Raw genomic sequence first — 143,882 nt, 5'->3', positions numbered from 1 at the left:
AAAATGTGTTTTTGGTGCATTTTAATTGTAAACCCAGTTAAGGGAGAGCTCACAATATTTAACCACTATTCAGACTGACTTATTTCCATTGTGTTCTCAACAACAAATAGGTAGTGCTTGGTATAAGCACACATAACTATCTTGTTAGGGCATATCTACATGTAGTTCACCTATATAATTAAGATCAGTTTATTCTCGAGTAAACTGTTTTTCCAATTCTACTGGTACCTTGTAGTGATTGAAAATATGGCTGGCTTAGCAAAAAAAAAAAAAAGGGATTGAAAATAAGGCTTGGAACATTTTCTGATTGTACAGTGGGAACACTCTTTGGAATTAACAAGACTGGCATAGGAAATTCGGCACATCTTTATCCACGCATTATTGGATACTATATGATGTTTTTAGTGGTGTTCATAAACTATAAGAGCAGCAGCCCTGAATTCTTTTCTCATGTCAAAACATATCAGAATGGACAAATTTACTGACCAATATGAAATTTTGAGTACCGTGTGGAATGCCCAGAATGGTTCTTCCTTTATGAATAATTTATGGTTTCTTTCATAACATCCTCTGATTATGCATGTCATTGTAATTACTTATGGTTACAGAAAACATATCTGACAATGTTGCATCATATAATTTTGTAGATACTTTGGTATTTTGAACGGGATAGACACTACAATGTGGAACCCTGCTACTGACATCTTCTTGCCCGTGAAGTTTAATGGTAACATTAAGTTTTGATAGCTATACTGAATTCGAATTATTAAGCCAAGACACAGTTTTTATTTTTATTTTTGATTGACTTCACATTAGCAAAGGAAAATAATTGTATTTCTAAAAATGGAAGATACCAGCTCTTGTTATTCCTGATGTGAGCAGCTTTACTTCTGACATCCTCATATATATCCTTAAATTCAATTCCCAAGGTGCTCTAGGTTTCTGTTTAAATTCCCTGAATTTCTTCCTTGCAGACCAAAAGCCTGAGGGAAAGAAGTTTTGCAAATACTATGTTCAAAGGGGGCTTGGTTTGGCTTCAGAAGGCACTCAAGATGGTAACCATGTGCCAGATATAACATACAAGGCACCTTTAGTTGTCTGCATTACTCGACTAGTCCCACAGAAGGGTCTTCATTTGATTTCTCATGCAATCAAGCGCATTGAAGAACTTGTGAGTATTACTCTCTCTGAGTCGAACATGGTGGAAATAAGGATACCTGTGATATGGGATACCGTCCTCTTCTTCTTCTTCTATTTTTTTTTTTTTGGAAAAAAAGGGATACCTGTTATATTATATTACCACAAATTTTTGTGTTGCTTCTTTAAGTTTTTGTACAGTTATTTAGGAGCATTCTTGAATATATGCTCACAAGGTATACAGTAAATGCAAAACTGCCTGACTGGTTACAATAGAAAAACTTCATAATGCTAGTAGAAACTAGAATGTCTATTATCTCAGAAGGGGAATATAATTTTTTTTCCTTAAGCCTCATCAATATCTATCCATTCTGCAAATGAAACAATAACAAGATTGCATGGGCCAATGCCCACTACTATTAATGTGCTGATGCACGGCAAACTTGAAAGTGAAAGTTTGCATTTGAGACCTGGAATTCAAGTTAAAAACACCTGCATTTCAACTGCTTTCCCTCTTTTTTCAATGGAGTCACTTTTAGGGTGGACAGATGGTCATACTTGGGAAAGCCTCAGATGCTCAAGTTGCAACAGAATTTGAATGTCTTGCAAAATTGGTAATGAATTTGAGCTTTTATCTTTTTTTTTTTTATGTATGTGTGTGTGTGTGTGTGAGAGAGAGAGAGAGAGAGAGAGAGAGAGAGAGAGAGAGAGAGAGAGATGCTTTAGCTACAAAGAGATTCTACAAAAGTAAATTCACAAACTAACGTAGCTTGATTTGGTATGTCAGATTGTAAAGCTACTTTTATTGTAAAGTAGATTTAACGTATCATATGAAGTCATACCAGTTGTGGGTTTACTTTTGTGGGATCTCTTTGTGGCTGTAACAGTTCTCTCTCTCTCTCTCTATATATATATATATATATATTTATATTCTTGAATTCAGACTGCATGGGCATGAGACACGTCATTGGGACATGTTGGGGAAGCTAGCTTATGTCTTTAGAATAGTGAAGCTGGTACATATATTGAGAATATAATTTATGTACACATTATTTATTGGAAGATATGAGAGGTCAAATACTTTTATCTAATGTAGAGAATAAAAATCGTAGTAAAAGTGTTTGACGCCATTTTTTTAATGAATTTCGATCACCATAAGAATTTCAGTGCTTTTTACCATGGTATATGTTGTCTCATCCTTTATTTATTAGTTTATTTTTCAAAGTCCTCAGGCCTCTATAAATAAATAACCAAATTTCTAAAATTTAAATTGTACCACCCGTGGTTAAGCCGTGTCCTGCCAATGTCCAGAATGCGTCCAGGCTACATCTGTCCTGTCTTCTGCTGTAGACCAAAATTATTTCATTTGGATGTATGTTTGAAACGTGTCTGAAGCATGTATGTTTGGATCTTTGACATTTGGACCCCCATCTCTTAGGAGTGGCTATTTTTCCTGCATTCAATCGTACCTTAACTTCATTAATGATAAGCACCATTTGGTGTACTCACATCAACATGATCTGTCCTAATCTCATTATGTAAGTTTGCATTTAGTTGAAGGAAGTTTAATTATTTATGAAATGTTGAGCTTGGGGAATAACTTATGTTCTCTTCTCAATCTTTCTGACCATCTTTTTCTATTTGAGTGCAATGAGCTGACAGACATTCTTTTGTTGGACTTTTTTTTTTTTGGTAGCATAACCAAGGTCCTTGCATCCGGATCCTATTGATGTTTAGGTAAATCATGTGTCAACAGCATACAACAGCTATAAATACCCTTTCTCTGCCTTAGTCCTCATTGAAGTTCCTTCCGTAGCAATATAAACTACCCTTTCTATACTGAAATAATTTGTACAGTACTATTCTGGTTACTGAATGGACTTCGGGTTTCTTGTTTTTGATATGCTCTCTTCGCAGTGAGGAGCTGTCCCACTTGCTCTATGCTGCAGCAGACATGGTGCTAGTTCCTTCCATATATGAGCCTTGTGGACTCACCCAAATGATTGGAATGCGTTACGGAGCAGTATGTACTTCTTAGATTCTGCTATCTCATTTATTGTGGCCAGTAGCATGTGAAAATAATTGAAGTTAAGTGTTTAATTCTCCCTTGGTGATCTTATGTGAAATTTTGGAAAAAAGGTGTCAGATTGAGATGTTAATCATCATATGGCTAGTTGAATTTTGAAACAAGGTACATCACTGGTTAAACACGATCAATAGTTGAATTTTGAAACAAGGTACATCACTGCTTAAACACGATCAATTTATAACATGCTGCCTATATGCTTGCTACGATATATTTTGTATTTGCTTTTTAAAAAACATCTGTTGAGAGGAAGTTCATATGTTCTATATGCATAACATAGGTTCTTAAGGCAGACTAATATGAGGTGAAAACCTGATTTGGATAAAATGATTGTCACAGGTCCCAGTTGTAAGAAAGACTGGTGGTCTTGCAGACACAGTTTTTGATATGGATGATCAGTCGAACCACAACAGAGCCAACGGGTATTCTATATGTGTGTGTATCTATTTATTTATTTTTGACCGGTAAATACATACACACCCATATGTGTGTGTGTATCATTTTCTCTTGTCATATGGAAGGACTATGCCATTTGACCCAAAGACCTTTGGCTTATTCTACTTGTATCCTTTATATTTATATAGAAATTTTGCTATATGAGTCCTGCACACCACTTTAAAATATGCTTGGGAAATTTCAATGATATATCCTAAGCCACGATGTGAATTTCATCCACTTGCTGCATTGAGTCCTCCATGTTTTTTCAATATCTTGTTGATTGTGGTATGCACGAATTGTGATCTGGTAATTTGTCACTATCCAAGAGCTGGTCTGACTAAATTTCTGGAAAAGGTAGCTTGGATACAGTCTTACCCATTAGCTTTTTTGCATGAAGGGTTATTTTTAAGACTCAAATATGTGCAGTTGCGCTTGGCATCCCAAGACCTTTACTATCAGTCCTTCCTCATCTTATCATCCCTTAGGACTGTAAAATTGTATGCTCTGAAATTGTGGGAACAAAATAGACAGAAAGAAGTCATATGGCTAACTCTTGAGTGGTTGGAATGATTTAAATAAATTAAAGGATTTCTCTTTTAATGTGTGCAACTGTGCATAAATTGACAGTGAGTTGTCTCCACACTATAGCTCCAGTTTACAAAGCGAGATTGTTAGCCTTACGTGCTTGGTTATACAGTCTTGAATTACGTTGTCACAAACTGTTCTACTGATATCGTAAGTTTATTTACGTACCATTGTTCACATTTCAGGTTTGTCTTTGAAGGAATTGATGAAGGATCCTTAATCTGTGCTCTGGACCGTGCATTTACGTACTACAGAGAGAGTAGGTTCAATCTTAAGTTAGGCTGATGATATTTCTGTTACTGCCTATTGCCTAGACTGAAGAACTGCCAGGACTCTCCCTATAATGTGGGGGAATGCTAATGCTGCTAGGCCTTGAGCACCAATAGCCTAATTGTTTGAATAGGTCATGGCCAGACTGACTGTAGTATTTAGTTTAATAAATATTCTCCACGGATTTGTCTTTTTTTTTTTATTATTATTATTATTTCTTGAGGTTTCTAAGTTGTCGCCACAGTCCCTAGAGGCCTTCTATCATCACACTACCACACAAAATTCAACGGCCTCGGTGGTGTATAGGTTATCTTGTTTAAAATCTTTCAAGAATTAAAAGAGGGGTGAAACAGCCTACAGTACTATTTCATTTCAGAGTAATTCCAAAAGGAGTCAAAGACAATTCTCATGCAAAACCTTGGTGCAAACTACAAAGCTTTTAAAACTCGAATCAATTTTTACTTGAGATTACTCCATTTTATCTCAACATTTTCATTTATTTTGATGAATGCAGAACCAGATGAATGGAATGGCATTTTAAAGAAAGTAATGGAAGTTGACAATAGCTGGAACAACACAGCTGGGAAATATGTTGAGCTTTACAACTCAAAAAGCGTTAGATTGTGATGGCACGCAGGAGATGGTGCTTCATTAATGCCTGTTCAGTGTCAGAGTCTTCTGTATGGAGCAATGTGCCTGTTACAAAACCGTGTGCACCTATTCGAATGCGTGAGTCCACCTTCCGCTTGGACTTGGAGAATAGGAAGGACACAATTCTCCATCACCACTGTCAACTACTTGCTTGTATCATTCCACATACACGTATCGTGGAGAATAACTTTCAAGTTCGATTCCTCTTGTATATTGCTGCTTACATAAGTGCTCCACAATCCGATGACTCAGATTTAAGTGCATACTTGTGCAAACCTAGTGCAGTTTACTTCTTTAAACTAGAGAGCTGAATAGAGCTATTATTATGGTTGAGTATGTCCAAGCGAGTTTAAAGCTTGGCCAGCAGGCAGTTGAGTAATTATACATTCAAATGCTCTATTTATTGCATATTCTTCTAGGTCTTGGGTAGAAAAAAAGTTTGAAACGGAACAGATTACACAATGGGACCGTATGCAACTGCAGATAATGGAAGAATACGCCGCAAAAACATCAAGAGAAAAACATTGAGCATTGAAACCTTTCACGGGATGGAACTATATACTTCTTTTACAGCCTTTCACAGCTAATACTAAATGGGAACAAAAAAGAACGAGTTTAGGTGTTCCTTGTTAGATTTATTTGTTTGTTGCAGTTTTTGCTATGATACTCCTTTTTTTCCCCCACGAGCGAGAAAAAACTGCACAAGTTCTAATGTTTTGTGATTGTCATTTGTACATAATTTAGTTGGTTCAATTTCTCTAGCTGTATGTTACCTTGCCTTCTCATAGGATAAGCTCATTCTAATGGATTATGGAATTTATTACATGCGTGAATCTCGACACCGTCCCTTGAAAAGGATACCGCGTCGCTTATTGCAAAAGATCCGCCGATTTTCTTTCTTCAAAATTGTAGACTGCCGCAGAGGGAAATTGTGTGTATTGCAACAGATGCATGCAATTGTTCGCTGTATTTCTATAAAAGTTCATTTGCATTTGCAGAAACACTTTATTAAATTGCTTCCCCCAAAAAGGGTTATCACTATCCTTCCGGCTTCCAGTACCCAGCAGCCCACAGCTAACTACTAAGAGAGTGTAAGTTACAACCGAAAAGGCATCAGCCCTAGTATACAGAGAACATCATACATTAAATTACAACCACAACACCAAAACCATCTACCTTAGGAAACAATTTAGAGAGAGTTCATAAAAAAACAAGTGTCAGGTATCAAACAGCCTTCCTCCTGGCTGAGCACGCTGAATTACCTCCTAACTGCTTTGCACAATTTACCCAAAAGAAAAGAAATTGTCAGTTTGCTGTCTAACTGTTCGAGATGCGGGGAATATGACCTCGACTGTTAGCATGCCAAAAATTCATAAATAACCAGGGTACAGGAGTGTGCGCTAAAGATGCCGGCAATAATTTCAACTAAATGCAACTAGCAGTCAGACCAACTGCTGTCATCTAATTGACAGGCTCAAATCTGGGGTCCACCACCCGTTTCAGATCCCTGTGCTTCATTGCAACTCTCTTCCAACCGCAATACTCGTGACAAGCAATCAGATGTTCATGGCATCATGGGAAAATGAGATTGTAGCATCTGCTCTTGAGCTACCACCTTGTTCGGTAGCCAGTACTTCATTACTACTCACGTCCAGCTTAAGTGCCTGACCCAAAATATCAGATATTTCCTTAACGGACTCATCAGCAACAGAATCTGGAACATCTGCCGTTGAACAAGCTTGTCTGGCTTTTCTTTCTGTAAAGGTTCTCTCTCGCTCATCGTAAAAATCAAAATCATCTAAGATAGATGTCTCTGCATTGTAATCCTTGAAAATTTTCAACATCTCAATACCCTCTTCCAGTTTGACCTGGAAAGATTTCAGCATCAAGAGAGAAAATGTTAGGCATGTGTAACTTTACTATTCAAAAACCGAGCCAAAGGTTTTTTCATGCCAAGACACAAAAAAGTAAAAGCCAACAAACTGAATTACACCAACAATATTATTGAAAAATATAGACTATGGTTTGACACCAATTGGATCACTATAGATGAAAGGTAAGTTTTGGGAAGAAGTGCAACCTGAAAAAAAATCTAATCTCATATCCTCTTGAAAGCATCAAAAGGGCAGGTAAGGGACATAATTAGGGCCAAATGAACACAAATACAGATTCACTCTTTAAAATGACTTGTATGTGTGAGCAATTAACAGACCAGGACAGCAACATTAACCTTTTGATTTGCGGCAGCACATAAGCACACAGCTAGATACAGCATTGATGAAAAAACAGATATGCTTTTACAAACTACCACATTAATATGTTCAACTATCATGTAACCCACTATATGCCATAATGCTCTTCAATCCATAGTTTCTCTGTCTCCACTAGGTAAATTGTGAGAGCCCTTAAGCTCACCATCTGAAGACTTGGAATTTGGCCTTTCCTCAGACCAAAGCCTGAAGCAACAAATCTATCAGCAGATGAAAAGTTGAAATTTTATTTAGAAACATAATTGCACTAGAGCAACCAACATCAGCCAAGGCATGGAGTATCTCTGGGCATACAGCAATTAGCAACCAGCGATAAAATGTTTAGGCATATTTGAACATCTCTATCATAAGCTCGAGAATTGTTTTGAGTTTCTACAACAACTAAGGTAATTCTTTTTTCATATGTACGCCTCTTTGTATGTGTGTCAATATATTAGATCAACTACTACCTCCTGAGAATCTCGGCTGTGAGTAACGGGCTTATTATCATTATTTTCAAGTAGAATGTGTCGGAATCGAACGTTGGGGACATCTTTGATGATGTGCCACAGAACTGGAAACTGCCCGCTCCATCTATCTTGCTGCCAGTAATCTGCATCCTTCTCAAAATCTACAGGTCCACCCATTTCAGCTACCCCACAGAACTGTCCACTACAATTAACCTGCAAAAGTTTTTGCCCGAAAGATATAAGACTGACTAATTAAGTGCAAGAAATTCAAGGTTGGACAAAGCTGCTCAAGTTTTGAAGTAGCTAAAATAAAAGCCAAGTTTCTTATAATACCTATAATTTTTTCCTAAATGGGTTGCCATTGATGCTAAAACCAGTTAGGCCAGGTTTTCTTTTGACAAGTAAAAGCCAGAATTTAAGATTAATCCAGGTCATATACAAGAATAAAATTGCCAATCAGAAAAATTTCCAAATTTAAGAGTTTGAGATCCATTCAACATGGAAAAGATTTTTCAGGAAATGGAAGTATGAGCACAAATAGCTTCGAAGTGATATATCTAATACATCTCATCTTTTTTATTTTTTATTTTTTTATTTTTTTTATAACAAAACACGAGGTCTATGCCTCTTATTATAAAAACCCTCACTGAGGTGGAGGAACAACCATGAATACATCTCATCTGCTGCTATGAAAGCATTTTCCTAAAAGCAGTTTTTTTGTTAACAATTTCTATGTCCAAAGAATGAACAGGAAGGATATTGCATTGCAGACACTTCCAAAATTCCATAGAGTACAGCATTCTCAGCTTGCTAGATCAAAATAATAATGCACATATCAACACAGTTGAAAGAAATCACTTGCTTGCTCAAGTGATTAATGATATGGCACAGCTATAGGACTTGGAGTTCTGGTGGTTTGATGTCTATACACGAAGAGGTTCATAAATGCAAAATGCCTAGGAGAAATAACCAGCATAACTACAAGGATAGTTCAACAAAAGCAAAATAAATGGCCTTTAACCAATAAAAATAACTGAACAATAGTCCCAAACAGGACCGATCAAACCAAGTTATTCCAACAAGGAAAAAAAAAAAAAAAAACAAATTTAAAGCAACATACTGAAAACAATAGGAATACTGGACAGTTGCCTTTCATCTCCTTTGCTTCATGATAAGCAGCATTTAGCTTCTTGTTTCCATGCGGTGTGCTGGCCCAAACATTGTATTTGACACTTTTATGAACATTGTCCTCACTGAAAGATTTGATTATAAAAAATTTTGCATTCTCGTAATCTGTGACGAAATCTAGCTGGTTGTATGAATCAAGATGAATTCTAGAAGTAGGTGAAACATTTTTGCTAATGACAGACGAGGAGCCCTGTTCAGTGGCACTCCTGCTCTTTAGCTTTGAAGCCCTTGGACCACGATTACGGTCATTGAAGATATCCTGTGAATCATTGTAAATGCCAGCTGAGCCTCGGTCCCTGTCTCTTCTTCTTCCCTTGTCAAGAGTTAGAGGATTTCGATCATTAGTGACTGGATAAGAAATTGAAGCACCACCAAAGGTAGAGCTCTGATTAGAACTACCATGTGGGTAAAATCCACTAAAGGAACTGGATACCAAGCCATATCCATGCATTGGTCTCTGTTGTTGGGAAATCTGAAATTGAATAATAAGAAAAGTCAGGCACGAAATGAACATGTCCACATTCATCTCAAGAGTCAAAGTGGCAACTAAGCAGACAAGGACATTCATTTTTTTCCTTTTGGTGTGCCTGAACTCAAAGTCTTAAGTAGCAATATGTACTTCCATTGACCCCAGGGATATTATGCTTCGCTACCCTAAACAAAGAAAGGTTACAAACAGCCAATAATGTTCTGCACTTAGTTGCGACTTTTGACTATCCATGAAGAAGCATGTAAAGAGGCTCAGTCCAATTCTTCATCAAATGGAAGTAAAATAGTTTAGGGTGGATTCCAGCTCCTCATAATCCAATGACTACTAAAAATATGGTACCCCCAGGAAACTCTTTTTGCTCGAAATAAATAATAGCCATCTAAACATTTTTTTTATCGGTAAATATTGAATGAAGATATTCATTTTAGGATTTTTTTTTATTTTTTTTAATAATTACAGGTGAGAAAATACTTTTGAAAAGAATGAACTTGGTCACAAGTGACCTCTAAAAGAGGAGTGCTAGGTTCACAAAGAGATCTCACAAAGGTAGAGTCACAAACTAATGTGGCTTGCTGTGGTATATTATTGTAAGCTCTTTTTACCATAAAGAAGATCTAACGTGTCACAACCAAGCAGGGGTGGAGATCAAGGTCACAGGTTCAAGCCTGCGCTGGTGTTATGTTCCTCATTTTGGAATAGGTAATTTTGGAGCCTTGTGTAGGATACAAAAATGCTGTGGGCCCTTCAGTGCCAAAGTGCAAAGACCACAAAGGAATGATGTTATTCAAAATCAATTAAAACAGACCTGACCAACATTGTGCTCATATGATCCAAGTATGCCCATTGGTTGGGGATAAGCTGCTGGAGATGCAAGAGGACTAGAACCAAGATTCCCTGAAAGGTTTCCTCCACCAAATGGTCCAAAACTTGCCACGTAGCCTGATCCAGGCCCAAAAAGCATTGTGTCAATGCTACTATTTTCTGGCAACATCAGCTCAGCTGGTGAAATTGAAATAGCTGAAGACATATGAGGCAAACTTGGAGCAGTTGCTTGTGCATAATAAGAGGGAGAAAATGGGACTTGCTGTGGAGAGTACAGTTGGCCATCCACCATTAAAGATGACAGAGGTGTAGCAACAGGAGAATATTGTCCATATGGCATTTCATGATTGAAGCCATAACCAGAATGAAACACAACAGATGGATTATCATTGTAGATGACCTAAAACAGGTTAAAATAAGAAGGAAAAATATTATAGTAAATTAGTTTAAAATATTAATCTAAGGAATAATATAAGTATGGCCCTTATCCTCACCGGTGATACAACATGCATGCCATCTGTATTAATATACTGGGAATATCCATCCCAAAAACCAGTGCTACTACCAGGACCTGAATCAGATGTGAAACTTCTCAGCAACATTAATTAACATTATAAATGATTTTGTTGTGAGGCAGCAACCTAAAGAGATTACTGCAACGACCAAAAATATTTTCAAACAAAATCTCAAATTCCATGCTTCCATGATGGTAAAATAAGAATATGTACATTCCAAACATTGTTTTTGAACTTCTAAAACTTAAAAATATTCTTTTTTGATAAGTAAAACTTAAATATATTGTTTACAGAAAGCTTAAATCCATAATTCTAAAAACTCTATGTTTGGATGTTGGCTCGGGACAGTCCTGGCTTTTCTAACTAAATTGAGCATATGTCTCTTTGCTTTCCCTGTTCTTCCTAGTGAGGCACTCTCTCTTGTATATACCCTGTGTACTTGGGTTTCATCCCTTTGGCGTTTAGAAATAATGACCAACTTATCAGGGGGAAAAAGAATTCTTGTATTAAAATGATCACATTTTCGAAATAGCTCAAAGTGTTGAAGTCAATTTTACCAGAATATATCTCACGGCTACCACCACAAGTTAAACATCCTAAATACGTAAGAGCAACAAAAGATCAACAACTAACCACCAAATGATATATCTTGTTCATGAGAAACATAAGCATTGAGTGAATGGATAGTGCTCAAATCTCCAGCTGCTTCTGAAGATCCTTGTTGTTCAGGTACATCCCTTAATTGTACCATGATGGCTGCATCTGGAGAAGGATTCGCTGACACAATCCTTTCATCTTTGGGCATAAGTGGCTGATTACAAATTACAACATTAAGTGCTAATGGAACATAATTGCCAAACCTCATCCAAAAAACATAAATAAATGAACATAATTAAGACAGTATTCTAAAATAATAACAGGAAAATACCTGCTGTGTCATATTATCTGGCTTAACAGGCCTCTCTCCTGTGTCCAAAATTAATGTGCCAAGTGTCTCAGTAGAATGCAACCCAGTTATTATAGGAAAAATAAAGCACTATAGATAACTGGTAAGTGAATCAATGGATAAAAAAACACAACTTGCACATACATAAAGGTCAATTCCTTGGCAAATCTAGCATCAACTACCACTGAAACCCAGGATACACACCTGAACATAATAGTGGGAAAGAGAACATTCAACGTGAAGTCCATAGCTCTCCATAAACAATCTCCAAAGTATGTTTTTATAAGTAATAATTCTTTATTGATAAGCGCAAAAGGCACAACTCCAATACAAAAAATCTCCAAGTATTGGCAGAGGGCAAATAGGAATAGAATGGAAACTCATCTCATAAAACTCATTACATCCATGCAACTGAAGAAAGAGTCCTATCGAAAAATAAAATATGAAAATTCCACGACCTTGAACAAATAAAGAACAAGTTTGACAACGAGGAGCATACTCATGATTAAATACCATGTTGCACACATCAAATTCCAATGTTGACTAGATGACACTTCTAAACAACTGGTCCTTGTTAGTTTAATTTTGCAGCATTACACAAGTGTGCCTGTGTATGGACCATGTGAGCATATTGAGCTTTATATACATATCGCAGATCAGCATTAGGCTGCTCATACAATCCATGGAGCTACATATTTGATTCACCAGGAAGTTATTTAAATCGACCATGGGGGCGCACAGGCCCTCGGCAAGGAGTTTCCAGCAAGTGCACTTCGGGTAATTCAAGGGAAAAATCCCCCACTCCGATGGCCCTAGGGCCCTAGAGATTGTTTGCACCCAAGGGGATTTGAACCTTAGACTTGGGGTGAGCATACCCCCAAGCCCAAGGCCTTTAACACTTGAGCCAACCCCTAGGGGTTAATAACCAGACAAAGCAAGTGCCTGATAATATTAACTTCTTAAGTATCAGCTAAGGCAACTTTCAAGGTGTATTAAATTTATGTCAGGTTTGTTGAGGTATTCTGGGAGCAGACAGAAAACTTTGTATAACATGTTAAACTCATTTAAAAAAAATTGGCATACAAACAAAATTACTATAGGGTTGGGTGAACATCATTGAGCTTTACAGGGACTAAAGGTGAATGCACCAGCTTTAACACCACCTACTTTAATCATATATTTGCATTTAGCTCTGCATAAAAGGATGAACCTAGTCTGTCTAGTTGCACCCATTGGCTTAACTCACTCCCAACCTCCCTAGACAAGCAAAGAAGAGATAATTAACCTACCTGAGTTGGCTAGCGCGTAGGTCACATAGCCAAAGTTTTAAATTTTGTTCTAGTGATTATTCCAATTGAGTCACTGAGATACTAGAATGGAATATTTTGGTATTGGTATGTAACTGTGCACTGTTTTGGAATTACTTGTGTGTGTGTGTGTGTGTGTGTGCAAGAATTGACATTTTATATAGTGAATATACGTTGAAACCCATTATCAAATAAAGGTAGAGATATAGGTGGAAAAAGATAAGATTAAAAAAATATTCACATAAGATTAAAAAAATATTCACATACTTGAGTTGAGATACACACAGAAAGAAAATAAAATAAAAGAGCTAATAAAGAAATCCAAAAAGAATGGGGTCTAAAAAACAAAGAGAGAATAAGAATACATATTTAAAATTACAAAAATCCAAGATTACAGAAACGGCATCAGGTTAAAAACTTGTAGAAATTTCATTCAGATTCAAATTTATAAAAACACCATTCAGATTCAATATTTATGAAAATGACATCTAAGTTTAAAAAAACTACAAAAATGCCACTGACATATTCCAGACCAGAACCCAAAACAGACCAAAACAGTTGGAACATGCCGAGATATAGAGCAAAACAGAATGAGGTAAAGTGTACTAATTACTATACCGTAACAGAAAATTCTGGCCATTCCGGCCGGATAGGAACAGAATTTAAAAATTTTCTCATAACTCTCGAGTTATCCAAGGCTGAGAGTTCAAGCCCCTCTCACCTCAGTGGTAGCATCTATTTACCTAAAAAAATTAACCAGCCTGGCAAGGTATGCAAAAGGTGAGTTCAATAAAAAAGAGCGGGAAATATTTTTTCAAAAGCAGAACCAGCTTCAAGTATAATCAAAGATAAAAAGAACTTTGGGTATGTTTGGTTATGAAAATTTTCAAGAATATTTGAGATTTTTTTAGATGTATTGTTTATTGGGTTTTGGGAAAGGCAAAAAAAATTTGAACAAAATTTTTTTCGAAAATAGGTTTGGTATAGGAGTTTGTGAAAGTGGCTTAGGAAGAGTTGAAAAGTTGTTTGAATATAAAATTTTCAGAACAGTTTTTGTTTTGGTGTTTGTAAAAGTTGTTTCGATTTTTGTGTTTAGGTAATGATTGGATGAAAATTTGAAATAGAAATTTTTTTGAGATTTGAAGATATTTGGTTTGAAATTTCCAGATTTTGTAGAAATCTTTAAAAGAATTTGTAGCCGAACAATGCTGAAACTTCAGACTAGCCTGAATACACAGAAGAAAATTAATCTCAATAATATAAACTCATTTGAAGCAAGAGTTATATAAGAACCAAATGCCACCAACCAAAACACCAAAATTATTACATTCAGATTATCCATCTTTTATTTTGATTCAATTCCATTAAAGAAACTTATGTTCTCTTTCGCATTTACAATGTAGAATCATGAAGGGGTCACTTCCTATAACAGTATCCATTAACTCTTTTTATTTAGAAAACAGATTATATATATATATGTCAAGTCTCTAGTGGTGGTGGAAACAACCAAGATTTATGGCGTCTAACCCGACACACCTAATTCTTGGTAGCTCTTTATCTATTAACGTTATAAGTCTGTGTTCCTAATCCAAACAACATAGGCATGTGACCCATTAACTAACAAATCCGAGAATGTTGATCTTCCCCGTCTTTTAAGTTTCTTTGCTATATGTACCCACTGCCGTATCGAATAGTCAATCAACCCACTCTAAGGCCAACTTTTAAAATTCAAACCAAACCATGTTGTAGGTTTGCAACAGTAGCCGCTCTTGTCTACTATTTACTCATATAGATTTATCAACTACAGCTGGTAAAGAAATTTTAGTCAAGAAAACTATTTAAAACACATTCACCCACTTTTTTCTATCGGTGAAAAAAAAAAACAGTCACCCACTTTCTGCCCCAGGAGGGTAGATCTGGATGCTCCCACAAACATCAGCAATCTAGCAGGAATTGGCCACTACGCCAGGAATCAAAGTCCACACTTGATAGCTACCAAACAAAAAAGGCACAGAAAACAGTTCGCAACTTGGAGCACAGTGAAAGAATTAGTCAGTTTGATAAAATGAGAATTGAATGATTCCAATTTTCCATCTTCCACTAATTTTGCATTCGTTTGGGCATGAGGCAATAACGCAAATCCACTACAATGAACAAATCCCAAAGTCTATACTCAAAAAAACCCTAGAAAACCCATTTGACTTGCAGACAATGTGGTTATGAAACCTTGCTCGTCTTGCACATACACGTGCTCAAACGTACATTCCATACGAACCAATACAAAAGTCTCATCATGTCAAGCAAAAGAACAATCACGTTTGGAAAATTTTCTGATAGAAAGACAGAATCAGAAAAAGGAGAAATACCGATTGCCCCTTTAAAAACTTCATTTAGCTATGAAATAAATTACAAAAAGGGTTCTGCAATACAAACCCATACACAAAATTAACTTCAAACCAGACGTAAAATATGTACGTACATATATAACCATATATAAATAGATAGGTACCGGTGGAGACGACTCGGTCCCGTTCTTGCAGAGCGGCGTCCATGAATCGAAGATCTGAGAGAGAGAGAGAGAGAGAGAGAGAGAGAGAGCCACTGATCAAAGGAATTCAATTACGACGAGGTAACTGATGAGACAAAGATAAAGGTTGGGGGTTGGGGGGAGGGGGGGGGTGGTTTGGTTTTAAAATTTTGAGAAATTAAACGAGGGTTTTAGATTTTATTTATAAATTCGATATTAGTTAATGTAAGATGGTAATACTTATTTATTTATTTTTGCTTAGGTAATTGTTATTGTTTCTTTATTAAGTTATTTATTTTATTTTTCGAGGGAGAACGATTGTTCTGCTTCGATTCATTCAAGGGCCAGGGCAACCAATTTTGAAGGGCTTATAGATCATATGCAGTTTCAACATACATGAACTTGAAATGATGTCTTTCTTAGTCATATGGGTTTGACATTGATCAATAATACTTGAATGCCATATATTTTTTCAATTGGTTACAAAATGCTATTTCCTTCTTAATATAAATTTATATATCATTTCTATGATCTTTGTTTTTTTTTTTTTTTTGGTCTATATATAAGAGAGCTTCAATGTGGGAACGCGATTCTCCATATAAAGGAACGAGGTAAATATCATCTGACCAAAATGTTAGTACATCCAAATTTGAATATGAATAGTGCACACTGATACAAACTTCAGTAAAAACATCATTCAACAGGAACTCATATTTATGAGGGATAGCTCAATAGTTTTATTAATCCAGCAGCCCTTACACTGCACACTCTTGCCAACATGGAATTTCTTTTTAAATCAAAACCGCAGATATCTCAGATCCTTTGCTTCTAGACACAAATCTCCCCCGTCCCCCTTCCCCCCGCCTCCCCCTCATCTCCCCCGAGCGTGTAATTTTTATTTTCAAAGTTAAATAAACGCATCCCACTGCATCTTCTCCCCAAGTCTCCCTGTCACCCTCCGTCAGCCCCTTTCTGGTACTATCGCAAGCTAAACTGTATTTGGTCCGGTTTTTCGATTTTAATATACTATATATATATAATAATATATTATAATATATAATACTATAGTGATAATATATTGTAATATATTATAATATATAGTGATATAGTAATATAGTACAACTATTAATACAATAAACTATAGTGATATAAGGTTTTAAAATTTAATATTATATTAATTAGTAATTTGTCATATAATACAAAACTATTTTATATATAATTATATATTTTGTATATAAATTATATACAATATAAAAAAATTATAATATATATATATGAGTCAGTCCAGTTCGGTCTGATCTGGTTTTTGAAAAAGAAAAACCTAAACAAGACCAATTTTGACTGGTTTTAAAAAAAATAAAACTAATACTGGACTGAATCCGGTTCGGTCCTACCTGATTTACCGGTTCACTGATTTTTTTTATACCCCTAGGTGGTTTAGGAGAACGGGGAGGCAAGAAGTATGTGAAGTTTTGTTTGAAACTGAACCGTGAGTTGGAAAAGTTAGACTGATGTGTGTTGTGAAAAATAAAACCGCCTTATGTATAGAAATTTTCTTCTAAAGCTTGGCACCACCATGCGTAGTTCGTTTATCTAACTGAAAAACTATTACATCGATTCATGGATTCACCAATTAAATGCCACTCTTTTGAGTTTCTTTATGCGGCAGCAGCCATCGAAACTCGAGGGTTTACCTTTTCACCCACCAAATCATTAAAAACACAATACTAAAAATGGAAAGAGAAGATCAAGCCTTTTCCTTAAATCCTTTTTTCCTAATGAAACCTAGTTCTGGGGTATCAAAATCAGAATGTCAAAATGAATATATTCAAGAATAAATGAATAGAAATTCTGAAAATCAAAGTAAACCCATTTCTAGAGAGAGAAAAGGAAAGAAAACTCAACGGTCACAAGTCCTCCGAGCCACAGGCCATGTGGACCTAGTGAGGGGGATGGATTAGGGTATACCAAAAGTGAGGGGTGGTTATTAAAATTTGCTTGCCCCACTTCATCATTCGATCCAATGTTCTTTTGTGATAATCAATAATGCATTAAATTAAAACAGAAATACAAGGGAGAGGGTAAACTAGAAAAGAAAAAGAGCAACGAAACATAGGTTCGGCCCCATATGTTCTTTTGCTAAGCCAAAGAGGGAACGGCCAAAAGCAGTTTGCATTGATCGAACACGTGGATCGTTTGGTCGGTAAAAGGATGCTGTAGTTGACTGTTATGGTGCATTATTACTTTCAAGAAAAAGTGTAATTCGAAGACGAGAAAGATTTTCCAAATTTACATTCTAAATTTAAGGGTTTTAAATAAGAAAAATTGATATGTAAAATTATTCTAAAAGTGTGATTCGTATACATGTTTTGACCAACAACGAGATAAACAAAGTGACACCCTCCACCTCCTTCTATTAATTCATCATTAACAGATTAAGCAAAGCGATGGAGAGATATGATAATGATATAAAAATATTAAACACATCCCTACGACCCCACACATCAAGTATCACAAACGAAGAAGATACCAGCTAACTTACAAACCAAAACCTCATAGACAGGCAACTTGCGTTCATGCTTGCTTGTTAAAACTCAATAGCCTTACAGCCCTATAACATTTCTCTCTTTTCTCCATGAGAGATGTCTAGAGATAAAATCCCCAAATCCCAGCTGCTTATATAAAAAAACAAAATAAGTTGTATTATGAACTGGGGAGTAATTTTGAGCAAAATTAAGACTCGCAATCACAATCTTTCACTGAATTACAATAATTTTCACGTGAATTCCAAGCGCTCAAAAGACAGTAGGCTTGCATCTAACTAAATTCAAGAAAGTTACATATTTCACGTCCTCACAAAAACAAATACCTGAGAGAAGAGCTGGCCATTTTTTACGACACACGAACCCAACACATAATAATAGGGTTGATGATACACTCTACCTTTGTTCTGAATTTCCTCAAATAGTCAGAGGGAACAGTAAACAAATCTGCTAGTGACGCTTCATTTCTCGGAATATATTTGCCACCTTGGGAGATAATCTTGGAAGGAATTTAAACAACTGTGCCACAAAAACAAGAAGAAAAGAAAGAAAGCCACATTATGCAATAGCATGGTTGTCAACGAATATATAGTTAAAAATTACGAATACACTTCCCCTAAAGGTTAATCTAAACACAATCAATTTTGTGAGATGCATCATCCATCATAAATCACAAACAACAGATGATTCGGAAAATGCATAATCACACCACAACATTACAGTGTTTTAGCTCTACTATTATTATCATTTACCAAAAAAGGCAAGTATACAAGGCATTTCCTGCCAACCAGCAACAAATTTATTGGGAATGGAGCATTTGGGAGGTTATAAATTAATAATCAACATATACAAAGTTGATAATCATTTCGCAAAACATTTCACAACAGGTGAACATAAAAGTGATTTTCAAAATATGTAATAAATGTGAATTAACTTTTATTTGATACTCGAAAGGCAGCCTTCAGCATTATTCAAGTTTACCAACATGGCAACAGTTTAATTGTACTGAACAGCCATAATTATCTAAGTTTACTCAAAATTCTTCTATTGGTTGGTCAGCACAGGGAAGGTAATAGAAGGTCAAGGAAGCCCATAAGGAGAATCAAGTCCAAGATTGGTATTACAACTACCTCGATCTTGCCAGTGGGCCAGCAAAAAGTAATATAGTCTGCTTGAATTTTTTTCAACCCTGTAGACTCAGCAGCAGAAAATAGTAAATATAGCAGCAGGGACATAACCATTGCGGCCACATCCCTTACTGTTGCAATCACTACTTTCCAAGTGATGTAAGATTGAATTGGAATAGAATTAGCATATACTTATTTCTTTCCATGTATAGAATTCTTTGTACAGTTTATATAATAAACAGAAATCTCAAGGCCAGACAATTGCGGCCAATTCATACACTTGACAAATCTCCGGATTTCGGGTCTTCTCTCCTTCATGGGTTGTGCTTGATGCACGAATCATGTCTTGGCTTCTTGGTTCAAAGGAGCCACATATTGTCACCAACTTGCGGCCCCATCGCTCCGCTCAATCCATGTGGAATTACTTGAAGAAGGTTTATCATCAAGATAATGATGCCCGTCGCTTTCAGTTAGAACATGCGATTGCCATGTTTTAACATGGTAGTCTTTCCAGTCAAGACTACTACTCGGCATTTCTGACTCTTTGGCATGAATATACTGATTTGGTTATAGCGGATGTTCATGTTGCTGCTCTTTCAACAATTCAGAATCTTCACGAGACTAGTCAGCGTGATCAGTTTCTTATAAAACTACGCCCTAAATATGAATATGTTAGATCCTCTCTACTGAACAGATCTCCTGTTCCCTTTCTTGATATTTGTTTTGGTGAGTTACTTCACGAAGAACAACGTCTTAGTACTCGAGCTATTCTGAACCAATCTCACGGCAGTTCAGAGACGACAATTGTGGCTTATGCTGCCCAAGGACGAGGACCACCTATGAATTATAAAAACTTGCAGTGTTTCTACTGCAAGGAATATGGGCATATTGCTGCCAATTTTTCTAAGAAATATTGCCTTATTGTAAGAAGAAGGGTCACATTATCAAAGAATGTCATATCCACCCCCAGAATCGTCAGGCCCAAGCATTTTAGACTTCTGTTATTGCCCCTCCAGCAGTGACTTCTGCAGCACATGGCTCTTCTTCAGGTGCTTCCTCTATCCCTGCACCTCCTGCAAAGAATTACTGCACACCAGAAATAGTACAACAGATGCTAATTTCGGCATTATCAGCAATGAGGTTCCAAGGTAATAATTCTACTAAACACTAGTACATGGACTTGGGGGCCTCTAATCACATGACGAATAATCCGACCGCTCCATGTCATGTTCGGCCATACGCTGGTCAATCTGCTATTCAGACTGCCAATGGCAGTTCTTTGCAATAGTTGCTGTCGTAGATACCTATTCTAAGTTCACTGATGTGTTTCTTGATCCTTAGCTTTCCACGAATCTTATTTTTGTTAGTCAATTAGTTGATAACAATTGTGCTGTTAATTTTTCTGGTGATGGTTGTGTTGTGTAGGACCAGGTAACGGGGAGCCGATTGCGAAGGGACCTAGAGTGGGGCGCTTGTTTCCACTACTTTTGCCTGTTCTAGCACTTTCTCCAGTTTCTTCTATTAAGTCTTTTGCTTGTAATAATGTTCCAAATGTTAGTATGGTGTGGCATCGTCGTTTAGGCCATCTCAATACTCAGATTTTATCTCATGTATTGCACTCTGGTTTACTTGGTAATAAAGAACGTTCTTCTTTATCTCGAGTGTGCTTCTTGCAAACTTGGTAAAAGCAAAACTCTTCCCTTCCCTTCCCTTTGCATGCTAGTAGAGCCTCCCACTACTTTGATCTTATCCATAGTGATGTTTGGGGACCTTCCTCGGTTAGTTCACATGAAAAGTTTAAATATTATGTGACTTTCATTGATGATCATAGCAGATTTATTTGGGTCTATTTTCTTTGCTCTAAATTTGAGGTTTTTCGTACTTTCATTGAGTTTTTAGCGTATGTTGACAATCAATTTTCTGCTTCTATTAAGACATTACACACAGGTTCCAGTGGTGAATATTTGTCTGCTGAGTTTCAGGCATTTTTGGCTTCTAAAGGTACTATTCAGCAACGTTCATGTCCCGCTACTCCACAATAGAATGAAGTATCCAAATGCAAAAATTGTTATCTCCTAGATGTGGTACGTACTCTCTTGTTAGAATTCTTTGTTCCATCCATGTTCTGGCTCGAGGCTCTGAAAACTGCTACTCACTTGATTAATCGTTTACCTTCCCAAGTCCTACACATGGAGTCTCCCTATTTCCGCTTGTTTGCTAAGCAACATAGTTACGATAATCTCCGTATCTTTGGTTGTGTATGTTTTGTTCATTTACCTCATCATGAGTGACGTAAATTATCTGCTCAATCTGTTTGATGTGCATTCTTGGGATATAATGTGTCAAAAGGGATTTGTTTGCTATGATCCTACATTACATCGTATACGCATTTCTAGAAATGTTATTTTTTTTTTAAAATCAACATATCTTTCTTGTGTCCTCTGTGCCCTCCTCTTCTACTGTGGTCCTCTCCTCCTTTGAGCAGTAGTTCTCGGATCTTCATCAAGTCAATTCTCGCTTTAAACCAGGTATTGTGTATACGAGACGCTCCCGCCCACAGTCTCTTCTGGTGGCTCACCCAAGATCTGATCCTACCATGCTCCAGATTCATTCAGTTGCAGCACCTCCAAAGCCTTTGGTACGTCGCTCTCCTAGAGTGTCTGTACCCCCGAATAGGTATGGGTTTCCTTTTTCCAGTTCTGGCAATTCTATTTCAGCTCTTACTGCTACATTGTCCAATTTTGATATTCCCACATTCTACCCACACGTTGTCAAGCACGACAGGCCAATCACACTTGGGACATTGAGCCTTGTCCTCCCACCATTGTTCCTCAGGGTTGCAAATGGGTTTACTTAGTCAAGGTTCGATCTGATGGAAGTTTGGATCATTACAAAGCTCAGCTTGTTGCGCTTGGAAATAATCAAGAGTATGGTGTCAATTATAAAGAGACCTTTGCTCCTGTGGCTAAGATGACTATTGTTCGTACGATTCTAGCTCTTACTGCTTCCAATGATTGGCCACTACATCAGATGGATGTCAAGAATGTTTTTTTTCATGGAGATCTTAAATAGTGTATTTATATGAAGCCACCCCCAGGATTGTTTCCCTCTCCGACTTCACATGTGTAAACTTCGAGGACCTGGTTTAATAAATTTCGAACCACTTTATTACAATTTTCATTCAAGCAGAGCAAGTATGACACTTCATTGTTTCTTCGAAAATCAGACATGGGTATTGTTGTTCTTTTGGTTTATGTTGATATTGTGATCTCTAGTTCCGATTCTACTTTACTTGTCCAACTCAAGACTCATCTCTCAGATTCCTTTCATATGAAAAATCTTGGGTCTCTCACATATTTTATTGGTCTTGAGGTGCATCGTAGTCCCTCTGATATTTCACTCAGTCAACGTAAGTATACTAGTGACTTGGTGGCTACAGCTGGCCTACCAGAGGCTACCTCTATTGATACTCCCATGGAATTAAATGTCAAGCTTCGCAAAGAGGAGGGTGACTTGTTGATCCTAGTTTATACCAGAAGTTGGTGGGTAGCCTTGTGTAACATACTAGTTTTGGTTTTAGGGTACATCAGTAAATTTCCTAGTAAGAGTTTTTCTATTATTATTATTATGATTATAGTTTTATCAGAATTGATATTTACTTTATATTTTTTTATATAATTACTTTTATGATGTTATTTAAAATTGCTAGAGTTTGTTTTTAATAATGATTTTCTATATAACATCAGATTTACGTTCACTAGGTTTGGTTTGAAATTTAAAGTTTATTTTCTCTATCTCCACCGAACCTTATCTATTGGTTTTAGCCTCTTAGTTAAACACTTTAAACCACCAACCCGTAGGTTTCATCCCACTTTCTGTCGAAGTTGAAATCCTAACCTTATTTTCAGCCTTATCCCTAGCTTAGTAAATTTAAATTCTAGTGGAAACCGACTCTGTTAGTGAGTAACGATTTCCACTCCGCACGTCTACACTCTCTATCACATGCACATCTCTACTCCTCTAAGATTTCTTTTTATTTCTCTATCTTTTACACTTATAAATATCACTTACCTCGTACGAGAGGAGTAACTCGTGAGCCACTCCAAATCATCTGCTTCTGAAATACCCAGAGTACCAAAACACTGCCGTTTAAGCCTTAGGTTCTTCCCAACCGCCGCCGACCACCATAGGACGTCGGAGCACCACCCGTGGAACCAGAAACTGCCGACCAGCTCAGCCCCAGCGCACCCACTCCCTTCCGGTAAGACATCGATCGCCGCTAGCCTTTGTTTTGGTTTCGGTAGTTCTCGGTTAGCACAGTTTCTCTCTCTAAACTCTTTTTCTCTCTCCCTCACTCGGTGCCGCACCACCATAGGAACTCCCAGTCGCGTCGCCGGTCACTCCCAGCCACCCGAAGCCGCCGTCGCACTCAGCCCTCTCTCGGTGAGTCTTCCTTCGCAGAACCCCTCTCTCTCAAACTCTTTGTTTCCCTCTTAAGCCCGTGTGTTTCGGGTTTTGGCAGAAACCCGTGAGCCTTTTGATGGGCCCTTGGGCCTTAGGCCCTTGTATGCGTGTAATAGCTTTTGTTGTAGGGCCAGGTTGTTTTTACAGAAACTATCCTAATTACTTAAAATGAACTTGTATTTTAATCTGTATTTGATTTTATTTTATTAGCAGTTTAATAAATTTTATTGGGCTTAATATCTTAAAAGTCAATTTTTCTTAAATAAATATATTAATCAAATACTATTTTTATAAAGATGTTTTGCGAGTATTTAGTTAATATTTCCTTTGTTGATTTAGTAGGATTTAATAAAATTATTATGTTAAGAATCTAATAAAATTATTATATTAAGAATTTAATAAAATTGTGATTTTAAGAATATTTAATAGAATTTATTAGGTTTCTTATAAGATTTAATAATTATGTTAAGAAATAAAACTTAGTTTAAGAATTTAAGTTTATGAATTTCTTAAAAATAGTTCGAGTATTCATCTAAGTTATAAATTAGTATTTTTAGTAATTTAGATACTAGAATTTATTGAATTGTTTAACACTATCTTTTAGATTGTAGATTTAATTAAGTAAGATATTAGTACGTGTTTCCAAACCAATTTAGTGATAGTTATTATTTCGTATAGGTCTCAAGTTACGAAGTGTTATTCAAGAAGACACGCAGCGAGGTAAGTAATTGATCATAAATTAGGATCATCACAGTTTAACTTATATATTAGTATTATTCAAGCCAGTTCATTGACAGCCATTATTTATGAACCACTCATGTCATATGCAAACATGTCATCTAGCATAGCATACGATCATGTCATTCCGCATCACGTTCAGATTCAGAAATTATAATTATGTATGTATCATGTCATGCATCTCATGTGTATAAAACACGTAAGCCATCTTAAGTTCAAGTGTAAGATAAGATAAGATCAGTTAATAAGATGGCCATTCAGATGCATGGTACCAATGCAGTTCAGTTTCAGGGTGGATGTGCAAGCCACAAACTCAGTCGTGGTCCACCATAGTATGCCAGAATACTATCAGCGGCTCCCCTTGCGGCTGCGGGATGTGGGGCCGGTGCACAACCTCGCACATAGGGTTAAGTGTGTTGGCCAGTAAGATAAAACAGATCAGTCAGATTAATCAGTCAGATCAGTCAGTTAATTCAGTTAAACAGTCATGCATAGCACAAGCATCAGCATGAATAGTCAGGATTTTTAAACTCTCAGCATGAAAGTTTTTTTATGAAAACCTTATATTTAGTATGTTTACGTTGTGATAGATTTCTTGCTGAGTCTTCGACTCATTTTTGTTTATTTTCATGTTTTAAATCACCCAGGTGGTGATGATGAATACGAGCAGGCAGGCCAGGAGTAGAAGGAGCATTAATTTATTTTTGTTCAGACTTTCTAAAATAAAACATGTTTTTATGACATGAGTTTCGTTCAGTTTATTTCATTTAATGTTTTTGGAAGACTTTTATTAGACCTTTTCTACAAAATAAATTGCTGATTTTATTTATGAAAATTGAGATCTCTTGCCGGATTTTATTTTTATGAAAAGTACGTGACACTCCTAGCCTACGGGAAGGGGTGTTACACCTTGTCTATCTCACCATTACTAGACCGGACATTTCGTTTGCTGTACAGCAAGTCATCCAGTTTCTTCAGACTCCTCGCCATCTTCATTTGGATGTTGTTCATAAGATCATACGCTATATTCAGGGCACTTCTGCCCGTGGCTTATTCTTTCTTGCAGGCAATTCTTTTCGCCTTGCTACTTATAGCGATGCTGATTGGGCTGGTTGTGCTAATACATGTTGCTCCATCACTGGCTGGTGCATGTTCTTAGGTGATGCATTGATCTTCTGGAAGAGTAAAAAGCAAGACAGAGTTTCTAAGTCATCTACAGAATCTAAGTACCGGGCGATGTTTCTTGGTTGTTCCGAAATTATTTGACTTCGAAGTTGCTTGTTGGGTTAGACTTCTCTGAGACATCCTATACCTTTACACGCCGATAATACAAGTGTTATTCAGATCACGGCCAATCCTGTCTATCATGAGCGCACAAAGCATATTGAAGTCGATTGTCACTCTATCCGTGAAGCCTTCGAAGCTTGTGTTATCACTCTTCCACATATTTCTACTGAACTACAAATTTCTGATATCTTCACCAAGGCTCTCATTCGCCATCGACATTGCTTCCTAAGTAGCAAATTGATGCTTGTTGATCAACCCGCATCAATTTGAGGGGGGCTATCAATGGACAACTTTGACAGCCCATATTCCTTTCCATATTTCTTTCCTTGATTTACTCTTATGTACAATTAGCATAATATTTCACAGATTGTATAGGGATAGAATTAACATATACTTATTTTTTTTCCATGTATAGAATTATTTGTACAGTTTATATAATAAACAGAAATCTCAAGGCCAGGCAATTGCAGCCAATTCATTCACTTTGACAATAGAATCCTGGAAAGTAATGAGCATGTGCATGCATGCATATAGGTAGACATAAGTGTGACAAAAATTCTAGGAAAAACTGCATTACAGGAATCAATCAATGCAATCATAGGGAAGAAATCAGTAGGTAAAATATGATAACAGGAAAAACATAAACTATGAATGGTATCATGGCAATGTACCTGGAATATGCCTATCTATATTGTTGGGGGTTAAAATGAATGCAACAGTAAGGCCCGCCGAAGAAAGCCCGCTATGATTGGAAGGAAGGGAGAAAGAGAGTTTGACAATGGACAAGGCTTGATCAAACATAAAGGAAGATGGGACATAAAGCTGGGGGATAAGACATAAGCAAGGGGAGGGACCTAAAGAGGAGAAAACACAACAGAGTGGGGTCTGATTGATTGGAGATGGGGAGGACTGCTGGAGAGGAGGGGAGAACCAGAAAGCTCCAAGGCAACTTTTGGAGAGTTGAGTGATTGTATAGAGCTGAGTGAGAATAGAGAGCTTGTATTCAACCATGTTTATAGTGAATTTTACACCCAAGACCCGTGGACATAGCATCGTAGGCCTTAGACCCGAACCACATAAATACTCATCTTCTTCATTTCTAGCCATTTGTCACTAAGCAAGCCATGAATGAACACCCCAAGTACACTACCACCAAGAACCACCACATGACAGCAGAGGGTCATCCGACTATACTGTTGAGGCCAAAAAATACATCAACATATACCATTAATAAAACTTTTGTTTACTGATTAAAAAAAAAAATATGACAGAGAAAAGGTGCTCAAGGAAGCATTGAGCTTTCTTGGTCCAAGCTAGTATGCACCACACAGACACTTATACTCCTTTGGAATTGGAGGTGTAGCGAAAGTTCTAGAAGGTATCATGAAAAGCATATTGAATAAATTATTTGAAAGGATAGGCTCACATAGATACTTTTAAGAGCTTGGGAGAAGGTCATCTACAATTTTCAGGGGCCAATGTTTATAATATTTTTAAAGATAGAGCGAGTATCAGCAAGAAGCTCAGGTACATGTCCATCTTCCCTCTAAATCCATCTCTCCAGCTTGCCTGCCCTTTTCTTTAATTTTAAAAGTTTCGAAGCCAAGACAAGGCATAATTATCATGATCAACAAAAACTTATTTTTTTTTTATTGGTAAAATGGTATGATCAACAAAAACTTATTTCAAAATAAAAATGATTTCAACAGGAAATCCTTGACAATCGTTAGTGATTGACTGAAGGTAAATAAGCATATACAGACATTTTTGGCTGAGTGAAACTGTCACAATTTCTCGAGCATGAGATCAAGATGAACAAACTACAACCTAGCATAGAGAAGTTCCTCATCCTCAATTCTGCAAAATGCAAAATACTTTTTTCTTCCAAGTAGAATCATTCTCAATTCTGCAAAATGCAAAATACTTTTTTCTTCCAAGTAGAAAAATATAAAATCCTAATCATTCCCATCCAAATGTTCTTGTACGTGGTAAATTTGAGCAAATCATCCCTGATTAGTGCATTCACTGAATACTAAATTCAAATTGGCTCCATGACAAATAAAAAGAAGAAAAAGCACCCTAAAAACAAAGCTTTTTTAGGACACCTTCAAGAATCCTGCATGAGGATGAGGACTCCTGAAAACTGTGCAAACAAAACATATCTTTTATCCAATTAAACCCCCTAACCCATGTAATGCACCTACATCACATCAAGCTTTCACCGATGGCATGTGGCCCCGAGAAATTATTTGCAGAACCTTAGACCTAGGAGAAGCATATCCCCAAGATTGAGGCCCTAACCACTTGACACAATCCCTAGAGGTTGGTTAGGTAGAATCTTATACTCTCTTCTATTAAAGGCATCTCCACTTAAATTTATAAATGTAGAGCATATTATATGTAATACACGAGAACTACAAAAAGGTCCTTTATAAACTTCATGTCCTAAATTGATTTTGTTCAGTTCATATTTACTATCTTCGTATATTTGTTATTTCATATGTGATATTCTTCTTCTCTAGAATAGTTGAATTTCAGTTAGGCGCACTTCCTGAAGCTGTCCTTGAGGCTACTCACACCTACCTCTTTAGCTTAGAACTCCAGCATAGTCTCTGCTTCATGGAATTTTGTCATCCCAATATACATTCTTAGTCCTTGATTGCCCTGCTCATAATAGAATCCACTCCATGGCATAGATTTTCACTGATAATATGTTGTCTGGTAAATTTCGTAAACTGACGAATTGAGATGTTTGTAAATATGCATCTGTTCAAATCTATTTAGTTGGACATGGAAGTTTAGGTGTACAATTACACTTGTATTGTCAGAGGTCAGTCATGCGATAAACTCCCTTCTAATGAGTTTCCCATTTCAGTTTTTTTTTTCTCGTTTTTAAGTTTCCTGTTTCACTTGCATGCTCCACGGAGACACATTTAATTCAGCACCCTCTACAATATCACCAGCTTGGCATGTCAGATATGCTAATGCAGACACAAGCAAAAACAGATAGAAAGGAACTGTATTTAATTTTTTAATAAGATAAGAGTTCAATCCTATTACAATGCTGTGGAGCATGGCGACAAGGAATGAACAATATGCTGGGAAGTTAAAGTGACACTTTTGCATGGCCAGACTTAACATGAAAAATAAATTTGTATAAAAATAATCAAGTCCAGAAGATACCCAAAGTTTCACGCATGCATCAATGATAACTGGAACTAGGCAGATAAATATGGTTATGGCAGACTGATCAACCTCAAGTCCATAGTGTTCAACAATTATCTCCAACAAAGTCTGCCATCCAGATTCAGAATGATACCTGCACTTCAATAATCTCATGTTAAGAGTTAAAAAGTTGTGAAACAGAAAATCAGTCACACTACATTATCCAATTTATTAAAATTAAATGAGTAATGATACACTTGCAACCATTTTACAGATCTCTTTATAACTCTATTTTAAAAGGAGGACAATTATGTAAAATTTAAAATTTAAATAAAAAAACTTTAGTATTTTTAATGAAGTGACACTATCAAAGTTCTTGTTTGTAAAATTGTAGAAATATCATTATTCAAATAAATTAAGGAATCTGCAAGTGACGTAGGGTGGATTTCGTAAACTGCCCTCCCTTTTGGCGCTTCCTTTAATCAAAGTCCAAATGCGATGAGGTAATCGAAAAAATAGAGCGAAGGTTGGCTAATTGAAAGAGAATGTATTTGTCTAGAGCCAGAAGGGTTACGATGATAAGAAGCACTCTATCCAACTTCTCGCCCACCGTTTTGAAAAGCTGCAACGACACTTTATTTTTGGTTTGGGGGGGGGGGGGGGGGGGGGGGGGGGGGGGTTGGATGAAATGGCCTACGGTATGCACTCCAACCAATTAGAAAAGGGAGCTCTATGGAGGACAGCCACTGATGCAAAACTTGGGGAGACTTGGGTGGATGGGTTTTGAATGAGGTAAGTGGATCACCTGGGGTGGGCTATGGAAGCACATAAGAGGATGGGGAACTCTATCTAGACACATTCAGTTTGAGGTGGGTAGTGGGGACTGAATCAAATTCTGGCATGACCTTTGGTTGGCGACAGGACCTTCAAGGAAGCCTATCTAGGAATATATGGAATTGCAAGGCCGTAGGAAGCTTCAATTGCAGATACCTGTCCAGTGGATTTCCTCAATGGAACGTTACATTCTTCAGAGCTGCACAAGATTGGGAGATGAATGCATTCACTGAGTTTTACAATTTTGTCTACTCCTTTAGGGTGGGGCGGGAGAGTTAGACAAGATTGTTTGAAGCCATTTGAATAAAGGAAAGTTCACTGGCAGCTTGTTCTACAATTCTCACTATGCACGACACAAGTCCATTCCCATGGAAGAGTATCCCCCTTTAAAGCAACTTTCTTTGTATGGACAACCTCCTTGGGAAAGATCCTCACCATAGATAACCTAATGAAACACCAGATAATAATAATGGATTGGTATTACATGTGCAAGAAAAGCGGGGAGACGGTGGATCAATTACTTCTTCATTTATAAATTAAGCCATAACCAAGAAAAGCCTAGGCTCGAAAGGAGAGAGAAGAAGCATCTTACTCATAAGCTACTAGCACGAAAATCTTGGCAACTACGCTCACCTTACTAGCTAGCATAACAAGAGAAGTACTCACCAATGGAAGTACTTAGCCTACTGAGCATATCAATAATAGAGCTGTTAAACGGTATAAAATATTATGTTATGTAAATCTCTCATCCTTCCCTTGCCTTTGAGCTTGCTCAGGTGGAGTAGGGGATTGAGGGGCCTTGGTAAAGCATCCATATTCATCGCGAGGTTGCTACGTCTCTGTGGTACATTTCTTTGCCAGAGTTGGACTAGCTTGGCTGATGTCAATAAGGGTAGTTGAGTTCTCAGCAAGTTGGAGAGGATTAAGTGGTAATTCGCAAGTTTCAGCAACATAGAAGATGGTGTCTTCGGAGAGAGGAATGCAAGATGGTTTGAAAGATTGTGAGCAGTCAATGGAAGAGCTTTGAACTTTCTTTTTTAACATTTTATTCCATCGGTCAACTGTAATAGATTTCAATGGTTTGAATATCCACGACTTCCTTGTATCTCTAGGCCATCGTGACTAGGTGTTACTATTGTGTCTTGTGTACTTGGGCTATACCTATTTCTATCAATTAAATTTGTTTACTGATAAAAAAAAATGTAGGAAAGATTAAAAACAAATGACAAGAGTGAATAGCCATGAGGAAACAGCTTTAATCTGATACAGCTAAAACATTTTGACCTGCCTCAATCTTAATGCATTTAACAGCAAGAAATAAATAATGAAAGGAAAAGTTTTCCATGGCAAATGAATCTACACAGAAAGAAGTGAAATTATCAACTCCACACAAGTGGTGGTTAGCATCAAATAGCACCACATTTAATTTCATCACTGCATGTATTCATTCTACTAATCAACACAATGGACAAGACATACCAATGATTGCATTATATAAAGAGCCTAATTTATTACCCTAAAAAAATATCTGTGATAAGTATAATTAAGAATGCCTTCCCAGTATCTGAAATATTACTTATTATTTTGTAACCTGTGAATTTCAACAAAGCTACCTGCAAAAGTGAGAGAAGAAATAAAAGAGTTGATAATTAGTAAGAGAAAATGCATGAAGCTCAAATGCAGTTCAAGATATCATTTATTGGATAGGTATTTAAGCAGATAAGAAACGAGAAAACAAATCTTCATGCTCTAATGGCAAAAGGTAACATCCAGTCACATCCAGTCAGCGTCCACATAAAGAACCTTAATGGGAATCCCCTGACATTGCAAATAGTATAAAATTTTTACCATTCACATTAGTGTTCAGATACTGCTCATAGAGAAAGCAGTATACTTCATTCATTCCTTTTTTTAAAGGAAAATGAATTCATTCTTGCTTTTCATATATATTCATGAGTAAACTTATGTCTATAGAAATAAAGGGGATGTAATGTGAATGCTCTTAGAAAAAGTTTCATTTTTTTTTTTTTTTTTTCCGGTTTAAACACATTAACATCATCAGATATATATATATATATATATATATATATATATATGAGGCGGCAGTAACAACTGTAAAAGCTGTAGGAGGAATGTCAAGTGAGTTGCCAATTACAATAGGTTTACAAGAAGGATCAACTCTGAGTCCCAATATATTTGCATTGTTTATGGATGCCGGATGCCCTTGTGGCATGTTGTTCATGGATGATATTATATTTAATGATGAAACTAGAACACTATGGAGATCCACTTTAGAATCTAAGGAATTCAAGTTAAGCACGACTATTATTCACAGAAGTTGGGAGATATAGAGAATTTTATGATAGAGTTGGAGTGGGGTAGATGAAATGGAGAGGTGCATCTAGGGTATTGTGAGATATCATGGAATTGCAATAAATCCAGCTATGCGGATGAATCAGAAAGATGGCCAATCAACAAACTGAGTGCGGTAGAGATGAGGATGTATGGAAACACTAAGAAAAACAAGATAAGGAATGCTAAAAATTGAGAAAAAAGAAAAAATGGGAAACACTCATTTGAAACTGTTTGGACATATTGATCCCTACACAGGCATACATAGGTGTGAACGCATAATTCTGTTAATGTGAAAGGAATCAAATGGGGGGAAAAGGAGAAAAAATAGCATGGGTAGTAGTTATGAGGAAAGGCACAGCTGTTAAAGAGATAGATGGGGACCTCTAGATGGGGCTCAGTGGTGTAAGATAATCCATTTAATTGAACCGAAATAGCATGGATTAAGCCTTAGCTGAGTTGATTTGAGCATTGGATTCTTTTTTATTGTTGGAATCACTTTGAGAAAGACTTTACAATGGTTATGCTTGTTGAAGCATCAAAGCTTGATCAGGCAAGAGGTAAACTTAAGACAGCCAATAGAAATTCATCGGTGAGATTAAGAAACCTATTACAAACAATAAATCTGTAATAATATCCAAAAACCTAGATGAAGTTATAAGAAAAAAAAAGTACTAATCTACCTATACCCAGGGAGAATTGCACGCCATATATTTACTAGACAGATAAATTGGCAGAAAACCCACGAAAAAATGAGAGAAATAACACACACATGGTAAAAAAAGAGTTGGTAACATACAGATAGCATTCCAGTAAAAGTCAAAGACATCTATCTCTTTTCATCAGATGGTAAAAATAATTTCAGTAAGAATGAAATAAATGTGAAAAATAAAAAAGAAAACCAATTGTGCTTACTTCTCTCTAAATCACTTTTACCTCAGACTTTGGAGAACCAAAGGTGTCAGTGAATGTTTGGCTGGTTATCTCTTTTAATGAAAATTAAAACAATATAATTAAGGTAACGAAGTTCAAGGATTAGAAGTCAATGGCAAGTTTATGTACTAAGTTAGTAAAAAGCCAGTGGTAGTTTTTTCACGAGTGAATGAAAAAAAGCCAGTGTTTGTTAATGTGGTGTTAAAAGTATGGGACATTTTTAAATGAAAAAATGTCAAGGAAATGGTTTATAAACAACCAGCCTTTTGATCTTATACATTTAGTATCTTCTGACAATTTCTGAAACAAAGAAAGCCAAATTCTTTGGTCACGTTTCTTTCATGCTCAAGCTTAAAAACCTAGCACCTTACCATTAAGATGCATGCCATTTTTTTTTTCCTATACCCTCAAACCAACAAAATTTATATTGAAGAATTGAAGCATCTGCGCAAAGGATATCAAATGTCTGCTGTATTTTTTGTTGAAAAGAGATGAGCCCAGCTGCCCAGGAAACCATTAATGTAGCTACTAGTTAGCTTCTTCTCAGAGCAAGATGAATAAGAATAGGGTTCTTAACAATGTTGTGAGCGGCAAATCTAGGCACAAGTTAGCCACTCACATTGGCAAGGATGATGGGTGATCTTTTAAAGCTCTTCCATATAGGCAAAGCTTGTGTTGTGCATTTTCGATTTCTTAAAGCAACTGGCCCATTTCAGTCACTCAATCATTTTCATTTTGCTGTTCACTTAGCTTGATCTATGATATAAGCGATCCCATTTACACCATTTTCATGTTCATAGACCTTCAGAGGCCGAAAAACTAACTCAGGTTTTTTTTAAACAGACAAATTTTGGATGGTACAGCCGATAGAAGTCTAAAAAAAAGATTATGTCATCTAGAGTATCTCAGGGAAAAGTATTCACTAAAGTTCTATGGGCGTGTAAGAAAGTTGGGGTAGATAATATTCCTACAGTTCCAGGAAATAAAAGTCATGCAAAGTAAGAAAGCAATAGAGCAATGATAGCTTACCTTAGTTTGATTTAAGTACAAAAGAAAGAATAATGAGATCCCAAATACCATATCTGACCATATGTTCGCAAATGCTCTACGGTTCTCTAACCTCCACTCATCTCTCAAATCTAAGCTGTGGAAGCCATAAATAGGAAGTCAATAAAAATAGCTTGCGCTAAAGTAATGGAAGTCTAGAAATTTATTTTCATAAGAACAGAACATAAGGAAAGCTTTTCCAAGGGCAACAATTGTCTAAAATAAGTTTCCAGCTGTAATATGTGTACTAGTAATTTGGTCACAGAATCTCTAATCATTTTGATCTGATAGAAGGCAAAGTCAAGATTGATGAATTCCTGTAATGTCCTTCCCAAAAGCATATATCCATTACTTATTACTACATACACACACACAACAAACATTTATATATAAATATATATATTTTTATAAGTAAGAAAAATTTATTAATCACGCAATTAGGCATAGCCTAGGTACACAAGAAGTATACTTTATACATATATATATTATATGTGAAAATAATTTGAACACGATTGATATCAAGCTTCACACTATCTAAACTTAACTATACACACTTTTAGCCACCAAAACAACATAATGAATAAATATAAGACTGTAACATGAACAAGATCTCGCCATAAGAACACAAAACAGTGCTAAAACTTACGCTTTATGCCGTAACTCCCACAAAACTTCCTCTTCAGAAAGAGGTGGAGATTTACCAATCTCTACCTCAAGCTGGAATCTTGCTCTCTCAATCTTTAATTCTTTCACCATTTCAAGCTTTTGATTTCTTCTAACATCGAGCATTTGTGCTGCAAGTGGAACAGTCTTTACATACCTGTTCACAACATAGGAGTTACCTCATCTATCGTTTGAAAATTTAGATTCATCTAGTAATGGCAGACAAAGTGAATTCTTGCTTTAACTGATTTACTAAGAAATATTTAGCTCTAGTTAAAACAAAAGCATTCACTATTCTAAACCAAATCTAGAATCAGCAGTCACTACAGTAACTAGGGAAGAAATGGAAAACAGCAAGGGAGAGAGATCAAAAGAGCAAGTAAAAAAAATGATATGATTCAACATCAAACCCATTTAAATGTAGTGGACAACATTCGGACCCCTGAAATTCCATACTCCAAAAAGGGAGGGAGAGAGAGAGAGAGAGAGAGAGAGAGAGAGTACACAACTGCTCCAAGTAAATTCATATTTGAATTAACTACATAATTGCTATGACTGGAATACCATTTTAGCTGGTTGATATATGAATTTATGACAAATTTTAGCCTCTAGAATGAGAGAGTAATTTGTAGGAATTATTCTCATTAAAAATTCATAATATAGGTACAAGGCAGTATATATAGATTATAGCTGAAGAGAAAAGGAAAGAATAAAGTAGGAAAGAATAAATTAAATGCTAACTTCTAAGGAAACTAAATCTCCTAGAATATTCACACATTTACACCCAATATCTCCTAGAATACAACAGAGTTGACTAGGCAGATTTTGGAAACTTTCCAACACTCCCCCTCAAGCTGGTTTAAAGATGTCTTCCACAGCCAACTTGCTGATTAGGTTTTCAAACTGTTTCTTAGGCAATCCCTTTGTAAGTATGTCTGCTACTTGCTCAGCTGTAGAAATATAGGGCAAACAGATTACCCCACTATCTATTTTTTCCTTGATAAAATGCTTGTCCACCTCCACATGTTTTGTTTTGTCATGAAGAACTGGATTGTGAGCAATAGCTATTGCAGCTTTATTATCACAAAACAGTTTCATTGGTAATGAACTAGTAACTATCAACTCTTCTAACAATCTTTTAATCCACAGTGCTTTACAAATTCCATGAGCAACAGCCCTAAACTCAGCCTCTGCACTACTCCTTGCCACCACATTTTGTTTCTTGCTGCGCCATGTTACTAAATTTCCTCCAACAAATGTGCAATAGCCAGAAGTTGATTTTCTATCAGTGACACTTCCAGCCCAATCTGCATCAGTGTAAATTTCAACTTGTAAACTCCCATGACCTCCAAAGAATAAGCCTTTTCCTGGAGTCCCCTTTAGGTACCTTAGGATTTTGTATACAACATCAAAATGTTCAGGTCCTGGTGAGTGCATAAACTGGCTTACCACACTTGTTGCAAAGGCTATGTCAGGCCGTGTGTGAGAGAGATACAAGAGTTTCCCTACCTATCTTTGGTATTGTTCTCTATTGATTACTTCTTCAGGTTTAGCTGGTTGGAGTCTTAGATTAGGCTCTATAGGTGTTTCTACAGCTTTACACCCTAATAAACCTGTTTCTCCAAGTAAATCAAGAACATATTTTCGTTGGGAAACAAATATACCTTTCTTTGACCTTGCAAACTCCATGCCAAGAAAATATTTCAAGTTACCTAAGTCTTTGATTTCAAACTCCTGAGCAGGAATCTTCTTTAATCTACAAATTTCATTGTTGTCATCTCCTGTCTGAATAATATCATCAACATAGACAATGAGTACAGCTACTTTGCCTCCACCAATGTGTATATAGAACATAGTGTGGTCAGCTTGACCTTGGCAGTAGCCGTGACTCTTTATTACCTTCCCAAAACGTTCAAACCAAGCTCTAGGAGATTGTTTGAGTCCATATAAAGACTTCCTCAATCTGCACACCTTCCCCTTGCCTTCTTTGCCTTCAAATCCTGGTGGTAGATCCATAAAAGCTTCTTCCTCTAGGTCTCCATTTAAGAAGGCATTCTTAACATCTAATTGATACAAGGGCTAGTTTGAATGGACTGCTAGGGATAGTAACACACGGATTGAGTTCATCTTGGCTACAAGAGCAAAAGTTTCCTGGTAGTCAATTCCATATGTTTGAGTGAACTCCTTTGCCACAAGTCTTGCTTTGTACCTTTCTACACTACCATCAGCCTTGAATTTGACTGTAAATACCAATTTACAACCCACAATCTTCTTCCCCTTTGGTAGATTACCAATTTCCCAAGTGCCATTAGCAATTAGTGCATTCATCTCTTCTTTAACAGTCAATCTCCATTCCGGGTGATCCAAGGCTTCCTGAATGGTTCTTGAAATAAACAAGTGAGAAATATTGGATGTAAAGCCTTATGAGTATCAAAAAGTCTATGATAGGATAGATGTTTGGCAATAGGATGTGTGGTGCAGGTTCTAACTCCTTTCCTAATGGCTATAGGTAAGTCTAGATCAGCAGAAATGTCTTTAAAAGGAGCAAGAATGGAAGAGTTACTTGGTGTATTGGAAAGACCAACTTGTAGAGGTGATGATGATTGGCTTTGCTCTGGATTGGAAGAAGGATTTCTATTATTGTGACGATCTCTTCTTCTAGTATAAACACGAAGTTCAGATGAGGTAATGTCTGGTAGTATTTCTCCTCCTAGCTGTGAATCACTTATGCCTTGTACAGGTAGACTAGGAATTCCATTATTTTCACTAGATAAATTTTCTGTTTCCTGACCTTTTAAAGGAGTATGGATGTTCATGTCAATGTCAATGAAAACATTAGGGAAAAGATTAGAAGTTTGACAGAATTTATCTTCACTTTTCTCTTTCTCCCCCTAAAAATAGTTATGTCTAAAGTAAGGCTGTTTTTCAAAGAAAAAGACATCCATACTGATGTGAGTTTTCTTTGTAATAGGGTTAAAACATTTGAACCCTCTCTTATTAGGAGCATATCCGAGGAAAACACAATTTTCTGCCCTAGTGTTAAGTTTGGACCGAAGATGGGTTGGTATATGAACAAAAAAAGTGCACCCAAAAACTTTTAGTTGTAAATCTGATGTTACTCGACAAGTAGGGAAAAGCTCCATTAGGCAGGCTAAAGGAGTGATGTATTTTAAAACACGAGTAGGCATCCTATTAATGAGATAACAGGCAGTCAAAATAGCATCACCCCCATAAATATTTAGGAACATGCAAAAAAAACACTAGAGCACGTGCAACCTCTAATAAATGACGATTATTCCTTTCCGCAATACCATTTTGTTGTGGGGTGTCACGACAAGTAGATTGATGTTGAACACCATTTGCTGATAAAAAAGTTCCTAAACATTTGTTAAAGTATTCAGTACCATTATCACATCTAAGAATATTGATTTGTGTTTGGAACTGATTTTCAACCATATGATAAAAATCCTTGAATAATTTTTCAACTTCAGATTTATCACTCATCAAATACACCCAACACAACCGTGTATGATCGTCAATAAATGTCACAAACTATTTTTTTCCAGATGCAATAGTGATTTTTGAGGGACCCCAAACATCACTATGAATTAAATAAAAAGGCTTTGAAGCACAATAAACTTTTGATTGATAAGTATTCCGATGACTCTTGGATAAATGACAAGTATCACAATGAAGAAAGTTGCAATCAACAATTTTAAATAAGCTGGGCAACAAATACTTTAGATAGAGAAAACTATGATGTCCAAGTCTAAGATGCCAAGGCATAATTTGTTCTCATACAGGCATTGAACTAGTACTACTACTACTACCAAACCCTGAGCTTGTTTAATGTTAAATAGGGTCTCATCAAAATAATAGAGTCCATCAATCATCCTAGCACTGCCAATCATCCTCCTCGAGAATTGGTATTGAGATTCACAATGGGAATCAAAGAATATGACACTGCAGTTAGAATCCCGTGAAAGTTTACTAATAGATAGCAAACTACAAGCAAGTTTAGGAACATGAAGGACATATTTTAGTTCAATTTTGTCAGAGATTTGGACAGAACCTGTTCCTGCAATGGATGAGAAACTTCCATCTGCAATTCTGACTTTTTTATTACCAGGACAAGGGTAATAAGATTGAAAAAATTGTGAAGTACTAGTCATATGGTCAGATGCACCAGAATTAATAATCCATGGTGCAAGAGTTAAGCCACAAGAGAAGGTACTAGGGGTATCACCTGTTTGGGCCAAGGAACCAGTAGGAGGACCGGATGTAGGAGTGGATTTCAGCAATTGAAGAAGATAATCCACCTGCTCAGCACTTAGGAAATTAGCCTTCGCTTCATTGGCTCTAGGGGCTATATAGTTGCTGCCAAAGGTTCCAGATTTGCTGCTCTTCCAGTTTGCAGGCTTTCCATGGAGTTTCCAGCAAGTCTCTCTAGTGTGGTGTGGTTTATTGCAATAGTCACACCATACCCGAGGCTTATCTTCAAACCTCCTTTGGTTAGAATAGGGCCGCTGTGCAAAAATATTGGCAGTGGACAGATCTGTGCTAGTAGCACAATAAGGAGCAGGGTTGGCAACAACTAATGCAGAGTTCTCCATAGTTTCAGCCTCTTTTTTTTTTCATCATGACATTCCGATGACAATCTTCTCTTTGCACCTCAGAAAATACCTCTCCAAGTGGAGGTAATCGCTGTCTCCCTAGAATCCTTCCCCTAACTTCGTCAAATTCATCATTAAGTCTAGCCAAGAATTTAAAAATTCTGGCATTCTCCACAATCTTCTTATTATGATTGCAATCATTAGAATTTTTCCATTCATAATCATTGAATAAGTCTAAATCCTGCCAAAGTCCCTTAAGAACATTGAAATACCTAGTCACACTGCCTTCTCCTTGGTGAGTATTGCTGATTTTCAGCTGCAATTCATATATCTGAGAGTAATTTCCAAGGTCAAAATACATCTGACTATCATTGTCCTAGAGCTCCTTTGTAGTCGAATAGCACATGTAGTTCGCACTAATTTCTTCATTCATAGCATTCACAAGCCACACCATCACCATGGAATTTTCGGCATCCCATATAGCATAGGATGGGTCTGTTTTCTCAGGCTCCTTGGTTTCACCAGTCAAGTACCCTACATTCCCTCTCCCTCGAATATACATCCTGATTGATCGTGACCAGCGTAGGAAGTTTGTCTCATTCAGTCGTATGTTTGTGATTTGGACAGAGTAGGGTTTAGAATAGGTAGGTTTTGGTTCTGGTTTGAAGTATCAGCCATGGTAAAATGCTTGACAGCAACAGAAGAGAAAGGCAATGAAGAAGGAAGAAAACCCAAGATATTAGGGCAGATTTGAGCCGCCAGAGGGAATAGGGTTTTTAGATGAGTCAGAAAAGGAACCTTGCTCTTGATACCATCTAGAATGAGAGAGTAATTTGTAGGAATTATTCTCATTAAAAATTCATAATATAGGTACAAGGCAGTATATATCTATTACAGCTGAAGAGAAAAGGAAAGAATAAAGTAGGAAAGAATAAATTAAATGCTAACTTCTAAGGAAACTAAATCTCCTAGAATATTCACACATTTACACCCAATATCTCCTAGAATACAACAGAGTTGACTAGGCAGATTTTGGAAACTTTCCTACATAGCCAAATCATTTTTTTTTCCTGTTCATGGAATACAAACAGGTTTTTTCAAGCTAGTTAATTTCATTAAAAGTGCAAAGGGACTACACCATGTGTACACCGTCTTCAAAGTTCTGAGCAGTGAGTTCGTTCCACACACACACACCATATTACATAGATGAATAATCCTCCACACTACAATGCCTACATCCTAGCTTCTCTAGCAACCCAATAACTCTACCACCCTTTGAGGCACCATCCAATCCACATAAAAAAGATAGAAGACCGAGGCCCGTACTGTTCTAGCTACTTCATAATACAACAAGAGGAGATCTGTCATTTCCACTTTGCTCTTGCACATACAACACCAATCCATCACTTAAATTCTCCTCATTTTCGGACTATTCGTATTTAGAATCTTCCCCAGCGCAGCTGTCCATGCAACAAACGACACCGTCAATGGAGCTTTCCGGAAAATGCACTTCAACAGGATAGAAAAGCTCATGGGTCACAATGTGTGATAAAAAACTCTTACTTCAAACTTCCTTTTTTGGGATGGAACCCACAAGATCATATCCTCAACACAACCTCTTATATTAATAAAAGTTTTCTCTCTCTTCAAACTTCCTATATTCACGTAATGGACTCCATCGGCAAAGATGCACCATCTTCTTCCAACCACTGGCCGACGACCACACAAAACCCATCCCCGGGAGCAAGCGACCTCATGGTTGGAACCTAGGGCGATGGGCTGCCGGTATTGAGGCCGCTGATGGAGTCAATGGAGGAGGGGCAGAAGGAACTGATGGGAACAGGAGACCTAGTGGGTATGCTTTTGGTCGACGGCTTGCCAAGGTTGACACCGCTGACGGAGGCTGATGGAGGAAGAAGTCAAGAATGAACGTTGGGTAGTGGAACAGAGCCAGAAGGAGCCAACAAATACACAGAACTCATCGTTGAGAGCAGACGACGTAGTGGGTGGGCCTGTTAGGGACCCCGGTCTTGTCCCTAACACTAAGGTCCACTAGCTTGCCTTGGTGAAGATGACGACCGAGTGACCTTGTCAACTTGCTTGGCCTTCCACAAAATGATGGTATTTGAGTGATGGAATGATGATGTACTTGGGTAGGCTAAGTGTTTAGGCTAAGGCAAATCAATGTGGGTGCCTAGACTTGTTCTTGAGTGAAGTGCCAAAATGATGGAGGCTATGGTTGAATGGATGAGATGAGGTTAGGGTTCCGGTTGGAGGCAACTAGGGTTGCCGTGGACTATGGTGGAAGTAGGGTAGGCGTGGTCTTGGAAGATTGGCTTAGGATTATGGGTGTTTGATGCAATGGGAATGGCCTAAGGTTTACCCTTGATGTTTGGGCCACTTGGATGGTGATTAGGGTAGGTATTGTGTAGTGTAGCTAGGGTTTTGTTGGGTGGCTAGGGTAGATTTCGAGATTAGCAAGAGATGGCTTAGGGTTTGAGCTTAGGATGATGGTAGGGTTTGGGAATGAGATGGAAGAGTGAGGCTAGGGTTTGGTTGGCTTAGGAATGGATATGGTAAGTTTGAAAGATAGAAGGAATCTTTGATTGAAGAGGGAAATTGGAATTTGAATTAAGATGACAAGTCAATAGTTGACTTGGAGTGATTGTAAGAATAGTGATTTAAGGAATTGGATGAGTGATTGGAGGGATGGAGTGATTCTAGAGAAGTTCCTAGAATTATGGGATTGGATTGGATTGAGTCAACTTTCCTTGAATTAAGGAAGTTGCCAAATAGGACTCTTGATGGATGGCTAGGGTTTGTATTTAGGGTTTTGGAGTTGGGTTAAGGATGTGGTCGGCTAGAGTTGTCCAAACAAGGCTAGAGAGTGATTCTAGGAAATTGTTCCTAAAATCTAGGAACTCAATTTGGAAAGGACTTGGCCGAGTATGGTGAAATGTTTGGGTCAACTAGGGTTCCTAAATTATAGGAACACTAGTTTGGCAAGTGGAGTGGACGGCTAGGTCAAGTCCAAATAAGGCAAGTAGTAGCCGAATTGGACTTTGCACCAAGGGGGGAAGTGTGTTTCGGCTAGGCTAGGGTTTGAAGAGGCAAATCAAATATGGAAAGTGACAAACAATGTTTTGGTCGACTTTGGTAGCTTGGATGGATTGGAAGAGCAAAAAATATGAAGAACACCAATAACAAATGAAGAACACTCAAGAACACTTTGAAGAACACTCAAGAGCAAAAGCAATAATACTTAACTACTTGAATGAACCAAAGAACAAACAAGATAATTCAAAACTTGATTCACGAATTGTACAAGAATTGAATAAACCTCATATATTGATAAACACAACTTGGATTCACGAATTGCACCAAGTTGCAAGAATAAGATAGATAGATTGAACCACACATATTCACGAATTGCACCCAAAAAGCTCAAGTGCTTTAGCACCGAAATATGATCTCAAGAACAAAATAGTCTACCCACTAGGAAATTTGCCAAAAGATATGAATACAAAGACTAAGGGTCCTATTTATAAGGATTACAAGTTGAAAACCCCCAATAGGTCCCTTGAAAAATAATTAATTAAATAAAAATTAATAATAAAAAATAACATAGTTGGCATGGGCCAAGTTGACCCATGGCATGCATGAGCCCATGGGTGGGCTAGGCTGGCTGTTGGCATGTGGCTGACAGTGCCCTGGGCTGGTCTGGGCACTGGCATGGCCCAGGCAGGGGCCTGGGCGCTGGGGCCCTGGGTGTGCGCGGGGGGCGCTGGTGAGGCGTGCACACGTGAGGCGCGCATGCGGCATGCATGTTGGGCGCGCTGGGCTGCGCATGCTGGCCATGCTGAATGGGCTGGTTCGGTCACCAACCTCCTTAGGCATCCTGGGCATGTCAAGGCAGGCCCCATGGCATGCCCGTGGGGCTGTTTTGGGGTTGTCCAACCTTGTCTTGACTTGGCTAGTGGCTTGACCATGGGCCACAAAACATGGGTTCCTACCAGGGCCTCTGATCGTTGCTTTACCGAAGACGCCACCACTAACGGAGGTAGAAGCTAAGGATGCTCATTGTGGCCATGAAAAGAGGGCCATAATGAACTAGTGACATTTTCTATCATAGAGGGAAGTCCTATTGTTGATATATCTACACGGGAACCTCAAATAGAACATGAAATGACAATGAAGGGTAGTTTTGAGAAGTGGGGAGCTCAGGACACCCAAACTAATGCTGGCACCTTGGTAATATTCACACCCAGAGTTTCTGAACACGGTATTAAGGAGGTGGAGGTAGCAGAGGGTAAGGAAAGTGAAGTGGAAGGTCATTGTGATGAGCCCATTCCCTTGAATTTAATGCCCCCGTTGATGGACAAGACTCTAGCATCAGATTGGGTTTTACTTAAAGCCAAGGAGATTCAACTGTGTGTAGGACTCCCATGTACTGGTTTTGAAGATCAGTTTCTGCCCCTACTTGCTGCGATTGAAGTTGGACCAGCCTAATTCAGCCATGAACTGCCACTCAGCCAAGAAAAGGGAAAGGGAATTAAAGCGACTTTACTTGTTCGAAAAAATACGAAGGAAGTGCGAGTCATGGTGGGACGAAGGGTAGGGCAAATTCGGTGGTTTTATGAAGCTCAAAATAGTCACGTGGAATGTTAGGGGACTGAACAAACTAGAGAAACGTACTGAAATAAAAAATCAGCTTCGTGGCTGGAAAGTGGATGTTGTATGCTTACAATAGACAAAATTGGATGGTCATATTTGCCATCTAAGGGGGCTTCAGGAGGCATATTGGTAATGTGGGATAAAAGGGTGGTGGAAAAGACGGATGAGTGTATGGGGGAATATCCGGTGGTTGTTTCTTTCAAGAATGTGGAAGATAGCTTTCAATGGTCTTTTACCTGTGTTTATGGTCCTAACTCTAATACCAGGAGAAGAGGCTGGTGGGAATTGGCTCCTTGGTGCATTGGGGGCAATTTTAGCGTCACACGCCTCCCAAGCGAACGAGTAGGAGGTCTTAGCTGCAGTTCAGCAATGAAAGATTTTTCTGACTTTATGTACAAACAAGATCTTCTGGACATCCCTCTAGTTAGTGGCACTTTCACATGGTCCAGTAATAGAGAACATCCAGCTTGGTCAAGACTTGATAGATTCCTAATTTTGCTCAACAAGGAAGCACATTTTCCGAATCTAATGTAGAAACGGCTTCCAAGATTATGTTCGGATCATTTTCCCATTCTCATGGATTGTGGAGGCATCCAGGGAGGTAAAAGATATTTTAAATTTGAGAACATGTGGTTGAAATCAGAAAGATTTGTTGAGAGAGTTAGACAATGGTGGTCATCCTATCTTATACAGGGCAATCCTAGTTACGTGTTGGCATATATGCTGAAGGCTCTCAAGGAAGAAGGAAGATCTGAAGAAGTGGAATAAGCAGATATTTGGGAATGTGAAACACCGAAAAAAGACCCTTTTCAATGAACTACATGGTTTAGATGAAGTGGAGGAGGAGAGGGGTCTCTCAAAAGAATAAAAGACTCACAAAAAGCAAATATCATAATATATTGAAAGGATGGCATTAATAAAAGAGATCTCTTGGAGACAAAAATCAAGGGCTTTATGGCTAAAAGAAGGGGATAAAAGCACCAAGTTCTTCCATCACATGGCTAATTCGCATAGAAGCCACAATGTCAATGTCACTGAGTCACCATTAGTAAATGGAAGGACTACTTCAAACTTTTCTGAGATTACAGACCATATTACTAACTTCTATGAACAATTTTCTTGGAGACCATGTTTGGATGGCCTTATTTTTTAGTCAATTGATCATCAAGAAGTAAGTTGGCTAGGGAGGCCATTTGAGGAGGTGGAGATTTGCAAGGTAGTGTGGCTAGGGAGGCCATTTGAGGAGGTGGAGATTTGCAAGGTAGTGTGAAGTATGGCAAATGATACAGCTCCAGGTCCGGATGGGTTCACTACTGCTTTTTTTAAGGCATGTTGGGAAGTAGTTAAAGATGACATCATGAGCTTCTTCCACAAGTTCCATGAACAAGGTAGTTTCGAAAAAAGTCTTAATGCTACTTTCATTGCTCTTATTCCAAAGAAGTTGGGGGTGGTAGAGATTAAGGATTATCGCCCGATAAGCTTGGTGAGCAGAATGTACAAAATCCTTTCAAAGGTATTGGCTAATCGATTGAGTACGGTATTGGAGAATATCATTTCCAAGCCCCAGAATGCCTTCATACGAGGATGACAAATTCTTGACTCTGTTCTCATTGTCAATGAATGTTTGGATAGTCGTTTCAAGTAAGGCGCTCCAAGGTTACTATGCAAAATTGACATGGAGAAGACTTATGATCGAGTAAACTAGAACTTTTTGTTACATATGCTTGAGAGGTGTGGAATTGGAGTGAGATGGTGCACTTGGATCAAATTTTGCATATCCACTGTACATTTTTCCATTTTGGTGAATGGTACTCCAATGGGCTTCTTCAGAAGCTTGAGGGGGGACTAAGGCAAGGTGATCCCTTATCTCCATTACTATTTGTTTTCATTATGGAAGCTTTTAGTAAAATGATCGTAGGTCTTGTGGGAGGTGGATATTTATCTAGCTTTGTAGTAGGGAATGCAAGAATCGGCACACTGGAGATGACCCACCTCTTATTTGCAAATGATACTCTTATATTCTATTGTGCTAATCACAATCATATTCAAGCTTTGTGGGCTTTACTACTTTTTTTTTAAGCGGTATCGGGATTGAAAGTGAACCTCGCCAAGTCAGAATTAGTTCCAGTTGGAAATGTTCCCAATGTCTTGAACTATGCCAATATTCTGGGGTGTAAAGTCTCCACCTTGCCAATGAAGTATCTCGGTCTTCCCTTGGGTGCTTCCTTTAAATCACAGTCTATCTAGGACGGGGTGTTGGAAAAAATGGAACGGAAGCTAGCGAGTTGGAAGAGGATTTATTTGTCTAAAGGTGGTAGAGTTACATTGATAAAAAGTACTCCATCCAACTTGCCTACGAACTTTTTATCTCTATTTCCAATACCAAGCAAGGTGGCTTACCGGCTAGAGAATTTGCAATGAGATTTCCTATTGGGGGGGAATAGATGAAGAATTCAAGTTTCACTTGGTGAATTGAGATACAGTTTGTACCCCAATACGTGAAGGCAGGCTGGGAATTTGGAACTTATTGTTTTTCAATAAAGCTTTATTAGGTAAATGGTTGTGGAGATATCACAATGAAAGGGGAGCGTTGTGGAGAGGTATAGAGCTAAAGTATGGTAGATTGTGGGGAGGAGGGTGCTCGAACAAGGTGACCAGACCACATGGGGTGGGGCTTTGGAAAAACATAAGAAGAGGTTGGACCAACTTTCAGCAATATACACACTTTGCAGCTGGGGATGGATCCAGAATTAAATTCTGGAATGACCTTTGGTGTGGAGACCGAATTCTTAAGGAAGCCTACCCAACTTTATACGGCATTGCACGATGACAGGGGGCTACAATCGCAGAACTCATGGATCTATCTAGTAGCTCTCCTCAATGGAATATCATTTTCATTAGAGCTGCACAAGACTAGGAAATTGACACATTTGTAGATTTCTTCCATCTTGTGTATAACTATAGAGTGAATGGAGGAGCTGATACGATGATGTGGTCATCGTCCAAGAAGGGAAGATTTACCGTCCGGTTGTACTATACATCCCTAATGAAACATGCTACAAGAGCATTCCCATGGAAGAACATTTGGAAGACTAAGGCCCCTCTAAAAGCTTTTTTTTTTTTTTTTTTGTATGGACAGCTTCATTAGGGAAGATTCTCACCTTAGACAATCTAAAAAAACACCGACTCTTGTGTTGGATTGGTGTTATATGTGCAAGAAGAGTTGGGGGGGGGGGGGAGGAAGGGTCTGTGGATCACCTATTATCGCATTGTGACGTGGCTTTGAGTTTGTGGAATGATATATTTGCTAGAGCGGGGCTACTTTGGGTGATGCCAATAAGGGTTGTTGAATTTTTGGCCAGCGGCAAGGCCTCTGAGGTAATTCTCAAATTGCAGCTATGTGGAAGATGATTCCAATCTATCTATGGTGGTGCATTTGGATGGAGAGGAATGGTTGTAGCTTTGAGGATCGTGAACTGACAATGGACGAGCTTAGAACTTTTTTCCTTCAAACTTTATTGCATTGGTCAATTGTAATAGACTTTAACGGCATGAGCATACATGACTTCCTTGTGTCTTTAGACACCCACGTCTAGGTGTTGCTCTTGTATACGTCCTGTGTACTTGGCTTTGCCTTTCTTTAATAAAATATTTGTATTTACCAATCAAAAAAATAAAAGCGAATTTTGGTCAAACACCTACTATGCTATAGGGATATTTAGGATTCAAACCCTGTACCACTTCTTTTAGAAATAATCTCTAGTGGTATGAGTTAATTAAGAAGAGGTCCCTAAGTTAATTTTTATGTCCATCAATGTTAGCCGAAGACACATGACAATTTGTGATCATTTATTACTTCATTGTGAGGTGGCAAGGGGGCTATGGGATGAGATTTTTAGCAGAACTGAACTCAGATGGGTGATGCCTAGGAGGGTGGTCGGTCTTTTTGCATGTTGGAAAGGCCTTCAGGGTAACCTACATTTTCCGACTATATGAAGAATGACTCTTTTACGCCTCATGTGGTGCATTTGGCTTGAAATGAATGATTGGAGATTTGATGATAGGGAGCACTCGTTTGATGAGCTTAGAAGTTTCTTTTCTCATACCTTGTTTCTTTGGGCTTCTGTCACTGTACTCAATGGATCTAGTCTTCATATCTTTTTTTTTTTTTTTCTTTTAATAAGTAAGAAAGGAAATTTTATTAATATGAAGGAAATAGGCAATGCCCATGTACACAGGAAGTATACAAAAGTGAATACCTAAATACATTTTAGGAAGCAGAAAATCATGAGCACAAGCTCCATTAATCACTAAAGCAGAAAACCAAAGAAATAAAGAGTGCACAAAAGATTTCCGAAGTTCCTCCGAAGTACGCTCCTTATCATTGAAACACCACTCATTCCTTTCCATCTGAATACACCACATAAGACACACAGGAACCATCTTCCAAACCGCATCCATTTTTTTTATAGATAATCAAGAAATTTTATTCATAAAAGTAGGCAAAGCCCAAGTACATAGGGAGTCTACATGAGAATAACCTAATCCAAACCGCATCCACTTGAGAGCAACCATCAATAGTCTTCATGAATTTCATGTATCACTTCTAATTCCAAACTTAAAATAGGATTCTCTTTTGTATACTACCTATGTACTTGGGCAATGCCTCTTTACTTGTTTTAATAAAATTTTATCTTATCAAAAAACAATCTATGGAATTGCCACATGAGGACCTTATTTAAAAATACTAAATTAACATTTTAAAAAAGTGAATAAATTTTTTATAATAGCATACACATTGTATTTGAAAAATATAACAAATCGTCAAAAAAGAAAGCCACCCTGGAGGTGACCCTATGCAAGCCACCATGGGGTGGCCTTTTATAATACAAGCAAAGAATAAATGTTAAAAAAGGACATAAAGAAAGAAGAAAGAAAGAAAATTAATGTTGAAACACAGAATTATGCAAAAAAAAAAAAAAATCTAGTAATCATATTTTTTTAACCATTAAAGGCAAATACCCAAGCTAAAATCATTGTGCCTCAGAACTTACCTGTCCAGAAAAGGCATGAGAACATAGTCGTGCACCACAAAATTCAAGGCCCAGGGTATAAGTATCAACACAGCCAAAAATTTAGCCTGTAACAAGGAAGAATACGGCTTAAAATAGGAAGTCGTGTTTAACAATCCCATGTACTTGGCTTCGCCTGTTTTAATACAGTTCCTATTTACTGATAAAAAACCAATATAAGCCATCAAATTATCCAAATTGCTGTAGGGACCATTATAGGGCTGACTGAGCATGAAATAGATGAATTCATTTTTTATAAGTAAATAATTAAATTAATTTTATCTCTGGTAATTCTGCATGTTGTCACAAAGGAAGAAATATGATTCTATATAATTGTCAAAAAAATCTTTTGATAAGTAGTTGTCAATATTCAATTATCCAAATTGTTAAACTCTCTAGTGGACATAAGCAACACAAAATACCAAACTGCTTAAGTAAAGCTTTTGGAGCAGAGATTTCCTCAATTAGACTACAACAATAACGATCTTGAAAGACCGGCATTCATATTGGAATTTTCCAACATCTGAAATCCAAAATGAGGATTGGATGTGAAGTTCTTAAATATGTTCCTCCCTTTTCAAAATTGATTACGTGTCCATCCCAATGATTTTATACCCATTACAGAACACTCAAGCATCAGATACTCCACAGATATCTGAAACACCAAAACCGGGGACGATCAAATTGAAAGAATTTATGTTAATAAAGAAAGTTCACAAATTCCCCTTCCTTAAATGGCTAGTCCATGAGAGAATAAGTTAACCATAGTCAGAATGAGCAAGAGCATTGAACAATTCCCTCTTCCCCGAATTCTCTTCATCACTCCAGACCCCTTCCCCCCACCCCACCCCCCAAACAAAGAAAGGGAAAAGAGAGAGAAAAAAAAAAAAAAAAAAAAAAAACTATTTAAAAAAACTCTTTGCTGATTCAGTAGCCCACTTTAAAAAAAAAAAGAAAAAACAGTAACTTCTTTATGTAATAATTTTCATTTCCAACTTCATTTACTCACACTCTCTAGGAGGCATTTGTTGATGTTGTATGAACCACTATAACAGATGTAGACAGAACAACAAAGCTTATGACACGCCTACAAGGATAACCTCCCATAGTTGTATTTTTTAGTAAGTACCACTTGGAAACCAAGAACAATGCCCCAGCATAATTGATTTGAAGCTTGAAGGTCCCTCCCTCCCTCCCTCCTTCCCTCTCTCTCTCTCTCTCTCTCTCTCTCTCTCTCTCTCTGCTTTTTTTCCCAAGATTTGTACTCTTAAGTTGTAGGTATTATGAGCTCTCAAAGTGCATTTCACAGCCGAGAATGCAATGAATGCACATAGAAAGACCCTCTTTCTCTCTCTCTCTCTCTCTCTCTCTCTGCTTTTTTTCACCAAGATTTGTACTCTTAGGTTGTAGGTATTATGAGCTCTCGAAGTGCATTTCACTGCCAAGAATGTGATGGATGCACATAGAAAGACCTCATTCAATCAAGCAAATTCAAGGTATTTTTGTGTTCAATGTGTATTAAGTTATTGATTGGTTGATTTGCATGAGATTTCAAGACCTGCAGAAAGAATCACGTTGCATTGGCAGGATGTCATCCATTTGACATCTCAGCAAGTTGATATGTAACCGGTATTCTCTAGGCATTGAGAATGTATCTACTAGAAACCCAAAAACAATCAAATAAGTGCATAGTCACATAGACTGGCACTGTATATGAATGTATTAAACTGATTTAACAATTATAACATATAGCTGCAAAGTTTCCTACATGTACTTACCGAATTCAGTGAGGCATACTGAAATACGCGATCTTCATAGAGCATATCATCATCTTCCCTTCCAAGAACCAAATTCCTGACAGAGTCAACCAACCCCCTTTCTTGGGCCATCTCCCTGGAGTCACCCAGCACATCTTCTCTCGACTCCCCAACTCCATTATCCCAATCTCGATTCCAAGAAGAGCCGTTAACATGATTTGTCCCATCCACAAGCCAATCCTCCCACCCCCGGTTCTCCTCGTTCATTATATCCTCTTGTGCTTCCCTCAACTCTATGATCGTCTCGGCTCTTCTCTTCCACGCCTCAAACTTGTCTCCTTCCGACAAACCTTCATCACTCGAGCCCTCCAATACGTCCTCGAGCATGTCATCATCCTTCAAACCAAGCCAATTGCCATCGTCATCAAAAAAGAACTTCTGCCACCATCTCCTTTCCCTTGAAAGGCGGCTATTCTTCTTGGCATTCGGAATAAGCCCTCTAACCCACCTTCGCTTCCCACCCAGCTGAGCCACAAAATTCGATGAGTCGTGTAAAGAAAACGATTCCCGACGCACTCCGCGATTAGCACAAATCAAGTTGTGGCATAAGACCATCGAAGAGCTCATTAAGAACATGAATATAAGCCCACATTTTTCATTTTCTCAAGAAAAGCAATAAGGCAATCCCCGTTGTGCTCATAAGACGAGCGAAACCCTCATTCCCAACCCACTCATGAAAAAACATCATTCTTTTTTGGAGGAGATTCTTTAAGCTCCAATGTTGCGCTCATGGTTCAAGACCAACACTGACCAAAGGTTCTCTATGTAAGGCATTACGAAGAACCGAACAAAGTACAGCAACAAAGAGTGCAGATTACGTACCAACCGAGCGATTGCATATAAATCCAGGAACCCACCTCTAATTTTCCTGTTTCTAAGACATAAGAAAGAAAGGTGACCTGAAAAAAGTTTTGTTCTGTCTGGACTGAAACCAAAGAAGTCGATCTTTACGCAGACAAGGGCAAAGAGGATAACAGTTTCAGTTTTGAGCTACTAGATAACGGATTGCAAGGTTTATTAAAGTACACGATTACCCTTCCATTTTCCTTCATCATCATTATCTATTATTTTACTTGTTTTTAAATATTCAAATAAATTTTCATTTTCAATTATACAAAATCGATAGTTAGAACATTTCTATTTCTAATATCATTATTTATATTTAAAATAAAAAAAATTAAATATTACAAATGATAAATAATAAAATAATAAAATCCAACAAGAAAACATCACTTCCCTACTAAGGGGCGTCACATGGATCATCCCTTAACAATTTTTTGCGAACCACATTTTATAGGATAGATTTATCCACCTTAGAAAAGATGGTCGATGAGGCTTGAAGGGCTTTAATACCACCATAAGAGCTCGCGAGGTGTCTCCCTGGGCCTGGGTCATGAAAAACCAACAAGTCATTCAATCCTCAAACTCCTCTAGCCCAATAGAGCTCAGGTCAGATTGTTAGAGACAGGAATGTCTGCCTGCTTATCCTGAGACCATTAGGATATTTACTCATTCAAAAGAAATGAATAGCCCGAAGGCCCTGAGATTCAAATTTCAAATGGGGGGCAAAACAGTTAGTCTAGGTGATCTTAAAAAGGCAAGTTCTTTATTTAAAGGATCCAAGTACGCTAACGAAGCTCTCTCAAATAATTGGCTCTAAGAAGATTGATATCGTTACTGACTTAGGCATCAGATGAGCCCCATTCAACCCCCCAAGTCATCTTATTCTTTGATTGCAAGAGATCGGGAGTGCGTAGCGGTAAAACACATCCTTAACAGTTGGTGTCGTCTATGGGATCTAGCTATTTTGAAATCAGCGTGATTTTCACATGTTCATCACCACTCAATCTCAGGCAACTAGAGATCAGGAAGAGACGTCGCGAAAGATGGAAGGAAAGCTTGCGAAAATGGAAGAAGTAGTGAGGAGGCTCACTACCGAGGTCGAGTCGTTACAAAAGGAGAATGAGGTTCTCAAGGCAAAGAATAGGCCATCAAGAGAGGACACGTCAAGGTGGAAATGGAGGCTCACAACGCTGGTGCGGGTAAAATGCCTCAGGAGAACAAGATGACAAAACAGACACATCATGATCTACATAGCCTGATGGATAAATACTAGGAGAGAAAACCTTCCTAGAGGAACATCCGTTATTCTCTTATCAATGGAGTCAAATGATCTTATCAATGGAGTCAAATGAGCACATGCCACATAGAAGCCACATGAAAACATGGGTAGACAACACTACATAGGATTTGAAAAAAAAATTCCCTCTTTCGTACGACTATGGTGTTCATTCCCCCCTTCTCTCTCTCTCTCTCTCTCTCTCTCTCTCTCTCTCTCTCTCTCTCTCTCTCTCTCTCCTTCCCTCCCTCCCAAGAAAGCCTTCAAGGAGTAGGGGCCATCGTCAACTCCGTTCCCCACTGCCGATCTTGGATTCTTCGTCAACCGAAACCCACTTTCGATCTCAGATTCCTTGTCGACCGAAACCCACTCCCTTTCTTGGATTCCTATCCACGCGATCCCTCCACCATGTTTGTAAGTCACCCTCTCTCTCTCTCTCTCTCTCTCTCTCTCTCCCTCCCTCCTTTCCACTGTAAGTCGTCGTAGTTGCAGGTGTGGAATTTCCAGTTCAAAAACTAATGGCAGCTGTTGTAAAACTAATGGCAGTGAGTCTTAGAAACTGTGTTTGAAAAACTAATTTCCAGTTCAACAATTTGTTCTTGTTTGTTTGAAACTATGTTTATGATTTTGATAGAAACCTGTTGTAATTGATTCTGTGAGTATTGTGATGTAATAAGGATTCGGTAGAATTGTGAATGGCAGCTGCAAAAATGGAAATGAGAGACGTATGAAAGTTGTTTGATGAAAGGCTTCAAAGAGCCACAAGTTAAAATCACATTCAAACAAACTCTACTCATTACCTCAATATTTACTTGGACACGGGGGCTAGAACATTGTCACATAGACTACACAAAATTTTGTTACTACATAGAATATACCAAATTTTGTGCACTTTGATTTGTTGTCATTTGTCACCATCTGAGAAATTGAGTCTTTTTTGTGTTTTTTCTTTCTAAAGAAATGTCTGAATTAAAGTCTTTTTATGTAGAAAATTAACTATCTACATACAATGATAACAAATTAACAACTTAGAGGGTAGGAGAATTCAGTTTATAATTATTGATCAATTTGTTTTCCAGATTATTTACCATGATTTAATGACTGTGCCGAGGTTTACATGTAGTTCCATATGGAAAGTCCCAAGAGCTTTCCAAACATCATGCGCTCAATTGCTGGCCTTTGATGATGTCATTTATACATTGATTAAGTTTCTTCTCCATTAAAAGCTTAATGTTACCCAACATTAATAAATTAATTCATAGCAAGTTCATTGGTTGCGCTGGCAATTACTACCAATGTTTAATATTTGGGTTCATATTCACATATGCATATGGTTTATTGTTTCTTTCTCCCATTTTGAAATATGTTCAAAGCATTTATGTTAGCAGGTCAATTATTGAGCCTTAGTCATATATGTAAATAGATAGGTGTCACTTTTATATAAACCATTGTCAACTCTTGCTAAAATGATTTGAGGCCATGAAAGATGAAATAGAATCAATAAACAAAAACAATGTTTGGGAGTTAATAGATCTTGCAAAAGATAGAAAAGCTATTGGCTGTAAATGGGTTCTCAGAAGAAAATTTAAAGTTGATGGTAGTTTGGAAATGTACAAAACAAGGTTAGTGGCCAAGGGATATACTCAACAACCAGGTGTAGACTTTGTGGATACATATTCGCCTGTGGCGAAGTTTACATCCGTAAGGATTATCATGTCCATTGTTGCCAGGATGGATTTAGAATTACATCAGTTAGATGTAAAAACAGCTTTTCTCAATGGTGAACTAAAAGAGGACATCTTTATGATTCAACCAGAAGGATTCTAAATTAAAGGACATGAAGAGAAAGTCTACAGGTTGAGAAAGTTACTGTATGGACTTAAGCAATTTTCAAGACAGTGGTACTTGAAATTTCACAAAGTCATTTTGGAAATGATATTTGAAATGAATCCACTAGATCATTGTGTATACATATGAAAAAATGATAATAAATTAATATTATTATCATTGTATGTTGATGATATATTACTGACAGGTAATTATTTAGATATGATGCATGAAACAAAAGAATTCTTGAAATCTAAATTTGAAATGAAAGACATGGGTGAAGCCGCCTATGTTCTTGGTATAAGAATTTCTAAAAATAGAAATTCAAATCTATTGTATTTAGATCAAGAAAAATATCTAGAAAAAGTGTTTAAAAGATTTGGTATGGAAAATTGTAAATCTTTAAGTAGGCCTGTTTGTAAAGCTCATACTTTAAATAAAAGTATGTGCCCGAAAGATAGGGAGGAAATAAGTGAAATGCTTAAAGTTCCCTATGCTCAAGTTGTGGGAAGCCTCATGTATCCAATGACAAGTACCAGACCAGATATTTGTCATGCAGTAGGATTGGTAAGTAGATTTCAATTCAATCCAGGTAAAGAACATTGACAAGCAGTGAAGCGTATATTAAGATATTTACAAGATACCAAAAATTTGAAATTGTGCTTTGGAAATAATGATCTAGAATTAATTGGCTATAGTGATGCTGATTTTGGAAGTGATATAGATGATAAAAAATCTATAACTGGATATATATTTCTATTTGGTGGAACAGCAGTTTCTTGGTTAAGTAAGAAACAAGGTTATGTTGCTAAGTCTACTATGGAAGCAGAGTATATTACTTGTAGTACTGAAGTGAGTAATGCGGTGTAGATAAAACGCTTTGTTGAAAGCTTGAATTTGGATACATCCACAGAATCAATCAATGTGTTTTGTGACAATCAGTCTGCCATTTCTTTGTTAAAAGTGGAATACAGAGTTCCAAGGGAAAACACATTGATGTGCATTATCACTATATTTTAGATATAGTGGAAATAGGTAAGGTCAAAGTTAATTTTATTTCCTCAACTGAAATGGTAGCAGATCCAATGACCAAAGGTTTATCTCTGGAGAAATTCAGAGAACATGTGACTAGAATGGAATTGAGAGAAATTTAGGTAAAGCAATCTCATGGTCGACATGCATAACTTAGCAAATTATGGGGACGCCTAAAAAATTAGAGTTATGGTAATACCCAAATGAAAATTTCGGTCATTTGTAAAGTCACTGATAATGTGATCAAGAAAAACCTCAAGAATGGCCTTAGGGTGAGTACTTGACGAAATTTCAATGCATGATGATTAACCATGTAAAAGGTTGATCATGGGAAAGTCACTGATAAGGTGATTAAGGACAAACTCAGGTGAGTAAGTACTTAACGAAAATTTAGTGCCACTCACTAAAGTTTTAGTGAAGTGTGATTTGATTACCCAAATAAATGGTTAATCATTTGCAAAGTCGTTAATAAGGTGATTAGGGGAAACCTCAGGAATAGCCTCTAGAGGAAGTACTTAACGAAAATTCAACGCAGGTCGATACATGTATTATGTATTCGACTGAAGTCGTCAATTGTGATAGGGGAATGATCAATTGATCCAATCACAGAGAATTGATGCCGTTCACTAAATTTTTCATTTTGGTGAAATGAAGTCACCCCTAATATGTGATTAGTGAGAGCACATATGGTAAATGGTGCAGTCAGATAAGGTACTGACAAAAAACGTCTGCACGTAGAGACTTGTCATGCTCTGACGCCGATCTGCAAGAGTAGCAGATGAGAGTTGAGTAGTGGAAAGCTTATATTAGTACCAAGGTAAAATACTCAACTAGATCATCACCGTTTTGTGTGATCAAGTGGGAGATGTTATTCTAAGGGGTGTGATCATCAAACAGTGTACCCCTTGGAATGATATCCTCTAACATGGTGATGGTTCTCATGAGGGGTGATGTTTAAGGAAGTGTTAATAGACACAACCTTTTGATTTAGTCAAAAGGTTGTGTCACTTCTTAAGGTTATGACCTTTGGGTTACCATTGGTTTATCAATGGTTGTGCCCTTTCACAATAGGATGTGGCACTCTTTAAGGTTGTGACCTTTGGGTTACCATTGGTTAACCAATGGATGTGCCATTTTCCAACTGGTGCATGATGGCCTATAAATAGGGGTCATTGGTGCACAAATGAATACACTCAATTCCCTTTATTCATCACTAACTTGTGGGACAAATACCCTCACGGGAGTGTCACCATATTCTTATAATTCCGCTTCCGCTTGTTATTCATTTCTCTTCACCTCCATATATATATATATATATATGTTCTAATAGTATTGACAAATTAAAATAATAGGTGCAAGGTTGAAGAACTTATCTGATATTTTTTGGGAAAGATCTCATGAGTCGGAGAATATCATTTTCCCAATTCAGGTGTAGAAGATTAGTTGATCTCGTATACAGTGCCAACTGTTAATGTCTTAATTTGCACAATAGATCGAAATGTAGGAAAAAATAATCTCCGGCTCACGATGGTGATTTAAGCTTCGATACGGTACTCTTCGCCTTCATCTTTATGATAAATAATAAATAAGTGAATAAAAATAAATAAATAGAGACAAGAATTTACATGGTTCGGCATAATACCTACGTTCACGGGTTATTTGGGGGTAAAATTCACTATGATTGATAATTTTACAATCTCTCATGACTCACTTATCGCTTAATACAATAGAAGAATTTAATGGAGATCCTTTAGAGTCACTATATGTAGTGAATGCTGTACGTATTAAGCTTCTGTGGAGAGAGCTTGTCAGATTTGCGGAGGACCTGCTCCTTATATAGAGATCTATTTCCTTAGAGTGATTGAGTCCAACTTATCTTGTGAAGTATTTTCCTGTTAAAAATCTGAGTCTATTTTCTTTTAGGAGTTTGAGTATCTTTTTTTTAGGAGTCTGAATCAATTTGTCTTATCTCTTCTTGATTTTTAACCTTATCTTGAAGTTAAATTATAGATTGCTGATTTGACCCTTACATATCACATTTAGAATTTTGAATTCGAGCTCCTAAATATCTTCCGTTGAACTGACGGGACGTTCACCTTATCAGATGCCCAAACTCGAAATTCCACTTAGCCCGTTTGGATACAATAATTATTTCATTTCATCTCATTATTATAATTTTTTCAAATTCTCACATAAAATATAATAAACAATTTAATTTTTTTAAATATTAAAACAATAGTAATATTAAAAAATAATATTCTAATAATATTTTATTCAACTTTCATCTCAATTTATTATTCAAACCGTACTTTAAAAATAATTAATTAACTCATTCAGTAAGCTAACCCAAATACAAGAAATCAAATCAGGCAATGCTTTCAAATAACTTGGCATAATTATTACCAACTATGTTCAAATAAAAATTTGGGCAATAGATCAACCTCGGACTTACTTAAATGAAAGCTCTTTCCAAGAATGTAAGGAGAACCTGCACTCAAACAAAAAATTGCTACAGACACGGCATCAACTACGTATTCGAGTCATCTGAGTAATCTACTTTTTTATTTATTTTTTGTTTTATTTTCAACTATTTTTATATATCTTTAACATTTTCAAAAAGATAAAAAAATATCAATTCACTGATAATCACTTCTTTAATCATTAAGTAAAAAATAAAATAAAAGATACAATTGGTCAAGATTGTGGTCCATTTTATTTATTTATTTTTTGGTTCAAGAAGCATTTTCCATGGAGTTTTACAAATGAGAGAAAAAATTGAATAAAAATATTATAAAGTTAAAATATTGTTAGAATATGATTTTCTAATATTATTCTTGTTTTGAAATTTGAAAAAATTAAATTATTTTTTGTATTTTGTTTGAAAGTTTGGAAAAATTGTAATGATTAGGTAATCATTAGACAAAAAATTTGAAAATTTAAAATTAAAAAGTATTTGTACTTGAATGCTTGGTTGTTGAGATGAGATGAGATTTCTCATCTTAACTCAACATCTAAATTAGCCCAGCCTTATTTGGATAGTCAGATGAGATAAGAAATCTGTGAATAATAGTGAGATGATTTGTGAATAGTAGTGAAATAGTTTGAGTTAAGATTTTTATTAAATTTTAGAAAATGAGAGAGAAATAATTAATTAAAATATTGTTAAAATATATTTTTTTAATATTATTTTTATTTTTGAATTTAGAAAAGTGTAACAACCAACAAGGATAATAGGAAAATTCCTTTACACGCTACTATTACATATAAGGGTTGAAGATGAAAGTGAATGTTTTGCGTTAAGATTCTTCATAAATAAATCCCTTTACACGCCACTATTCCATATAAGAAATGTTCATAACTAACTAGCGAAATTCTGACAATTGGGGACCCCAACGGATCCAATTAGAAAATTACTACAATTAAAATACAAAGAAATAAACTATAAATTGAGCTTCTAGAATTCCATCCATTAACAGCTGCGTTGGCATGTTCTCTACCATGGATTAGATCCACAATCATGATTTCTTACTAAAAGATCTACTGACTTGCAATTGCTCTGGCATTCTAACAGCCCTTGATCTCATCAACGGCCCACAACCCTTCACTCACTCAAACATAACTCGACACTCTCTTACAGCTAGGGCAACCGACACTTCCATTTTTCAACGTAACAGAGCCTCCCTTGTCAAAACACCTTGCCCACAAGGTGTGGGAAGGAATTTCTCAACTTGTGATAAGCCTCCCATGTCGCATCCTCATCTCCTTACCCTTGCTAACACAGCAACATTTCAGTCAATAGTAAATCTCCCTTCTTTCGAACCCTCATTTCCAACACAAGCTCTGGTTCTGGTTACAAAATGCAGAGAGAGAGAGAGAGAGAGTCCATCGGTGGAATGGTGGTGCTAGGACTCACCGATCTGCCTAGCTTCTTCTTTAACAATGAAACATGGAAGACGGTGTATTTTGGTGGAATCTGGGAGTTTAGTCTTGTAAGCCACAACCCCAATTCGATCACTAACTTCAAAGGGTCCATAGAAGCATAGTGAAAGCTTCACATTCCTCTTTTGGGCTACCGATTGCTATCTATATGGCTGTAAGCATACATAAACCCAATCTCCAATGTTGAAAGTTCTTTCATTTCTCCTTAAATTAGTGTATTTCTTCATCCTCTCTTGGGATTTTTGCAGATTTTGTTTCAGCAATGGAAGGATATGCTCACGGTTTCTAAGTGTGGCGTCAACAGCTTCTACCTGAGAGGTACCTTTCTGGTAACTTAATAGAGGGGGGTGGGAATAACCATAGAAGGCCTTGAATGGGGTCATTTTGGTGAAGAATGTATTGTACCACCATTCTGCCATAGAGATCCAAGTCACCCAATCCTTAGGCCGATCCCCAACAAAACAACGTAAATAGTTCTCCAACATTTTGTTCACTGCTTCTGATCGGTAGTCAGTTTGAGGGTAATAAGCAGAGTTGAAGGCCAACTGCACTTCCTGTTGTTTAAACAGTTCCTACCGGAATTTACTTGTAAAAGTCCTATCCCTGTATGAAATTATAGAACTTGGCATTCCATGGAGCTTAAATATGTGTTTTATGAACTGTTAAGCTAGGGTCAGGGCAATATAAGGGTGGGTTAATGGAATAAAGTGGCTAAATTTGGTCAAACGATCAACTACCACACATAGGTAATTGAAACCATGGGAGTTTGGCAATCCTTCAATGAAATCCATTGATATGCTTGACCAAGGCCGTGGGGGTATGGCTAGTGGCTGGAGAAGCCACCAGGAAGTTGGTTGTCAGGTTTCAGACACTGGCACGTGTCACAACTTCTGATAAATTTCTTCACCTATGCTCTGAGTTTGGGATAATAAAACTCCCTTCTAATTTTGTGAAGTGTCTTGTTGTAGCCTGAGTGGCCCCTAATAGGGCTACTGTGTAGTAATTGCAGCAACTTGAGCTTGAAAGGCCTGTGGTCAGCAGTAAATAGTCTGTGTTTGAAATACAATAACCCATCCTTCACTCTGTAATAAGACCTTAATTCCCCTTGTCTCCATTTTTGTAACTACTCCTGGACCTCAGAGTTTGAAGAATAGAGCTGTTTAAGTTCCTCGACCAGTTCTAGAGTAGGGACAAAGATCATAATGAGAGTTAGGCCTTCTCCCTCCTCAGCTCTCCTTGAGATTGCATCTGCCACTCTATTATCTTTGCCTTGTTTATATTCCACTAAAAAGTCATAGCCTAAAAGCTTGGACACTCACCTTTGTTGCATGGGTGTTCCAACCTTTTGTTCAAGCAACTATTCCAGACTATGATGGTCTGTCTTAATAGTTAACCTTGCCCCTAATAAATAAAGCCTCCACCTTCTCACTGCAGATACCAAGGCAAAAAGTTTTTTTTCATAGGTTGACATAGCCAAGGCCTTTCCCTTTAACGTCTGACTATAATATGCTATAAGATGCCCCTTCTGTAACAACACTACCCCTACTGCTTTCCCAGAGGCATCATGCTTAATGCAAAAAGGTTCTAAAAAATCAGGTAATGCTAAAACAGGGGGTTCATTATTGCTGCAGTCCACAAAGCCTTTTAAGCCTCCTGATTCCAATGGTACCCATCCTTTTTCAGTAAAGCAGTCAAGGGAGAGGCAATGCCACCATACCCCTTGATAAATCTCGTATAGTATCCTGTGAGGCCTAAGAATCCCCTCAGGTCCTTTAATGAAGCTAGTCTTCGCCACTCCCCCATTGCCTTCAACTTTTGTGGGTTTGCCTTTACCCTTTGGCCAGAGATAAGGTGGCCCAAATACGCCACCTTTGAGCTCCCAAACTGACATTTAGCCAACTTAGCAAATAGTTGGTGATGTCTCAAAGTCTCCAATGCAATTTTGAGGTGTTGCAAATGATGTTCTTCATCTGTGCTATACACCAAAATGTAATAAAAAAATACCAAAATAATTTTTCGTATGGTTTGAAAATAGCATTCATTAGACTTTGAAACATTGAGGGAGCATTGGTCAAGCCAAATGGCATGACCAGAAATTCGTAGTGACCCTCATGGGTCCTGAATGCTATATTGGGATGTCATTTGGGTCTAATTTGATCTGGTGGTAACCAGATCTCGGATCTAGCTTTGAATAGATAGTAGCTCTTCCACAACAGGGATGGGGTACCTATCCTTCACTGTGGCACTGCTAAGGGCTCTGTAGTCCACACATAACCTCCAAGAGCCGTCTGCCTTCCTAACCAAGGGCACCGGGGTTGAATAAGGGCTTTGACTTGGTTATATTACACTTTAGGCCAACAACTCCTTAATGATTTTTTCAATTTCATCCTTTTGGAAAAATGGGTATCTATATGGCCTGATAGAAATTGGTTTTGTGCCTAGTTGAAGGATAATGGAATGATCATAGGTTCTATGTGGGGGAAGTGTTTTAGGTTAAAAAAAAAACATCCTGGAACAGTTCCAGAAGATGCTGCAAGTTTGGGTTTAATTGTTGTAGGCTTGCTGTTAGATTGTCTTCCATGGCCTGCAGTAGGATTCCCTTATTTTCACAGCTCTCACAATCAAGTAATCCTCTCACCTCTATTAATCTTGTGTTTACCAAACCTTTCAATTCTATCTTCTGATCTGCCATGTTAAACTGGATTGTTAGTTTCTGGAAATTCCATGCAATAGTGCCTAGAGTTTATAAACTACCCCTAGAACCATATCACAACCAGCCAGCCCCAAAACAGAAGCTTCTGTGTTTAAAGCATTCCTTTGAACACAAAAGGGTACCTTCTCCACTTTACCTTCACTTCTCACAATTCTCCATTTGCCATCCTCACCTGCATCTTTGATGCCTCATTTAAAGTCAGCTTGGTTTTCTACAAAATTTTAGAATATAAAAAGTTATGTGTGCTCCCGTGTTTCGATCAAGGCCACTATTCCACCGTTTCTAATTACAGCCCTAATCCTAATGGTTCGAGAGTTTGGTAGACCCCAATATTGCATGTAAGGAAATCTCAAGATTTTCCTTAAGGTCTTCTAAATCCACCACCAACTCTTCCTGTCATTTTTCCCATTTTCTAAGCTTTGGCCAAATTTAGAAGAATTTGCTACCAGTACTATCATAAATTTGTTCTATTAGATACTCTATTAGATACAACCTTGGCTTCTTATGGATTGGTCCCCGTTTAGCCTCACAATAGCAGTAGAGGCCCTTGTCATGCCTATCTTTCATCTGGGTTTGACTTATTTCTTGAACTGGTAAAAGGTTTTTTGTGGGGTTTTTTGGTAGGTCAAAGGGTTTATTTGGTTGTTTAAGTAAGCCTAGTTCTGGTAAATACATAGGGATCCACTTTGTGGGTCTTTTAGAGAGGGTGACATGTTCTTCTTGAATCTTAGCTAAGCTGTAGGCAGTGATTAGATTGGGGGGATTAAACATTCTTACCAGTAACCGAATTTCATCCTTAATACTGCTAAGAAAACAACTCAGTTTGTATATATCCGACAATTGCTGTAGTCTATTAGACAGGTTTTCAAATTGAGTCTTATAATCTTCCATAGACCCAATTTGTTTGAGGCTCATGAGGGCTTCCATAGGGTCATCATAACAATTTGGCCCAGATCTAATGAGAAGAGCCTTAACAAAAGAGTCTCAATCCACCAACACACTTGACTCATCTAGGTCTTGAAACCATGTTAAGGGTCTTGCCCTCCATATAAAAAGAGACAAGTCACAACCTATGTTGAGGTAAAGTATTATGGAAGTTAAAAAAACTGTTGTACCTTATAGAGCCAACCATTCAAGTCTTCTCCATTGAATACTAGAAAATCCAGTCTAACTGAACGAGTTTGCACCTCTCCCATATTCACCAAAGCTTGTCCTGGGTTGCCGTGGACTAGATGATGATTCCTGTTGCTATTGATAATTGTTTCTTTTCTGCAGTTCCATCGTGAGAGTAGACATCCACTGTGCTACAGACTCCACCTGCGTTTCAAGGATATCAATATCTCAGTCTCCACTGTACGAAATTGAGAATGCATCTCGATCTTCAGTGACTTGAATTAGTTCTCTGTGGATTTTTTTAAGGAGTTGTAACTTTCCTGTAGTTGTGTGAATCTAGTCCCCTCAACCATTGTTGCTGAGAGGAACATTAGCTCTGGATACCAAATGTAACAACCAACAGGGATAATAGGGAAATTCTCACTTCGAGGGAGAGACCTCCAAAAAAAGGGCTGAAGATGAAAGGGAATCTTTTGTATTAAGATTCTGCATAAATAAATCCCTTTACATGCCACTATTCCATATAAGGAATGTACATAACTAACTAGCGAAATTGTGACAGTCTGGGACCCCAACAAATTCAATTAGAAAATTACTACAATTTAAATACTAAGAAATAAACTGTAAATTGAGTTTCTAGAATAACATCCTTCCACAATTGCGTTGGCATGTTCTCTACCATGGTTTAGATCAACGGTCATGATTCCTTACTAAAAGATCTACTGACTTGCAGTTGCTCTGGCATTCTAACAGCCCTTGATCTCATCATTGGCCCACGACCCTTCACTCACTCAAACATAACTAGACACCCACTTCTAGCTAGGGCAGCTGACACTTCTATTTTTCAACTTAACAAAAAGTTGAATTATTTTTTATGTTTTATATGGAGGTTTGAGAAAGTTGCAATGATTAGATGGAAAAGTAGTTATGTTTGAGTAGCATGTTGAGATGAATCATGAGATAGGAAAAGACCAACTCTGAATCTAAATGGGGCCTAAGTGTTTTAGTTTTAGTGATGTTTGAAAATACAATGAAATGAGATGAGATGATTTGAGATAATTACTATCCAAATGAGGTCTAAATATTGCCATGAGCGTAACGCACAAGTTTTTTCTGGTGCTGCAAACCCGCTGCTTTTATGGGTTCATGCACACAGAGCCTGCTTTCTGTTACTACCATTATTTTAGATCCTTATTGACGGAACACCTAATTAGCTTGAAATTTCTATATATATAAAGTAAAATATATATAATATATGTTATATATCAATTGCGACAAGCGCACCCACACCCCCCCCCCCCCCCCCCCCCCCCCCCCCCCAACGCACACTCTCGTGGCGGGCACCCGCGTGAAGATTTTATGCTTTTGCTTTAATTTAGCTTACACTGATTTGGATTACTCTTACTGGGTCGTTTTCATAGCGTAAAATTGATTATTTAATTCCATAATCATAATGGCAGGAGAGCAGGAGCAATTTTCAGCCGAAAATTTGAATCGGGGTGTTGAGGAATCGGTGCCCAATGCTGGGTCTTTTTATTTCTCCGTGAAGGTCGGGCATAGGTTGCCGAATTTTCTTAATTCGGTTAACCTGAAATATGTGAAGCTCGGTTATAGTTATCTCCTTAGTCATCGCTTTTATGTCTTGGTTGCACCAGCTCTCATAGTGATGTTCGGTGTCGAGTTAAAAAAGCTCACATGGGAAGATTTCTGTCATAGACGCAATCAAACAGATGCTCTCTTTATAGTTGGATTGTTGGGTTTAGCTCTATATATTTATCTCGACTTGACACCGCGGTCCATTTATTTAGTTGATTTTGCTTGTTATCGCCCACCAGATGAGCTTAAGGTGACCTACTTTGTTTTCCTTTAGTAAGTTGCAATTTGTTATCTTCTAAAGCATTCTAGAATAGTGTCTTATCAGGATACGCCACATCTAAGTTTGAAAATTTATTTAATACATATATGTACAAACATACGTAAACAACACACACACACACATATATATACATATTAAAGATTCAAAAGAAAGACAGTAATACGTACTTAATATGCACATGATTTTTGTTTACTTTGTATAGCTACTTTGGGCGAGTAATATCTCGATGTTATTTTTTATCTACAATTATTTTATAATTTTATTTTAGTTAAGAAAAATTATTAAATACTTTCAAATACGAATTTCGAATAGTACTGTAGTACTCGATTCTATCTTATCATGATAAGATCGTGCTATATTAATTAAAGTTTGTGCTTACATAAAAAAATTTAATTACATATATATTATATTATAATAGGATGGAATATCAAAGTATCACGCATCCATGCGTATTTCGAAAATATTTAATAATTATTTGCTGCCAATGCTATCATTTCTTAGTGTATATCTATGTTGTGAGCTAGGATGGTTGCAAATGAAAATAACATTTATCATAGAGGAAATTTCGCGACGACATATTATTCCCTGTGGAAAGTAATATATGTTGTGACGAATTGAAACTCGTATCAAATTTATTTCAAAGGAAATAGGGAGTATATTTCTACGATATAAATTACTGCATTGTGGTGTTCTAGCTATACATGATGGTGTGATATTATACCTACCGTACTTGCACAGATCTCGAAGGAGGAGTTCATTGAGTTAGCAAGAAAATCTGGCAACTTCAGTGATTCCGCGATTGGATTTAAGCAACGAATTCTCAAGAATTCAGGTATAGGTGACGAGACCTACATGCCCCGAGCAGTTTTCCGCCCTGGTTACAAATTAACACTGAAGGATGCTCGAGAAGAAGCAGCGACCGTCATGTACGGTGCGATAAATGACCTTCTGGCAGCCACCAAAATCAGGCCACTGAACATAAGAATTCTAGTTGTGAATTGTGGAGTCCTAAATACCACTCCATCGCTGTCAGCTATGGTAATAAACTATTTTAAGCTTAAGCACAATATTCACAGCTTTAACCTTGGTGGCATGGGTTGTGCTGCTGGAATTATAGCCATTGATCTAGCTACAGATCTTTTACGTGCGTATCCGGGCTCATATGCTTTAGTAGTGAGCACAGAAGCCGTGACCTACTCGTGGTACAACGGTCAAGAGTTTGACATGCTCCTTCCAAATTGCTTCTTTCGAATGGGGGCTGCAGCCATGTTGCTATCAAGCTCCCGCCTTGACAGATGGCGCTCCAAGTACGAACTCGAGCAGGTGAAATGCACAACTACTTTTTGTGACATTTTCCTATACGGAATCTACGTAACATCGATCATGTATTAATTCATAAAATATTTTCTGGCTTATATCATATTAACATGGTAAATGTACGTACGTTGCATTAATGCATCCATGCAGCTGGTTCGAACTCACAAAGCCATGGACGATAGGAGCTTCAAAAGCATACGCATGAGGGAAGATGCAGAAGGCAGGCAAGGTATCTCGGTGAGCAAAGACGTGATTGAGGTGGGAGGCCAAGCGCTGAAGGCACATATCTCCACTCTTGGCTCGCTAGTCCTACCCGTTTGTGAGCAAGTGCATTCCTTCTCCAATTTGCTCTTTCAGATGAAGAAAGTCAAGCCTTGCGTTCCTGACTACAAACTTGCTTTAAAGCATGTCTGCATATTGGCAACAAGCAAGAAGGTGTTGGACGAGATACAAAAAAACTTGGAGCTCACAGATGAGTACATGGAGGCGTCCAGGACAACGTTGGAGCGGTTCGGGAACACTTCGAGTAGCAGTGTTTGGTATGAATTGGCATACTTGGAGGCAAAATCTAGGATCAAGAGCGACGATCGAATTTGGCAAATCGCTTTCGGGTCGGGATTCAAGTGTAATAGCATTGTTTGGAAGGCTCTTAGGAATATTGGGAAGCCCAAGCAGAGTCCGTGGGTTGAGGATTAATTAATTAATTCTATCCGCAGGTAGGTGAAGAAAGAAAAGGATGTATAAGATGTTGATTATATTATTGTACGTAGTTATTTGAAGTATGTTTAGTAACAGTTTTTAACTAATTAACCTGCAGCCTTTGATAGGCATATCTTAATTCCTTGATTGGGCTTGAGTCTTCGACAAAGTCTCTTCAAAAATCCATCACGCAAATTAAAGCAAGCCGAAGTAAAAATAGTCTAGTTTTTTTTGTTGATATATTTTGTTTGTAAAAAACTGTTAGTTTGTTCTGCTATGTTTTAATTTGTCATGTTTTAGATATAGTTTTGGTTTTTCTTAAAATGTCTTATTTTGGGATTTCCTACTGGAGCCCCATGCCTTTTCTTTTGTACACAGTATTCTTTTGTCGAAAGCAAGCCATAAAAAAGAGAAGTTAAAAAATACATCGATATGGGTAGGGGTGGCAATGCTTGGGCAATGCGTGGGCAATGGATCATGTTTGTGTTGTGCTAAATCATATATATTTAATTATATGGGTCAATCCAAAACCAATCCGTTAAGATAAATGCATCAAATTTTCAAACTCTAACCCGATCCGTTTAAATAATAGGTTATGTTGTGTTACCCATTTTGATCCGTTTAAAAATTAATTAGAAATAAATCAATAAGACATGACTCATTTCAACCCACTTCATGTAAATGGTCGGATGAACTAACACATAACCCATTTGACATGATTAACATAATTTCAAATAAAAGTTAAAATCTATATTTATTAGTAGCCACAATATCTAAAAAAATAATAAGACTACATACTAACAAAAAAAATCAATATTTTAAAATTTCAACCTATAATAAAATTAATATTACAAACCCTACAGTAACAAATACGACCATAAGTCCAAAATTACAATCTCAATAATAAAAATATAAGTATATTAAGAAATATCAATATTACAACTCAACAATAATAAAATTGTAACTTTGAAATAAAATTTAAATGGATTATTGTGGATTGATTCAGGTTAAGCTGGTTAACTCATTATTGAAAAATTTATTAATCGTGTCTTAGTGGGTCAATCAGTCTTAACCTGAACCCATTTGTATTAAGTCCAAACTCGTTAATTTTATGTCGTATTTGTGTTCGGTTCATGAGTCGTGTCACATATTACAACTCTTAAATATGAAGGAAGTGGAGGCTCAAGGTACTAATAAGAGATTCGATAAATTAGCCAAAAATTTATGCCAAGCTTTCTGTTCTTTGAGAGAGAGAGAGAGGAAGAGGTAGGAGGCAAATTAGGCATTAAGCCGAGAGAGCACCATTAAAATCCAAATTCCAAATCACCTTTAAAATCAACACCCCAACAACAATGGAGGTTGTTCTGTGATTCGTCGAATTTAAAATCCAGAAACCATGGGATCAAACTAAAACCTGCCAGTGTTTGATGTTGTAAATTAGGTTGTATTACAACATGTTATGGGTAGCATTCTGCAGGCCCATGTTGCCCAGACCACTGTCAGCCACACTCCACCTCAAGCTTGCGACCAAAACAATCTACATTTCTTGCTGAAACCAAGGATCCTAAGTTTGGGGTACACGTTAAGCTCGGAAGTCACCACTAGAAGGAAGGCTAGTTGAGCTCTCATATTGGAGGAGATAAAATATCCCAGATAAGAAGCTCAGGCCATCAAAGGGCTTCTCCTAGAAGACAATAAAAGGAGAAAGGAAGAAGGGAGAAAGAGAGGACAAAAAGCTGAAGAAGGAAAAATGTGTTAAGAGGAAAAGTAGAGATATGACGTAAAGAAGTGAAGATGAGACATAAAGCAAGAGAGGAGCAAAGGATAAAAGGGCTTCTTATAGATGATTTTTGGGGACTGACTTTGACTTTTCCTTCAACTGCTTCAACCTTACGACAGGGACTCCAGAGACGAGATCTCCCTAGTAGGTAGAACTTCGATCTCCATTGTATAGCAAGGATGAGAGTCTATGAATGTAAAACTATCATATTATAGTGGATTTTCTCATTCTCAAAAGCTTTTTGGACGTACGTATGATGATGAATCACGTAAATCTGTGTGTCTTTACTTTTTCATTTTCTCATTTATTTATTATTTACTGCCATGGATGTGTGCACGGATACCGTACCGCCGCACCAAACCACCACTAGGAGCTCTATACAGCATCGATCGAGACTCGAATAGTCTCAGCAGGTTGGGAATGACTCTTTCTCCCATTTCGGCTTGTTGCGCTATTTTTAGGCATTAACAGTTGGCATCGTCTGTAGGATTTGATCTACCTTTTACACTGGAAGTAGGAGAAATACGATTTTTTGGCTGCTAAATAATCACCGAATAAGCAGATAAAAGTTTTCCAGATAAGTATTATTGGTCTTTCAACTTTTATTTTATGAACAATATTGTTTCAAGAAAAAGTGGGTGGGATACATTCCTTGCCCATGCAATCAGGTTCACTACCCACTCAGTCACACTATACCCACTACGCACGAAGGACACATGAGATGGAGAATTATGGAAGTGCAACACACGCTTATGCATGGCATGCATAGTACTATGCACAGTGGCATGGGGTGAAGGGTACGTGTGCCCAAGAGGCGCACGACGATGAGCTAGCTGCCCGTCGCCCCTCACGAGCGGCCCCGCCTGCCAAGGACCGCACCGTTGGACGACCGGGCATGATCAGAGGAGAACACCCTGACTGGTCCATGCCGCATGAGACCCACGAGTCGGCGGGATCCATCTCGCCAACTGTAAGGGGGTTCGAGACAGCCATCGGCAGCCACTACTGGGGTCATCGGTAGTTTCTATCTCCGATGAAGCCTCCCCCTTCTTGGAGCACCATACATCCGGGACAAGCATAGCAGATGGCGGGCAACAGCCCACCAACTGCCGACGTGTTGTCTCCTAGCGAAAGAAAACACCAGCAAGACCTTCCCCACTGGGATTTTCCCCGAATACCCCCCATGAAGGTGCTCCGCCACACGAACCACGTGCACAGTTTGCACATGGTAGGAACTACTTGGCCAGGCTCCGCCGTGCACAGATTTTTCTATATTGGTATTCTGATTAAGAAATTTGTTCTAAGTTGCCATTAAGGTCTGCACCATCTCCCCCAGCTGATTCAAGCAATTCCAGAGCTCTTGAAGACTCTTCTCCTAAGAGTAGACCAGCTGCTGTAAGATTTGTTGTTGTTGGTTGAAAAGTGTGTTGTCCTCCATAGATCGTTGGCTCTAGATACCACTTGTTAAGACTCTGACACTTTGAGACTAGCTTGTAATGAAAAGTTTAGAATTCACAGATGGATTATGGATAGAAGAAAATTGTCATAACATTCGTAAAAGTTGCAGATACATAAGGCATTTGAGGGACCTTAAACCTCCAAAGGATAAATTCAGAAAATCTTAATTCCAGATGATTCCTCCCTTCCCTTCTCCCCCACTAAGTACCTGTACATTCTTCCCCATAACAGACTAACATGTAAAAATACTGAACTAACCTTCTAACAAACATAATATTTTTGCCCAAAATGTAGAGTTTTATCAAAGTAAAATACTAGCATTAGCACTACAAAACTGTGCCTTTCAGTCATCCCAAACGACATCGTCATAGTCAGGTTCATAACAGATACTCTAAACGATTATTCCCATTTGAACATTCTTGTTTTTCCCTTTCTTACTTGTACGTGGATTACCCATTGAAAAATCAAGAATTTAAGATTTAAATTAAAAATCATCCAAATTGATGTAGAAGATTGATAGGTAACAACTAAAGAAAGAAGACAACGGAGACTGAAATCAATGTTCGGCTCTTGTTAGAGCATCCTCAATGGATTAGTTAAAGTTGATGAATATGAGAGGAATTTGACTTTTAGCTATTCCATTCACATAAGTCCCTACATTTAAATAGTTATATTTTCATTATATAACAATAAAATAATATAAGATGAATTTTGTTTTGAATATTCATATCAAATTCTCACATTGAATTATCTATTTATTCATTATATAGTAACGAGTAATTAATAATTAAAAAATATTTAATTTTTTTAATTATTAATTTATTGAATTTTATCATATGATACCATATTTTTTTGCCTATTATATGTTAATTAGTAATTATATTTTAATTAAATTATGAATTAAAAAATAATATTTTTTTAATTGTCATTTAATGCCAATTGTCATTCCAAAAAATAATAATAATTAAAAAACAAAAAGGCAGATCTACAAAGCCCCAAAAAGAAAAAAGAAAAAAGCTCCAAGGTCTTGATCTCTTCGATTCGGGAGCTCTAAAAGATGGCGATTTCAATCTTGCTCTCGTAATCGTTGCCATAGTCGTGTGCATCCTCGTCATCATCTTCAATGTCTATTTTCTCGTCAACTACTAGCATCCCGACGAAGCGAACTAGACATATTTTTCCAAATTTGTCGTTGTTTTGGGTACCTCTAGGGCTTCTAAGGCTCATATTATACTATATAATTGTTCAAGGAAATCTCTTTAATTATCTTTTTGTCTTTTTGGGTACGATGTTGGTATATGCGTGCATGAGTGATAGTGAGGATTTCTGGGTTTTTTGAGAGGGAACGAAGAAGCAGTGAGAAAGAAGAAAGATAAATAAATAATAAAATATATATTTGGTATATCAATAGTAACTAGTAAATTTGGAAATGATTTTAGTAATGACTGTAATTAAAGTCTAAATATTTGAATTTTAACTAATCTACTGTGATGATATTTTGAGGTATAATAGCTAAATATGTGATGGATTTGGCTAAATCCTTTTGGCTAATTCATTAAAAATGCTCAATGTGATGATATAGTTAAATAAGGATTCCTGTGAGCAGTGAGAAGGAAAACTCACATTTTGAAAATAAAAATGATATTTACAATATGCATTGAATTCAATGAGTGCGTAATACTTACAAATCATTTGTCTAAAATATTATTCTAAAAAAATTACAGATTTTTAAATATTTTTAAAAAAATTGTTATGTATTTAATTTTTTTTATAAAAAACTTACTTCTCCACACATATATATTGAAAATTATAAAATTAAAAATTTTGAATTGAAAGAAAAACCTATCAGAATGAATGATAAGTAAAAGAGAGTTGCTAGGAGCCGGATGAGTGCCTTTCACTATTTTACACCCAACCACTAATAATAAGACACGTAGGGATTCTAACAAAATTAACAATACAATTGCATACAGTGAAACTTCTTTAATTTTGTCTCCTCCCTCTCCAAACTCAATCTATGTTCTCTCTCTCTCTCTCTTCCCCCAACCCCTCGTCGCTCCCTTCATCCCCAGCGTCAACCACACAATCACGATCATTGTTATCAACTACAAAAATAAGCCCCAAGTGTTTTGGAAATAATCTCTCCTCAAATGTCAAATCTTGTCCTAGCCTCCAACATCCCAAATAGTAAAGCTAATGTTCTCATATTTCAATGTAAGCCAATGGTGGGAATGGTGATCACAATCTCTCCAAGCTTGAGTTTGTCCAGGATGTTGATCTTACTAGCAGCATCAAGACCCACCATAAGAATTTGCATCTCCTTCTTGGCAAAAAGACGATTGAAAAACCTGTGAAAGACAACCCCATTTTTTTTTTCTCAAATGGTGAATATAGAGGAAGTCAAGTTGGACAGATCTGGGAGAGACATGGAGATAGGAAATGAATCGACAGATATGAAGTTATAACGAGAACAAATACTATATAATTCATCTCCATAGTTTTGAGTTTCGGATCAAACCATCATTTAAAAAATCACGAACGCTAACCCAATGTACATATCATACTTCCCATTCATCAACGACGGGCACGAATCCATGATACAAATCTATTTTAGCACCATTTCAAGGTTCAGACCTAACCTCTACGTCCAGAGAATGACTAGGATAGAGCTTGAAGAGAGAGAGAACGCTTGAGAGGGATTGATGGAAAAGAAAGAGCTTGAGAACGACAACTTGTAACATTGGTCAAATGAGTTTTATCAGATGTATTTGTGTCTACAATTAGGATATTAAAAAGCTAACATGGCTTCATATCATTTGGAAGGTGTTAAATGGAAAACAACACCCATTCGATTTGAAACTTTTCTCTAAGTAAAATTGTAACCAGATATAGGATTACTCTTTTTTAAAATAACGTCCACGTCAGCACGTAAATTCTGTCCGTGTAAGTCCCGTATATGTAGGCACTCCTTTTATTTAGAAAACAATAGAGGATCAAAATCAACCACAATCGATTGGTTTGGACTAGTCAGGTTAGGGCATTCGCTTTCAACTCTAAGATCCGCAGCTTTAGCATTCGCAATCTGTGGGTAAGTTGATTCAAAGGTAATGGAGGGTGGAGTTGGAGGAGGAGCGGTGTCGGAGAAGCGAGAAGGAGAAGCTTCCTACACTTATTGGGTGAGGGAAGCGAGGGAGGATGCGGCACCGCTACCTGTTCCTCGCAAGCTCACCCCCGACGACCTTCTCAACTCTCAGCCCCCCACCCTAGGCTCCGTTTGGAATCGGGTAACCCTTCTCTTCTCTCAGATTCTGAGTTTGCTTTAATCTCACTTTTCGCATATTCCCATTTTATGTGTATGTTTTTATATACTATCATGTTGTCTTGCTTGCATACATTGCAGGCTGGGACTTGGGAGGAGAAAAACCTAAATAAATGGGCATCTGATAGAATCAAGGTTGCACTATAGTCAGACGTCCATTTCGCGTTGTTTCACCTCCGCTATGCTGTCTACTCATTGTGTAAAATTGTCAGATGTCCATTCTTCTTAAATTTGATTTTCATATGTTTGTCTCTTATTTTTACTTGCAGGAGTTACTTATATCGGTGGGGTCCTTGGAGTTCCCTAGTGGGAAAGCCGAAGTATTGGACGTATCGAAATGCATAGGCGATGTGAGGTTCTCTTTAAATATTATATATTGCAATCTAAGTATGTGATTGTAGTGAATCACGAATTTATGGGGCCTCAAAGATCCCACGTGTTTGATATTGAGTAGCCATATTTTTTTTAAACACCGATAGTCAAATTTGATTTTGTTGTGGTCGATCGATTGCGGGGGTGGGGGGTTTTTTTTTTTGGCAAATTTGTACAGTTTTTGGACCGAGGGAAATTGGAATATACTTTTGCATAGTAATTGCTCTCAGGTAATGGATGTTATTCTGATATAAAAGGACGCCTCTGCCTCATCCTGCTTTTCAGATACCATAATGTGGAAATGAACCTCTATACTGATACACATCATTTCCTGGTTTCAAATGGTTGTCTTAGACCAGAAAATTCGATCCATGAAGATGATTAGGTAAAAGAAAAAAGAAAAAAGAACGGCATCCAAACTACCTGTGCATTTTCTTATTTGATGATAATTATTTGATTCCGTGTGTATTGCTATTACCTAATTGACCAGGCATTTTTGGTGACTGTGCGGAACAAGAAACGTGTTGGCTACACATATGAGTTAACATTGAAATTCAAAGGTAAGTGGGCTGTCATAGTGTCGATTGGTTTCCTCTTTCTTTGTTAACTATATATGTACTGAACTTGCAAATGGAATCAGGGGAGTGGTCGATTAAAGAAGAAAAGAAGATGGTCAAGGGCCATATTGATATACCGGAGTTCTCTTTTGGTGAGCTGGATGACTTGCAGGTACATTTTTCATATCCATTTGAATGTTACAAAGAAGTCAAATAAGTAAATTGACAATGGATTGATGAGGGACTGTTCTTAGATAATATGTTTTATGGAACCCTATCATTTGTGATTATAATAAATGGGTAGGGCCATGAGTTGGGACGGCAACACTAAGGCCTCGTTTGTTTTCGTAGATGAGATGAGATAAGATAAAAGTTGAAAGTTGAATAAAATATTATTAGAATATATTTTTTTAATATTATTTTTATTTTAGGATTTGAAAAAAGGTTGATTTTTTTATTTTACTTTATGTGGAAATTTGAAAAAGTTGTAATAATTAGATGAGATGAGTTGAGAAGTTTTGTGAAAGTGAATGAGGTCTAAAAGTAAAATTCAACCTAGATGCAACTGAGTGATGTCATGTTAATACTGTCTCTCACTGTTCTTTTATGACATGGTATGATGGTTCCATCACATTTCTAGTACAAAATGCTTGGCAAATTTCGTAGATGAGAAGTGATCTGCTGGCATATGCATGAAAGGGAATCTGAACTAACACTAGTAGATTGGCTATTCAAGTCTTCCGGTTCATGTGAGGTTCATGTGAGCAATCCTCGTGTTAAGATTTTTTTGATAAATAATCTTCACAGGAAAAACGAAAAGTGACTTGGGATTTATCTTATGCGTAACCTTTCCCCACATGAAATAGCAATTGCTCACGTTCATGATTCTTAAGCTAATATATAAACTTACATTTTGAGCTTATTTTATAGTTTACTCTATTACTGATTAGCATGAACTTAAAGACTATTCATAAGGAAATGGTGCCCTCGTCCTTCACCTTGTACAGAAAACCTGCCAAGGGATTGTAGTTTATTGAAGTTGGTGTTTTATATAATTTTTTGGGCAGTAATTTTTTCTAGTCATGAACAACCCCAAAAGAGGTGAAATGAACTCTTATGCATCCATGAACACAACTCAACTTCTGTTGACCTCTGTTCTTCTAATAGTCCAATTCTCCTAGTAGGGAATTATGGCATCATTGTGCTGATTTTTATTTCGGCAATCAAATTCTGTTACACCATAGTTTATTCACAAATTGATCTTTTTTTCAATACTTCAGATGGAAGTAAGATTGAGTGAAGAGAAGGATCTTCCACACCAAGATAAGTTGCGGATTTGCCACGATTTGAAGCTATTTTTGCAGCCTGTACGTGAAAAATTGCTTCAGTTTGAACAGGAAGTCAAAGATAGATAGAAGAGGCACCATTGTTTTTGTCTATGACGGAACCCATGGTTTTTATCACGGCTGGTGAACTGTAGTTGTATTTTTAATCTCTAACTGCAAACCTGTTTTTCAAATTCGTGTAATGGAACATGAGGCTCATAAGGAGGCGAAACTTTTAAGTTTTTCCTGTGTCGCTTTAGTTAGTTCTAAAAGCCTAAGATATTACTTGGACATGGTGATAAACTCTGTGGGGATGCATCCTACAATTAGTAAGAGTAGCAATCTTTCATGCATTGTGTGTTTTGTATTTGGAACCGAGGAAAACCCATAAAATGTGTGGTTTCTTGTTGAACCGATGTGTTTGCCATATTTTTCATGGCCAAAATGTCTATATTCTTTGATTGACCTGTGAGAAATGTGCTTTACGACGTGGGAAAATGGGAATGAAGTTAATTGCTACAAGACTGAGGGATCAATGGTCATTTTGATTTTGACGGCTAAGAATTTAGGGTAGAGTGGGTCTAATTAGTTGTGGAATAATTTCGACTGAGTCTCTTAGGGCTCGTTTGGATAGTGAACTGTTTGGACAGTGAGATAAGATGAGATGATTTTAAATGAGTTAAATAAAATATTATTTTTTAATATGATTATTATTTTGGGATTTAAAAAAGTTAAATAGTTTATATATTTTGTATGAAAATTTAAAAAAATTGTAATAATTAAGCGAGTTGAGTTAAGATATTTCTATAGCCAAAAGCTTGTGACTCGTCAATTTTCTTGAGCTTCTCTTATACACTGACATTGCGTCTTTGGTAAGATTTTGCGTCTTGGAGGAGATTTTTTTAACTGTTCTTTTATGCCAAATATTAATTATTGTTTCTAAAATTTTAATAGCAAAGCCTGGGATATATATTTGCCCCGTTTTCTATATTATTTATTAAAGTTACAAAGAAATATCCGAGGGACAAACAATTTTCTTGAGCTACTCTTATGCACTGGACATTGCATCTTCGGTAAGATTTCGCGTCGTGGTGGAGATTTTTTAACTGTTCTTTTGTATCAAATATTTCTAAAATTTCAATAGCAAAGTGTGGGATATATATTTGTCCCGTTTTGCATATTATTTAGAGAAACACTATTTTGTCCACCCATTTATACCGTTTCATTTGACCACTTGGCAAAAATTTTTTTTTTTACTTAGTGATTAAGGAAGTGATTTTAAATATATTGGTATTTTTTTTATTTTTTTAAATTATTTAAATATATTAAAAAAATGTAAAAAAAAAAATTTACACTGAGCACTACGTCCAGCGATCAACATGGAGCGGCATAGTAGCCGCACCCTATTATTTATTTAAGTTACAAAGAAATATCCAAGGGACAAACGAAAAAGACTAACGACTCTCTCTCGTCTCTCTTGCAAAACATAGTATTATTTTTGTATTTATTAATTTATTTGTCCTTTAACTGTAAATATATTATTTGGGTCACAAGAACGGGGAAAACTTACCTATTTCTTGGTTTGATCATCCAAAGATGTGGTTTTCTTTTCTCAATAATGGATCACGTAAAGTTGTAGTTAGGGCCAATTTCGGTCCAAAATCGAAACTGAACCAACTAGTTATTTATTTGACCAAAACCAGCCGAACTGGCTGCCTAATGGGAGAGAACCGGCCAGACTAATTTTTGTCAGTTCTGCATTTTGGGGGTTGGTTTTAGGCCTTATCCTCGTTGGTCACATCTTCTAAGCAAACAAATAGAGCTACATCTCCAACTCTTTCAACAAGAGCTAACACAATTGAATTCACAAAAGAAAGATTCAAATAACACAAATCTTCAAAGTAATTATCAAAGAACATATTCGAGATTCAACCAAAAAATTAAGGTTTGAGAACATATCGGAGAACACCTCGGCTTTGCTTCGCGCACTTACTAAGAGGGTGAGAAGGTTTGATAGATGAGAGAGAGATGGGAGGCAAATGAGAGAGAGGCAACGTTAGGGCGACAACGAGTTGAGTCTCATTGGTGGACAGTCAGGCAATGGCCAGAGGGAGAACCAAGAGACCTATAAGAGATGAGAGAGAGAAATGGCACTAGAGAGTGGAGAGGCGGGGCTCGGGTTAGGGCTTCAACCCTAACCCAAACGACGTCATTTTGGTGTATTAAACCAACGGATGTTATTTCAAATTTGTTTTTGGAAACAAACTAATATAAAACAATGACATTTAACTTACTTAATTTAAACGGCATTGTTTAATATGAGAATAATATATATATATATATATATATTTATATGGGGGTGAAAATTGAACTAATTTTGGCTCAAAACCGAAACCGACCTACATAGAGGGGTGAAACCGACTAGACCGGTTCCATCTAGTTCTTGGCCGGTTTGATCAGTTTACACCACTTCTTTTGGGCTTTTATTTTAGTTGATTTCAAATTTTAATTTGTTGAGTTTTTGAAACTCATTTTAAATATTCAATTTCATTTTCATTTTAATTTTAATTTTAATGTCATTTGTAATGTTAGCCTTAGGTTAAAAAAAATAATTAACAATACTAAAATAGTAATGTCGTGATAGCTACGTACTATCTAGTAACTACTAAGTGTATACTACCATACCAATTATTAGATAACTTAAAAAAATAAAAAAAAAACAAAAAAAACAAAACTCCACTATATGTTTAATACCCATTACAAATAAAAATAATTTGTCATAAGCAACAATGCAACTAAAAAACATAATTTTGTATTTATTAATTTATTTGTCTTTTAACTGTAAATATATTTGGGTCAAAAGAACGGGGAAAACTTACCTATTTCTTGGTTTGATCATCCAAAGATGTGGTTTTCTTTTCTCAATAATGGATCACGTAAAGTTGTAGTTAGGGCCAATTTCGGTCCAAAATCGAAACTGAACCAACTAGTTATTTATTTGCCCAAAACCAAGCGAAGTGGCTGCCTAATGGGAGAGAACCGGCCAGACTGATTTTTGTCAGTTCTGTATTTTGGGGGTTGGTTTTAGGCCTTATACTCGTTTCTTTGGTCACATCTTCTAAGCAACCAAATAGAGCTACATCTCCAACTCTTTCAACAAAAGCTAACACAATTGAATTCACAAAAGAAAGATTCAAATAACACAAATCTTCAAAGTAATTATCAAAGAATATATTCGAGATTCAACCAAAAAATTAAGGTTTGAGAACATATCGGAGAACACCTCGACTTTGCTTCGCGCACTTTCTAAGAGAGCAAGAATGTTTGATAGATGAGAGGGAGATGGGAGGCAAGCGAGAGAGAGGCAACATTGGGGCGACGACGAGTTGAGTCTCATCGGTGGACAGTCAGGCAATGGCCAAAGGGAGAACTGAGAGAGCTATAAGAGATGAGAGAGAGAAATGGCACTAGAGAGTGGAGAGGCGGGGCTTGGGTTTGGGCTTCAACCCTAACCCAAACGATGTCATTTTGGTGTATTAAACCAAAAGATGTTGTTTCAATTTTTTTTTTGGAAACAAACTGATATAAAACAATGACATTTAACTTACTTAAGTTAAACGACATTGTTTAATAGGAGAATAATATATATATATATATATATATAGAGAGAGAGAGAGAGAGAGAGAGAGAGAGAGAGAGAGGGTGAAAACTGAACTAATTTTGGCTTAAAACCGAAACCGACCTATATAGAGGGGTGAAACCGGCTAGACCGATTCTAGCTAGTTCTCGGCCGGTTTGATTAGTTTACACCACTTCTTTTGGGCTTTTTTTTTAGTTGATTTCAAATTTTAATTTGTTGAGTTTTTGAAACTCATTTTAAATATTCAATTTCATTTTAATTTTAATTTTAATGTCATTTGTAATGTTGTGATAGCTAAGTACTAACTAGTAACTACTAAGTGTATACTACAATACCAATTATTAGATAACTTAAAAAAAAAAAAAAAAACTCCACTAGATTTTTAATACACATTACAAATAAAAATAATTTGTCATAAGCAACAATGCAACTAAAAAACATAAGATAAATAAATTGCAATAATTATTGATCTTTTAAGTCTTCAATCTTCAATAGTTGTGATGCCTAATTGTGCCCCCAACTTTATATAGAAACATTAATAAGATTAGAACATCAAATATTATTGAATTTGGATGATGAAAACTACTAAAATTAATTTATAAAAGCAAATGAATATTGAATGAGGAAAACACTACCAGATTCTACCAAAAACTCTCCACATTATCCATTGGTTCAAACCACCAAACCAATGAAGAAAGCCATAGTTATCTGTGCATTGATAATGTGGAGAACTCAAATTATCTAGATTCTATGTCAAGTTACAGATAGCACACATTACCAGAACTTATCTAGATTCTATGTTATTGATTGGTTCACCTGTTTGAATACGGTTCAAACCAGAACTTAAATCGACCTATTTGGACTGTCAACCAACTGGTTCTCCACGGTTTTGGCCAGTTCAAAATTCGGCGAATAGATTCGATCGGTTCCTATTCAACCTTAATTATAGCAGTGCTAAAAGATAAAGAAACATAAAAAATGGGGTTTCACATGTCAAATTGATGACATTCTTAGAAAGCTCCCCTCTCTAGGAAACTCTTCCCTGTAAGGAAAATTTCATCCCCAATCAAATTGGTCTCTGGAGTGGAGGGTAGGGGTGACAATATGTGATATGAGACAACAACCTGTAAACTCAACACAAACATAATTCGAAATAAAGCAAGTTTGAATTTGATATAAATAGGTTCGGGTCAAAACAGATTGGTCCGATAAGATGAGATTAATAAACGAGTCAATAATGGGTCACCTGCTTAACCCACAATCAACTTGTATATCCCATTTAATTTTATTTGAATCTTACAATTATAATATGCCTATGTTTGTTATTGTTGAGATTGTAATATTGGTATTATTAAAGGTTAATTATCTAAAATATATTGACATTTTTTTTAGTACGTAGTCTGTTTTTGGAGATTTAACTATAATGTTGCTACTAAAACTTCTAGATACCAACTCTCATGTGGAATTATGTTAATTGGATCAAATGGGTTGTAAGGGTCAAATTGATTGTGTGCATAAAATGAATAAAAAGGATCGTGTTGTATTTATCTAATTCTAATTGATTATTAAAAGTAGTGGTGGACCTACATTTACCTTAGGAGGGCCATGGCCCTCCAAAATTTTTTGAAAATTTAAAATATCTCTTAGATCTTATTCATTGTTTTATAAATATAGAAAATAGTGGTGTTTACATCGTGTTTCATGCGCATTTGGGCCATGTTCCAAAAACTCAAGTTTTCGGGCTGTCACATGCATACTTTAGGCAAGCACAGAGAATAAGGGTCTTGGTGGTGGCCGGAGAGTCTCCGATCCTAAAGTCAATATATCTCCTTATTAGTTTGTGTGTAAGTTTAGAGAAATCAGAGAGAGTTCTTCGTACCTGGAGATCGGCTTTTATACTAGGTTTCTGGTGGAGATCACCCGTCCCTAACTCTGAGGAACCTATGTCCTTTCCACTATTCCTTTGTTAGAATCTTTTTAATGTGGTGTGGCTTCTAGGGCAACATCATTAATGCAGCGTGGAGTCCGGGTAGTAGTGTCATTAATGCGACGTGACTCCCTAACTTGTTTTATCTAGAATCGTTCCCTGTTGAGCCTCCCCATGCCCATTGTCAAGAGATCATGGGTTCTCCCTATTTCTAGTCCGCTTGCCTGTGCAGGATCCTAAGGGTAAGGTGTCAGTGGGGTGGTGTCAGGACGGCAAGTCCCATCTGCCCCTACCATCTGCTTTCTCCATGAATGAGTTGCTTTTGAGGGTGGGTTTCGCTCATGGGCTGAGTGCTCTGCAGAGGCCCTCTAACTCCTCTTAGTGGAGGGTCGTTGGGCCTTGCTGGGCTCTCTGACTTGCTTACCCCGTAGTCCCTCGTGAGCTTGCCATATGGGCCGATAGGGGGGGAACCCCTTACAATTACCCATCCAATTCTCATTGGACGAGTTCGATAGGAATTCATTCTCGTCGTTGTCTTTATGCTATATATTTTTTCGCAGTCGTTGTAGTTGAAGTCCTCTTCCTTAGAAAAGGGCAATTTATTTCTCCCCTACTTTTCTATTCGTCTGGTTTTGGGCCCTAGACCATGCCCATGTGACTTTTTCAAGATTTTAACGATGTCAGGCAACGGTTCCCTTCCAATTGTATTGGCACGTTTTCTGATGGTTGGACTTCGTACTTGATTGCGTCCCTCCAGTCCTTTCAGTATTGATGGTGTTAGGTGGCTCATTCTCTCCACGTCGTGTCGCACAGTGCATGTTACGGGATTCATGTGTATACTGCTAGCTTCATGGGGCGCGAGCGTTCCCACGATTTTGGGGAGGCCAACCATTGATGGGGTCTATTTAAGCCCCATCTTTTCGACGTTGGAGCTCATTTTTCCTTCTTCATTTCTCAGAGTTCTTTATGCTTACCCATTTACTCTTCAAATCTCTGTGTGTGCATCTCGTTTTTCGTTTCCACATTCTTATGGCTCCCAAGAATTCTTCACGTCCTACCCCTACAAACCCTAACCTGGCCAAGCCCCCTGTTTCTTTGCATGTTTTGGGGGCCTAGACCTCTTGAGGCTGGTACCAAGTTAAAGAGATTTTATAAGTTCTTGTGGTGGTTGGTCGTGACTCCTAGTGAGTTGGAGTCGATGAAGTCAATTTACAAGGTGCTAAGCATAGTAGAGTTCGAGGTGTCGTCTCCTAATAAAGGCGCCGTGGACTCCGAAGGGTATGCATTGAAGGTGGTTGTGTACCCTAGCATGTTCTCCAGCGGCCTTAGGCTGCCTTTTTGTCATCCAGTTTGTGATGTGCTGGACTACCAGCACTTGGTGCCCACCTGACTCCATCCAAACACGACGAGGATTTTGGTATCGTGTTACGTCATCTGGCGGCAAGAGTTGGAGGAGGTGGGTTTCGAGCACCCACAATATTCTGAAGCAGAGTGACAACACTTGCAGTTTCAGATCTATTCAAGCATTGGCTCGTTTGGAGCCACAATTCAATAGGGTGAAGGGGTAGAGCCGATGCTTTTTCTTCTTGTCCAGTAAGGGATGGGAGTTCCCTGTCGGACAATCCAATCGGCGCCATCTAAGGAGTCTTGGGTGATGACAAGAGCTTTCGACCCTCGGCGACTCCCAAGGAAGTGAGTAGGATTGAGGCCGTTTGTGCTTAGATGAAAGCCCACCTAGACAATGTCTTTTTCGAGGCCCTATTGGACAAGGGTAGTCTTCCGCGATGCCCCCCCCCCCCCCCCCACCCTGGCCAACATGTGACTGTGCCCCAGGTCTGTAGATGTTCCCCTAGTTCGTTGGTAAAGGGGAAGGGGAAGAAAACCAAGAGGGAGTCTTCTGCCAAAGCTGACTCAAGCAAAATGCCCATTCTCCCTCTAGGGAAATCTTCAGTTGTGGTGCTCGTCCAGCAGCCAAAATCGAGGTCGCCGAAAAAAGTGGTGGTGACTGTATCGCCTCCTTGCGTCACACCTCCTTCTTCTCTCCCATGTGAGGCGGGTGGTTCTGACCCTCCCAAGCCAGTTCGGGTAGATCCACCGATGGTCTCCCTTTCGCAGCACAGGGAGGCTTTTGCAACCATCTTAAAGGCTCCTTTCCCAACCCCGCCAAGCAACGTGCGTGTCGTGGAGCTTTCGTCTGGAAAGGAGTTTCTTTCTATGAGATTTTATTAGGCCCTTTTGGACCATCCTATTATAGAGTCCCATATAGTTCCTTTATCTCCCGACGACAATCTTGAAAGGGTTCCTTCGCCCTCGTCTAATAGTTGCCCTACCGGGGGCGAAGATATCCTCGACTAGGTTTCAGTCCCTGATTCTCCCATTGCCTATTCCCCTGAAGTCGAGGTTGCCTCGCCGACACCTAGCTTGGAGAGCAAGAAGGGCAATGACATGGTGTTTAAGAGGGAGATAGTGAGGGCCGTGTCATGGGCCGAGGGGGTTCTGGTAGACATACTTGATACTGAGGTTGCGACGGTGTCATTAGAGGTTAGCAAAGCTTTGGTTGTTGCAACCGATGTTGGGGCTCCATTGCCTTTCACTTACACCACCCCGGCCATGGCTTCGATGGAAGCTGGGGTGGGGGTCAAAGTGGGCGAAGGTGGTGAGGTCCCAGCCACATTGGCGGATGCTAGTGCTTCTTTGGCCTTCATTGACACCATTCTGACCTTAGTGTCAACAGGGGCTGGAGTTGAGGCGGGGGTGATAGCGGCGGGAGAAACAAAGGGGGCCCTCCCAAAGCTTGATATCAAGGTGTCAGCTGGGGAGGCTCCAACAACTTCCGTGGGCATAAAGGTTGGAGATATTCCTGAATGTGTCGTAGGAGGTCCATACCCGGCAGGTGTCGGGTCAAGTGACTAGACCCGCTCTCCTTCAAGGGAGGTGTCAGGATGCCTTAAGCCAAGCCTGCCCCTTATGTCCCCTGAGGAGGTATTTCGTCATATGGTTAAGAAGCTGGTCCATTCTTCGTTGTGTGGGGGGTGGGGTAAGTTGTCAAGTAGTTTGATACAGGACTCGCTCCCACCCGTTGACACCACATGAAAGGTAAGTATTGGGTCAAACTGGCGCTGATCCCACTCTTTGTCATGGTGGAGGTCGATGTAAGTTGTCAGGTAGCCGAGGAGCTGGACAAGCTCTTCGTCATGGGAGGGGCGAGATGGCCTTAATGCACATCTCGCCCTTTATCTCCTGCGAGGAGGTAAGTTGTCAGGCAGTTGAGGCTAAACCCGCTCCCACCTGTTGACGCTCACGAGGAAGGTAAGTGTCGGGCAGCCGAAGGTTGGCCTGCTCTCCACCGTGAGAAGGATAGAGCAGCTTGTGGCGTGACTCATCCATTTGTTACCTTGTAGGGAGGTAAGTGTCGGACGGCTGAGCAGCCAGTCTGCTCTTCAGGGTGATGAGGCGAGGTAAGTTATTCGGGGAGCTGAGAAGTTGGGCCCGTTCTCCTTGCAAGGGAGGTTGAGTTGCCTATCCATCCTTTAGCCCTCATGGGGTGGCAAGTAATAGGGTAGTTTGAGACTAGATTTGTTCTTGCTGTTGACATCACAGGGAAGGGAAGTGTTGGTTTGGGTTAACACTGATCTCATTCTTCGTCATGGCGGAGGTCGGAGTAAGTTGTTAAGTTCTCAGGTATTCGAGGGGCTGGACCCCCTCTCCACTGTGAGAAGGATAGAGAAGTCTTTGGCGTGACTCATCCATTTGGTGCCTCGCGGGGAGGTAAGTAGTCGTTTGATGGAGATTTCATTAGTGAAGATACATTGATGGAAACTACATTGATGGAGATTACGTTAATGGAGAATACGTTGATGGAGATTGCGTCGATGAAGATTACGTTGATAGGCAAGACATATTTTATCCTTGAAAAGTCACACTTTCATTAATAGAGTTTACACTATTGACACAGAAATGCAAGTTACATATCATAAGATTTTTTTAGCAATAAAACTTTTACACGTGTTTAATGTTTCAGGGTGTGGCAGCTGGTTCCATTGGGAGTCTTGGAGCTAGTAGTAGCCTGGGTGGTTGCTGGGGATGACCACATAGGGGACTTCCCATCACAGGCCTAGCTTTCCTTCGTTTCAAGTAATTGTTCCCATCTGCTTCAGCACGAGGTTCCCGATTCTGAACGCCCTTGGTTGCTTCCACCTGCCCATTGGATTGAGGATGTCTCGGAGACGAGTAGCAGAATTCAATTCCCAGTTCTCGGCACCAACCTCGGTAGTGGTCAGAGTCAAACTACCTACCTTTATTCGATTCCTAATGTCGTGTTTTGCACGCATTTGAGTTAGGTTCCAAAAACTTGGGTCTTCAGGCTATCACCTGTACACCTTAAGCAAGCACAAAGAATGGGGGCTTTGGTGGTAGCCAAAAAGTCTCCGATGCTAAAATCAATATATCTCCTTAATAGTTTGTGCGTAAGTTAGAGAAATCAAATAGAGTTCTTCGTACTTGGAGATCAACTTTTATACTAGAGTTTCTGGTGAGGATCACATTTCCCTAACCATGAGGAACCTATGTCCTTTCCATTGTTCCTTTGTCAAAATCATTTTAATGCGACGTGACTTTTGGGGTAGCGTTATTAATGCGGCATAGAGTTTAGATAGTTGTGTCATTAATGCAGTGTGACTCGTTGACTTGCTTTATCCAAAATCGTTCCCTGTTGAGCCTCTCCATGCTTCTTGTTAGGAGATCACAGGTTCTCCTTATTTCCTGCCCACTTGCCTGTGCAAGTTCCTGAGGGCAAGATGTCAGCAATGGTGTCAGGATGATGATTTCTATCAGTCCCTACCGTCCGCTTAAGTTATTCAATAGTGATCTAAATGTTAACTATCTAATACTTTGTAGATCTTTTCTCCAAATGTATACGTTTTTCCACCTGTCTTACTGTAATTTGTTTTTTTTTGAAATGTGTGGCAATGTTTTTCAGCACTTGCAAAATAAACATCCTTAGCAAAGGAGCTGCAGAAAAGATTGTATGTGAACGCCTGTGTAAGGCGAGGGTTCATGTACTAAGAGGAAACTTCTTTACGACGTAACATAAGAAATGCATGACATAGTTATCTGTGCTATCTCTAACATGATTATCCCAATGAAGAAAGCCAATGCATAACATATGAGAACTCAAATAGTACTCCTATTTCCATCTTCCTAATGGAAACCACTGGCTGAGAGTTCTAGGAGGACAAAACCAACAAAAGTGCAGTGGTGAGCAACTTTCTCAGCAGCATCATCCAAAACGGATCACAATGCATGATATATCGTCTTTACTCTGTTTTGCCAGTGCTTCAGCCGTTAAACGTTTAGCTGCAGCTTGAGGATCTTTGATGGGTTTCACTAAATCAACTGCCTCTTGATTCTTCATTACCTGCCAACCAGAGTAAACAAAATATCAAGCAATGATATTGAACCAGATTTATCAACAGAACTCAGCACCGTGGCTTCATATTCCGAGAATATGAATTCTCCAACAAAGCACATAGCTCCATTCTCGTCCTAATATCAAACTACATCAATCATGCTTGTTGCTTACATACCCAGTACTTAGTTCCTCACCTGCCTGCACTGATTCTTTTAACTAACCAAGTTTTTAAATTTTTTTGCAATGATTGGAATAAACTATAGAGAAATGTTTGATTCACGAAGAGGCCTCACAAAAATAAAGTTAAAAAATTGATGTAGTATGCTGTTGTGCATTAGATTACAAAGCTATTTCATTGTAAAGTAGATTTAAAGTGAGTTTTACTTTTGTGAAATCTCTCTATAAAACGAGCACCACTCTAAATTATTATGCACTATAGCTCTCATACCGAAATGACCACATGCCATTGAGAGTATCTGTAATACCCCAGATTTCGTGAATGAATGAGATACCATTTGGGAGGGAGAAGCAATTTATAACACTTCGAAGGGGCTAGTCTTTTTGGACTATAGCTCTTGATATATGACTTGTGCTTTCCTTGGGTCATTACAAAAGGCATAAGAAGTTCAAAGGGAGGTTATACCACCCTGAATTTAGCATGAGTGGCGGATAAGATCTCACATTACTTGGGAGAAAGAAGTTCTAGTGATTAAAAACAATCACAAGAAAAAGGATTTATAATGATCATAAGGGATTAAATTGTAACCTTCACTAGTTCTTTCCCCGCGGGGGGGGGGGGGGGGGGGGGGGGGGGGGGGGGGGGGGGGTGGTTGTGGGGGGTGGAGAGAGGATTTAGATACCCTAGAGTGGGAGAGAATTGAGAAATTCACTTGGGCAGCTATAAATACTATAGGGCCCACATTATGTGTCTACATTTCTCTTACTCTAAGCCTTAGAGTTTGGGTAACAACTCTAGGTGATCTAAATCCTTTTAGAGTATAGGCCCAGATGTGGCTTGTGCTTTCCTCGTTGTAACAACTCTTCTCTTTGAATTCCATTAAATGGAAATGCTGGGCACAAACTCAGGAAATTAGAGGAAACGTGATTGCTTTGCGAAGATCTGAACCTCTTCCCCTGTACCATTAGGAGTCCATGCACTAATGGGTGGTTTCATGCCCGAAGAAGACACCCACAGGACAGCCCTGTAAAGTGGGTTTCATACTCTGATGGTAATGGACATTCTTATAATTCATTTCTATCCTTCACATCGACTTCATAAAGATTCTAACCTTAATGTAAAATCGGAACTAAGAGTATTGAGATGGCCAAGCCAACCAGTCGAAATGAATTTCAAGCCTGAAGTATAAATTAAGAATCATCCTTCAAGAGGTATTGTTGCCCCAATAAGTGCACATACGGTAAGAAACCATGTATACCATTTTAAGCCTTAGGAAACTGCCAATATATGCTTCCCAATGTTTGAAGTAAAAGTATGATAATAAACATGCCAAGGAATCACAGTGGTTATTTTTTCATCATAAGACCACATGGTTCATGAATAAGACTATATTGAAAATTATTGACCAACCAAGCAAAGACCAACAGAGTGGTAGTTTAGGCCATTAGATGTAACATGATTGCTTTGGGAAGATTTGGACCCATACCATAAGGACTATGGGCAGAGACTGGGTTTCAATCCAAAAGAAGAGCACAAACTTTATGACCCTGTAGAGGGATTATACTACCACAATGGCTGCGGAGATTCTTTGTGAATTATATATTGCTCAAGTTATGTAGCATAGAATTTTTAACATACAATATTCTTTCAAGAAATATTTTAATTTTCTTCATTCAGACAGCTTGACCGAGGGAAATTCTTAAAAAATTCTAGAACACACGTCCATAAAGTAGGGAATTCCACTCATTGTTATGCTCTTTGTTATTATTTCCTCTCTTTTCCTTGTACACAAATACACATAACTTTATTAGCATTAGCACATATCCACATATTCAAGTTATCTGTCAAAATTTTCAATTGCTTAAATGCACAGACTCATATAATATATTGTTTAATGTGATGCAAACTAAAATCACATTGTACACAATTTTTTTCAGGATATGTTAACAACAAGATAGTCTTTAAAATAGCATTGAGATTATTTAAAGTTCATATTGTTTGGGAGAAACCTAAATATTCACCGAAAAATGCCGACTGAAGTGAAGGATCACAAAATACAATGCAAACCTATTCCAATGTTTTGACAAATTACTGAATAAAATGAGGGAGACCAAGTGAAAAGGTGAAACATAGAGGCTGATAGAAGAATTTGTTATGCATATGTCACCATAGTAACTGACCTTCCACAATCCATCACTTGCCAGTATAACAAACTCAATATTCGAGTCTATGGGCACATGTCTTACATCAGGCTCTGAACTTAAATGTGCTTTGAGGCTTTGATCCCCAAAAGCACGTGCAACTGCAAGTTGACCATTAACCCTAGGCACATCTCCTGAAATAAATTGCAGTCTTAGAATCCTCATAATTTAAACAAACCAATAATCCAACAAATGGATAAATGTAAACGCAACCCGGAATAAATATGTTTGGTTATGAACATAAGGAATTTATTTGTTAGATGAAATATATCACCCGGTAGAGTAGTCACGAAGCCACCCTGCTTCTCAATTCTTCTTCGTTCACTATGTGGTTCGTGGTCTACAGTAATTTGATTGGCAGAGCCTCTCTCACACACAATGGCTCTTGAGTCACCAATGTTTGCCACCCATAAGTCTTTGCCATCAATGACTATTGCGGTTACTGCAGTTGAGCCACCTGGCCCTAATTGCATGGAGTTTTCCAAAATAAACTTATCAGTGGTGCGGTAAGCATTCCTTATTGCCATCTCAGGGTCCTTCCAGAATGTTGGCTGGAACACATAGTTAAAAAAGGAAATAAAGATTTAATCATATTTAAAATGAATGAGAGGTTTCCTCAGCAAACACCAGACTGACATCCCTACAGGAGTAGGAGAGAAACACTATTGGATAGAACAACCACTACTGCATAAATAAGGACACACGATTGGCTAAGTTATATTCTCGTTATATTTTAGTACCAGCTTTCAGTTTAAAGACCAAATAAGTTTTTAGATAGATGATCAAATGTAGAAAAATTGCAGACATATATTCTCCAACCAAACAATTAGTACATAACAAAATACTTCCAAGAAAGAAAAATGACTTTGGACTGGAGGGAAAGTGATACCTCGTCAAGTATGTTGTTGAAAAGGTTATCTCTCAAATAGCTAGGGACACGATCTCCTAGGTGACCGTCAAAGATAGCAAATAATCCAAGCACGTGATGCTTCAATCTTATATATTCAGCAACATGGTAGTCCTCCATATCATGGCCAGATTTACCTTCAACTAAGTGGAACCCATGGGCTACTTTGTTAGTCGATGACTTGCTTCTCCCTTTACCAGAATCCGCAGATGAGGATTTAAGGCAACTAGCATTCTGCAATGCCAATAACTTTAGTGATTAATTATCCTGACCCAACGTTCAAAAAACCCAGTGGTTCTTACTAAAATAAGGAAATTCCAGTCTTTTTTAATTAATTTTTTGCTATCACTGTTGACTTCTTTCTTTTTTTTTCTTTTTTTCTTTTTTTTTTTTTTTTTTTTTGGGGGGGGGGGGGGGGGGGTTTATGTTTCTAGTTAAATTTTTTGAAATAGATTGGAATTCATTAAGAACATAAGCTGGCCATTTATGATTATAATTGGGGGACACAATTAAACTTACAAGGCCTTAGTTTCCAGCAATTGAAGTCGAACTAAAATACTACCAGTAAACTATTAGATCGGTTGGTTGGGTTTGCACAAGTGCGGTGTTGTTATAAAAAGCCCTAGGCAAACTTTTTCTCTCTCGAGTAAAAAGCTTCCAAATCTGAGTTTTCCGACAACTCTCGAGAGACACACAATACAAGAAGACTCACAGGCCGCAAATCGTTCGGATGATAGTGGCGGTTTTGCAAAAATCACCGCATGTGGTCCTCACACACCGCTCGCACCTGCGCGTGATCTTCATGTGCCACCCCTTTTGGCAGCTTTTCTCGCCACACGTGCCGGATTACAGGAATCGCCACCATAAGATCTTTCAGATCTAACTTTTGTGGCTGAAAAGAGACAAGCGTGATGCCTTCACGCGCTATTACAGATTCTGAAGTCTACCAGAATTGGTTCAAATTGTAATCCGTCTTTTTTGCATTTATCTTACTACTTTCCTTATTGTTTAGTAAAAACAAGGAGTTCGTCTTTTGGACTTTTGGCTATAGAGGTTGAGTCCTCTCTTTTTACAAAGGGTGAGATTAAGTCTCTGATTAGACAGAGTACTATTTTTTGGACGTTCATATGTAGAGAGTATCACCAGTAATGAAGACCATACCAGTCACAAAAAAAAAAAAAAAATAGTATATTGGTAGAGCTCCAAATGCATTAATTGGTTTACGAGGTAAAGGTTGATATGGAGATATTTCTATGTATATCCGTATATCCGGTCATGAATATAAATTTTTCTGATGAATGAACGAAGAAAGTTTCCTTTTAATAAAAAAAAAAACTACTACGGCCTTCTTAAACAAAAAAATTTACTACCAGTAAATCAGCCAAGAAGTACGGCATGGTTTATGCCGGAAAAGATGATAAGGGGTTGGTGCACGTTTAACAGCCGCAAAAAGTAACAAAAATATTCGGAACTCAAATTGATGAATTGATTACTTAATCAATTAAATTCAAGAATCAGGAAACGGAAGATGAGAGAAAGAAAGACGGACCTTGATTTTTTCAAGGAAGCTGATGCCTTTTCCGGTGTGAGAAGCACCCGCAACTGCCTGCTTACTCATATCTCAAATTCTCAATCATGTATCTCCTTCCTTGGTACCTTAACAAGAAAAAAGAGCCAGAGATTTGTATGATTCTATCTATCTATCAATCAATCTGCCTCCTTTTCTTTCTTCTATATCAATAAAGAGAAATATCTTACTAATAAATCCCCGATTTTGTTGTTGGATCATATAGGAAGAACGTTTACTAATATGGGTCTGGCCGTCACCAGAAGAGAATGGTCGTCGTCTGGTCTGCAGAAACAATATAAAAATTTCAGAAAAAGATTTTGGTACTGTACGTTGATAAATCTGGTGAGTTTCCTATAGCGTGATCACCTGCACCGCGACTAGATAGAAGTCATAGAACCGGTTATGGACAGAAACTTTGACCATGAATATGACAATACGCGTACTGGAATTTTCTATACGGCTCTAGTGGGGACGGGGGTGGCGCTGCTTTTACATTTATTTATTTATTTTTCTAAGCGGCTGCTTTTTTATTTATTGTTGGGAACATCTAAAAAAATGGGAGGGATACCTTTCATTTCCTACAAAGTGAGAGTGGAGACGGGGAAAAGCAAATACAAGGGCTCCATTTTAGGAATATGCGAAATGGAAATGAATAATGAAATGGGTCCCGGTAGCATATTATTGTTCAGTTATAAATTAGAAAAAAAACTTAAAATATAAATATTTTTTTATATTTAGTTCGTCATGGAATAAATTAGCAAATAAAATCCTCTTTTTCATTTGTAAAATGATAGGATTAGTATCTTCTTTTTACTCATTTACTATTTATTTTATATTTATTTTTTTTAATTTTTAATTTTACTTAATAGTTAAAGAAGTGAATATTAGTAAAATTATATATATTTTTAATTTTTTCTTAATAATTAAGGATGTTAAAAAAATATTTAAAAAAATAAAAAAATTGAAATTAATTATAAACAATAAATAAATAAAAATAAGATACTAACCCGTCACAACCTTTTTCATTTTCGTAGAAAAAGTCTGAAGCTGAAAAGTTGAATAGTAACAGTGGAGGGACGAAGACTATGGAGTATGGACCAATTTCCGCGCTGGGTCCAGGTGGGGTTACTCACCTCTTTGTAGTCTTTTGACTCTTTGCTTCCATCCTTTGCTGATGCTCCTCCATGCTTCTTCCTTGAAGCTTCCGACGTTTTGTGACTTTCGTGATCCCACATTCCCAATCTTTAAGGTCCCTTTGGTCTTTGATAGCCTACCGATATTTAGTTTTTTTATACAATTTTTTTTTTTTTTTAAGTTTATGTACTAAATTTTTATCATCCTCAATTAATTGAAAATAGTTATTTAGTTATAGAAAAATTATATAGAGATAGGATAAAGAAAATATTTTGTCATTATGTAAACTAAACTTCTTGATAAGATAAAACTTGTTCATATTGAAATTAAATATCTTGATTTAAATAATAATCAAATTAAATTCTTGACTTAGATAACAATCAAATCAATTTTTTTAATTTTTATTTATTTAAATAATAATAAAATCAAATTATTGATTCAATACATTAAACAACTATACCTTGGTGTTTGGGTGGAAATGGAATAAAGTTTGATGCAAACAAAAAAATAATGATAGATTAAAATTAATTTGATAGCAGTAGAAAGAGAAACATAAAAAGTGTAACAATTATCCTGAAATAAGTCTAAATTTAAGTTGTTTTAGGGTTTATATGTTCGTATTATCGTTTTAAGTTTGGATTGTATATGAGTCAATTTTAAGTCGATTTATTAATTAAGCAGATCGCAAATCTCCGCCATAATCCTCTAATTTTGTATTGGGCCATATCAAGTTTATAATTGACAGTTTATTTGTAGGACGTGACTACCAAATCATCCCTCAAGAGCACGTTCGCCCGAAAGAGGTGAGGTACCAAGTGGGCAAGTCACAAGAAATCAGAGGCGCTCAAAACTAAAAAGCGAGATACCAATTCATGCAGCCTGATATCAAAAGAAGGGGGGGGGGGGGGGGGGGGGGGGGGGGGGGGGGTGGGTGGGTGCAGCTAAGCACCTCCTCGGGCACTAATGATATAATACAGTGGGGAATCAATCTCGCATTAATGAAAGTAAGCCGACTGAAGCACGCACGTATGGGATGAAAGATAATGATAGATTCCTTCTTAACACACTAACAACTCTATCCTCAAATCTATTCGACCTCCTTACTCCTCAGACTCAATCCGGCATAACCAACTAATTCACAGTAAAATGAGCTAGTACAAAAATACATTTAAATCACAAAAGTTATTTAGGAAAATACTTACAACGCTTTATTATAATTTTTGAAGGATCACAGAGGTGCAAGAAGTGATGGCACATCAACATAACAGTACAAAATGCACGGTGGCCGTGGATCTCAAAATATAAGATTTCGAACAGGGACAAACGAAGACTAGAAATTGCTAGGGAAGAGCTTATGAATGTCGGTGAAGCTAATGCTGGTGGTGGTTGGCCGTGGGTGGCGGTGTAGAGGGCGGTTGAAGGCCAAAATGCTCAAAACGGAAATGTTGATGGTGGGGCTTCATCGGTGGCAGATCGAAGTTGGGGATGAGTGGTTTGAGTTGCTAGGAGGTTAAGGAAGATGTGATGAAAAAATAGTAGCCGGATGTGGCGTGAATGCGGTGTGAGAACACAAAGAAGGCCGCAGCTTGATGCCGTGTGTGGAGGAGAATGTCAGCGCAAGAAGGGCTGGAAATCGGAGGGTGAGGTCGCCGGCCGGAGAGGAAGCAAACGGGAGGGGCGATAAGGCACACGGCGACGCATGGCGGTAGTGGCTAGAGGACGACGAAATGGACGGAAGGAGGGAGAGACAACGCGCGGGAGAGAAGAGAGAGAGAGAGAGAGGAGAAAAAGAAATGGGGGGGGGGGGGGAAAAGAAAAGGAGAAGAAAAGAAAAAGAGGAAAAGAAAAAATGAAAAAGAAAAAAAGTGAGGGAAAGAAACGAGGTCCAATCCTCACATCTTGGGTCACAAAAATGATCCAACGAAAATAATTTCAAAACAGCAATTTAAATAAAATAATTTAAACGTAGTGATAAAATGAAAATAAAATAATTAAATCCAACAATAAATTAATTTAAAATAAAGATAAATTTAAATGCATAACAATAATTAATATTAAGGAAGCATATTAAATTAATTTTCACAAATTAAAAATATAAAAATAACCCACTAAAAATAAGATAAATTTAAAATAAGAGAATCAATTTTTAAATTAATAAAAATAATCATTCAATAAAAATACATTAAAATACGAAGTATTACACCACTAGGAGGATCGTAAGCCTATCATTATTCATGTGATGAGTAACAACACATTGATGGTATGCACAGGAGAATAGGAGGCATTAGGGCGGGTTTGATATTTATATTTATATTTAAATATCATAAGGATAATGCTACTGAGACCGACATTTCTAACCGAAAAAGCTGACTGACAAGTGCAAATGTATTTTTTTATTTTATTTTTTTTATTTCAACCACTTTTTATATGTTTTAAAACATTTTAAAAAAATAAAAAAATCAATTCACTAATAATTAATTCCTTAACCATTAAGTCAAAAGGAATAAAAATAAAAAAATAAAAATCACAATCGATTAATTTTATCGGTCTAAATAGCATTTTCCATATCATAAATATAAAATTTTATTTTTAATTTTTTCATTTAATTATTACTTAATTATTACATTTTTTTCAAACTTTCAAATAAAACACAATTCAATTTTCTTTTAAATCTTAAAATACAAATAATATTAAAAAAATTATACTCTAATAATATTTTAATTTTATAATTTTTTTATTTAATTTTCTTTCTCATTTCTTAAAACTCTATAAAACATTTTAACTCAAATCATTTATAACTCATCTCATTTCATATCATCTAATTACAATTTAAATATTTCATTATTATTTATAAATCATCTCAATTCTTTTTATATCAATTTACTATCAAACCGTGCTATGAGCATTAAAGATTGGGTGAGGCTACTACGGAAAGTAAAAAATGAGGGGATACTTGTAAAAGAGTATCCCAGTCCCACTATAAATACAAGAGAAACAAGATGTAAAATATACACTATTCTTTTCTTGTGATTCATATTCAAGATCTGACATAGGCGAAACGTCTCCATTGAGATCACCCGATTCTATGTGGATTTTGCAGGTGCCTAGGAGGTTATCTCGCTATACAATTGCAGTTTGGGAAACTGTTATAACAAATAGTGATAAAAAATTGGGTGAGGCTACTACGCCCCCAGCCTTTACCGCTGGGCGTATCGTTCAATATTTTTTATTTTATTTTATTTTTTTATATTTATTTAATATATTTAAATATTTTTAAAAAATAAAAAAATATATTAATACATTTAAAATTATTTTTTTAATCACTAACTAAAAAAAAAATGACCAGCTGTCAAATAAGACAGTCAAACAATGTGGACAAAATAATGTTTTCCTAAAAAACCATATTATCAATTGGAGAATCCTGGTCCAACCGATAATACCCATCTAGAGTGGCTTGGTATTTTTTTTTTTTTAAAGATTAAAGAAGTATTTTTTTAATGACTTCGTAATTTTTTTTTTTCTTTTTTTTTTTTTTTTTAAATAAAGTGTTCTAAAAAATTGTTAAAAACAAAAAACTTGATAAGGGGTGAGGATTCTCGATGAGTAGGTGCATCATCGTCTTTAAGAGTATTTTCATTGACTTGGTTAAAGTTGAAGAATGACTAAAACTTAGATAATCTGTACCAAAAAGACCTTACATTGGATTGAATATCTATAAAACAATTTAGATTTCTGCTACAGTGATTGGCCAAAGATAAAAAATTACAATTGATTCACTAAACACTAAAATACTAAGTTCTCATTCCAACCACTTGTAGGTGTTTATGCAGGTGTAGACTTTTTATTGACATTTAAACACAGGTGGACTTTTTATTGACATTGAAATAGGTATGCTAATAGATATTTGGTTAGTGAATAAAAAATTTAGATAAGTTTAATCTCAATTTTTGATTATTTGCATTAAATGACATTTGAAAATATGATTTTTTTAATATTAATTTAATTAGAATATAATTATTATTAATATTAAATCAATAGAATTATAAAATGTGATACAATTAAATTAAATACAAAAATGATTAATTTAATAATATTTTATTATTATATAGAGAGTGAATAGCTAATCCAATGTGTGGATTAAATTTAAATAAAATGGACAAATGTAAAAAAATATGATATTGACTAAATTTTAAAGATGCATTTGATCAAACCGATAACTAATGAGGATGCTCTTATCAATATTGAGTATTGGGCTCAGATCACATCAAGGAGCTTGAATTGTATATGAATCAATCGTAACCTGATTTGATCTATTTCTAATTTCGTGCATGGGTTTTTCCAAAAATAATCAAATCCAAAGTAATGCAAATGTATTTGTTCAGGTTTTGGCGGGTTATGGGCAAATGCCTTCATTCCCAAGGATAATTTTTCATGCAGCTTTTCTGAGTAGATAAAGGGACTATCCAGAAATCTTCGTCATTTTACTCTCTCGATTGAGCTGGAAATCCTCCCCCACGTGTTTATGGGTCCAAGGATTAGCGGCACAAAATGTTCAGCAGAGTACTCTCAGTGATCCCTTGATATATGGTTCCCATCTTGTTTGCTGTGAATAATTCTACTTGCAAATAACTTGTTTGCTGTGAATAATTTTACTTGCAAATTAACATGACAGTGTCATGCTGAACTACCGGGTCAACCACTAGTGCCAGTAAAAATAAAAATTACCTAAACACGACTTCAAAAAGAACTTTAATAACTAAACAAATCGAGAAATCCCTAAGGTACTACTTTTTTACTAATGCTTCTAGGATCAGCAATATAATACAACTGCAAACACCAAAGCCTTCATTAAGAAGGAAATATCATTTGTCTCCCTCCTCTTTCCACCAAAACACAGCGAGAGGAAATATATTTTTTGTAGGAGCATATCAAGTTTTCAATATAGGGAAAAAAAGTCAGCTGAACAATGAGACGATCTGCCTTTTTATTTGCAATAACCAAGAATCATTTCAAAAAATAACTTGACAGTGACTGAAAACAAAACTATGACAGGAGAGCTTTCAATTGTGCCCTGAAAAGATCACCAAGAGCTCCACGAACATCCATCTGTAAAAATAATCGATATCATTAGTCTATAGAAAAATCAATAATGCTAGATACAGTCTTAGGGTGAACAAGCCTCATGCACTCCCTTTGAAAAAAAATGGGGATTTACCATTAAAAAAAATGATTCTCATGTTGGTCTCGGATTTATCCACTTTTTTTTAAGAGAACGTGCGGGGCTTATACATCATAGGATTTCAAATATCATTTCTTAGTCAGTAATACCAATACTATTTGAGTGAGTTGTAACCTTTTTTTATTACTTATTTGGCAGCTTAATCTCAGAGAAATCCGGTCTTACAAAGACTATAAAAAATATATAAAACCTGACACTATACTAAAATTAAGCACATAACCTTACACTATAGGCGCATTCAACTACAGACAAGAATGAATTTTCGTGCGTGATTGGAGGAATAAAACATCACTTAAAGTGAGACTCTGGTTGTCATAATGAATAACGAAGCTTAGAAGGGAAGTAACTGAGAATCTGGAATGTCATTCAGTCTTTCCCAACCGCTATGTGATGTCAGTCATTTTTTTAAGTGAGAAAAATACAATATGCACTTAAAAACTACGACCCCTTTTGCAATGTGGTACCCGGATATCACTTTTGATATTTTTCACCCTCAAACTATCACTTTTCATCAACTATCCCCCTTTGTCCAATTTATGACCGTTAGGACAGATTAATAATCACATTCTAGGCAGTAAGTTGCACAATATCATTCTAGAATTTCAGGTTTGGAACAAAATAAGAATGGGATTAATAATCCATCCTAATGTTCATAAATATGCCAAAAGCAATAGTTGGGGGTACTGCATTGCAAAAGGGATGACAGTTTCGGGGTGCAAACTGGATTTTCTCCTTTTAAAGCTTTGATGCCAAGAAAGACCTAGATAAATCTGTCCCACATCAATTACTAAGGCCATGTGATTCTCAACTTGATTTTTAAAGTCGAAATGGGAATCCTAGCTTTTAAAAATGAAGCGAGAAGATAGTCGATCTTCTTCGTCGAACCCTACTCCCTACCTTAGGAAATCACTCAATTGAAAATCAATACGGAAAGATGGCAATAAAGAAACAAATAAAGAAAGATCGCAGAAAAACAATAAAGAGGGGTTTGCCCCCTATACTAGCTTCCCCAGCGCTGCATAGGCAGCATGTACCTTGTTTGCTCCCTAAATAGTTTGCTTCACTGACCATTCCGCAGTTGTTGAGTATGCATGCTTTTAAAGGAGTGATTTAAACTCCTAAGGATTGGCTCAAGTAGTAAGGGCTTTGGTTTTGGGGTAAGCTCCCTCCAGGTTTAAGGTTTGAACCCTCGCGATGCAAACAATTTCTTGGGGCTATGTCCTATCAGTGAAAGCCAATGATTTGCTTGATCTGTGATGAGACATCTCGCACAGGTCCGGGGTCTAACCGTCTAAATGAGTAAGACACATGTTACATTTGCAATGTCTTTAGGATTCCTTGTTATAAAAAAAGGAGACTTGTAAAAGAAAAGCTTTTAAACTAGGGTAGGTGGTTGGGAAGGAACTAAGGAATTAAGATATAAAATTCTGGAAAGCTTTTCCTACATCAATTACCAAACAAAATGGGCTGCAAGTATGTTACGTATCCCTAAGTGGTTCAAAGTAAAACCCCATTGGGGCCAATTGACACACTGATACTTCTACAAGCCCCATGCCAACTGGCATTTGGACCAATTGTATATCTCACATGGCATAAGGATCAAGCTCGCTCTCTCAACCCCACCCCATTGCCAGCCTTCATGGGCTGGCGAGGATAGTTTGAGGGCTACAGCAATAGCTTGCCATGGGAGATTCACTGCATAGATAACTATGGAATATAAGTTCTCACTAAAAACATAGAACAAGTTTCAGACCAATCTAACCTTCCTACATGGACCGGGAGAGTTGAAAAAACGAAAATTCCTTTTTTAGTATATGCATGCAGGTTTTACCAAACAAAATATAAGTTCTAACTGTTTTGTGATGTGATATAAGTTGTCCCACATTATTATCCTTACCTATAAAAAAAAAATATAAGTTGTCCCACATTCTATCAATAAAAAAAGATTTCTACAGAAGATAGAATGAGAAGGACGGTCCAAATGGTAAATGCAGACATGGTAAACCCAAATCTGATAAGCAATGAGAGAGCCCATGAGCAAGTTGCAAACAAAAGAATTATATTATAATTAAATGAGTAATGGCATCACAGGCAGTTATTTACATAATGACACAGAAGTGATGGCTCTTCTCCACATTTTGTTTTCAGTAAACATGAGAGACTGAGATGCCCTGTACAAATACATTATAGACTGATGTACTTATGAACACATCGTCTTAGCTGTAGTCAGAAACTACCATCACCTAAAAGAAAAATAAATCCGTCTGTGGGACCCCAGGCAAAAGAAGAGGCCAACTGAAACCACCTAAGAAACCATGGTAATGGCAGACTGGACTTAACACCATAATATCAACTCAGGGACTAACTGATAAAGCAATTGTCCACGTGTGTCTGTGTGTGTTAAGGTGGGTAAACACCCCTTTAAGATAAAGGTTTATTTATTTTCCAAGCATTATTAGATGTATCTCTAGTATGCTTCCAGTGAGTTGGATTGCACCACTTTTTGAGCTTCAATGAAATTTCACTTATAAAAAAAAAAAAAAAAAAAACAGGTTGAATCAACAAAATGCTAAGAAATCAACTTTAAGCATAGTTTCAAGATGCTGCTGAGGTGATACAAACCACCATTTGCACAATCCCTTTTTAGAATTTCATGTTTGATACAAAATAAGAACTGACTAGTTCAGTGACAGAAAAGAACCTAACAATCTGGCTAATTTAATAGAAATAACATCGCACAGTTTCGTCCATGTCATTTAGAAATAGATAAAACATCTTTTACGTGGATCAAGCCAGATACAAGATAAAATTATTGCTTTTACTTTCTTTTGGTGGGGTGGGGGCATGGCTGCTCTTGGGGGGTGGGGGGTTTCTTATGCTATAGCAATTGCCATACAAGGCATATTCATGCAACAAACTAATTTGACACTTGAACATTGAGCTCAAGGACAGACAAAGACTATGAAAGATTAAGGGCTAATAAAGAACTTCTGCAAGGGCAGAGATATTGCCACAAATCTATAGGTGCTTTTTCTAAAAGAATAAACTAAAATAAAAAGATCAGAAAGCAGGAAATTACCTGGTCACAGCATACAAGTTTTGTAAGCAAAGGATAGAAGTCTCGCACGTGTCTTTGAAATATCTGACTGTTCATAAAGCACATGCCTTTAATAACCTGAAAGATCAAGTATTGGAGAAAGAAGAAGCTAGGTTATCACTACAACTTATAAAAGTGAATGAGAAAAACACTCAAGGCTTTAATTAGATTTGTAACTTGGTCCCTTAGCTCTCATTGGATGTTGGAAGCTCCCTAGTCAGAGAAAATGATGGTCCCTATTCATTTGATGACGTGGATCATCACCAAGGCAAGGCTCTTAGGACCTACCCGTAAAATCCCAGATACATGACCCCACACGCTAGAATGGTGTATCATGTAATTTATGGGGAACTCCTAATGTGGGATTCAACCCAGGATGTCTTGAGTTCAAGGCCTTCTTAATGCAAATTTTGACAGTTTTATTGCCAGGTAAAAATGGCTGCCAAACATCTGGGCCAATCCATTTCTGACAACAAAGTGGTCTGATGGCTCTAAACGGACTATAATTGATGCCAGCAGAGAGTTCAACCAGTCCAACAAGCTGGCCTGGTCCTGCTTTTAGAATGCTGTATGTGCAGAGACTCACTGTAGGGTTGTATTCTCCAACAAGAGAATGGAATGACGTTGCACATTATAAGAGGTGCGAGGAAGTAAAAGTGCTTTACAAATCAGGCATGCAGTTTGCACAATATCCTTGTAAGCAAGTGTATGTATTATCCTATATGCAAAATGTTTCCAATAATACTCAGCAGCAAAAGTGTTGGCATTAAATAAATCATCATAAAAAATCCAATATCTCTCAACATGCCCTACTTTCACTATTTTTAGAAACAATGATTTATATACCTTAACAATAATTGGAGAACGTAACTCCAACACACAATGAATGTCCATATTAGTAGTTTCCCCAACACTGGACTGCAGATCAGATGCCTCCCTGAGTACCTGTTCACAGAAAGATACCAATTTCTCCTCAGCTACTCTTGCAAGTTTTTCTTCTGTACTAGATTTGTTAGTTGAAGCAGTATCAACATCCACAGGACTATTAGGATATCTCTCTTCATTCATATCATCTCCTGAAGTTGCTTTCTGTAAGATGTCCAGATATATGCAAGTTCCCGCTAATTCCTGGCGCAGAAGATTCAAAGGTGGCCTGTTCAAAAATGAAATAATAATGACAAAAAGTTCTTCTATTTCAAGGATAAGAAATTCTTTAGGCAACTGGTGAAGGAGAAGAAAAACGAATCTGAATACCAAAGGTCAGTATTTTGGTGCATCCGCGTTCTGAGGTTGGTATATGAATTATAAGAAGCAGCAAACTCCAACAAAGGTAGCAATATGTCCATTATAACAATCTTTTGTGGTGCTTTCAACTTGCTCCAGTATTTCTTCTACAAATTGACAGGAAAACAATTTTCAGATACCTTCCCAACAATTAAATGATACATTAGTCAAATCTATCTCTCTCTCTCCCTCTCTCTTCATGCAGGGTGCACGGTTTATTTGTAATGTCCACTCACCCCGCTTTAACAACCCAAGGAAGGAACAAGCCACATCTGCCCTATACTCCAAAAGAACTAGTCAATAGTATAATTGGAGCCCCTTGAAATCACTATAAAGAGCAAGAACTTTCCTCTCCAAGTAATATGGGATCTCATCACCACCTATACTCACTCAATATGGGATATCATAACCTCCCCCGCTTAAATTATCGACTTCCTCATCAGGGCATTCTATTCTAGGTAGCACAGCTCAAAGTTCCACACTTATGGTTGAGATTATCTCTGATACCATCTGTAACAATCCTATGCCCAAGCTAGATTAGACCCATACTCCAAAAAGGACTATTCAATGGTACAATTGGGGTCCTAGGAATCATTATGAAAAGCAAGACTTCTCCCCTGCAAGCAATGTGGGATCCCATTTTCCACCTATACTAGCTCAATGTGGGTATCAACCGCTGCAGACCCCCACCCCCCCCAACCCAACAACAAGCTCCAAAAAAAAGGAAAAAACAAGTTCTCACCCACTCGTGCACAGGGTGGACCATTACATTCTCCATCACTACCTTTTCTACCCAGGCCTCACCTACTAAATAGGTCACGGAGAAATGGATATGGCAATAGGCCCAAGCTATTTGGAGAACTAAATCTGTCCAACCATGCGGCATTCCAACTGTATTCTCCTAATAAATTAACTCAAAAGTTCATTCTGTTGGATTTCAGGTGGATCTATAATAATTAAGAAAAAAGGCATTCATTAAGGGGAGGGTTATGTCTAATGAAAATATACAAGAATCAGAACTAAACCTGGATACTATCAATTGCTCCAAGCAGCAGTAATTGAGTGATGCACTTTCCTCGCACAGTTCCCAACAGCGGACTTTCTACCTCATCTTTAACATCGGACTCCATGGCGTCAGGGACCTAGAGTGGCAGGAGATCAAGAAACGAAACAAATATAAACAAAAAAAAAGCGTGTGGATCCAGATATATTAAAAGAAGGAAAAAGGGGAAGTATTAAGTATTGAAGTTTCCCTCGATCATCCTTAGGTGGGTTTACAAAGAAGGATATGCAAATAAAATGGGAATACTGTACAAAGGCTAATGTACAGAGAACTTTTTTTTTTTCTTTTTTATAGGTAAAGATTATATTAATAAGAATAGGCATAGTCCAAGTATACAGTGAGTATACAAGAGGTAACACCTAGTTAGGAGGACATAAAACCTTAAGTTTAGCAAACCTTTTAACCCCAACAGTCTGACCAGTTAATGAAGAAATCAAAATTCCTCAACTATGTAGCACTACTTGTATTCAAACTCTCATATCTAATTCAATCTGCAAACCTAAGACCTGGGATCATTGAGATTGCTTTTGATAGGGTGCAACAATGGGTTAAGATTTTAATCTGTGCTTGCATTGAGCTGGAATAATGGAAAGGACATTTAGAAACCACAGAGCTGCTTGATTCAAAATGCAGTTTTTGACATTCTAGACTAAATTTTTAGGGAACTAGCTTCTTTCTCCAAAATGAAAATTGTTACTGAAACATTTCATCAATAACCCCCTGTACTTCGGTCAGGTTGAGATTCAGCATCTATGCTTTTTTTAGAAATAACCACCTGTGCTATGACAAATTGGATCAGCCTCCTGTTACAAATTTCATCGATCCTAATTAACAGAAAACACTTGGCAATCCATAAGACCTCGAAGTTAAGAAAAAACATGTGGAGCCTGTAAGACTGCCACATTGATTTGAAAAATTAAATTAAATTAAAATTAAATCATAAAATTATATTTACTAAAAAAAATTAATAAACCAAAAACAAAAAAAGTTGTCGAATGCTCTCCCCACTAGGCCACCAGGTGGTGGCCAGAAACAGAGAGGGGGAGAGAGAGAGAGAGAGAGAGAGAGAGAGAGAGAGAGAGAGCAAACATACTGGTATTCCATACCTACATGTAGCTGTAAAAAGTAAATTACAAATCTTAAATTCACAATTTACGTCAAGCAAACCACAAGCATTATATGTCTAGTTAAGTGGTCATGTCGATATATGAATTTGAAATCAAATTTTACAGAAGGTAAGCAACATCAAAGTAACATACAAACTATAAAAGAAAAGAAAGATATTGCTAATTATTTTTTGGTAAGAATAAATATCATTAAATTGCCAAGGAAAAGTTAGTTGTCTTTGAAATATCTTAGAATATTACTTTTTTCATGGTCATTGTCAAGCAGTATAACTTCTCTATTCAGAAAACCACCTCGGTGAAAATATGCACTTTTCCTGAAGTTCCACCGAACAAACACCTCCACTCCAACAAAACCTTAACAAAAAACTATATACAACAGCCAGATCTGAAATTGACCACTTTCTTAGCAGGTAAAGTGAGATCAAGTTAAAGCAGGTCTGCCTGTCTTGGAACTTCTTTTTTGGCACAAATGAACTGCAGATAATTCCTCAATATCACAATTGTTCAGGAAAAAAAAAAAAAACCCATGGAAAGTTTAGCATTCAATTGAAGTATGATAGTCAAGAAATTTAAATTGAAGGCAATAACAATACAGCTAGAAAGGCATATTAACTGGTTGTGAATCTATGTGGCACATCTAAAGAAGATTTTTTTTGTTTTAATCTTTTCCTGACTGTCTAAAGCAGATACCGCATGGCCCTTGGGACATGATTATTGACAAGTAAGATACCTGGACTGGAGAAGATGGCACGGAAGCATCTGAAGCAGGGCTTTTAGATTTAGAAGTAAGATTTCTGAGAAAGAGATTGTCCATCATATTTCCCATAATCCTTTGGCCAATTGTCTGACTCCGTTGGAGGCCTCCATCAGCAGTTTTCAAAGCTCTTCCCGACGGTGATGGAAGCCCTTAAAAAATAAACATTCAATTTTCCTGAGTTTCCATTGAATACATTCTCCAATATTTATTTTATTATTTCACATTGACAACTATAAAGGTAAAGGTAGCGCAAATTTAACCCTTCAATCATAATAAGTTATCAGTGGGAAAAATATTTATAAGATAATTGTTTCAATCTGTTGGATCGCAGATTTTAAGTTATCTGAATGCTAATAACAAGCCTTACTATAAATATGCATTTCCCATAAATGTTTCAACAGCTAACCTTCAGATCCTTCCACATTAACTTGTGAACCTGATTCTCGATAGTGATCTAGGGGGACTGCTGCATTAGGGTTCCTTGCAGTGCCATCAGGACCATTACTTAGGGATGGCAACAGAGATCCCTTTCCATTATCCCTGACATCAAAATGATGGCCATCCACTTCTTCGTTGTCAAAAGACTTCAAGGAAGCACTATCAAAACCTAAAGCATTGAGCAGCTCAAGTGGTTGTGTTGTGTATGAAGCATCTCTGGTGGTCAAAACAAAAGAACGTTAGTAATGGAATATAACAAAATATTTTCAGGAAGCATGAGATGTAAACCTTATGCTTTTCAGCAGCATATCCCAGTCACTTTCACTGAATTGGTGTCCTCCAACTTCTATAAGATGCACCAGTGCACCCAGAGATATTGAAACCACTGATTGGTCGGTCTGTTTGGCGCAATCCAACAGCAAACTCAATAATGGTGGAAGCATAAAACATACCTCCTGCACAAAAGAAGATAAATTTGCCATCACAAATAAGTTCTTAAAAAATAATTAAAACCAGATCATCTCACAGCCTTTAAATGATGGGTGCTCAATACAAAAACTACTACACTCAATATACATTGTCAGACGTGACTTGTTTCAATAGAAAACCTTATTTCGAAATAGTTTTCAATAAGCTCACCACCAGAGATATATACATTCACGCTATTGGCAGTAACAATCAATAATGCTACACCCAAAAAAACAATTACATCCATTAATATGTAAATGAGATTAACACATCTCTTCTAAACATTCAAGTAATAATCATTTTGTCTGTAATCATTTTGTCTGTGTGTGCAGCAAACCAATATTCAGTATAACATAATGTCATGGTCTACAACGTAGTATATTCCAAGGCATACATTTTCTTCTTCCTTCCTCCTGTTAACTATGCGCCAAAACCAACTTCAAGAATAACAGAACATTTTTTTTTTTTTTAATTCAATCAACGTATCAAGTTTAACAACTGCTTATCTCTATTAAATCTCAGCATCAGCATCAACATATCCCTCTCTTGACTAATTGGTACTAAGAGGGAGTACTATTTAAAACAACCAATATCAAGTACCTTGTAGAAAATGTTGAAAAGGTTGCACAGCAATTGAAGTGAGTGGATGCTGGTTTCACGAAGTGACTCATCATCAGAATAAATTAAGCTTTCCTTTCCAGCATGTCTTACATGATCAAAAATAGGAAACAAGACTCGATGGAAGATGCTCTCCCAAAATGATGAAGAGAATTTGCTCCCTCTCTCGTTCAGTAAATCAAACAAAACTTCTAGTGCGCAGCTTCTGACCTCTGGCCTTGGGTCTGATGTGAGATCAGATAATCCAGCCAACATCGGGAACCAATAATGCTCAGTCACATCAAAGGTTGCATCCACATTACTGCCAATGGGTTTTAGTGCACCTCCAGGTATGAGGCCCTAAAATTGACAAACAAACAGGCACCAAGACATTCGGTCACAAATCAAAGTAACCCCTTCTCTGTGGAAGATAAACAAACCCCCAACATACTGTTTGAAGCAAACACGAGACCACAGCAACTAGAGATGCGGCTAGAATACCCAGATAATAAAAATAAAACACGTACAGTACAAACTCTAGAGGCCATAACAGAGCTCCATGCCTATAACAGAAATCAGAATGATGTTTTTCATATTGATATTGCATTTGTCATCCCTCACATGATGCTAGTGCATTCAAGGAAGAAGTGGATATGTAGACGCATAGATTTTACTGACAAGGAAATATTTTGCATTGAAAGATCTGAAGCAGTTGATAAATCACAAGAATATGATGAACCCATAACAATTGCAGAGTGTAATTCGTGCTACTCGCATGTCTCATTTTGACACGTATGGTTTACCATCTCCACATGTCCTCCTTCCAATAGTCTTTTAAAGCATATTGAGAAGGAGATAGCATGTACAGATAGAAATCAAGTGAAATTACAACTACTGACTAAAAAAATAAAAACAAATAAGGATCAAAGCGTTTAACACTGAATTCATCCTAGTGGTCATAAGCTAAAATTACAACTCCACAAAGGACACTGCTCAACCCTGTTTAAGGCCATACTTTCTGCCATGTCTTTTCTAAGCCAACCTTTCTCATTACTTCTACCCATTATTGTAACAACATAGCCCTTTATCAAGTTTGACACTGGTGATGAGAATTTCTTAAGAAAATACAGTACATAACTTCCTTTCTTGTTCTGTTTTATCTTCTTCGCCATTCAACTCAGTTTTTTGTTTGAGTATGTCCTAGATGTCTCCAATACATATCAATGTCATGCCATTTCGCATCGACATCGATAATGACGGGCAAGTGTCAAGTTCACCAAAACTTTGCTCACCAAACTTTTCTTCTTCCTCTTTATATCTCTGTTCTTTTTTGCTTTAAATTATTATTTTCTTTTTCTGGAGAAGAAAGATAGAATCTGATAATTGAAGTTCACCAACTTCAATAATGGCATGAATCATTAAGGATATGCAACCATCTGTACCCAAGGAAAGGAACTGAATTCAAGTGGGATCATTATATGGTTTGGCCATACAAGCTGCTACAGGCAGAACTTAAATCCAATATTTTTTTCCATCTCCATGGATTAATAGAAGTGATATGCTCAATGAAACGGCAGACTAGATAACAAACCTCTGCCAGACGATCCTCACATATACGTAGGAGTGCAATAGCCTTCAAGCTTATACGGTGCGAACTTTTATTATTGGCAAACCTGATAAGACAGTTGACGCAGTCCATAAAACAATCTCCAACTACTTGATCAAAGTGTTCCAAGATAACTGCAAATGTGCTTAGTGTTAGATATACTGAAGTTTCCAATAAGAAGGATAACTTTTTTTTATAAGTAAAAGAAATTTTATTGATACGAAAATAGACATAGCCCAAGTACACAGAAAGTACACAAGAGAATGCACCTAATTAGGATCTAGAAATAGATACAAGGAAATCATGAAAATTGGGACCATTAAAATCTACAGCTATGGCCCACATACATAAGGTCTTAAAGAAGAAACTTTTAAGTTCTTCCAAAGAGCACTCACAATCCTCGAAGTTCCGATGATTATTTTCCCTCCAAATGCAACACAGTAAGCAAATAACACAACTACAATATGGGGGATGATGCCCTTTAGAGTTCTCCAACTAGCTAGAAGATCAACCACCTTCCTAGGCACATCCCATATTAACTCTGCTGAAAAAATCATTCCATAAGGCCCTAGCAAACTCACAATGGAGAAATAAGTGATCTGCTGTTTCACACTGTTTCACCTTATGAAGGCGCCTTACTTCTCCAAATACTCTTCCAAGGGAAGTAATTGTCATCCTCAGCAGTAAGAGCCTAATAGAGTAAGCGTACAAAGGATAGAAAAGAGTCCAAACAATCTTGTCCATCTCTTCACTACTGACTTCAAAGGAATACAACAAATTGAAAAAGTCTACAAGTAAACCAACCTCCCAATCATGTGCCTCCCTAATAAAGCACATTCCACTATTATGAGCCAGAAACAATCTCTCTTAATTTGATGAACCCAGGCCTCCTGCTCCCGTGCAATTATGAAAACTGTAGGATAGGCATCCTTGAGGGCCCTATCCCCCACTCATGCTAGAAACTAATCCTGGAGCCATCCCCCACCACCAATCTGTTATGGCTAGAAAAAGACCCTCAACCTCTCCGGGTATTTTTCCATAACCCCACTCTGTGTGCCCCCCAAACTTTATTAGAACACCATCCCCCCCTAGCACCCCCATACTTATGATCTCTCACAACCTTCCATAAGGCTTCATTCTCATAATTTAGCACCACAACCATTTCCCTAGAAGAGCCTTATTGAATGCATTCAAGTTGTGAATCCCCAACCCGCCACCAATAACCGGAGAAAACACCTTGTCCCAACTCACAAGATGAAAATTAAACTCCTCAACTATCCCACTCCACAAAAATCCAAGCTGGAGCTTCTAAATCCGAGAAGCATCACCAGAAAGAAGACGAAATAAGAATAAGACATATGTGGGTAGGTTTAAAAGTGTGCTCTTTATTAGGGTAATCCTACTCCCATTTGACCAGTACATTCTTTTCCACCCGGCTAGCCTACGCTCAATCTTCACCAACACCACGTCCCAAATGGGGTTTTCCTTGAATGTAGGATAACATCAATATAAAATGGCAAGTACTACTGCAGGAAGAAAACAAAGAAAGCTTGTTCTTACCCTGTTCAACATTTTCAAATGCTCTTTCAAGAATTGATTCCAATTCATCATCTGCAGCAGCTGTGAAAATCATAAAGACACTTCGCCATCCAGACTTTATGCTGCCAACTTTAGACTTTATCATCTGCAGTAGACACCAAAAAAGTACTTCTAACAAAACTGCCCAAAGGCATGGTAAATATTGACAGTTAAGACTTCGATTTACAATGCATCAAGGAAAGCTAACCAAGTAGACATACTTGAACAATGCAGTCAACGATTAGGCTTCTTATGGACTCGCTTCGAGTATTTCGCATAAGGACAACAAATGGTTTCAAAATATCGTTCTGGAAAGTGAAATTGGCAAGTTCAGCACGCTCCAAATACTTCATACCAAGTTGCCTTAAAGAGTCTATGGCATACATAGCAATTTTCTCATCATGATGGCTCCCAGCTGAAATAAAGTGATTTGCTAAAACAGACCATATTCTAGCCCAGACCTGGAAGAGATATCAGACGAAAGTTTTAGGTTGTACTTCACTAATACACTTTTTTTGATAAGAAAAAAGAATTTATTAATCCACAAAATTAAGCAAAGCCTAAGTACACAAAAAGCATACAAGAGATGAACCTAATTACAAGCTAAGAGCTGTGAAAAACAGCATAAAAGTCATTAAAACTAATCCCATTCAATACAATAGCTGAAGCCCAAAGTAACAATGTATGAAAGAAAAAAGGAAAATGATAGAGATCCCGCAGGGGGATCCTATTCAATTTTCCCGCTTGCTTTTTTCTTTTTCTTTTTTAGTTTTTACTTAGTGATTAAGAAAATATTGTTTAATAATATTGTGAATTTTTTCTTTTTTTAAAAATATTTAAAAGTGTTAAAAAATGATGTGAAAAAAAAACTGAATAAAAAAAAAAAAAGCGGGAAAATTGAACCTATTTTCAAGCATACTTGTTAGACGGAGATCGATGTCAAAGACGGAGATCGAAGCCGAGATTGCTTGTTCCGGATATACGAGGGGCCAGTGAGTCATTAAAAACAAACAGAACCCATTACCTGGACTAGGGGACCTGGTGGGTGGGCCTCTGGCCAACGACGTACCCGAGTTGACGTCGTCGGTGGTGTTAGAAGCCCAAAATGTCCATTTCGAACGTACGAAGGGTTCCCGAATAGAGGAAGAGGGACAAAGTGAGCTAGCGACCTTCTCTGACACAGTAGAAAGTCCTATACCTGTTGTGCTTGCACCAGAGCTTCTAATGGACACTGAGATGCTGATGGGGGATGGTTTTGAGGATGACAACCAAACCGATGCTAGCATATTGGTTATATTCAGAGTTTCTGAACACAATAATAACGATGGGGAGTTCCAGTTGGTGGAGGTAGCAGCAGGTAGGAATATGGGAGCTGATGATCATTGGGTTAAGCCTACTCCATTGAATTTAATGTCCCCACTGAAAGAACAAATAGCATCAAATTGGGTTTTACTTAAAGCCAAGGAGATTCAGTTGTGTGTTGGGCTCCCATGTTTCGATTATGAAGATCAGTTCTTGGCCTTGTTGCCATCCAAGCTGGGTAGTCCAATGCAATGATGAAGAGCCATTCAGCCAATAAAAGGGAAAGGGAATTAAAGCGACTTACTTGTTTGGTAAATTATGAAGGAAGTGTGAGTTGTGGTGGGACGAAGGGTAGGGCAAAATTGGCAATTTCATGAAGTTCAAAATAGTCTCGTGGAATGAAAGGGGGTTGAACAAATTAGAAAAGCGCACCAAAGTACGAAATCAGCTTCGTAGTTGAAGAGTGGATGTTGTATGTTTACAAGAGACAAAGCTGGAACTCATCTCCCATAACATCATACGGAGTTTGTGGAATTGTTGTCATGTGGGGTGGTCGTATTTGCCATCTAAGGGGGCTTCGAGAAGCATCTTGGTAATGTGGGATAAAAGGGTGGTGGAAAAAATGGATGAGTGTGTGGGGGATTATTCTGTGGCTACTTCTTTCACGAATGTGGAAGATAGGTATCAATTGTCATTTGTCGGTGTTTATGGTCCCAATACCAATATTGAGAGAAGAGGCATGTGGGATGAATTGGCTGGTCTTTGTAGCTTATGGAGCCTCCCTTGGTGCATTGGGGAAGATTTTAACGTCACTCGCTTCCCAAGTAAACGAATGGGAGGTCCTAGCTCTAGCTTAGCAATGACGGATATATCAGACTTCATTTATGAGCAAGATCATTTGGATGTTCCTCTAGTGGGTGGAACATTCACATGGTCCATTAATAAAGAACATCCAATTTGGTCAAGACTTGATAGATTCCTCATTTCGCCTGATCGGGAAGCACATTTTCCGAATCTAATCCAAAAACGGCTTCCAAGGTTATGTTTGGACCACTTCCCCATTCTCATTGATTGTGGAGGCATACAGGGAGATAAAATATATTTCAAGTTTGAGAACATGTGGCTGAAATCTGAAGGCTTCGTTGAGTGAGTTAGACAATGGTGGTCGTCCTATCTCGTACAAGGCAACCTGAGTTATGTGCTGGCTTGTAAGTTAAAGGCTCTCAAGGAGGACTTGAAGAAGTGGAATGAGCAAATGTTTGGGAATGTGGAACACCGAAAGAAGTCCCTCCTTGATGAATTACAGGGTTTGGAGGATGTGGAGGAGGAGAGGGGGCTTTTAGAAGAAGAAAAGGTTCGTAAAAAGCAAGTCACCTTGGATATTGAAAGGATGCTTTAATGGAAGAGATCTCATGGAGACAACAAACGAGGGCTTTATGGCTAAAAGAAGGGGATAAATGTACCAAGTTCTTTCGTCACATGGCTAATTCGCATAGAAGACACAATATCATTGAGTCCATATTGGTAGATGGGAGGATTACATTGAATCTGTCTGAGATCACATATCATATTACTAACTACTATGCACAACTACTTTCGGAACAATTTTCTTGGAGATCTTGTTTGGATGGCCTTGTTTTTTAGTCGATCGATCAGCAAGAAGCAGGTTGGCTAGAGAGGCCTTTCGAGGAGGTGGAAATTTGCAAGGTGGTAAGAAGTATGGCCGGTGACAAAACTTCGGGTCCTAATGGGTTCACTATGGCCTTTTTTAAGGCATGTTGGGAGGTAGTTAAAGACGACATCATGAGTTTCTTCCAATAGTTTCATGAACGAGGTATTTTTGAAAAAAATGCTTAATGCTACTTTCATTACTCTTATCCCAAAGAAGCCTGGAGTGGTGGAGATTAAGAACTTTTGTCCTATCAGCAGTGAGTGAAATGTACAAAATCCTTTTGAAGGTATTGGCTATCCAATTGAGTACGATATTGGAGAAGATCATATCCAAACCCCAAAATGAATTCATCCGAGGTCAGAAAATCCTTGACTTGGTTCTCATTGCCAATGAATGCTTGGAGTGTCGCATCAAGTCGGGTGAACCTGGGTTATTATGCAAACTTGACATGGAGAAGACATGATAGTGTAAACTGGAATTTTTTGTTACACATGCTCAAGAGGTGTGGACTTGGAGCGAGACGGTGCTCTTGGATCAAATTTTACATCTCCACCGTACGTTTCTCTATCTTGGTGAATGGTTCCCCAATGGGTTTCTTTGGAAGTTCAAGGGTTTGAGGCAAGGTGATCCCCTATCTCCATTACTCTTTGTTTTCTGAAAGCTTTTAGTAAAATGATCGCAGGTCTTGTGGAAGGTGGATTTTTATCTGGATTTGTCGTAAGGGAGGCAAGATTCGGCACACTTGAGATGACTCACATCTTATTTGTAGATGATACTCGTCTTTTGTGGGGCTAGTCAGAATCATATTCAAGCCTTGCGAGCTCTTCTACTTTGCTTTGAAGTGGCTTCGGATTTGAAAGTGAATCTTGCAAAGTCAGAATTAATTCTGGTGAGAAATGTTCCAAGTATTTGGAGCTTGGCCAATATGTTGGGATGTAAAGTCTCCACCTTACCAATGAAGTATCTTGGTCTTCCATTGGGTGTATCCTTTAAATCGTTATCTATTTGGGATGGAGTGTTGGAAAAAATGGTGTAAACTGGCGAGTTGGATCTCTCCGGGCCTTTGGATGTTTATGCTACGCCCACATCTCGAAGTCCATTCATCACAAATTAGAGGATGTATTTGTCCAAAGGTGGTAAGAGTTACGTTGATAAAAAGTACTCTATCCAATCTCCCGACTTACTTCTTATCTTTATTTCCAAAACCATGCAAAGTGGCTCCCCAGATAGAGAAATTGCAAAGAGACTTCCTATGGGTTGGGGGGGGGGGGGGGAATAGACGAAGAATTCAAGTTTCATTTGGTGAATTGGATTACGGTTTGTACCCCTATATGAGAAGGTGGGTTGGGAATTCGAAATTTGTTGGTTTTCAACTAGGCTTTATTGGGTAAATGGTTGTGGAGATACCACGAAGAGAGGGTTGCTTTATGGAGGGTGATTATAGAGTTGAAATATGGTGGACTGTGGGGAGGATGGTGCTCGAATGAGGTGAGTGGATCATATGGGGTGGGGCTTTGGAAACAAATAAGAAGAGGTTGGACCAATCTTAATCGATACACACGTTTTGTAGTTGGGGACGGTTCCAGAATTAAATTCTGGAATGACTTATGGTGTGGAGATCGAATCCTCAAAGAAGTCTACCCAACACTATACGACATCGCCTGAAGAAAGGAGGATTTTGCAGCAGAGCTCATGGATCTATGTAATGACTCTCCTCAATGGAATATCACTTTCCTTAGAGCTGCCCAAGATTGGGAAATTGACACATTTACAGATTTCTTCAATCTTGTGTATACATGTAGAGTGATTGGAGGAGCAGATAAGATTATGAGGTCACAATCCAAGAAGGGGAATTTTATTGTACAGTCATACTACAAGTCCCTCCTGACATATTCTACAAGAACATTCTCATGGCAAACATATGGAAGACTAAGGCCCCCTTAAAAGCTTCTTTTTTTGTATGGACAACTTCACTAGGGAAGATTCTTACCTTAGATAATCTAAGAAAATGCCGATTGATGGTTCTGGGTTGATGCTATATGTGTAAGAAAAGTGGGGAGTCTATGGATCACCTATTGCATTGTGATGTAGCCATGAGCTTATGGAATGATATCTTTGCTAGAGTGGGACTTGTTTGGGTAATGCCAAGAAGGGTTGTTGACTTTTTGGCTAGCTGGCAAGGCATTCGAGGTAATTCTCAAATTGCAGCGATGTGGAAGATGATACCGATTTGCCTATGGTGGTGCATATAGATGGAGAGGAATTGTCGGAGTTTTGAGGATCGTGAATGGACAATGGACGAGATTAGAACTTTTTTTCTTCATACATTATTTCATTGGTCGATTGTAATAGACTTTAGTGGTATGAACGTACATGATTTTCTTGTATCTTTAGACAATTATGCATAGGTGTGGTTCTTGTATATGTCCTGTGTACTTGGCTTCGCCTATTTTTAGTAAATTCCTACTTATTGATAAAAAAAAAAGAAAGAAAAAATCCCTAAACCCGCCCATCAAACGTTCCCTATTATCAAAACAACGACCATTCCTCCCGTTCCAAGTACACCACATTAAACATAAATGCACCATCTTCCAAACAACTGCAATTTGACGATTGCCCTTAATTCCTCTCCAACGTGACAATAAATCTAACACCCTCCTAGGCATTACCCATGCAATACCAAGCCTAGTAAAGATTTCATCCCATAAAGCCTTAACTACGTCACAATGAAGGAGAAGATGATCCGCCGATTCTCCATTTCTATTACACATAAAACACCAATCCGTTGTAAAAAGAAGCATGTGACAAATTATCACTACATGGACCTAAATTAGAGATGTTAATCATGATTTCAGTGTCCTTGTTGAAAAATCTAAAATATGCAGACTTGGTTGGGCAGACTACTCAACTTTGTAGCCTTAGTTATTCAAAGGATTCCTAAAAAACAACACTCATCTCAAATGTAGAATTTTATGACAAAATATAGCATGAGACCTAATGCTGCATGGACTAAAAAGGGAAAACAATCTATACATCCCTATGGTTCAATACTTTTAGGTTTTGAGATCACTGTTTCAAAGAGTGAGAATTCAAGATCCTATTTTTTTAAACTAAACTTTAAAATCCTTTTCTTTTTTTTTTTTAAAAAAAAAAAAAAAAACATGAAATGACATTCATAGCTTCCATTTAAAAAAAATAAACAAAAGTGAGGGAGGAGTAGCTATCCAGCCATTGCACAGTGGGGATCCCCGCTGCCCTTCTACTAGAGGATCTACCCCACCCCCTAGTTGCCAACCCCACACTGGGGGGGGGGGGGTGCTATTGGTGGCCCACCCCATGCAGGGTGGGTGGGTGCCTGATTAAGACCGGAGCGGGAGGGCCACCAATGGGGATAACTTCAAAATTCTCACTTTTTGAAACTAGGGTCTTGAAATCCAAAAGTTCCAAACCACATTGGGTGTATGACATATTTTTCAGATTAAAATTGGTTACTTAAAAAAAATATAGAACTTTTTTGAAAAGAACATTAGAAATAAACATGGGCACAAAAACCAGACCGTTAGCATTTTTCTTTTTCTTTTAGGGGTGGGGGCTCCAGCAATGAAGGCTTTGGGAGGGAGGGGGTTGATGATGATACAGTCCTAGCTTTCAACATTTCCTGTTCCATTCTCATATTCATTCTTGAAGGAATCTTTGATAATGGAAAGTAAGTTCTAATCTAAACTAGAAATCCCACAGCAAGAGTACTCTCTCAAATCTGCCTGCCCAATTAGTTCTTTAAGTTAACTGTTCCTTTCCATCTAGTGACGAGACTAATAGGTAGGAAAAGTATTTGCCTTACCAAAAGCATTTAAAGGACAGGCAAATAGGTGAATCACGTTACTACCCACAATACTTGTCCATCAGAGAAACGGCTATTGACTGTACTGAGCAAATTTAGTTGGTTTTTCAGAATGAAGAAATACCATGCGTATACGAGCCATGTTGTAGTAGCTGATCTCCACAAGTTTTTGCAAGCTGAAAACTCGAGCTGGACTTTGTTTTAGTTCTTCAGCTGAAACACCACAGAGAGCAGTGAAGAACTCCACGACAGAATCACTGGGCAGTTTAACACTATTCACAAATACTTGTTCAGCAGGTTTTCCAGCCAATTCTCGTAGGGATTGAAGGAGGGAGTCTTTTGAGATCTGGTTTGATCCATGCATGACAGTAGCAGCAATACCAGGAGTTGATGTGATAAATTCAAGTCGGGAAACACATTCCAAAACTGCATTCCATGTGTCTTGAAGGGAGTCAGTCTCTGAGTCACAAAGTGCCAACAATGTTCGCAATGCTTCCACATTTTTACTGCGCATTTCCTTTGGGGCATGCAAGAATGTAAATCTGAAATAAAAATAAAAAGATAGAAGTATTGAGTTCAAGAATCTTGCACACATTAAAACTTTTACTGTTTTTCCATCAAGTAAAAAGTTACTCATACTTTCCCAAAAGATTTTCCACAAGAATATAAGAAACAGAATGAGATATTAACCATGATCCAAAAAAAACAAAAAAAATGAGAGAGAGAGAGAGAGAAGATTATGTTACCTGACCAGAGATGTTAAGAAAGCATAGCGCATGGTATCCATCCCAAGAACACGTGTGATATGTATTCCAGCTTTAAATCCCTCCATACAGAGAATCACCCTCGGCTTATTCTCTCCTTCCTCCATAGTAACGGAAAAAGTAGCAAGCAAAGGCCATCCTACAGCTTCAACCATGGGCCTTACAAGTTCAATTTGCTGTGAAGTGTGGAAAACTCCCCTCCTTGCTCCTTGACTCCGGAATATGGCTTGCGTTTGCTTAATAATAGCTTCACTCTCAGACTTTGCATCTGTCGATGACTTTCTTCTTGGGAGGGCCAGATTAAGAATACTGACAAGGCGGATTCTCTCTTCACCTTCTGGCCTCTGTCTGCTGCTTTTTTCAATACCGACTGAGTCATCTTTCATTTTAATCTCCTGTTTAACAATAGAATTATAGATCTCTTCTAGAAGTTCTGTAGGGGCACATTCTTCTGCATCATTCATGGCATTCATACGTATAAAATCCATCTTGGACATTTTAGGCCACACCATTGGATTATGAGCATCCGTATTCAGCATTATGACAGCATATGCAAGAACATATGCAGTATCTGCATTTTTGAAAAGACTGGGATTATCTGCACAATACCTGACAGACACAACATATACAAACCTGATTCATTATTCAGCAATAAACTGTAAGAGGCGGATGGCAAGAAAATAAACTCCGTTTTCCACTGCCAGAAAGATAGAAACCATGCGATCAAATTTCTAATTTCAAAATGAGCTCACTAAGTTTCTCTCACTCCATTTAGAACTCGATCACTGTGTAGCACTGTTAAACTGGCGGCTAATTTATACTGGCACAAGCAGTAAGTATAAGCATTGAGATTAAAACTCTCCACTACGCAAATTGCCACAACCCAGCATACATGAAAATCAACTCTGATCTACGATACTAATCCTACAAAACAGACAGTAACTGCAGCTTCTTGCTTGGATGAAAAGTCCAGAGATTATTAGATCTTACAACTTCTAGCACATGACACAATTTTTTTTTTTTTTTTGATAAGTAATAAGAGATTTTATTAAAGTAAGTAGATAGGCATAACCCAAGTACATAGGAAGTATACAAAAGGAAACACCTAAATACAAGCTATGAACTAGAGACTAGAAATTCTAAAAAAGAAGCATTTAAAATATCCCCATTTAGGACAAGAGTTTTCGCCCAAAAGCAAAGAGTTCGAAAGAAAAACTCTCTAAATTCTCCAACGAACGTTCTTTGTCATCAAAACAACATCCATTCCTTTCATTATTTATTTTTATTTTTATTTTTATGTCGGGGAACCTCTCCAAGGTAGGGCCCTTCGAACCCACTCCTATAGAGTAAACCCCAGTCCCGTGCATTACACTCTCGAAAGTTTCCCTACATGGAACATGTTAAATTGTTGGCTTTTCACAGGGGGTCTGGCTCCAAAGGATTGTTTGCATCCATGAGGTGTTGAATCTTGGACCTTGAAGAGAGTGATACCCCAATACCAAGGCCTTCACCACTTGGGCCAACCCCTTGGAATTAGCATCCATTCCTTTCTAGCCATAAATACCAAATTAAACATAGAGGAATTATCTTCCAAATATCAGCAATATGATGGCTGCCCATATATGCTTTCCAACAAGCCAATAGATCCACCACTCTCTTGGGCATCACCCAAGCACCCGACCTGCTGAAAATCTCATCCCAAATAGTCTTTTCTACATCATAATGCAGAAACAAATGATCGACCAACGCCCCATCTTTCTTGCACAAGTAACACCAGTCCAAGCAAATTATACCTCGCTTCCTCAAATTATCCGTTGTCAGGATCTTCCCAAGAGACACCAACCAGCAGAAAAAAGCAACTTTAGTCGGAACCTTGGATCTCCAAATACACTTCCAAGGGAATTGGTTGACACAATGGCATGTCAGCACTTTATAATAAGAACGAACAGAAAAAATTGAATTTCCAGTATGTTTCCACAGCATTCTATCATCTCCTCCCTGCATCATTTTTGTGTCATACAATCTACTGAAATAGACAGTAACAATCGGCACTTCCAAATCATGAACATCTCTAAGAGAATCTCACATTCCATTGGGGAATATTACTTATAAAAAAAAAAAAAATTCCATTGGGGAATATTATTAGAAAATGATACAGAATAAGCTACAGTGGTGTCTTTATCCCTTGCCATTCTAAATAGGGATGGCAAAGCATTCTTGAGTGCCAAATCCCCACACCAAAGATCAGGCCAAAAGCAAATCATATCTCCTCCTCCAACCTTAAACAAAATGTGGTTAGCAAATTCCCCCCACCCATTCCGTATGTACTTCCACAAGCCCACACCATACATACTTCTAACTTCATTAGAACACCAACTCCCCCAAGCCCTCCCATATTTAGCATCAATAATATTTTTCCATAACGCATCCCTCTCTAATTGATATCTCCAAAGCCACTTACCAAGTAGGACTTTATTAAAAAGCCTCAAATTACGGATCCCCAAACCCCCACAAGTAATTGATGAACAGACTTTATCCCAACTACAATATGGAGCTTCCTGTCATCCCCAAGACCACCCCATAAAAAATTACAGAAGATTCTTTCAATTCTACTAGCCACCCCAATGGGCAAAGGAAAAAGGGAAAAAAAATACGTTGGAAGATTGGACAACGTACTTTTAATCAAAGTAATTCTTCCCCCTTTGGATAAATAGATCATTTTCCACCCAGCCAACCTTTTTTTTTCTCCATCCCTATTGTGTCGATGCTCCAAGAGGCCAAAATTTCAAAGGTGACAATTTAATGCTTTCACATGCATGGCAAGTCACCACTTTCCAAATTACATTTTCTTACTCATTTCTACTTAGATTTTTGCTCTTTCATTTTAAAAATCAAAGTAATTGAAGAAGGCCATAAAATAGTATACAAAATTATTTCGTTTCTCGATGTTGAAGACAGGAAATAGGAACAGGGAACTAACAAATAAATGATGAAATCTGTAACACTAGCACACACGCATTTTCACCTTTATGCACACGCGCGTGCACACACACACACACACAAAACAACAACATAACACACCCCCAAATACCTTTCTGCAAATTTTTCCATAATGCGATCTATCTTTTGAGCTTCCCCTGGAAGACGGAATCCTTTAAGAAATTCACGGATTGCATTATCAAACTTCATTCCAGAAAACTTCATGGAATCTACATAAGCATGCATCACAGCAAGAGGAAACTCTTCATGGTGACCCAAATAATCACCAATCATAGCCTGAAATAACAAAAAAGGGTCACTGTTGAAACAAAAGGACTTAGCTTGATAAGAAAATAAAACGCAAACAACTGTGCCAGTGATTATAGATTGACATTCATGCTTAGTTCTTGCTCCAGCATGAAATTTCCTTCTGGATTATATTAAAAAAATCCACCTTGTCCAAGCTGTGAGTGCTTCTCAGAAATTGGGCAATCGAAGCAGGTGTATTCTCCAACAACTTATTTGATATCAGATACTCTATGCCCTTTCCTGGTTGCCTGTTAAACTGAAAGATGATAAAAACCATTAAGTCATTCCCAGACTACAGCCAGAGAAATTAAGGATAGGTTGAAAAAAATTCCAAAAATTAAACTTGCTCTTCCTTTCAGATAAGTTTCACTACCCTGTAAGTTCCAAACTTCAGCCTAAACCTTCATACCGTTCTTACATGGGCAGAATATGCCTTTTGAGATAAAGCTCATAGGGTAAAGTTTTGAATTGTACAAATATTTCCACCTAACATGCCAAGTTATCATCCAAAATATCATCAATTACCACAGAGATAGCAGCTTCCATTGTAGATTTGTGAGCTTTTGCCTTCTCAAAGTTACTGGTGATAACTTCCTTGCTTTTCATCTCAAGAGATTCTTTAACAGAAATCTTTTCTTCTGGAGACTGAGTGTCTTTAATCTGCTTTTCTGATTCTCTATACAGCTTCTCCCATTCAACCAGTGATTTAAGTACATTCACAAGGCACTGGAAAGGTCAATTAGAGAAGGGGTCAGTCAGTAACCTCTGCTAAAAAATATAGTATGATTAGATTGCTGATTTCTAGAAAACCGGATATAAATTAACCTACCTGAAGCGACGATCCTTTTACAGATGTCTGTGACATGGCAACTGAATTTGGATCAGCATTTTGAGTTCCTTGAGCTATTTTAGATAGCGTAGTAACCTATATGATATGTCAGAAGACAACACATATCTGTTAAGTCTGTAACAAAGCATCTTAGATAAAACCCAAAATGCATTAATAAACATCACTATGGGAATCATATGCAAGATCATACCATGCGTTCAAATAAGTTTGGTGCCTCAAGATCACAATCATAGTTCACAAATATGTCAACGAGCATTTGAGGATCCTTGCATATTTTCTCAAGCATCCTGCAGAATTCACTCTTGAACAAAAGACTTGAAAGGAAAAGAACCAAATAACATAATGACAAGCCAACAAAAGCTGAAAGCAAACTAATGTGGCTACATACTTATCTGTATAGTAACTGTGATATCCAATAAATCAGAAAGAACATTTTACCTAAGCACACTTAGTTTTTGGTTAGCCGGAGATTCCAAGCCATCCAATGTTCTTATAACTATTAGGGGAAACAAGACGCCAATTTCACCCTGACAGTAAAATTTGGTACAGATTAAAAAAACAAAGGAATATTGAAGCAAATACTCTCACCAACAAAAGAAGTTGCTGAAATAATCTAGCAAGATAATATTGAATTGCATACTTTAAGACTTTCCCTGAATCTCAACAAAAGCACTGAGAAAATTCCAGTTGCATACTGCCAAGAAAGAAATGTATGATCAGCAACAAAATTATTATTTTGATTCTGGTAAGATCAGAAAATGGAAAGAAGAAACATTAGATGCAATCAGACCTGAAATATCACAGGGGATTGTGAAACAGAAGCATGCAACAAAGCATATGAAAGATATGCTTTCACTGAGTCAATAAAATGGAAGTTCTTTGTGAAAGAATAGCTAACTCCTTCCAACAAACCCTGAAATACCATATTGAGAGTTTAATACACAAACTATAATTGCCTTGAGTTAACAGAGGTTCTTAAGAAGGTTGAATACGTATCAGCTTGATGATTTACTTAGGCCGTATTCTCCTTTTATAAACATGCTTTTTCTTTTTATATGCTTGTATAAGTAACTAAATCATGGTCAAAGTGCAGAGGGATGCAACCCAAGTACACAGGAAACATACAATAGGAAGCATCCAACTAGGGAAGAAGAAAAAGAATACAATTCCATAAAATCTAGGAAACCAGAGGAAAAAAAAAACAATAGTGCATACTTATATATATATATATATATATAAAGCAACTGTGCACAGCCATACAAACAGAAGGGAAATTGAACATAATGGCTCTTTTTCCTGCAATGCCTAATTACCTCGCAGTGAAGTGAAAGATGATCAATGCTTTCTCTGCTCTGCTTACACATAACACCAGTCTACTACTAAATGTTTCTTTCTCAAGTTTTTTTGTTTTTTGTTTTTATTTGTATTTTATTTTATTTTTATAGGTAATCAAAGAGTTTTATTCATAAGGAAAAAAAAGGCATAGCCCAAGTACACACGAAGTATACATGAGAAGTACCTAACTAGGGTTTACAACAGAAAGTAAAAAATCATGGACATTTAGTCCATTAAAATCAATGACCCCCTGCCCATAAGAACATAGTTTTAAAAAAGAGAACTTAGCTCATCTGTTGTCCTCTCGCGATCCTCAAAGCATCTATCATTTCTCTCCTGCCAAATACACCAACACATACATATAGGAGCCATTCTCCAGATTGCTGCCACTTGTGGATTAGCTTGGAAGACTCTCCAACTTGCTAGGAAATCCACCAGTCTAAGAGGCATGACCCATGATAATCCAATTCCAGCAAAAAAAATCATCCCACATAGTCCTGGCCACCTCATAATGTAGAAGCAGGTGATCTACTGATTCACCATTCTTCCTACACATGCAACACTAGTCCAACACCATTATCTAACATTTCCTCAAATTATCTGTACTAAGAATCTTGCCCAAGAAAGCTGTAAAAAAAAACTGCTTTTATAAGAGCTTTCGTCTTTCATATATTCTCCCATGGAAAGTGGTCATACCCGGGCTCATTAGAACTTGGGAGAACAATTTGGCTGTGAAACTACCTTTCTTGGAGGCACTCCAGTTCATCTTGTCTATGGTACCCTCAGTCACTTTGACAGAATATAGATAAGCAAAGATCTCGGTGATAGCCTCCAACTCCCAATCTTGTGCTACCTGAATGAAATCTACATTCCATTGAGGGGAGCCACGAGAGAAAACCAAGAGATCAGCTACCGCTGCATCCTTTGCTCCTACAAGCTCAAAAATGGTAGGGAATGTCTTTGAGGCTTTGTTAACCACACCATTTGTAATACCAAAATTTGACACGAGAACCATCAACCACCACAATACGTGCATGTGGAAGGTCTCCCAGCCTTTTCTAATGTTTTTCCACAAACCCACCCCATATGAACTTCATACCTCATTCTAGCACCTTCCCCAAGCCTCCCCAAACTTTGATCATAAGCTTTCTCCATGTCTAATTTACGAAGTAACCAGATTCTCTAGATTTGAGTCGCCCATCCAAAAATTCATTTGCAATTAAAACTGAATCTAGAATGTCTACCTTTGACGAATGCATTTTTTGAGGCTTCAAAATTAACTTCTCCATCACCGTATTCAATCTATTCGCTAAAACTTTCGAACGTATCTTGTACTAGGGGTGGACAGCTAGGGCGGGGGCTAGATGACCCCAGCGGGGCCCCGCCCCATTATATAAAAAAAAATATATTTTTAAATATTCATATAAATAAATTGTATATAAATATATACAATTTGTTGAAGACTTGAAGTTGAATTCAAGTCATTGCATTGCTTTGGCCTCCTAAGTTAACCTTTATATAGGAGGCCAATGCAATACAATATAAAAGAAGACAATGCAATGAAATGAATACAACTCTAATGAGTTTAAAAACTATATTATTAGTTTTTAGATTTTTGTTGTATATATAAATTTTAATTTACAATTTAAATTATGTGATAATTTGGGTCAAAATAGTTTTTAGGCCCAATGGGCCATGGGTAGTGGCAGGGGGGGACGATGTGTTCGACCCCGCCCCTTGGCACCGAGGCAGGGTGCCCCGCATGGTGCAGGGTGAGGTGTGGGTAAGGGTCCACCCCGCCCTGCACCATGCAGGTATCACCCCTATCTTGTACACTCTATTCACTAGGCTAATGGGACGATAGTCTCTAACATGCATGGACCCCATCTTTTTAGAATGAGGGCTAAAAAAAAATAGCATTAAGACTTTTTTCAAACCTTTCATTAGCATGAAACTCTTTAAAACACCCTCATAAGGTCACCCTTGATGACTTCCCAACAAACTTGGAAGAATCCCATGGTAAAACCGTCAGGGCTAGGAGACTTATTGCCAGCCACGCCACGGATTACTTTGCACACTTCATCTTCTTTGAAGGGCCTCTTGAGCCACCTTGAACCTTGTTGGTCTAATAATGCAAATGTTAATCCATCAATTTTCGGTCTCCATGCATACTGTTCAGATTGGAGGTGCTTGTAGTAATGTATGACGTGGTTCTTGATGGCTAATTGGTCCGAGGAAACTCCTCTATCTACCATTGACATCTCAATAGCATTGTTCCTCCTATGTGAATTAGCCACCTGATGGAAGAACTTCGTGCACTTATCTCCCTCCTTAAGCCATAGTGTCATTCATTTTTGCCTCCAAGAGATCACCTCCATCAATATCACTCTTTCAAGTTCTATAACTACATGACTCCTACGAATTCTCTTGGATTCAAAGAGAGTTTTTGCCTCCTCCATGCCCTTCAGACACAGTAGCTCCTCCAAGAGAGAGCATCTCTGTTGGGCCACGTTTCTAAAAATTTGGTCATTCCATCGTTTTGGATACTTTTTCAGCGCTTCTAACTTTTTTTGCCATTATGAAGCTTGGGGAGCCTTGGAACAGTAAGACGACCACCATTGTATAATCCTGTCTACACAACTGTTAGATTTGGGGCACATATTATCAAGTTTAAAATACCTTCTGCCCCCTTGGATGTCTCCACAATCTAGGATGATAGGGAAATGATCAGAGCATAACTTGGGTTATCTTTTTTGAACTACATTTGGAAAATGTAACTCCCAATCTGTAATTATCAAAAACCTATCAATCCTTGACCAAGACGGTGGGTGTTCTCGATTGTTGGACCATGTGAATGTACCTCCAATTAATGGAATATCCATAATCTCATATTTGAAAATGAAATCAGAATAATCCCTCACGGCGGGATTAAGGTGTGACACACCCGACCTTTCGCTCGGAAAGCGAGTTGCATTGAAGTCACCCCCCATACAGCTTGGTAACTTCCACCAACTAAGAAGACCCGCCAACTCTTCCCACAATAACCTTCTTTCAGAATCAATATTAGGGCCATATACTCCTACAAATGCCCATTGGAATTAGTCTTCTATATTCTAATGAGCAAGCCATAGTAAATTCTCCTACATTTCTCCAACCTTTCCACCACCCTTTTATCATACATAACTAAAACACCACTGGATGCCCCTTTAAATGGCAAGTATGACCAACCAACATGTTGACATCTCCATAAGTTTCAAACTAATTCTCTTGTAATATGATCCAGCTTGGTCTCCTGTAAACAAATAATATCACCCTTCCACTGACGAAGTAAGTTTCTAATTTGGAGCCGCTTCTTACTCTCATTTGGCCCTCTTACATTCCATGATATAATTTTTGGTTTCATAAAGAGGGTCATCTTTGCCCTTCGCTTGAAACACCCCCGGTTAGAGCTCCTCTCCCCTACCTTATCATTCATTGCCAAAGTAAGCCTCTTTAGTTCTCTGTCTCTCTGTCTCTCTCCCCCCCCCCTCCCCCTTTATTTTAGCCAAATTGAGATATGGATCAGATCTGGTGTGTGCATATCTAGCATCTATAGTTGTGAGTAATGCCATGAATTCATCTTCGAAACTCTCGCATGTGATCCCTACACAATGCTTAATCTCCATAACTTTTTGAATTACCTAATCTGACACACTGGGATGAAACAAGTTTAGGGGAATAGGTTCTTCCACCATCTGTTGTCCTGCCCCTCCCTGCGTCTTCCCTCCCTTCAACCACCATTTCCAGCAACTGTTGCTTCATCCTTCCCTTGTTAGACTCAAATAAGACCAAAGTTCCTTCCATTTTGCCTCCTTCACGGTATGTAGAGTTCCCCCCACTGTTTTTGCACTTTCAAAGTCAACAAATAGTTGTTTCTAACCTAATTTATCATTTTCCGGTGTTGGTATAGTCAACTTCGTGGCAAAAAGATTGGACATCAACCTAGATGACTCCGACACAAGTTTCTGTGCTGCCCTGCAGTGCTCTAACCCTCCCAACGACTCTTCCACTCTCATTGACATATCACATTAAATGGGCTAAAGTCTCGGTTTTAGACACTGGGAGTGTCACCTTAGTAGCAAGTGTAATGGAAGTCAACCCAAAGAACTCTGGCGCAAGTTTGTGTGCCACCCCACTGTACATTGACCCCCCTGATGGTTCACAATTTGGCGTCGACGTCCCCTTCTGAGCAACGTCCTTAGTTTCCATCGCTAGTACAACGAAAAAGAATCGAATACAAGCCTAGACGTTTTTTTTTTTTTTTTTTTTTTTTTTTTTTTTTTTTTTTTATATAAAAGTAAGAAAACTTATTAATCCTCATAATTAGGCATAGGCCAAGTACATAGGTGGTATACAAGAGAGAAATACCTAATTACTACCTACGAACAAAGAAAGAAGCATACATGTCATTAAAATTTACTCCCTCTAATACAATAGCCTAAGCCCAAAGTAACAAAGAGAAAAATAGGTCTCCAATCCCCCCAATGAGCATTCTCTATTTTCCAAACATCTTCTATTCCTCTCATTCCATACACCACATAAGACAGAGGGGTACCATCTTCCAAACCTTTGCTACTTGGCAATTTCCCCGTATGCTGCACCAACAAGCCAAAAGATCTGCCACCCTCTCTCAGTGCACTTGCCATCTTCCCCCATCCCATACCATCCATCGCTTCCGAGATGAAGATGAAGTTACATCTACCACTGTTTCCATACTCCACTAATGCCATGTACTGACCACGGGCATTGGAGCATATCTGCACAATGAAGCTTCTAGCTCCCTCCCGTGCAGTGGTGTAGAAGTCCTTTTTTTACCCTTCAGATAGTCCTCCAGTGATTTGGGTTGACATCCCTAGCCTCACTATTTTCATGAACTTCCTACTCCTCTTAGTGATGACCATGGAACTTCCATCCAACTTCAAAACAAAGAGTGTAGATCTCTGAGTGTTTCGAGTCCACCATAGTCACACTACCTTTACTAGATAATATTTATTGACAACAAAAAAAAGGAACACATAATCGAAGCACATGAGGTATACAACAAATACACCAAATGTGAGAGGGGGAGAGATAGAAGAGAAGAGGGCAAGAAAGTCCTGGAAAGTAAACTAGAGGGATATAAACACAAAGGAGATTGTGTTTGCCTTAGCCCAAGCCCAAGCCCATGTCCACTTTACATATAAGGCCTTCTAAAGTTCTGTAGTGTACTTCAACATCTCAGTTCCTCTTTCAAACATTTTAGGACCCCCTGCTCCTCTCTTTCTACCAAGCCGAATTTGGACAAGCTACCACCATCCTCTTTTATGTAGAGCCTGGATTTAGTTTTTGGTACAATAGACTACCTCAGACCATACTTCTTTGCAACAATACCCCCCTGCTTCACTTCCCTTTTTGTCCTTTCCACTTTGCTGCAATGTCGATGAGTGGCCCATACTACGCGACACCAACACCGGTTTCCTTGCTTCACCCATTGCTGCCTCACATACGACTTGATTTGCTTCCCCTTCTCCTTCCCCTTGTCTACCACCCTGTCTAGACATAAAGACAAAGCTTGAACCTTGCTTGTTGGGATGACATGCATGGATAGAGCATGTTTTATCTCTAGAGACAAAATTTTCCACCCTTCCTTTCAATCCTTTCGGGATCACTAGAAGAAGGCCTCGCCACCCATTACCACCGTAATCTGTTAGTTCTAGATAATGCCCAAAAGCATTAGAACACCAGTAAGCGAAAAGTGCCTTGTTACCATCACGATCCATCTTGCAAAATTCTCTCCTTCCCTTCGATAATGAACATTCTTCCATCGTGTTTGCAAACCAACGTACACTAGCATGGCTTAACACCATCTCCTTTGTAACCTTCCTACTCCTCTCAATAATACAAAAGCTTTTTCCCTCCTCCAACGATAAAACAAACACCTTTGTTTCTATCAATAAATGTTTTAAGAAACCTGTCCATGTTGACAAGTAATAACTAAGCAGTAAACAACTGAGGGTACTGATTCTGGCAAAAGTCACCGGAGCATATCACCCGTTGTTAAAGTGTATGGAGAGAAAGTGAACTCATTCCCCAATTTGGCGAGAAGGAAATCGATTTGTCATTGGTGCCTCGTGTAGGGGAATGTTTAGGTTACGTTTGGATGTTGAAGTGAGTTGAGTTGAGATGATAAAATATTATTAGAATATTATGTTTTAATATTATTATTATTTTGAGATTTGAAAAAGTTAAATTGTTTATTATATTTTGTATTGGAATTTGAAAAAGTTGTAATAATGAGTTGAGATGAGTTGAAGTGGGTTGAGTAACCAAACAAAGCCTAGAGTCGGTTACTGTGGCTAGAGATAATGTCGTTCCCCTGGTTTCTCTTCCTCCGATTAACGATATAGTGGGTTCAACAATGGATTGGATTCTGAATAAAGATAATGGGTTTCTACAAATCCTGGGACTTTCATATGGAGAACAGGGAGAATATGAAAACCAATTTAAAGCACTACTCATTGCAATCGAAGCGAGCCACACGCTTGAAACCAAATCTAAGTTTAAGAAAAGTAGGGAGTTAAAGAATCTTTCTTGGGCAATCAACTACGATACTAAGGGAGCTAGCTCAAGTCGAGGGAAGGCTAAAAAGAGGGCTTTGTGAAGACGTTTTCGTAGTGGGATGTTTGGGTAGAGGATTATTTTCACAGAATCTAGGGGATGGGGTTGGGAAGGTGTATCGATAGGGGATGGGGTCGGGGAGGTGTATCGGACTTTGTGTATTTTGGGTAGGTTTTTATGGGCTTTTGGGTCATTAGGGGCTTTCTTGTACGGGCTAGGTGTTTTTCTTGTAGACGTCCAGTATACTTGGTTACTCCTATTGATATATATATATATATAATACTATTACTTATAAAAAAAAAAAAATCTCCATCTCTCAAACCACTTCTCTTTCTCAAATTATCAAATGCTAAAATCTTCTCCAAGGCTGCCATCCAGAAAAAAAATCTTACCCTTGAAACTTGAAAGCACCTTATTTATCAAAATACTCCTTTATGGGAAAGTAGGACCATCTTGGGGGAACACATGGAAGGATAAAGACTCAAGATTTTCTAGGAGGATGGAGTCTAAAAACTACATTTTTCTGAAGTATTAAATATAAGATGTATTACAAACTATCTAAAAATAAAAAAATCTAACCATCAAAGCTCAAGCTTAAGCCTAGCCTATCCATACCTAAATTCCTAAAAGTCAAGATTATATGGAAAAATGGGAGATTGGAATAATCAGCATGGACTTGTTTACATCATCTCTATGATGTTCTAGCATGTTATTTCTTGAAGTTCTCCAAAACAAACGTCTGTTATTGAAGTTGTGCTTGGGAGAACTTATTATAGCTTCAATTTTCCTACTCAACAATAGTAGTAGTAAAATTTTGATGTCACAGATGAAAAGGTGGTATTAGATGCGTTGCCTCTTACAATGTTTGTTATTCTCCCCTACATCTTTTTTGTCGGAATGTCCTTGTTGAGACCAAGCATGAGACCTAGGCAAATCCAGAAAGTTGTACACTTAATGATCACAGATGATTCCACCACCCTAAGTCAAATATTCATGGGTTAATTAAAACTCCAGTGAACATCACCACCATTCTAAACTGATCGAAAAATAGTAAGTAACTATGCTGCTTTTATACAATTCAGCAGGTCCTTAGCCACCCGGATTGCAAAAATTATAGTTATGAAATAATATTGATATGCCACCCCAAGATGGATAACAATCTAAACATAAAAAAATAAAGAATAAAAGTTGGATAAGAATCTAGTGCATTAGCTTCATTGGCCAATTAAAGTAAGCACAGGAAAACACATAAATTCATAAAATTGACCTGTAGAAGCTCAAGAGACAAGATTCTTGTCTTTGTTGTAACATCATCATTGTCTTCCTTCATTCCCATCTACAGACATTATACTTCAAGGAGTTACAAAGAAAGCTTCATTTTTTTATAAGAAGCTTCATTTTTTTATAAGTAAAGGAAGCTCAAAAATCTTAACAACATTGTGGAGAGTATAATGAGAAAACAAACCTTGCAAAGGGTGCGGAATACCAATAAAGCATCACGTTGTACTACGTTCATGCTCTCCAGGTCAATCCCTCTTAGTAGAGTTCAAAGTTACAGTTTTGAGCAAAGAAAATAAATGCACTGCAATTATCATCCTAATTAAAAATGTAGAATGTTCAAACTAGAATATATACGATGTCATACCGTGTTATTGTTTTACCATCTTCAAGATGCACAGCTTTGTCAAGGACTGCTTCTAAACTCTATACAACATATAAGTACAATATTAGGGCCAGAATAAACCACAAAGAATACTTGATAATCATAACACTCAGTATTGGTCATGTCAGAAAGGTTGGGAACATATTAAGCGGTGGCAAACCAAAGAACTTGAACTTGAGTAACTAGAAGAGAATTGATGAACATATGTTTAATAGAGAAACAAGCACCTTGATATCGACACTGCCTGTAAGATTAGGGAGTTCCTCGACAGACGCAAGAGAGGACCCTTTGACCTGGTTCAGTGCCTCTCCTAAAGTCATTCCTTTCTCATATTGATCTGCCAAGGATGCTTCATCAACCTTCGTGTTTGAATTCTCCACTGTAACAGCCTCTGATTCTCCAGCAGAACCAGCTGAAGAGCAGATCTGAATTCCCTGTCAGACAATAGAAACTTTCTAGCATACATACAAGATTTTGCTAGTCATTTTTTTTTTTTTTTTTTTTTTGCTAAGGTTAAGTATAATTTATTAATGAATGGATAGGTATCATCAAGTACACAAGGTGTATATATGATAATATTTTTATATGAGAATTGATAAATACATTTAGAACAAAGGAATATAGTTTCCATACCGGGTCAGTTTCCATTCTCCTGAATATGATGCTCATCATCTGTGTCAACATTGCCTTTGATGTTGCTTGATTCACAGGACTCTTGCTAGACATTCAAAATACAAACCCAAAGAGATTATATCAGCATACCCTTGCTATACATCTTGTTTATATCAGCAACCCAAGGCACAAACCCAAAGAGTACCTGTTAAGAGCAATATTGTAGCATACTCTGATAACACCCAGCAAAGGTTCCCCATGTACTGTAATTGAGACAAGTATAACAAGTAATTACTTTTCAATTGCAAACATAACAAAAAAAAAAAAAAAGTAGAAGAAGAAAAAAAGAAACAAGCAAATATTTATTTTGATAAGTAAAACTTTATTAATATCAACAGGCGTAGCGAAGTACACTGGATGTATACAAGAGAAAACACCTAGCTGGGGAAACAAGCAAATATAAAGTCATTGACAAAAAGCTATATATTTGTATGCACACTAAGCAACAAGGCCCTAATCAACTTAAGTCAACTAAACCATGATAGATATGTGATAGGCTGATCATAGAAACAAAGTTGTTTTAGCATACAAGTTCTACACATTCTGTTTATTGTGAAAATAACTGATTTCTTTGCAACTTTGTTTCTAAAAGCATGTTTATGAAAATATCATATTATTTCACATGCTTATGCATACATTATGCCATGGCTAGAAGGCTAGAGTTGGCCTGTGCACATTAGAAGTTAGAAAAGAGAAATAGGGACCGCTGTGGCACTGTGACAGCCCTATGGGGTTGCCGTTTGGCCTATCTTGAGTGACTGTTCTGGAATTTTATCCCCTGATTTCAACCCCCAATGACTCATCTTTACAGTGATTCATAATCCCTAAGTATGAAAAACACTTCAGAGTTAAAACAAGTTAATGAAAACTTCGCCCACACTAAGCTGGTTACAGTTTGCACACACACAGACACCAATTTTAAGGCCCAAAAAAGTTTATATTGGGCCAACACCAGATCTGACCTGTTGGCTCTAAGGTAATTTAATCTTAGTACACCCAAAAAATGCATTTGCACAAAGTGCAGAGTAGCACTATTAAACATGAGTCATAATGTGATCAACCATGGAAAAGAATCATATGGCAAGAAAATCAGATCCACTCTTATGATAAAAAGCATGTATAGGACTAATATTAGAGTTGCTAGGGTAGTAATATAATGACAATGAATGTTTTCCTTAGGTTGCTGAAGGGGAGTAGAACTATGAGGCTAAGAGAAAAATTGTTAGTAGTATGCACCTATGATGTGACTTTTTTTAAGTAAGATTTATTAATAAGCACAAAAAGCATAACCCAAGTAGACAGGGAGTATACAAGCGTAACACCTATCAATTGGAAATAATAGATAAAACAAAGTCATGTAGATTTTGCCCATTAAAGTCTATAGAGATAGTCCATATAGAAGAATATTGATAGAAATAATTTTGAGCTCCACAAATGTCCGTTTCATGGTCCTCACAATTCTTTCGTTCCTTTCCTTCCAAAGGCAGCAAATGAGGCGCATGACGAATCATCTTTCATACTGCTATTATCCGCAGACTTCCACTCAATCCTTTCCATGAGTAATAAAGATCCACAACTCTTCTAAGCATCACCAAAGTAAATCTTACCCGCCGAAAGAATTCACCCCATAAAGTGTATGATACCTTACAATGGAGTTGATATGCACCTACGATATGATATGTCATGCAAGCCAAGTTTGCAAATGATTTAATGTCATGCATGTGCTATTTATTATGTCATAATTATATTTGCAAATTTTTCTTTGTCTAAGCAACTTTCTTTAGGTGGCTTCAAGATGAATGGTATGACCTTTTGTCTTCCATTCCCGACGCTTCTCGCTGGGGATAATCCTTAAATCTTTCCTTGTTTTCTCTGTTTCAACTTCTTTTCTTTCTTTTGGTTAAATCTTTAGTTAGATGAAAATGGATCGTAGTTTTTGGATAGAAGCTAAGAGGTTCGTGTTTAGTAGGAAAGGTGGCAACTTTTTTTGTATTACTAAGAAGAGTAGGAAGTTGTCAAAGACCCTTTATCTCAGTGAAGGAATGGTTGTTTGCATGGCAAAGGTGGTGGAGGATTGTTTGAGGTCATCGGGTAGAATGGAATCTTACCATACTAGATGGGAGGGAAATAGAGTTTTTTTGGTTCAAAAGTGTCATACTGCGTATGGTAGGTTTGTGAAGTTGATTGAGTTTGGCACTGTTATGGGGAATGGTATCATTATGATTCCAGAAGGGAGGAAAGGGTGTGGTTGGGCAGGTTTTGTGAGGATAATGAGAGACGTGGTTGATTCTAGGTCCTCTGTTTCTGTTTCTAAAAACATAGTTGCTCCAAACAAAGGTGGCGTTGTTCAAGATTCTAGAGGTAAGAAGGTGATATCGGATACATCATTCAAAGGTGATATCCCCCCTTGTGAAGCTTCTTACATATCGGCATTGATGAATCCAGAGTATGAGGTTTCTAGTTCTCACTAGAATAATGGAAATGGAAATATTAGGAAGGATGAGCCAGGGTTGGATGTTAGTAAAAGGAACGATGGTATGAGTGTTGCCTCACAGAGGAATTAGCTTGATGGTGGGTCAGAAGGTTGGCCTTCCATGGCGCTACAAAAATTTGGAGAAGTTGAAAGGTCTCTTTGGCATGCAAGGGCAGAGTTGATTGGATGGAAGGAGAGGTTGGATTCATTGTTGAATAAAGTTGATGGGGGTTAGGCTTGCTTATGGGCCTGGGCCAAACATTAGTGGACAATGAAGTGATGAAGGGGTGATGGGGACTCGAATTGGACCTAGGGGTTCTAATGCTAATAAGGGAGATGGGTTGGCTAGAGGCCCAGTAAGCAGGCCTATTCAATGGAGGGCTAAGCCATTTCGTGGGAAGCAGGGTTCCAAAAGCCCGATAGGAGTTGAGGCTCAGCCCAAGGGTCCGATGGTTCCGACGGGTGCTTCAACATCATATACAGGGTCATTGACGGCAGGTGAACCTCTGAGAGGTCTTCTGACGTTGAGTTCACCAACGGCGACTCTCCATTTACATTGATGAATCTGACTAGTGAGGAGGCTCAGATGGATGCGTCTTCATCACAGAAAGGGTCGACGGCGGTTGACGACTCTTCTGGGGGTACTCAAGTGGTGAGTCTCACTCCGGTGAAAGGGAGGCAGTTGTCTTCCTTTGATCCTAAGGTTTTAAAGGGAGATTTTCATCACAAGAAGGGTAGAGAAGGGTCAGTGAAGTTACTATCTTTTTCATAGTTATGCTATGGGGTACTGAGCAGGTTTTAGAGGGCGTGGATGTGGAGGATGAGGTTGGTGAAGTGGAGCTGAGAGTTAACGCTTCTAGGTCCATCGAGGAGTATGATTTTGGGGTCCCTTGTACCCAGTTCAATAACTTCGATTAGCATATGGTTCTTGGTAGGGGGAAGATTCTGAGGCAAGTGAGTCAAGGGAGTTTATGGAATTAGACAAAATGGATCCTGATCCATTGTGTTTCATCCCTCTTGAAACTGAATGGCCTAATAAACCCTCAGATTGGATGTTGAGTAAAGTGGATGAAATCAAGGATTGCATGGGAATTTCTTGCAATGATTTTGAGGAACAATTTAGAGCACTTCTTATAGCAATTGTGGTTGGTCAACCATCTTTGGCTAGATTAGCTTCAAAAAAGGAGAGAGAATTAAAAAGATTGTCGTGCTCCATTAATTATAATGCTAGTGGAGGAAGTGCCTTTAGAGATAAAAGCAAGCATAGGGTTGCCAATAATTATCAATGAAACCAAAGATTATTTCCTGGAATATTCGGGGGCTTAACAATTATAGAAAACGTCTCAGGGCCCTCGGGTGGTATTATTGTTATGTGGGATAGGAGGGTAATGGAGCTACTAGATCATTATGTGGGAGAATTTTTGTTGGCTTGTCGTTTAAGAGTGTGGATGATGGATTCAAATGGGCTTTTGTGGAGGTTTATGGCCTTAATGTGGATAATAGTAGGAGAATTTTATGGGATGAAATGGCGGTTGTTAGCTACTGTTGGGATGTTCTTTGGTGTTTTGGAGGGGATTTCAACATTACAAGGTTTCCTAGCAAGCGTGTGGGGGGATACTCATTTCCCTCATGCTATGACTGCTTTTTCAGATCTGATTTTTGAACTAGATTTGATTGATTTACCAATGGCCAATGGGAGATTTTATGTGGTCCAATGGAAGGGCATGATTGAGGCTGGACAGATTTCTGGTTTTGCCTTCTTGGGAAGCTTGTTTTCCTGATTTGAGCCAGAATAGGTTTTCCAGAATGTGCTCTGACTGTTACCCCATTATGTTGGATTGTGGGGGCATAATTAGAGGGCATAGGTATTTTAATTTGAAAATATGTGGTTGGAGGAAGAGGGTTTTGTGGATAGGGTGAGGTTGTGGTGGTCTTCGTACTCTTTTTCAGGTACTCCGAGCTTTGTTTTGGCTGGTAAACTCAAAGCATTAAAACAATATTTGAAGAAATGGAATGTGGAGGAGTTTGAGATCACGGAAAATAAGAGGAAGCTTTTGTTGCAACAGTTGCAGAGTTTGGAGGATAGGGAGCTGTTGGGGGACATATCCGATGAGGAATTGTAGAGAAAAAAAGGAGTTGGCTGAATTAGATAAGATCACTTTAATGGAGGAAATTTCTTGGAGGCAGAAATCTCGGGTCCTTTGGTTGAAGGAAGGTGACAAGTGTACAAATTTTTTTCACCAAATGACGAACTCTCATTGAAGAAATGATGCTATTGAGGTACTTCATAACGGTGATAACATCCTATCAAATCAAGAGGCCATCTAGGAACATATTGTCAATTTCTATGAGAAGTTGTTTAGGGACGACTTTTCGTGGAGACCTAAGCTTGATGGGCTGTTTTTTTATTCCATTGACCAGGTAAGTGCAGGAAGATATTATGAAGGTTTTTCTTGAATTTTATTCATTTATGAAATTCGAGAAAAATTTTAATGCTACTTTTATTGCACTAATTCCTAAAAAGGTGGGGGCTGTGGAAATGCGGGATTTTCGGCCTATTAGTTTGGTAAATGGGGTGTACAAGATTATTTGTAAGGTGCTAGCTACTCGCATGGGTGTGGTGTTGGATAAAATTATCTTGAAATCTCAAAATGCCTTTGTGAGGGGGAGACAAATTCTTGACATGGTCTTAATTGCCAATGAATGTTTGGATAGAAGAATTAGATTAGATGAATCTAGAATATTGATCAAATTGGACATGTAAAAGGCATACACCCATGTTAGTTGGGATTTCCTTTTTTTAATAGTTAGCTCAAGCCACATGAACTATTAAAAAACCCAACCGGGATGCCATTCCCCAAAATGGATCACATCTTTTTACTGATGATACTTTAATTTTTAGTGAGACCAATCAAGAACATCTTCATTCTTTGAGAGCCTTGTTGTTATGTTTTGAAACAGTTTCGGGTCTCAGAATTAACTTAAACAAGTCTGAACTTGTTCTAGTGGGCTCCGATCCAATATTTCAAATTTGGCTAATATTTTGGAGTGTAAAGTCTCTTGCTGCCTTTGAAGTATCTTGGTCTTCCTTTGGGTGCTACTCATAAATTTGTTTTGATATGGAATGGGGTGATCGAGAAGATCGAAAGAAGGTTGGTTGGTTGGAAAAAGTTAGATTTGTCTAAGGGGGTGCGGAATTTGAGGCTCTTTAACAAAGCCTTTTTTGGGAAATGGTTATGGAGATATCAGGGTGAGAGGGATGCATTATGGAAGAATGTTGTTGATGTTAAATATGAGAGATTGTCGGGGTTGTTGGTGCTCTAATGAAGTTAGAGGAGTGTATGAGGTGGGTTTGTGGAAGTCCATTAGGATGGGTTGGGGGGAGTTTGTCAAACATATTAAATTTAAGGTGGGGGATGGGACAAGGATACATTTTTGGCATGATATATGGTGTGGGGATTCAGCCCTCAAGAATGTTTTTCCTTCCCTTTTTAGGATTGCTAGGGACCAAGATGTTGCAGTGGCTGATTCTCTTTCTTTCTTGAATAATAATCCTCAATGGAATGTTGAATTTGTGAGAGATGTGCATGACTGGGAAGTGAATGTAGTCTCAGATTTTTTTGGAAGATTATATGATTTAAAGATTGTTCAAGGAAGGGAGGATATCTTGTTGTGGGTTCATGAAGGAAATTCCAGATTTTCGGTTAGTTCCTTTTATAAGGTACTAACCTGCCATTATGTTAGTGATTACCCGTGGAAATGCATTTAGAAAGTTAAGGTGCCTAGTAAGGTGGCATTTTTCTGTTGGTTGGTATCTCTTGGAAAAATTCTGACCACGGATAACTTAAGAAAGCGTGGAGTTTGTATAGTAGATTTGTGCTTTATGTGTGAAAAAGATGGTTAACTTCATTGTGAGGTGGCCAAGATTTTGTGGAAAGAGATTTTTGGTAGGACGGGAATTGCTTGGGTGATGTCTAAGCAATTGGTGGATTTTCTTGCTTGTTGGAAAGGTTTTGAGGGAAGACATCGTGTTGCTGCCATTTGGAAGATGATCCCCTTGTGTTTGATTTGGTCCTTATGACTGGAGAGGAATGGGAGATGTTTTGAAGTCAGAGAACGCTTGATGGGAGAACTTAGGGAGTTTTTCTTTAATACTTTTGAGTTTGTGGGCTAAGGCTCTTGTATTGAATGGAGATGATTTTCTCGATTTGTTTTAGTCTTTTTTCAGTTTCTTGAGTGTATGTAGGTATTTTCTCTTGGGCTATGCATATTCTTGATAATTAAATCTCTTATCAATTATCAAAAATTATATTTGCATTATGAGAACTATATCAAAGTTTTAATATGAAAGTTATGAGATTTATCACCATGTCCATGTTATGAATATTATGAGAAAGCTTATGATATGAAACCTTTTTTTTTTTTTTTTTTATAAGTGCTTATGATATGAAACTTTTTATTTTATTTTATTTTATTTATAAGTAATGATATGAAACTTATGATAAAAGAAATGGTGAATTAGTGCATGTCATGAATGCTTATATGTTGGTCATATCATGATGCTTGGTACCAATTCTAAGTCATGGGTGGGTGTGCAAGCCACCTAGAATGATTACATCCAATGAGCATATGAAGACTTTATCTTTTGAATGACATCATCTTTTGTAATTCCTTTGGGTAAGTAATCTTCGTTTCACACAATAAAACTTGAAACATAAAAATTTACTATGTGTATGCATAGCATCAAATGCTCCCTATGGGCATTACTAATTAATGGTGCATACCCCATTTCAAGAACCACATTATGTGACTAAAAATAGAGAGGTTTAAAATTTATAAAGGTAAAATAGAAAACCGGTAAGGGGAAAAAAGGACTAGTGCATCAGTGGCATATAAAGTAGTTGCCTTTCTCATTGTGAAGAAATTCACTCTCATAGTTCAAACACATCACCATTGTAAATTAGACTTTACCTCTCTTTTCTTTTCCTTTTCAATTCTTTATGTTCCATATCTCTATCATTTCATATCAGAACAACTTCTATGATGATTAAAAGCTATAAGCCAACTCATCACTAGCCAAGAATCTGAGTGATATCACATTCAGTGTAGTTCATTGCATTAAAAATTATGTGGCACATATGAAAAACAAGGCCCAACATCGAAGCACCATTTTGTACTAAAAAACTCCTCGATCACATCTCAAGACGTGCAATACTCCAAAGCAACAATGAGTCCACTCTTCCACAATAATAAAGGATATAGCCAACACATACATGAGTAGAAATAATAGACTCAGTTTAAATGAATTACCATAAGAAACACCCTTTTCTACCCTTAACAACATACCTCTAAACTTTGAGGATGCCACAGCAGTAAGAAGTACCTTCAACACTTGCAAAATGGTGCTGCACATTGTTCCTTAAAAATAAATGGGCAGAACAGGAAACATAGAGGCAGAAATTAACCAATATGCAAAAGCAATACCTATCAGACGATGAATTGTCAAAACAACCGCAAATCATGTTCAGAATGTCTGTAAACAGTGGGGCATTTCTACCACCATCTAAACCAGGATCACCCTCTAAATGATCATATGCAATGAGTTTCTGCACTCAAAAAACAATAACAGAACAAGTTGATGATTAATGTAGATATCAAACAAAAATATCATATTATTGAATTTGCATTCAAGGGGTTGTTGTTCTTTCCTTGAGCCACAGTCTATACTAGGGTTGGGCGGCAGGTCACCCAGATACGCTAATTCTTGAATTGGATGGCTAATTCTCTTTTATTTTTTGCTATTTTCTGCTGTTTGACAGGGGTGACTAGGTGGTGGTGGTGTCAACCCGCCCAGGTAGGGACAGGGTGTGGGGAGGGTGGCTACCTGTCTGTGTAGGGCAGGCAGAACCCCTAGTCTATACAGCATCTCAAAGATTACATTACAACAATGAGAGAAAGAACATACATGAAGACAATCCAAAGCAGGTTCTATGATTTTCAAGTTCTTAGTCTCAAATGCAAGTCGAAGTGGATTCAGAACAAGTTCTGCCTGAGCTCCTTCAAGGGTGTTCCCAGCTCTAGATAAGACAGTGGTAATAGTTCCAGTTCTGCCCACAGGCTCTAACTCCTCTGCAGTATGTGGGCGACCAGGTTCTGTTCCAGTCTTTTCAGCTCCACCATCGGTTTCAAGGGAACTAAAACCAAAAATGGTCAGAATTTAGTATTAGAATCCATCTATTTAGGTCAAATAAAGCAAATCATGACTCCAACTCCATCTGAGGGTATTGATTCAGTAGCATATCCTTAAGACAGCCCAGGGGAGATTAAAAGCATGTCATACAGCACAAAGAAAGTGGAAATAAAATGGATCTACGTCGAATCTGAAAACCAAAAGGTCGTGTTCAGAGTAGTGTGATTTGATCCACAGCAAAAAAAAAAAAAAGAAAAAAAAAAAAAAAAAAGAAAAGATCTTAGTCGCTTGATTTGTAGCAGTAAAATTCAAAACAAAGACAAAAGCAGCAGATGAAATATAAAGAGATATAGACCTGTCATCTCCAGGTAAGGATGCTGCTTGATTTGTGTCAGTGGAATCAGGATGCTGCGTCTGATTGACCTCTTTCGCGTGATCTCAAGAAACATAAAATATAAGAAAATGGACATTAAATATACATTTATATTTTGCATATTCTATCTAACAATTTATATCGGTGCAGCAAGGGAAAGACAGGGAGATCTTGGGGAGAAACAAAAAAGAAAACACCAACCTAAATAAGTCTGAATAGCCTTATGAAGGTCTGGATATTTTTTTCCTGAACATTCTTTGACCATAGACTCGAATGCTCGACTTAAAAAACCCCCAGCGGCACCGCCAGCCATTTCTTCAATCCTTTGGGCCCTGGAGAAGAGGCTTAGAAGGTGCCGTATGTTAGAGCCCAAGGAGGAGGACCGTGGGTAGATGCGGTGCGGAGTAACGGCGGAGACGAGTGTGGATGGGGCGTGGATCTCACGCTCACGTGGTCAGCAAATTTGCCTTGGGTGTCAAGACGGATTCAAAAAGTAGTAGCCATCTGCGAGCGAAGTGTGGGGTGTACTGGAGATAAAAGACGACGCTGAGCCATGAGATACTGTGGCGTATACGTAGATGGATGTTCGTTCGTAATTGAGCCGTGAATATTTGGATCTGATATAGACGTATTTGGACGAAACAGAACCAATCAATTACAAGTTCATTCGCAAAATTGAATAAATTCAATTTTTTACAGATCTCCACCACCGTCTCTAGATTTTGTGCATATTGGAGGGAAGCACACACCGGGTAATTTCTAAATTATTATTTTTTTGACGATAAAACATCATATGTGCATTATTCTGATTTAGGTATCAGAAATGTCCCATATCATCCCGAGCCTTCCTTTGATTTTCCTGGTGCAGGTCTTTAGATGTCGTTGGCAGGAGTGCGGAATACGTCCGTAACACCTATGTTGATGTTATAATGTAATATTACTATTATTATTTAACTATAAAAAATATTAATTTTTTTCTTGGTATGAAATAGGTTATTATGAATCTAGTTGTAGTTTTGAATTACTTAGTTATTTTCGTACTATTAATAAAATTAGGTTAATCGTGTAAAAATAAATAAATAAATGTAAAAATTAGGTTAACCTATTTGTATGAAATGAGTTGAGACAAATGTTCTTGTTATCCTATATAATTAAATACCCATGACTTGATATGACATAAATATAATCCAAGAGCATGAATTACCACCTCTCACTACAAGTGAGGGCTCCTTTGAGGGTGAGTAGATCCTCTTGAATACAAGACTTCATTTATTCGGTTGTGAAAAATGGGATTGTGACAATCGAGAGAAAATTAGACTTGCTACCCGCCCGATGCAGGCAAGCAACAAGGTATCCTGGCCCCTGCCCCTACTCCAGCCCCTCGGGTTGGGGTCCTCTTTTCTCCCTGACTCTCATACTTGTCCCACATATGGTGGATTTTCAAAACTCACCGTCTGTTAATTTTCCAAACTACATAGATCTACAAATTAGCCTCCAATAAACATATTCAAGCCTACAATCATATCCACTACCACAATGTATAGATCCTGCAAAAAGAAACACATATCCAATAAAATATACAAAGAATATGCAAAATAATAGTATCTACCAAACCACCGTCTTTTAGTAGAATAAAAAAGAAAAGGAGGAGGAAGAAGAGATGAAGAAGAAAAGAATAAAATAAGAAGATGAGAAGATGAGTTCGTTGGATTAGAGAGAAAGGGAAGAAAGAGAGGTGGCTGAAAAACGTGAGTGTGGATAGAGAAAACTAGATTCTTTACTATATATACTTGTATATGGCGGGTGAGTGAAAATCCAAGTGGTTGGGTACCCAACCTACCCATTGCCCATTTAATGAGAAAAGCTACTTACAACTGGCCTTGCGCAATCTTATGCAACCGGCGCTCCTTTTGATGAGAACTTACCCCAAATAGATTTCACGTGAATTATTCCCACTCAAAGCACCGCACGTCCTCTCGGTGTTAACCAACACCACCACCGTTTGAGGCTAATAAAACTAGAAAACCCAACATTACAACCTTTTCATATAACTAGACATAGATAGACTCGACCAAAAAGAGATAGAATTAAAAGCAAACCCCATGCAGATGCAGCCACTTACATACGTAAATAAACCTCAGCCCTT

At 37.7% G+C, this 143,882-nt stretch overlaps 7 protein-coding genes and 2 long non-coding RNA genes across 27 annotated transcripts in view; 5 read left to right on the top strand and 4 right to left on the bottom strand.

The window, feature by feature from the left end:
- The window catches only part of LOC121263496 (probable starch synthase 4, chloroplastic/amyloplastic), a 23,719-nt gene extending 18,173 nt beyond the window's left edge, over positions 1–5,546 (top strand). For 5 of the 7 annotated variants that reach the window (XM_041166412.1, XM_041166410.1, XM_041166416.1 and 2 more), the window contains 8 exons: positions 648–727; positions 975–1,171; positions 1,677–1,751; positions 2,834–2,874; positions 3,055–3,160; positions 3,563–3,645; positions 4,432–4,505; positions 5,031–5,546. In XM_041166412.1, coding sequence (XP_041022346.1) covers positions 648–727; positions 975–1,171; positions 1,677–1,751; positions 2,834–2,874; positions 3,055–3,160; positions 3,563–3,645; positions 4,432–4,505; positions 5,031–5,143 — 769 coding nt within the window. In that variant the 3' untranslated portion in view covers positions 5,144–5,546. Of the gene's footprint in view, positions 1–647; positions 728–974; positions 1,172–1,676; positions 1,752–2,833; positions 2,875–3,054; positions 3,161–3,562; positions 3,659–4,431; positions 4,506–5,030 lie in introns of all 7 variants that reach the window. The other 2 variants (XR_005940274.1, XM_041166414.1) reach the window with 2 other exon arrangements.
- Positions 5,547–6,158: 612 nt separating this feature from the next.
- Positions 6,159–16,045, bottom strand: LOC121263497 (YTH domain-containing protein ECT1). Of its 6 annotated transcripts, none has more exons than XM_041166421.1 (9): positions 15,664–16,044; positions 15,521–15,574; positions 11,830–11,867; positions 11,535–11,712; positions 10,881–10,957; positions 10,370–10,786; positions 9,007–9,546; positions 7,887–8,099; positions 6,159–7,035 (listed from the first exon to the last, which is right to left on the bottom strand). In XM_041166421.1, exons 3-9 carry the CDS (start codon positions 11,839–11,841, stop codon positions 6,724–6,726), a joined length of 1,749 nt encoding a protein of 582 aa, XP_041022355.1. In that variant the 5' UTR covers positions 11,842–11,867; positions 15,521–15,574; positions 15,664–16,044; the 3' UTR covers positions 6,159–6,723. The 6 variants fall into 6 exon arrangements, with proteins under 6 accessions (XP_041022355.1, XP_041022354.1, XP_041022351.1 ...); XM_041166420.1 differs by having other exon boundaries at positions 15,530–15,574; XM_041166417.1 differs by lacking the exon at positions 15,521–15,574 and having other exon boundaries at positions 15,664–16,045.
- A 2,289-nt stretch (positions 16,046–18,334) lies between these two features.
- On the bottom strand, positions 18,335–51,936 carry LOC121262581 (chloroplast envelope membrane protein). Of its 6 annotated transcripts, none has more exons than XR_005940131.1 (7): positions 50,972–51,936; positions 49,176–49,261; positions 34,818–34,991; positions 34,154–34,268; positions 31,416–31,452; positions 29,024–29,159; positions 18,335–18,743 (listed from the first exon to the last, which is right to left on the bottom strand). XR_005940131.1 is itself a non-coding variant. In XM_041165110.1 (7 exons), exons 1-7 carry the CDS (start codon positions 51,584–51,586, stop codon positions 18,675–18,677), a joined length of 1,293 nt encoding a protein of 430 aa, XP_041021044.1. In that variant the 5' UTR covers positions 51,587–51,936; the 3' UTR covers positions 18,335–18,674. The 6 variants fall into 6 exon arrangements, 3 of the variants coding, with proteins under 3 accessions (XP_041021044.1, XP_041021045.1, XP_041021046.1); XM_041165110.1 differs by having other exon boundaries at positions 31,355–31,452; XM_041165111.1 differs by having other exon boundaries at positions 29,096–29,159; positions 31,355–31,452.
- On the top strand, positions 35,442–40,491 carry LOC121262582. Its single transcript, XR_005940134.1, has 2 exons — positions 35,442–35,643; positions 40,351–40,491. It is a non-coding gene; the product is annotated as an uncharacterized LOC121262582 (long non-coding RNA).
- A 1,409-nt stretch (positions 51,937–53,345) lies between the features above and the next one.
- On the top strand, positions 53,346–54,020 carry LOC121262719. The gene is made up of 2 exons (XR_005940160.1): positions 53,346–53,543; positions 53,832–54,020. It is a non-coding gene; the product is annotated as an uncharacterized LOC121262719 (long non-coding RNA).
- Positions 54,021–65,120: 11,100 nt separating this feature from the next.
- On the top strand, positions 65,121–67,687 carry LOC121262300 (3-ketoacyl-CoA synthase 15-like). Its single transcript, XM_041164706.1, has 3 exons — positions 65,121–65,599; positions 66,368–66,952; positions 67,097–67,687. The coding sequence occupies exons 1-3, from the start codon at positions 65,207–65,209 to the stop codon at positions 67,640–67,642; spliced, it is 1,524 nt and encodes a 507-aa protein (XP_041020640.1). The 5' UTR covers positions 65,121–65,206; the 3' UTR covers positions 67,643–67,687.
- A 6,184-nt stretch (positions 67,688–73,871) lies between these two features.
- On the top strand, positions 73,872–76,809 carry LOC121263523. Of its 2 annotated transcripts, XM_041166457.1 has the most exons (6): positions 73,873–74,167; positions 74,284–74,337; positions 74,472–74,552; positions 75,065–75,134; positions 75,215–75,303; positions 76,412–76,809. In XM_041166457.1, exons 1-6 carry the CDS (start codon positions 73,991–73,993, stop codon positions 76,544–76,546), a joined length of 606 nt encoding a protein of 201 aa, XP_041022391.1. In that variant the 5' UTR covers positions 73,873–73,990; the 3' UTR covers positions 76,547–76,809. The 2 variants fall into 2 exon arrangements, with proteins under 2 accessions (XP_041022392.1, XP_041022391.1); XM_041166458.1 differs by lacking the exon at positions 74,284–74,337 and having other exon boundaries at positions 73,872–74,167.
- A 10,275-nt stretch (positions 76,810–87,084) lies between these two features.
- LOC121262749 (probable protein phosphatase 2C 44) lies at positions 87,085–92,751 on the bottom strand. Its single transcript, XM_041165341.1, has 7 exons — positions 92,656–92,751; positions 92,478–92,571; positions 92,269–92,375; positions 90,702–90,953; positions 90,087–90,363; positions 89,792–89,946; positions 87,085–87,439 (listed from the first exon to the last, which is right to left on the bottom strand). The coding sequence occupies exons 3-7, from the start codon at positions 92,335–92,337 to the stop codon at positions 87,302–87,304; spliced, it is 891 nt and encodes a 296-aa protein (XP_041021275.1). The 5' UTR covers positions 92,338–92,375; positions 92,478–92,571; positions 92,656–92,751; the 3' UTR covers positions 87,085–87,301.
- Positions 92,752–98,186: 5,435 nt separating this feature from the next.
- Positions 98,187–142,287, bottom strand: LOC121262748 (brefeldin A-inhibited guanine nucleotide-exchange protein 5). Of its 2 annotated transcripts, none has more exons than XM_041165339.1 (33): positions 141,938–142,287; positions 141,719–141,800; positions 141,139–141,367; positions 140,658–140,779; positions 140,520–140,578; positions 132,846–132,903; positions 132,662–132,746; positions 132,256–132,462; positions 132,011–132,069; positions 131,831–131,900; positions 131,633–131,701; positions 123,185–123,307; positions 123,035–123,088; positions 122,833–122,921; positions 122,585–122,681; positions 122,374–122,469; positions 122,070–122,270; positions 121,690–121,800; positions 121,348–121,532; positions 118,239–118,865; positions 117,617–118,034; positions 110,899–111,138; positions 110,660–110,783; positions 109,085–109,233; positions 107,497–107,853; positions 106,717–106,883; positions 106,397–106,644; positions 105,964–106,139; positions 104,069–104,185; positions 103,014–103,150; positions 102,606–102,912; positions 101,742–101,837; positions 98,187–98,529 (listed from the first exon to the last, which is right to left on the bottom strand). In XM_041165339.1, exons 1-33 carry the CDS (start codon positions 142,047–142,049, stop codon positions 98,467–98,469), a joined length of 5,334 nt encoding a protein of 1,777 aa, XP_041021273.1. In that variant the 5' UTR covers positions 142,050–142,287; the 3' UTR covers positions 98,187–98,466. The 2 variants fall into 2 exon arrangements, with proteins under 2 accessions (XP_041021273.1, XP_041021274.1); XM_041165340.1 differs by having other exon boundaries at positions 132,256–132,453.
- Positions 142,288–143,882: the final 1,595 nt, after the last annotated feature.

The sequence above is a fragment of the Juglans microcarpa x Juglans regia genome, chromosome 4S (assembly GCF_004785595.1).
Source record: "Juglans microcarpa x Juglans regia isolate MS1-56 chromosome 4S, Jm3101_v1.0, whole genome shotgun sequence".
NCBI classification, from domain to species: Eukaryota; Viridiplantae; Streptophyta; class Magnoliopsida; order Fagales; family Juglandaceae; genus Juglans; species Juglans microcarpa x Juglans regia.
This window is presented reverse-complemented; position numbering and strand designations above follow the sequence as displayed.

Coding starts and splice junctions, on each gene's coding strand:
- LOC121263523 (XM_041166457.1), top strand. CDS start 73,991: ATGGAGGGTGGAGTTGGAGGAGGAGCGGTGTCGGAGAAGCGAGAAGGA. Junction 74,168..74,283: donor TAGGCTCCGTTTGGAATCGG/GTAACCCTTCTC, acceptor CATACATTGCAG/GCTGGGACTTGGGAGGAGAA. Junction 74,338..74,471: donor GGGCATCTGATAGAATCAAG/GTTGCACTATAG, acceptor TTTTACTTGCAG/GAGTTACTTATATCGGTGGG.
- LOC121263497 (XM_041166417.1), bottom strand. CDS start 15,706: ATGGACGCCGCTCTGCAAGAACGGGACCGAGTCGTCTCCACCG. Junction 11,868..15,663: donor GGACCGAGTCGTCTCCACCG/GTACCTATCTAT, acceptor TTTTGGACACAG/GAGAGAGGCCTGTTAAGCCA. Junction 10,787..10,880: donor GCATGCATGTTGTATCACCG/GTGAGGATAAGG, acceptor AACCTGTTTTAG/GTCATCTACAATGATAATCC.
- LOC121262749 (XM_041165341.1), bottom strand. CDS start 92,337: ATGAGTAAGCAGGCAGTTGCGGGTGCTTCTCACACCGGAAAAGGCATC. Junction 90,954..92,268: donor GCTTCCTTGAAAAAATCAAG/GTCCGTCTTTCT, acceptor TTGGCATTGCAG/AATGCTAGTTGCCTTAAATC. Junction 89,947..90,086: donor CTTCGTGACTACTCTACCGG/GTGATATATTTC, acceptor AATTTATTTCAG/GAGATGTGCCTAGGGTTAAT.
- LOC121262300 (XM_041164706.1), top strand. CDS start 65,207: ATGGCAGGAGAGCAGGAGCAATTTTCAGCCGAAAATTTGAATCGGGGT. Junction 65,600..66,367: donor GCCCACCAGATGAGCTTAAG/GTGACCTACTTT, acceptor GTACTTGCACAG/ATCTCGAAGGAGGAGTTCAT. Junction 66,953..67,096: donor CCAAGTACGAACTCGAGCAG/GTGAAATGCACA, acceptor GCATCCATGCAG/CTGGTTCGAACTCACAAAGC.
- LOC121262748 (XM_041165339.1), bottom strand. CDS start 142,049: ATGGCTGGCGGTGCCGCTGGGGGTTTTTTAAGTCGAGCATTCGAGTCT. Junction 132,463..132,661: donor GGAGAATGGAAACTGACCCG/GTATGGAAACTA, acceptor ATTGTCTGACAG/GGAATTCAGATCTGCTCTTC. Junction 109,234..110,659: donor ATTTGAAAATGTTGAACAGG/GTAAGAACAAGC, acceptor GCACATTTGCAG/TTATCTTGGAACACTTTGAT.
- LOC121262581 (XM_041165110.1), bottom strand. CDS start 51,586: ATGTTCTTAATGAGCTCTTCGATGGTCTTATGCCACAACTTGATTTGT. Junction 34,992..49,175: donor CTCATGCCTTTTCTGGACAG/GTAAGTTCTGAG, acceptor TGTTGTGAACAG/GTATGTAAAGACTGTTCCAC. Junction 18,744..29,023: donor ATGCATGCGTGAAACTTTGG/GTATCTTCTGGA, acceptor TTTGTGGCACAG/TTGTTTAAATTCCTTCCAAG.